General features: G+C 43.3%; 1 protein-coding gene, 1 non-coding gene and 1 pseudogene across 2 annotated transcripts; 1 reads left to right on the plus strand and 2 right to left on the minus strand.

The window, feature by feature from the left end:
- Window positions 1-3,812: 3,812 nt before the first annotated feature.
- On the minus strand, window positions 3,813-4,992 carry LOC138078700 (ferritin light chain pseudogene; annotated as a pseudogene).
- Window positions 4,993-20,658: 15,666 nt separating this feature from the next.
- On the minus strand, window positions 20,659-104,710 carry GNPTAB (N-acetylglucosamine-1-phosphate transferase subunits alpha and beta). Its single transcript, XM_068970749.1, has 21 exons — window positions 104,594-104,710; window positions 73,867-73,952; window positions 65,852-65,971; window positions 64,744-64,785; window positions 60,848-61,053; window positions 52,047-52,111; window positions 51,644-51,778; window positions 44,587-44,748; window positions 43,813-43,992; window positions 43,433-43,603; window positions 40,947-41,070; window positions 39,684-39,887; window positions 37,948-39,029; window positions 35,702-35,901; window positions 35,263-35,482; window positions 34,498-34,611; window positions 30,827-30,912; window positions 30,487-30,585; window positions 26,553-26,720; window positions 24,478-24,568; window positions 20,659-21,932 (listed from the first exon to the last, which is right to left on the minus strand). The coding sequence occupies exons 1-21, from the start codon at window positions 104,708-104,710 to the stop codon at window positions 21,855-21,857; spliced, it is 3,750 nt and encodes a 1,249-aa protein (XP_068826850.1). The 3' UTR covers window positions 20,659-21,854.
- Window positions 96,977-97,049, plus strand: TRNAG-UCC (transfer RNA glycine (anticodon UCC)). The gene has a single exon. It is a non-coding gene; the product is annotated as a tRNA-Gly (tRNA).
- Window positions 104,711-144,179: the final 39,469 nt, after the last annotated feature.

The following is a 144,179-nucleotide window of genomic DNA, read 5'->3' on the forward strand; positions in this document are numbered from 1 at the left end:
TCCACTGTATAATCATAAGGGATTTGATTGAGGTCATACCTGAATGGTCAAGTGGTTTTCCCTACTTTCTTCAATTTGAGTCTGAATTTGGTAATAAGGAGTTCATGATCTGAGCCACAGTCAGCTCCTGGTCTTGTTTTTGTTGCCTGTATAGAGCTTCTCCATCTTTGGCTGCAAAGAATATAATCAATCTGATTTCGGTGTTGACCATCTGGTGATGTCCATGTGTAGAGTCTTCTCTTCTGTTGTTGGAAGAGGGTGTTTGCTATGACCAGTGCATTTTCTTGGCAAAACTCTATTAGTCTTTGCCGTGCTTCATTCTGCATTCCAAGGCCAAATTTGCCTGTTACTCCAGGTGTTTCTTGACTTTTTACTTTTGCATTCCAGTCCCCTATAATGAAAAGGACATTTTTGGGCGTTAGTTCTAAAAGGTCTTGTAGGTCTTCATAAAACCGTTCAACTTCAGTTTCTTCAGTGTTACTGGTTGGGACATCAAGTTGCATAACTGTGATATTGAATGGTTTGCCTTGGAGATGAACAGAGATCATTCTGTCATTTTTGAGATTGCATCCAAATACTGGATTTCGGACTCTTTTGTTGACCATGATGGCTACTCCATTTCTTCTGAGAGATTTCTGCCCGCAGTAGTAGACATAATCGTCATCTGAGTTAAATTCATCCATTCCAGTCCATTTTAGTTCGCTGATTCCTAGAATGTCGACGTTCACCCTTGCCATCTCTTGTTTGACCACTTCCAATTTGCCTTGATTCATGGACCTGACATTCCAGGTTCCTATGCAATATTGCTCTTTACAGCATCAGACCTTGCTTCTATCACCAGGCACATCCACAACTGGGTATTGTTTTTGCTTTGGCTCCATCCCTTCATTCTTTCTGGAGTTATTTCTCCACTGATCTCCAGTAGAATATTGGGCACCTAATGACCTGGAAAGTTCCTGTTTCAGTATCCTATCATTTTGGCTTTTCATACTGTTCATGGGGTTCTCAAGGCAAGAATACTGAAGTGGCTTGCCATTCCCTTCTCCATTGGACCACATTCTGTCAGGCCTTTCCACCATGACCCACCCGTCTTGGGTTGCCCCACAGGCATGGCTTGGTTCCATTGAGTTAGACAAGGCTGTGGCCCTAGTGTGATTAGATTGACTAGTTTTCTGTGAGTACGGTTTCAGTGTGTCTGCCCTCTGGCAACACCTACCATCTTACTTGGGTTTCTCTTACATTGGGCGTGGGGTATCTCTTCACGGCTGCTCCAGCAAAGCACAGCTGCTGCTCCTTACCTTGGACCAGGGGTATCTCCCTACCACCTCCGTTCCTGACCTTCAACGTGGGATAGCTCCTCTAGGCCCTCCTGTACCTGCTCAGCCACCTCTCCTCCGGTTGCACCTCCTGGCTGCTGGCCCTGGCCTCGGGCTTGGGTGGCTCCTCCCAGCTGCCGCCCCTGGCCTCAGGTGCGAGGTGACTTCTCCCGGCTGCCCCTGACCTCGGACGTGGGGTGTCTCCTCCCTGCTGCCACTGACCTCGGATGCAGGGTAGCTCCTCTCGGCCGCCGCCCCTGACCTTGGGCTCGGGGTGGCTCCTCCCGGCCGTTCCTGCCCCGTCGCAGCCTGGCACTCTGGGCCGCTGTCCCTGACTTTGGACGTGGGGTAGCTCTCAGCTGCACTTAGTGTGGTGGCCCGCCACCGCCGCCTGTGCTTAGTCCTAATCTATAGTCCTTAGTCCTATAGACTAGATGAAATAAGGCAAAATTGGTTTCCAATTTATACTCCCACCAACAGAATGAGTTTCCATTGTTCAATGTACTCATCATCAGCTGGTATAGTCAGATTTCTTAATTTTGCCATTCTCAGAGGTGTAAAATGGTATTTCTTTAGGCTCTTCTTTTGTATTTCTCCAATCACTCATAAGATTAAGCTCTTGTTATGCTTATTGGCCATTTGCATTTCCTTTATCCTAAAACATCTATTTGAGTTTCCTGTTCATTTTTCAACTGGATTATGTGTTTCTTATTGATTTGTAACTTTTTATATATTGGGTGAGTGTTAATAAATATTTGTGACTGCTTTCTGTATCTTTTATCCTGAAGCCATAAAAAAACAAAAGTTTGAAGGTTTTATTTTTCTTTTTTAAGCCTTTATTCATATAGAATTTTTGTGCCTGACAGGTAGGATCCAATTACTTTGCTTCACTCCTCACTGTGGAAACCAATTTACTGAATGGTGCATCCTTTCCCTTTAACAACTACATCATCTGTCAAGTTTCCATATGTCCTTGAGTCTGCTTCTCTAGCCCGTTCCACTGGATCAGTTTGCCTATCTCTGTGCCATCATTCCATTTTTATTAAAGTTTTGGCTTCTAATAGGGCAAGTCACACCTAATCTTTTTCTTCAAGAGAATCCTGTGTATTCTTGAACTTTGCTTTTCAAGCAAATTTTATAGTCAGTTTTCCAAGTTCCAGGAAAAAACAAAACCAAACAACTTCTTGGATTTTAACTGGAATGGCAATAAATCTATAGATAAATTTAGAGAGAACTGAATCTTTCTACTCTTGAATGTAGCATATTTTCCATTTATTTATAACATCTTAATATAATTCAATAAAGTTAAATTTTTTTCTCTGTGCAGAGTTTTCACTTTTATTGAATTTTTTATAAATAACTTATTTGTCTCTATTTTGCTCTAATTGTTCAGTTGCTCAGTCGTGTCTGACTCTTAGCGACCCCATGGACTGCAGCCTGCCAAGCTTCCCTGTTTTTTTTACCATCTTCCAGAGCTTGCTCAAACTCATGTCCATTGAGTCAGTGATGCCATCCGACCATCTTGTCCTCTGTTGTCCCTTCTCCTCCTGCCTTCAGTATTTCCCAGCATCTAATATTGAATTGATTTCTGATATGGGTCTTATTTCTTTTAAAATCTGCATTTTTAAAAGTTTATTTATCTGTTTATACACAACATTGTTCCAGAAAGGGATTAAGGTGGCTTAAAAGACTCTATAAAATACACGAAGGAATTAGTAATAGAAGAACCAGGAATGAAGCATATGCAAAATGCATATACAATCCTACTCATTTACTCTGGGTGAACCGACCACAGATTTGGCTCTAAGGTTTTTAGCAGGCAGTCAGAAAAAGAAACTTAATTACATCATTTGCAGTATCCAAAAAACAAAAACAAATCAATTACCCATGCAAAGCAGTGTTATTCCTAATATTAAGACAGAGAAAAATTTCTCTTGAGAGGCTTTATAAAGAGGTCAGTGAATGATGTAATTAATAATCAGTGTTCTCAGTAGCAACCTAATGGGAGACCAAAATTTAATTTCATAGGGTTCTTTCTTCAATACAGGCTGATGGCATCACATCACATCAACTTTTTCTTTTTTCTTCAGGGAAAGCAATTTTATCATGACTCCATAGGAGTCTTGAAACTCTAAAATTCTATTCAACACTTTCTGAATAGTTGTGTTTATTCTTCTTGGCAGAGCAAACATAGTTTATCAGATGCACGCACGGTATGAATCATTTCTTTAGACAATTGAGAGAATTAGACTACAAATCATTCATGCTATTCGGATACTTACGGTTTTTTCTTAACAGCCAAGCATTCCGCCCCCCCCCGCCCCGCCCCCTTTTGCAAAAGGAACCTTTCGTGTTTCCATTTGGTGCCATGGCTTGGATGAAGGTTTCAGAGTGGTTAAAAAGTTGCCTCCTGGCTGGAGGCAGCGGCTCTGGCAGAGATCTTGGGACCAGGGAAAGCAGAGGGGTCCAGCCAAGGCCACCAGATTCCGGAGATGCCTAGTCGCGCTGGCAGGAGAGCCTTGGAAAGAGATACTCGCCCAGCCCGGTCTGGGTGCGGCCAGCCTGCACAGGTTGGTCAAGTGGACGCCCATCTTGACACGCTTCTTGACGAGCTCCTCCTCCAGGAAGTGGTGCTCCAGGAACTCGGAGAGCTGGGCATCTGCGTTCGCAGAACCCAGGACGTGTAGATCCTAGAGAGAGCCTGGTTTGGGCTCTTCTCGGGGGCCGTGGCGGCCTCCGTGGCTTCCAGGGCGGTGCTCCACTCCTCCGGGGCCAGCACCTGCCGGTCCTGGACCAGGGCGCGGCCACCGCACTGCTTCCGCGCCTTAAGGAAAAGCTCAGCACCCTTGCACTTCTCTTCGGCCAACGTCCAGAGGAAGCGGCCCACACCTTCCAGAGCCACCTTGTTGCCTTCGAAGTAGAAGCTCCAAGAGGTAGGTGGAGGAGGCCCAGAGGTGTGGCTGATGGCAGCCTCCTCCTTGGTGGAAGAATTGCGCCGGATCTGGGTGCTCACAGTTAGTTAGCAGTGAGGACTTCTCTCCACTGTACGCTGTGAGGCTGGTCCTGGAAGCAGGGGATATGGGGCTTATTTTTCTATCCAGCATCTTGCTAACCGCCTGTGTTACTTTTAATGATTTGTCTGTAGAGTCGGGGCTCATATCTGTGAATGGTGACTTTTTTGTTTCTTTCTAGTTCTTAAGCTTTTTTTTTTTCCTCTCACTTTCTGCTTGTATTGATTAGGCTCTTCAGTAGAAAGATCAATAGAAGTATCACTATTAGACACTCTTTCTAATTTTAAAGGGCATGTTTCTAAAGTTTCTATTAACAATAATGCTACCAAAACCTACGTTAAATCCGTTTCACCTGCCATCACTAAACAAAGTCGTTTTGAGACTCGAAGGTCTTCTTGGCTACACTTATACCAAACAGTAAGGTGTCTGCCCAAGTTGTTTTCAGGAATTTGGAGTCAGCTGGTATAGTTTGAGCTGAGCTGGATAAGTCTGGACCACTGACCCGTCAACTAGGCATTCAAGAGTGGTTGCTTGGTGACATTTTTGACATCAGAGGAGTGAAAACTCTACCCTTAAAACTTGCAGAGGCCTGTAGCCTAGTTAACAGATGCTCAGAATGGCAGATTCTATACCTCTTTCCAGTCATCTTTCTCCACACTCCCCATGCCTTGGACCGCCCTGTGTTTTTATTCTTTATCCCATAAATAACTGAGCTCCTTGCCTTGGGGAGGCAGAGCAGAGACTGGTTTTCCTGTCTCATAGCTTGGCTATCTTGTGTATAAATTCTCTCTTGGCTGCAAACCTCGGCATCTCAGTGTTTTGTCCTGCTGGACTTCAGGCAAGACAAACCTTGTTCAGTAACAGTACTGTTTGTGTGACTTTGGTATTTGCCCTTTTTGAAAGCTTAGTTTCTATTTTCAGTTGCTAAGAGCTTTCTTGCTTGTCTATCACTTTGTTTTTTAAAATCATGAGTAAGTGTTGGATTTTATTAAATTATTTTTCTATATCTATTAAAATGATCTTTTTAATTGGTAATGTGATGAACAAAATGTATATATAGTTTTCTAAGGTTAAACCAAATTTACATTCCTGTGATAAACCCAAGTTGATCACAAGGTGCTAACTTTTTTAAGCACATTACTATATTTGGGTTGTTCAGTGTTTTGTGTACATTTTCATGACTAAGGTTGGCTTGTGATTTTCTCTTGTCCATGCTTCTGCTCAGTCGTGTCTGACTCTGTGACCCTTTGGACTGTAGCTTGCCAGTCTCCTCTGTCCATGGGATTTTCCAGGCAAGAATACTGGAGTGGGTTGCTATTTCCTCCTCCAGGGGATCTTCCCTACCCAGGGATCAAATCCACATCTCCTATGTTTCCTGCATTGCAGGCAGATTCTTTACCACTGAGCCATCCGGGAAGTTTGTAATTAAGACTATGCACAAAGCTTGCTGCCTCTTCAGGTCTTTGAGTAAATGTCACTGTTCATCTTAATAAGGCCTCTCTGCCCCCATTTTTCGGAGAAGGCAATGGCACCTCACTCCAGTACTCTTGCCAGGAAAATCCCATGGACCGAGGAGCCTGGTAGGCTGCAGCCCATGGGGTCGCTGAGAGTCAGACACGACTGAGCGACTTCACTTTCACTTTTCACTTTCCTGCATTGGAGAAGGAAATGGCAGACCACTCCAGTGTTCTTGCCTGGAATCCCAAGGATGGGGGAGCCTGGTGGGCTGCCGTCTATGGGGTCGCACAGAGTCGGACACGACTGAAGTGACTTAGCAGCAGCAGCCCCCATTTTTAGATATTGTAATTGTAAACTCTGCACTGTAATTCCTCTTCTTTCCCTAGACCTCTTTCCCAGGTACTTTTGTTAGGCACTTACCTCTTTTTAATGTAATAGTATATAGTTTGATAATTTACTAATTCTTGGCATCTGGTCCCATCACTTCATGGCAAATAGAAGAGGAAACAGTGGAAACAGTGGCTGACTTTATTTTGGGGGCTCCAAAATCACTGCAGATGGTGATTGCAGCCATGAAATTAAAAGACGCTTACTCCTTGGAAGGAAAGTTATGACCAACATAGACAGTATATTGGGAGAAGGCAATGGCACCCCACTCCAGTACTCTTGCCTGGAAAATCCCATGGACGGAGGAGCCTGGTGGGGTGCAGTCCATGGGGTTGCGAAGAGTTGGACACGACTCAGCGACTTCCCTTTCACTTTTCATGCGTTGGAGAAGGAAATGGCAGACCACTCCAGTGTTCTTGCCTGGAGAATCCCAGGGATGGGGGAGCCTGGTGGGCTGCCGTCTATGGGCTCACACAGAGTCGGACACGACTGAAGTGACTTAGCAGCAGCAGCAGACAGTATATTAAAAAGCAGAGGCATTACTTTGTCAACAAAGGTCCATCTAGTCAAGGCTGTGGTTTTTCCAGTGGTCCGGTATGGATGTGAGTTGGACTATAAAAAAGCTGAGTGCCGAAGAATTGATGCTTTTGAACTGTGGTGTTGGAGAAGACTCTTGAGAGTCCCTTGGACTGCAAGGAGATCCAACCAATCCATCCTAAAGGAGATCAGTCCTGAGTGTTCACTGGGAGGACTGATGTTGAAGCTGAAACTACGATACTTTGGCCACCTGATGCGAAGAGCTGACTCATTTGAAAAGACTCTGATGCTGGGAAAGATTGAGGGCAGGAGGAGAAGGGGATGACAGAGAATGAGATGGCTTGGTGGCATCACCAATTCAATGGACATGGGTTTGGGTGAACTCCGGGAGTGGTGATGGACAGGGAGGACTGGCGTGCTGCAGTCCATGGGCTCACCAAGAGTTGGACACAACTGAGCGACTGAACTGAACTCCCATTAGAATATAAATTCCAAAGGACCAAGAGAATTGTCTATAGTGTGAGGAAGAGATCTAATTTCATCTTTTTGCAGATGCCTATCCAGTTATCCCAAAATCATTGACTAAAAAGTCAGTCTTTGTCCCCAGTGACTAGTAACACTTCCTTTATTAAACACACTAGATTTCCATAGAGTTGGGTCTATTTCTGGATATTTTGTTACTGGTTTAGCTGTTCATGTATCAGTACCACACTGGATTATACAAATTTATGAGTTTATTTTAGTATCTTTTAGGGTACTTTCTTCCCCTCAGAGCTATTCTTTTTCAGGGTTTTTTTCTAACTAGTATTGGGTTGTTTTAAAAACATGAATTTTAGCATCATTTTGTCTCTCTCCAAAAGAGAGGGGAAACCAGATATTTTATTGGGATTGCATTAAAATTTGTAAATTAAGGAAAAATGACATTTTGGTGATGTTGAAATGTCCTAAAAAGGAAAAGGGATGTCTTTCCACTAGTTCAAGTTTGCTTTTGCATCTTGACGAAGCATTTACAGTGTTTTGAATATAGATTTTGAATGTTTCTTATTTAGGTTATTCCTAAATATTTCATCATTTTTGTAGCTAGTATAACTCAGGTTTGTTTCCATTTCCATTATATCTTCTAACTTGTAATCATTTGTGTGTATGAAGACTTGAGGTTTTTTAATTTTTTATTCTTAATTTTTATTGGAGTATAGTTGCTTTACAGTGTGTTAGTTTCTGCTGTGCAGCAATCTATATTATTTTTTGTTTTATTTCTTTTTTTGAAAACTTTTGAGTTTCGTGTGTTACTTTCATGTCCTGCTACCTTATAAAATTAATGTTTGAGTTTATTCACTGAGTCTGTAGAGTTCTCCAGATGTATTTTCATGTCATCTGTAAATAGAGATAATTTTACTTCTTTCTGATTCCTATGTCTCTGTTTTCTCATCTAAATTTCATTGGCTAAAGCCTTCTGTACAATGTTAAATAGTAGTGAAGGTGGTGGTCAATTTTTCTTTGTTGTTTAACTTAGTAGGAATACCTCAGGCATTTCTCCATTATTTTTTTTAAATTTTAATTTCTTTTAACACCAAAAACATTTCTTACTGGGGTATAGCCGATTAACAATGTTATGGTAGTTTCAGGTGAACAATGAAGGGACTCAGTCATATGATGACTTTACGGTTGAATGTTTTAAATGATTATTAGATTTCTTTCAAAAGTTTTTTTTAAACATCCATAGAGATAATAATAGATTTTTTCCCTTACACCATTATTTTGGTAAACTATATTAAAATGTTAATATTAATCTATCTTTGCATTTCTGGAATGAATTCTACTTGGCTATAGTGTATTATTTTCTTGTAGTATTGGAGTTCAGAATTTTTGCATTAACATTTATAAGGGATGAAAGTGAAAGTCTCTCAATCATGTCCGACTCTTTGCGACCCCATGGACAATACAGACTATTGTACTCTGCAGGCCAGAATACTGGAGTGGGTAGCCTTCCCCTTCTCCAGCAAATCTTCCTGACCCAGGAATCGAACCGGGGTCTCCTGCATCGCAGGTGGATTCTTTATCAACTGAGCTATCCGGGAAGCCCAATGGCCCGTAATTGTCTTTTATGTGTGCCCTTAACAAGTTTTGATAATAATGTTATACTTGCTTTATAAAAAGAATTTAAAATTTTTGTTTTTCATTTTCTGTTCTCTGAAACAACTTATTAGTATTGGAACTCTTTGGTGCCAAATGTTTGAAATTCTTTTGTGAAACTTTGTGAATCTGATGATATCATGTATATAATGACTCAAAAAAAATTATTTCTTTTGTAACAGTACTGGGCAAGTGAACAGGTCCTTGGGGCAGTTTCCATAGGACCACAGTTCCAATGTAGTCAGTCAGGGGCCCATGCTGGTGGAAACTGCAGTGTTCAACATGTGACTTACAAGTTTGCCCTGGAAGTGGTCGCCATCCCAGACATCTAGAAGGGGAAAAGAATATGGAGGTTGTTATGAGCGAGGCTTGGAAGTGACACAGATTATTTCTGCTCACATTTTATTGGTTGGAGCTCAGTCACCTGGTCAACACCTAGCAGCTGGGAAGGCTGGCAAATGCTGCCAAGCTGAGGACCCAGGAAAGGATGAATGAGTATTTAGGTGAGTAGCAATCACTGCTTCCTATTAAAAGGAATTCCAAAAAGAATCTTAGAAGTTAAGTATAGTATTATTCAAGGAGAAACTCCATAAAAATGTTTTAAGAAGTGACATGAAAATCTAGGACAAAATTAAATTTGGCTCTGCCACTTATTTGGAGGAAATGGCAACCACACTCCAGTATTCTTGCCTGGAGAATCCCATGGACAGAGGAGCATGGCAGGCTACAGTCCATGTGGTCACAAGAGTTTGACACGACTTAGTGAATAAACCACTGCCACTTATCAACTGTGATACCATGGTCAAATGACTTTAAGCCTCCATTTATTTCTTCGCTAACATAATGGCCTTAAGAATAGTATTTATCTCATAGAATTTTTTATTTTAAAAAGTGAAGTAGGGGGACTTCCCTAGTGGTCCAGTGGTTAAGATTCCATGCTTCTGCTGTCTCTGGTCAGGGAAGCTCCACATGCCACAGGCTGTGGCAAAAAAAAAAAAGGGGGGGTGGGAATGATGCATAAAAAATCTTAGTAGGCACTCAGCATATAGCAAATAGTAGATATAAGATATCAACACTGATAATATAATGGGTACTTGAGTCTCTGGTATACTGTTTCCTGAATATCAAATGCCAACACCAGAAATATTTAACATAAAAAATAAAATTTTTATTTTAAAAATTCGAATATTTTATCAACAAATGGAGATTTCTTTTAGATGTAAAATATAACAGTTCTTTCAATATCAGTTACTTAGATTATATAGAATGTCACAAGGAATTTCAGTCTTTGAGGAAGTATTTCTCAAAAAAGATCGAGAAGTTGGCAGCTATTTAATGAAAAGGAAAATTGCGTGCATAGTCTGGTTTGGAAGAACCCTATGGTAGTCACCCTGCTCTCACAGTCTTAAAACTAGTCTCGCACACGTTGTCCCATCCAGTTCCACCTATGATTGGCAAGTTTATGTTGATTTGTATTAAGTTTAGTGAACTGACTCTTTGCACATCAAACAGAACAGCTTCCTAGATATCCCTTTAACTGGAGAGTCCTTCTCCTCTAAGGCCCCCTGGGAGAGCTTCAGGACAGCTGCCAGGCCCCTCCCACTGTGTCTCTTCCTTGCTCGCCTTCCCACTATACCTCAGGTTTTCCGTTTCCCCACTACCCTGGTTCTTCCCTTTCCAGTCCTTCTATCACTTTCTTTCGTAAACAACATAACTTTCTCATGCTTTTGCTGCATCCCCCCCATAACTCCACTCACCAAAACGAAAGAGCCTCCTAAGAAGGTTTGAAAAGAACAAGATTATATATAACTAGTTCATATTTTTGCAATCACAGTTTAAAAGAAAGCTTAATTTGGAAAATTGAACTTGGCAGACATTCCAATCAGCCTTGATAATCGGCCTCTTGGTCACCCCTGTTCACTCACTGAGTACTATGACATCTGGCACAGTCTTCTCAGCTTGACTCTTTCCCTCTTCCTTTAGCCTCTGAGTTCTTTAAATGGCCCCCTACCCCTGCACTCCACGCAAAGTCCTCCAACTCCTATGGACGCACCTGAAGCAGTTCCACCTTCAAAATTCCTTTCAGATATCCTGCTGCTGCTGCTAAGTCACTTCAGTCGTGTCCGACTCTGTGTGACCCCATAGACGGCAGCCCACCAGGCTTCCCCGTCCCTGGGATTCTCCAGGCAAGAACACTGGAGTGGGTTGCCATTTCTTTCTCCAATGTGTGAAAGTGAAAAGTGAAAGTGAAGTCGCTCCGTCGTGTCCGACTCTTCGCGACCCCATGGGCTGCAGCCTACCAGTCTCCTGTGTCCATGGGATTTTCCAGGCAAGAGTCCTGGAGTGGGGTGCCATTGCCTTCTCCTCTTCAGATATCCTACCCTCAGACCAATTCCTCCTACTTTGCCAGCTCATTCAGTTTCATCTGTTCCCACTGTAACCATTTGCCAGATTCACCAGAACTTCCCATCCTTTACCTTTTTACTTTTCCTCTCTTCATGTCTTAGATTCAGAGTCCATCATTTCACTCAGTTTCTTGCTAATAACTACCTCTGCTGCCACTGCATTTGTCTGGCAAAGTGTTGCTTCTGTAGAAATTCAGTTATCTTTTCTGTGTGCCTACCCTCAACTTGGGCATCTCAGAATAAACTTACCCAATGGGGCAAATGTGTAACATATGAATTTACGAGTCCTAGCTTCAACTGAGCCCTCAGCATTGCCCCCAGACTGTTCCATTTCCCTCTAGCTTATTCATTCTCTCCAGTAAGCCTTTTCTACCCTATTTCATGTTCAACCCTGTCACCTCCCTTCATGCTTAGTATTTGATCCTCTTCGTATTTTTTTCCTGAGGAAATAGTTCAGACTGAAACCTCCAAAACTCCTGCCACCCAGCTACAACCTCCCTGCATCTTGGCCATCCATTCTTCCTCTTAGACTTTTCTGTGATCTGGGACTTCCTCGATGGCTCAGGGGTGAAGAATCCACCTGCAATGCAGGAGACACAGGAGTTGTGGGTTCAGTCCCTGGGTTAGGGAGATCCCCTGGAGGCAGAAATGGCACCCCACTCCAGTACTCTTTCCTGGAGAATCCCATGGACAGAGGAGCCTCGCAGCTACAGTCCATAGGGTCGCAAAGAGTCAGACATGACTGAAGCAACTTAGCATGCATGCCTGCCTGTGATCTGAATTTTATGGCATCTTGTCTTCCAAGAATCTTACTTTATCCATTATTTCTCTTTTTCTCAGCTCAGTCCCTCCTATTAACATTTGTTGTTGTTCAGTTGCTAAGTCATGTCTGACACTTTGTGACCCCACAAGCTATAGCACACCAGGCTCCTCCGTCCTCCATTATCTCCTGGAGTTTGCTCAGATTCATATCCATTGAGTTGGTACTGCTATCTAACCATTTCATCCTCTGCTGCCCCCTTCTCCTTTTGCCTTCAGTGTTTCCCAGCATCAAGGTCTTTTCCAGTGAGCTGACTCTTCGTATCAGGTGGCCAAAGTATTGGAGCTTTAGCTTCAGCATCAGTCCTTCCAATGAATATTCAGGGTTGATTTTAGAATTGGCTGGTTTGATCTCCTTGCTGTCCAAGAGATTCTCAAGAGTCTTCTCCAGCACCACAGTTCAAAACCATCAGTTCTTTGGTTCCCAGCCACCAACTCTCACATCCGTACATGATTACTGGAAAAACCGTAGCATTGACTATATGGACCTTTGTTGGCAAAGTGATGTCTCTGCTTTTAATATGCTGTCTAGGTTTGTCATAGCTTTTCTTCCAAGAAGCAAATGTCTTTTTATTTCATGGCTGCAGTCACTGTCTGCAGTGATTTTGGAGCCTAAGAAAATAAAGTCTATCTCTGCTTCCATTTTTTTCCCCATCTATTTGCCACGAAGTGAGGGGACCGGATGCCCTGATCTTCATTTTTCAATGTTGAGTTTCAAGTCAGCTTTTTCACTCTCCTCTTTCACCTTCACCAAGAGGCTCTTCAGTTCCTCTTAACATTTACAAATACTCAAATCTCTCATCTTAAAAAATTCCTGAACCGTATTTCCAAGCAAACTGCTGCGCTCCTATCTCTTTCTCTTATCTGCCAAAATTCTAGAAAGAATTATGTAAGCTTGTTGCCTCAATTTCTTTTCCTCCCATGTGTGCTTTAAGCCACTTTAAGCCAACTTTGACCCCTCCTACTAATTTGAAATGGTGTTCACTCAAATGACCTCCACGTTGCTGAATCCAGTGGGCATCCTCTGGTCCTCACTCACTTGACTGTTAACAATAGTCAAAGTAAACTTCCACTCCTTTCTTCCCTTATGCTGTCTTTCTTTGATTTCCATAGTTATACATTCTCTTGTTACTCCTCTTTTGGAAACGACTCAGGACGTTACTAACTCTTCCTCCTCTAATGGACCTTTAGATGTTGGAGTTCCCCAGGAATTGGTTTTACTTGTTTTTTTCCTCTCAGTTTGCACTATGCTAAATGTTTTCATATATACATATGAGTTCAAATACCAGTTTTTCAAAGTATGGTTCATAGGCCAACCTGTATCAGGAACACTTGCAGAAGACGAAATGGGGCACGTGCTGGAGTGGGAGAAAGGAATGTTGAAGTTCAGATTCCCAGGCCCCATCCACAGGCTACTAAACTGTGTGGGTGGAGACTGGGAATCTGCATTTTAAATTCATTCTCCAGGTTATTACCATGCTAACTAAAGTTTGGAACCACTAATTTGATTTGTCACATTAACAAGGGCAGCTCAACATCTCCATCTGCTGACTTATTAAAACCATTTCCTATTTTCTCAAATGTTAGGAAACTTAAAAATGTGGGGGAAAAAAAACAAGAACGAAGGAGATGAAAGAATTGTCTGCTTTGTGAATAGTCAAGATTGGGTTATGTCATCTTTTGACTTTCCTAGCTCCAAATGAGATCTCATCTATATTTGGGTTTCAATTTTTAATCCATATCCCACTGTTAATAAATATGTAAGCACTAGAATGACTGTTTCATCATATAGTCTCCTAAAATGGAGCTAGGCATTTAAAGGATTTTCAAAATTAGCTTTCCTGGAATTGGCTGATAAAAAGCATTGTACTTTCCATGAAAAAATTTAACATGGGTTATTATAATTCTACCTAATATTTACTGTTAAATTATTCTAGTTATAAAGTATTCATTCTAAAACAACTTTTAGAAAATAAATAATTTATGAAGGAAATGAAATTCACTCATAATCTCATTACCAAGAGACAATACACAATCTTAAATTTCAGATATTATTTCCTTTCTTCTCTACATATATGCATTTTCCCCCAAATAAATTAAAAGTATGTTTTGACTTTTGTACCTACCAGTTCTCCAACAATTTTTCCTGGTTTTAATCATGTATTTTTACCTCTTTAAGATTTGGCAAAGACTTCAGGATTTTATTGACTGATCACACTTAACTAACAAGTTCAAGTCTCAGGGCTAGTAAGACTGCATTGTTAATACTTCTCCATATATGTTGTTGTTGTTGTTCAGTTGCTAATTTGTGTCTGACTCTTTGTGACCCCATGGACTACAGCAGACCAGGCTTCCTCCTTCACTATCTTCCTGAATATGATTGCCCAATTATTCCCTCTAATTACCTGGATTCCTGACAAAATGTTTCCTCATTTTCTTTTTTCTAATTGTTGCAAATTTTATTATTGAAGTATAGATTTGTAATATTGTGTTAGTTTCAGGTGTGTAGCATAGTGATTCAGTGTTTTTGCAGCTTATATTCCATTATAGGTTATTACAAGATAATAGGTGTTATTTCCTGGCCATACAGTATATCCTTGTTGCTTATCTATTTCATTTATAGTAGTTTGTATCTATTAATTCCATACCCCTAATGTGTCCCTTTCCCCTCACTTCTTCCCTCTGGTACAAGTTTGTTCTCTGTATCTGTGAGTCAGTTTCTGTTTTGCATATACATTCATTGGTATTTTTTTTTTTAGATTCCATGTATAAATGATATCATATAGTATTTGTTTTTCTGTCTGATTTATTCTCTTTTTGAGAGCACATCTTTTTGGAGGGGTAGGGGCCATGCTGCTAGGCTTGTAGGATCTAAATTCCCCAGCCAAGGATTGAACCCAGGCCCATGACAGTGAAAGCACTGAGTCTCAACCACTGAACCACCAGGGAATGCCCTACACCACATCTTTTTTATATTTATTTAATTCTGGCTTTGCTGGGTCTTCGTTGCTGCTCCGGCTTTTCTCCAGCTGCAGAGAGCAGGGGCTTCTCTCTAGTTGTGGTGCTCAGGCTTTTCATTGCGATGGCTTCTGTTGTTGAAGAACACGGGCCGTAGCGTGCGCTGGCTTCAGTAGTTGCAGCTTTGTGGCTCTAGAGCACAGGCTCGGCAGTTGTGATGCACGGGCTTAGTTGCTTTTTGGCATGTGGGATATTCCTGGACGAGGGATCAAACCCTGCCCTGGCAGGTGGAATCTTTACCACTGAGCCACTGGGGAAGCCCACCAGATCTTCTTTATCCAGGTGTCTGTTGATGGGCACTCGGGTTGCTTCCATTTTTTTTTTTACTATTGTAAACAGTGCTGCTATGAACATTTTGATGCCTATATCTATTTGAATTAGTGTTTTCATTTTTTTTCTGGGTGTATACTGAGGAGTGCAATTGCTGGATCAATTGTATTTTGATTTTTAGATTTTTGAGGAACTTTCATACTGTTTTCCATAAGGGCTACACCAGTTTACATTCCTACCAACAGTGTATGAGGGCTCCCTTTTCTTAAAAATCAACATTTTGCTATTTGTAGACTTTTCAATAGCTATTCTGACAGGTATGAGGAGATATCTCATTGTGCTTTTGATTTGCATTTCTCTAATAATTAGTGATGTTGAGCATTTTTTCATGTGCCTCTTGGCAATCTGTATGTCTTCTCTGGAAAAATATCTATTCCTAATCATCCCATTTTCTTGATTGGATTATTTTTTTTGGTAGTGTATATTTTGGATACTGACCTTTTGTCAGTCACATTGTTTGCAAACATTCTCTTCTGTTCAATTTTGAATGGTTTCCTTGGCCTTGCAAAAGTTTGTTTGCTTTCATTTCTTTTGACTTAGGAGACTGATCCAAGATAACAAGGCTACAGTTTATGTCCGAGTGTTCTGCCTGAGACTTCCCCAGTGGTTCCAGTGGTTAAGGCTCAATGCTTCCAAGTCAGGGGGCTAGGGTTTGATCCCTGGTCAGGGAGCTAAGATCTCGCATGCCACAAGGCACAGACAATATTGCTTTTAGGAGTTGTCTGTGTTGCCTTTTAGGAGTTTTATGGTTTCAGGCTTCACATTTAGGTTTTTAAACCATTTCATTTTTGTATATGGTGTAAGTCTGTTTCTGTTTTGTAGATTGGTTCGTTTGTGTCATATTTTAGATCCCACATATAAGTGAATATCATAATGTATTTGTCTTTCCCTTTCTGACTTACTTCACTTATTATGATAATCTTTAAGTCCATAAAAGATCTAGTTTCTATTCCCTTCCTCCATGTTTTGTTTTGCATATCATATTTTATATCTTCATGCTTATCCCTTTACAGTTTATTGTAGTTATAGTTGCTTTTTGATTTTTAAAAATGGTTAAATCTATGTACTGACTTATTTAAGTGATCTTCAATCCTTACTACATATATGTCTTTCCTATTAGGATTTTTTCCCTTTCAGAGAAGACCCTTCAACACTTCTTTCAGGGTAGGCTCAATATTGCTGACTACTTTTGTTTTTGCCTGTCTGAGAAATTCTTTCTCTCTCCATCTATACTAAATGATAATCTTGCAGGGTAGAGTATTCTTGGTTGCAGATTTTTCCGTTTTAGACTTTGAATGTTTTGTTACTCTCTTCTGACCTTCAGAGAGAGTTTCTGCAGAATAATCAGCTGATGGCCTTATGTGACTTTCCTTGTGTATGTCTCTCTTCCTCTCTTGCTGCCTTTAGAATTCTCTTTAACTTCTGCCATTTAAATTATGGTATGTCTTGGCATGGGTCTGTTCAAGTTCATCTTTTGGGGGACCCTCTGTGCTTTTTGTACCTAAATATGTTTCTTTCTTTAGGTTTGGGAATTTTTCAACCAAAAGTTCTTCAAATACATTTTCAATTTCCATCTCTCTTCTCCTTTTGGAGTCCCTTATAATGTGGATATTGGCATATCTTATACTATCATATTTTATACTCTTACATTGCCGTGGGTTTTTTTTCAATCTGTGCCTTTCTGCTGGCTGTTTCAATTGGGTGATTTCCATTATTCAATCTTCCAGATCACTCATGTGTTCTTCTGCATTATTTAGTTGTCTGTCATTACTTCGAGTGCTTTTTATCCCAGAAATTGAATTATCTCTTTTTTATTAAGCTTTAAGTTTCCAGTTTCTTGTTAAAATTATCTGTATTTAGATTGATTCTCCTAATTCAGTTAGCATTTTTATTACCAACATCTTGAATTCATTGTGTGGTAGACTGATTATCACTGTTGCATTATTTTTTCAGGGGTTTTCTCTTACTCTTTTGAGTAATCCCTCTGCCTTATCATTTTACCCACCTTTCTCCATTTCTATGAATTTAGGTTAAACAGTTATCTGTTGTCTTGATGGGATGTTTTTCTTTGAGAGCATCCCTGGGTAGACTTCGTGTGCCCCGTGTCTGGTGTGAGGGCTGGATTTGGCATAGATGCCAGCCACCCCTTTCCTCAATGTTGTACTGTCTACTTGATAGGGAGTGTGGCTGGTGTTGGCAGAGCTAGAGCTAGAGCCTGATGAGACAGACTCCTCTCTGCGCAGTGGCAGGGGTGGGGGTCTGTTCCCAAGTGACTGGAGTGGGTGCCCTGAGGGTCACACTTGAGCTGGCTCTGCTCCATTTAAGGCTGTTTTTTCCTTCTCCCTGCACTGGGGTCTTTGCCCCAAAGGAAGGTACAGTTGATGTAAGTGAGTATAGCTCAGAGGCCCCATGTGCTGCCTGTATAGGTGCCTGCAGCTCTGCTCAAAAGTAGCCCAAGGTCGCATCTTCTCCCCGACTCTGGTTGTGGTGTGGAATGGGCAGGGCTAGAGCATTCGCTTGGCTGGGGCTTGTGGTATTCTGGTTGTGGGAACTGAAGCAGCTGGGACACTGTCAGAAGTGTGGCTTGCATCTATGATGAAGTTGGAGTAAATGCCTGTGGCCTCTGCCTCCCTGGCCCATATCATAATCCCTAGACCACTTCTGCATCCTAGATCTTTGCCCAGGACCTGGCTGCCCTAGGCCCAGTACCAATTGGTGGTGTGGGGTGAGAGAGGCTGGGATGGTCATTCAGCTCAGACTGGGGAGCACGGTGAGACAGCAACCATTGGGGTAGACACCACTGGATCTGGGGACACGCCAGTGCCCTTGTACTTCTCAGGAGTGGAGTCTAGTTTACTTCTCTCCTCTGCCTGAGATGCCTAGCTTGTGGCTTGACCCACTCACTCCCCAGGCAGGGCATGTGTCTGCCCTTGTGATCACCCCTCCCCTTCTTTGTGAGTCCCATCCCAGGGAAACAGGTCTCCACCCGAAGCTTTCTTTTTTGTTCCACCCCACCACATGGGAATCCTTCTTGCATCCTTAGTGTATAGGAATTATTCTGCCAATTCTGTTTTCCATGAGAATTGTTTCACACATAGATGTATTTTTCATGCGTTTGTGGGGGGAGGTGAGCTCCACATCTTCTTACTCCATCTTGATCCCCCTCCCTCTTATTTAGTCAGTGTAGAGTCTTGTCAAGGTCATTTGAAAGCCTAAACATTATATCCCTTATTCCTTTAGTCAGAGTCATAGCTAGTCTTATAGAAACTTTCTTAGTAGATCAGCTATTGGTGAGGGAACCTGGAGGTACAAGGAGGTACGACAGGTAAGGAGAGCACAAGCACGGGTAAAACTATAAGAACAGCATCTATAAGGGAACAGAGGCATAAAAGTGCATGACATGTTTTGGAAAATGAGATGTGTGTGGCCAGGCCAGGGGAGTAAAAGGCAGCAGGAAGATCAAGAACTTGAGACTAATTGTGAAGCATTTTGGATCACTTATTTCATGACAGCTACTGTATTCTGTATTGATGCTTTCCATACATTTCTTTGAATCTTGTCAATAATGAAAAAATTATAAGGTCCACTGTATTCTTGCTTTCAAATATGGCAGTTTGCCTTCAACTTGACTCAATTATCTAGAAACCTGGTTGTTCACATGTACCCAATCTCTGTTCCATGAAGCTGGAGTGGTGTGTTTTTATTAGCCCAACACCCCTCCCCTCCTTTTGGTAAAAGTCTGCATATTCTGGCCACAGATGTGTGGACAGAACCTAGAGTAAGCCAATCACAGTAACTCATCTCCACCAGGGTTTTCACTACCTGAGTCAGAGAGGAAGCTTCCTGCCTCTCGGGGCGATTGGGGCCAGGAACTGCCACTTCTCCATGGTGGGGAGAAATGCTGACATGCAGAGAAGGGCAGGGATGGGCAGTGCTGAGCCATGGTTCTTCAGGGTATGTCTCCTGTACCCTTCTTTTCCTTAAGCAACTTGTTAGATTTGTGCATTTAGCACATAAAATGTGTTCAGTAAACAGAGCTGTTATCAAGGCAAATGGGAAAGAGGAGCAGTTAGACTGATAAGAAGCCCTTCACCTCCCCTGTCTTCTTGTCTCTAGGAAGTCTAGGATTTACTTTAAAATATACCAATGAAGAAAAATAGTAGAGCAAACAAATTGGCAAAAATGTTGAAAACTATTGATAAGTGGGGAAGTTATTATCCTAGACTCTCACTTATTTCTTAGTCTCAATGGACCATGCTTTTTTTTAATTTTTAATTGGAGGATAACTGCTTTACTGTGCTTTCTTTAAAAAAAAGATTATCATGCAGTTTCCTTTTTTGGTCCTACTGATGTGAATTACACCGATTTTCAAGTGTTGGCCAACCTGCATTTTCTAATGTTTCATTTGGAATTCTTATGAGGTAGACTGCCCTATGGTTTTCCTTTCTTGTTAAAATTCTTGAAGACATGTGACTGCCCATGACTTCTGAGGTTCCTTTGTTCTACTGATTCTACTGAATCATTAGATAAATGATTCTATATTGTAATTCTGTTATCCATCTCATTATCTATTAAGCTCCAAATAAAGTGTAGATTATGTTCACCTAACCAGAAATCTCCATCACACCCAAATGTTCATTTCTTGAACTCTTCTAGAATTATTCACTTTAAGAATGATACCCAGATAACCCCTAAATTTTTACCATATAAATCCTATTTAGAACTTATTTTCCCTCATATAATGACATTCTCCAGGTAGTAATACTATCAACCTGTCCTTACACTATTTTCCACTTAATTTCAGTCATGGAAACTTAACTTCCACTTAATGTTTAGTTGCTAAGTCATGTCCAACTCTTTTCTAACTTGAGGGACTACAGCCCACCAGGCTCCTCTGACCCTGCGATTTTCCAGGCAAGAATACTGGAGTGAGTTGCCATTTTCTTCTCCAGGGGTTCTTTCCACCCAGGAATCAAACCTGCGTCTCCTGCATTGCCGGCGGATTCTTTATTACTGAGCCACCTGGGAAGCCCCTGACATGCCATATAAGCACTCAGGTGATTGCTGAATCTAGATAAACTCAATCCTCAAAGATTAAAAATTAAAGCATCAGATAAAATTTAAGTTTTTATGAGACTTCAGTTTTTGAAATACGTAACTCTTACAGCACAAACACAAGTTATTTACATGTTCTTTTTACAAAATGTGTATGCCATTTTGAAAGAATACTGTTAAGATCATGATCTAAAATACCTGTCAGGAGTTCAAAAAGGACCCATGGAATCTGGTCTTCATAAATCCACAGTACAATGACATAAAACACGGCTGAACATCAAGGGTTACTTACACATAAGAATACTAATTCTGTATCATGGCCTATGGCCTGTTTTTGTACAGCTGCAAGTAAGACATGGTTTTGACATTTTAAAAAGATTATTAAAACAAAAGCTAAACTAAACAAAGAATATGCAACACAGACCCATGTGGCCAGCAAATATTTACTCTCTGTGGCATTTTAAAGAAAAAGCTTCCTGACCCTGCATTACATGAAGCTGATTGAGAGACAGCTACTGGAATATACTGATGAGTATTTTAAAAAATACACCACTGTTATGTGCCAGTACCATTAGCACTACTCATTTCTAAAATGAGGCACTTCTTTTTCAATATGTACATTTTCAAAACATAATTACATCTAGGAAGTAGCTCTGCTACTTAACTCTAGCCCTTTGTAATCAGGTCTCCACATAAAATCACAGTATTCTTAGGGGCTGAAGAAAACAAGCACAAATATCAGATGTCTGCCATTGAGTTCATAAGTTATGGCAAGTAGGTTACGATCACACAGTTTTCAATGTTAATAAAACTTGTAATTTAGATATTGTCAATAGGATGTGTTACTGCTGCATTATTTAAATATTATCTATAAAAACATGTTACACATCCTAATTCATTGTTTTTGAAAGGAAGAATAATTTAGTTAACTTAGTAGCTACTTTAAAAATGAGAGATGGAAAAAAAGAAACACCCCCCCCTCCAAAAAAAAAAAAGTAAAACCACAGCAAAAAGCTTTGGAATGCAAAAGACTGGGGAATCTTAGCAACAGCACTCAAGGAGGCTTAGGCATCTCATTTAGCTAGCTGCTCAGTTCCCATAGCAACCTCTGTCTCTCATCCATGAGCCACTTCATTTCAAGAATGACAGACAGGTCCATGAGCAAATGTTTTAGAAATAAAACCAAAGCTGCTCAACACGCAAGTCTTCTCTGTGTGGGTTAAGCAGTTCCTGGTCAGCAGGCTATGTTCACGCCAGAAGTACTGTACTGGGTGTTTTCCCTTCTGCAGGCTAAGCTGGCTGAGCATCACATCGTGAAGACATCTCTGATGCCGAGTTTTCAAATGCTCAGTGAATGCTGAGGTAGATTTTCTGATGGAGATCTTTTATACCCTGATTCGATCAGGACTCGCTTCTTTGTGTATCCTCCTCCTGGGAAATATCTTCCGCTTAAGTGCAATTAACTAAAAGATGAAAGACAGAAGATAAATTGTAATTCTCCAGGTTGACAAACTTTAACTTTCTTGCTGAGGGTCATATGACCTTTATCTTTTCCCTAGCCCTATACATAAAGAACAGACGGCAAACAAGGCTCCATCATTCCTCCCCTCAAAACAAAACTAATGGCTTTTTATATGGTTCAAATTATTTTTTCCCAAGTTTCTTTTTCTTTAAGACCTATAAAAACTACATATTTTTATATAACAATTACCACATGTATTTATTTTCAAGATGTCTGTCAAGTCTTTCCACTGAAGGACACTGACTCTTCTTCACCCATCAAGATACTCTCTCTGGGTCTGAAAACAACTACACGTGTTATCACTTCATGGGAAATAAATGGGGAAACAGTGGAAACAGTGTCAGACTTCATTTTGGGGGGCTCCAAAATCACTGCAGATGGGGACTGCAGCCATAAAATTAAAAGACACTTACTCCTTGGAAGGAAAGTTATGATCAACTTAGATAGCATATTCAAAAGCAGAGATATGACTTTGCCAACAAAGGTCCATCTAGTCAAGGCTATGGTTTTTCCAGTGGTCATGTATGGATGTGAGAGTTGGACTGTGAAGAAAGCTAAGCGCCAAAGAACTGATGCTTTTGAACTGTGGTTTTGGAGAAGACTCTTGAGTCCCTTGGACTGCAAAGAGATCCAACCAGTCCATTCTAAAGGAGATCAGGCCTGGGTGTTCTCTGGAAGGACTGATGCTAAAGCTAAAACTCCAATACTTTGGCCACCTCATGCGAAGAGTTGACTCACTGGAAAAGACTGATGCTGGGAGGGATTGGGGGCAGGAGGAGAAGGGGACAACAGAGGATGAGATGGCTGGATGGCATCACTGACTCAATGGACAGGAGTTTGAGTGAATTCCATGAGTTGGTGATGGACAGGGAGGCCTGGCATGCTGCAATTCATGGGGTCGCAAAGAGTCGGACACGACTGAGTGACTGAACTGAACATGTGTAAGCTAGAATTTTAATTTTTTTTTAAAGAATTCTATCACCATTGTTTTCCTGTACTTAGTAACCATATCAACAGTCATTGGGCATTACTTGTATTTTCAAGTTTATGAATAGGCTGAAATGCAAAAGTTCATCCATGACTTAGTAGATTAGAACTTGGAATAAATACTTCTAACAGAAACAGTTTATCCAAGATACATCTGAAATAGAAAACCTGACCACTGTTAGAAGAAAGTTTCAATGAGAAAAATGTGTTCCTTACGGTTTCAATTTCTAATCCTCCATCTTGAGGTGAGAGCTGGGTGGTGCCTACATGGACTACAGTGTTCTGGACGAGCTGGATTCCTGGGCAGAGGAAGGGGCAGCCTTGGCTTGTTTGTGAGTATGGTAGAAGGTAAGGAATTTGATACAAGCTGGTAAAGAAGAAGGTGCCAGGGAGGAGAGGGGATTTATTCTTCCTTTCCCCCTCCTCCTGCTGGTATAAACAACAGTAAGCAAAGACCCTCTTGTTCCTTCCATGGCCTCCAGCTGTTCCTTTCAGCCAGCACACAGCTGACCCACAGGCTCCTCACTGGACTCTGTTCTAAAAGCAGGCACAGCGTAAGATTTCTTCCTAAGATTTTTACTTGCCAAGAACAATGGCAACAGAATCAAGAGTGATGTTTCTATTCCCTGGGAGGTGGACAAAGGTGAAACTGCTTGCCTGCCAGACCTTTCTTTCCCGAGTTTCCTTCCATCCACACCAGGAAGCCTGGGAGTGTTTATCCTAAAGCTCTCAGTTCTCAGGCCGCCGCTGCCTCCTCAGTGTAAGTTAACTCAGTGAAAACATCCCACCGTGACTGCCAGATAAGCCTCACTCCAGCATCACCAGGAAGGAGGCTGAGGTGGGTTCACCTGCCCGGCACAGGTCAGGTCAGCCCGACACTATTCCCCCTTCCTTGAATCCTTTTTCTTCCTTCTGAGAATTTCCATCTGCTGTGGCCTGAAGAGGATTCTCTTATTCCTCTTTTGACCTCACAAATCACCCTCTTACTTCCGGACTGTCCCGTGAAGGAGGCTGTGTGCTCGCCTGCCTTGGGAAGAACTGCCAGCAATTCAAAGAAGAAACATAAATGGGAGAGGATGGCCTGGCACACAAGCCAGGCAGCATCGCCAGAACTGGGGGAGGCCTGCAGATAAAGACACTGTGGTCTCTTTTAGAAAGATTAAAAGAAAGAAAATTGGAGACCCATAAAAAATTAGTATCAGATGCAGATTCTGGGTTTTTTTGGGGGGGTTTAAAATAGTTTGACTTGTAGACCTCAGGCTAAAACTGAAAAGCTCTATTTACTGAACTCTGCGAACAAAGAATATTGGTAATAGGTTTAGAAGATAGATTTCAAAAAGGCAGTTATGACTGCTGCCTGAATATTAAGAAATATTTGACATATGAGCTATAAGCCAATAGGAGAAATAAACATTTTCTTGTTATGAATTTATATCATTTTCTTAAAAAAAAATTAGATGCCAAGAAATTGACATCCACATAAAATTGATAAAACTTACCTGTTCAGCAAAAAATGAGAATACAGTAAACATAATCAATGTTGCTAGCACACAGTGAGTCCAGAACTTCAACTTGTCTCGATACGCCCGCCTATTCAGAGAAAAAAGAAAGCAAATATGTAGTTCTGTGTAGGGTTTTACTATCATTAACTAGTAAAACTAACTATGTAATATTTACTAGTTTAGCAAACTATACTAGCTTAACAAAAACAATGTTGTGGAACACAAAAACAATGTCTGAAGGCAATTCTAAGACGTTAACATAATTATACATTTCCCATGTGAGTTCAGATTTTTCATTGTTATAGTAAATATTTGAATCAGTAATAGTTCCGGCCAGCTTGGCAAGGCTGGTCACCACCACACAGTGGCTTGAGCACCTAGCCTCCGCCCTCAACACTGCTGGACTGTAAAAATGCCTCTAACAGAGCTCAAGTGAAGCCCTTGCACTTCAGCTCTTAGTGGAAGCATCACCTGGCAGCTGCAAGCAGAATTTGGGGCCATGTCTCAAGTCTCATAGAAACTGAGCTTAGAACTGCTCTCTCTTGACCCTAAAAGAAGTTTTTGGAGCTAAGATCTTCATGTCTGCTATTCAAACTGATGGTAGAGTGTGTGCAATTTGACTGTCATATTGAATTAGGGCTTCCCTGGTGGTTCAGTCGGTAAAGAATCTGCCTGCAGTGCGGAAGACCTGGGTTCAATCCCTGGGTTGGGAAGATCCCCTGGAGGAGGGCACGGCAACCCACTCCAGTATTCTTGCCTGGAGAATCCCCATGGACAGAGGGGCCTGGTGGGCTGCAGTCCATGGGGTCACAAAGAATCGGACCCGACTGAGCAACTAAGCACAGCACATTTATTCATGCAGTCACCCAGTAAACACTTCTTGTGGATAGACAAGTGATGAGGAGAGGTCCCTGCTCTAAAGCACGTGTGAACCTGGGGAGGTGCTGATGTGCAGATAACCAGCCACCACACAAGGCGGACCGAAATACCTATTATCAAAAGCAGTCTTGCAGAGAAACAGTGAAATGAGGAGTGCATCAAACAGATGGTGATGCTTCATTTCAGCCTTGAAGTGGGGCAGGAAAGCCTGTGGCTGAGAAAGCGGAGGAGCATGAGCAGAATGGCAACCCAGGCCCTGCAGAGCCGAGTCCAGTCTGGCCTGGCGGACACAGCGATGCGCAGCCAAGAAACAGCAGGTGGGTGTGGAGTGCAGTTGTTCTGGAAAACCACACACTGTGGGTTGGACACAATGCTCTAATGGGAAGGGGGATGATATATAGCGTATGCGTGTGTACACACATGTCACAATCGGGGTGGCTGTTTGAAGGTCACAAGCAGGTGACCAGAGGCAGGCAGTCCAGTTAGTCCAGGCAAAGGAAAGAATGAGGGCTGGATGAGGGCAGCGAGGATGGAAGGAAACAAGCAACATAAGAGAGGATGGAATGAGGATGGAATCAGACTTGGTGAGAGGATAGTAAGGATAAAGGTAGGGCGGGGTTGGAGGGGCGTGCCACATGGGGAAGTATGGCAGGTTTCTCATCTGTAATTTGGAAATAATAATTTTTTATGAAGATTAAATAAATGCTTAACATAAGGCTTATAAGATATGCTAACAGCCTCTGCTGAGAAAGGGGAGAATTCCAGAGTCATTCACAGCTGTCTGGTAGGGGATGTCTCCAACCCAAGCCACATATTCAAAATGGTACCCTCCCCTGTACTGTTCTTCCTCCTGTTTCCTACATTAAGAGGATCAACAACCAGCTCAGAGAGAAAAATCACTCACTTCTATTCCTGTAACTCTCATCTCATCTGTGGCAGTCAGAGTAGCACTTTTCATTGTAGAGTAAATATACTGCCCAGCACAGTGTTGGCTGTACAGCAGGTACTCAAGAAACAGGGAAGCCACTCTGATGGCAATGATGACGAATAAGGCTCAGCAGATGTACTGGGCCAGTTAGATCAATGAAAACTATACGTTTTTTTACAAAGAAATTAGAGAAAATAACACCGTAAAGAAACTTCATCACTCTAAAAAAGAAAAACATAGGTGTATATGAAACATGGACACTTACCATTCCTGCAGCTCATGCATATGAAGGAAACGGTTTCGATACTCCCTTGGCAGCTCAAACTGGGATGGGATGGGGAACATGGATTCGTAGAAGTCCCTGAGAACAGCCTTCACTGTCTGGGCATCTTTATGGTTGTGGTCAATGTTGTCATTCAGACAGACAAACTTCCTGGAGACAACAGAGACCCAGGGTTGTTATTGGTTCTTATGAGGATGATCCTTACCTAACAAAACAAGAAGTGTGGATTTGGAATATGTTTTAAATGGACTTATGTCCCAAGTTGTGGCATTTACTGATTATGATTCTCTGGGGGAATAACAGTCTGTAAAATTTCTCCTTAGATATTTCTCTCCTGTAAAACCAGAAGAACTAGGGATGAGAGATAATTTTGAATATGCCTTCTAGCTATAGGAGTACATTATTTTAATTGCTGTTTGGGGTTGGCACATGCCCAGTTTAGTGTTAACTGACTGAAGCATTCTGTTAACATCCAGGGAAAAAACTAGTAAGTGCCTACAACTGAGTTCTCTGAACTGACAGAGTTACATTACTAAGAACTGTCATGTAGATAGCTGAGATAGAGATGGTTCCTTATAGCTACAGATTTTATGAGATTGATGACTTCTTAATATTGACATGTCTCCAACTAGGCTGTATGATGAGTTCCAGCAAAAAGCAGATTACCGTGGTGCTTCCCAACTTGTTTCAAGTTCCTTCAAGGCAAAAGTCAATAAGTTGAGCCAGTAGTAAGTACCGGCCCATTAAAATAGTCGGTAGAGATAACACCACTTTTGAATTATGTTTAAATTTTGTTTTTACAATTTTATCAAGTATAATAAAGTCCTCAGATCCTGCCACCAACAGGAAATACAGAAGACACAGGAACACATTAGATAACGGGGAGACAATCAGAAATGTCCAAGGTTCAGGAAATCTACAGAATATGTAATCTGATTTCCTCATGTGCGTGCATTTTAAGTTGCTTCAGTTGTGTTGGACTCTGTGACCCCATGGACTGCAGCCTGCCAGGCTCTTTTGTCCATGGGATTCTCCAGGCAAGAATATTAGAGTGGGTTGCCATGCCTTCCTCCAGGGGATCTTCCTGGCCCAGGGATCAAACCCATGTCTCTTACGTTTCCTGCATTGGCAGACAGCTCTATACCAATGCACATGCAAAAATGTATACAGATTAAAGAAAAAGAGAGAGAGATGGGGGAACCTATAGACATAATTGTAATGAATGTACTTGATACCATTTCAAGCCAACAAAGTTAAAACATAAATGCTTATAAAAGACAATGGGGGAAAAATGTGTACAGAGGCCAGATAGGTTATCATGTTAAGGAATAAATAATGGTATTATGGTTATTTTCAAAAAATCCTTTAGAGATATATACTGAAAATTTTACAAAAAGAAAAAAAAAGGATACAGTGACTGAAATTTACTTTAAAATAACCGGGAAGTAGTAGTGAAGGAGTGGGTGTGTTCAGATGAAACAAGATCAACTAGTTGCTTCTTACTGAAGATGAGTGATGAGTAAGTGAAAGTTCATGGCCCTATCTCTTCTTTAAACTTGGGGAATGCTTTCGATTAAAGGATATTAAAGAGTTATGTCCATCAGATACAGTGCAGGAGCCCTGACTGTTTCCTAGACTAAAAACAAAGAACAGCTAAAAAGGGCCTTTGGAGGCAACTCGGGAAATTTGAGTATAGACCATCTGTTTGATGGTATTATTTAGTTGGTGTTAAGGTTTTTGGATATGTGTGAACAGTCCTATGGTATAAACAGGAATGACTTTGTTTAGAAGACCTATGCTATGATAATGAGGGTAAATTAGCGTGTCGTTGTCTGCAACTAATTTTCAAATGGTCCAGCAAACAAAAGAAAAACCAAACCTATGTGTGTGTTAGTCTGTATAGAGAGATGAAGTGAGAGATCAGACATAACAAAACACTAAAAATTTAAGAGTCTGAGTTTATTGTACTATTGTTTTCAGTCTTTCTGTATCTTCAAAATTTTTCCAACAGTTGGGAAAATGTAAAGAAGAAAAGTATGGGTGTGAGACAAAGAGAATGTGTGGCTGCAGGGTAACCAAAGCAGACCATGTGGGGCACCCAGCACACACTCCCTTCTGTTTCCCAAGAGTGCTTGCATTTTGCTCAGTATTTCTCCCCGTGAACTGACTCAAAGGGAGGCAACCTCACCTGACCCAGAGTCAGCTTCTGACTAGTGTGAGTCCCCTCTTCACAGACACTGGTGTGGAAATGGGGGGGGGGGGGGGCGTACAACACATGATACACAGGGAGGGACAGTCCCCTGCCGCCTCAGAACATGGCTGTGTCTGCAGGGACATAAGAACTGTGGCGCAGGCCTGCCTCCACCCTGGATGAGCGACGTAAGGAGGGCAGCAGAGCCCAGGTACGACTGCCTATCCCAGATTCCCTGTTAATGCGATAAACCTGTCCTTTTAACACCAGTCAGTCAGAAGGCAAGTTTTCCACTCCTGACTTTAAAGTGAGCCTCAGGAAAGTAAAACAGAAGAGCTAAAAATGATAAAATCTGTTCAGGTCCATGGGAGGGATCTGAGCCTAGTAGACAATGCTGGAAAAGCCTGCCTTGACTTGGATCTTCTTAGCAAAACCCGAACCCTTTAAGTTACATGAAGATGTCTGTGAAATTTTCTCACCCAGTGACTTTTAAACTAGCACAGGACATGAAAGTATAGGGTACAACTAAAAACACTAAGTTCTCACTTGGTTTTACTACAGATAACCTATGACTGAGTGAGCACATTAACAGGATGGGGGAAGCAAAAAGCAAGTATCAAAACTGGCTCTTAGTTTTTAAAAAATGAGAGCAGGGCATTCTGAACAGAGGGAAGAGCATATACAAAAAGCTGCAAACTGGGTGGTTCTTAATTATTATGACTTATTGTTTTCTTAGCTTGTGGGTCATGTTATTTTGTAGGAAATAAAATATTTTATGAATATACTATGTAAGTGTTAAACATTTTCATTCTTAAAATTCTACACCTCTCCCCCACCGCAAAAGAAAAGAGAATGAAATTTTAAGGAAAAATTCCCTGGCTTTAAAATGCCTGGAAATTTTACACTTCTGATCATGTATAATTAAAATCGTAATGTAAATGAGGTGCAACTGAAAACTTCCAAAAGCATTTAAAAGACTCAGATGAAAACATTCAACTTCACGTACCAATGGTCTTTTCTCAAGAAACTACTTCTATTTCCCACTGAAATTCAAAACTCAAAATGCAGATTTTAACCAATTTTATCAAACTAGGACAATTGTTGGAGGTGAGGGTGGAAATTTTCAGGGCTATGTAAAGCTGAACACTTCATTCATTCCCCAAAGAATGACTGCAGTTTGCTGGATTAATTTTCACAACTATGGTAGCATTCCTTTTTCCTCAGAAGCTAATTTGAACTTTCCTTTGAATTGCAAAGACAGGTCTAATCACAACAATTTCTCTGGAAGCCCCTATTTCTAAAAATAGAAATCTATTTTCTGTTACAGAAATATTTCTTTTTAACTATAAAAGAAATAGAAAAATGGAAATTTCTAAGAGTCCCAGTCATGTTGCCTCACCTCCCCCACAACGCAGTTAACCTTCAGCCTCGCTGAACAGTCATGTTGCTGGACTCAGAGATATCCATGCCAATCCCCGTGCATGGGGGTGCCGATCTCAACACACAACTCCTGTCTCTTAATTCAGACATTACCCCCACCATTAGAGGTTTCCATCTGCTCCAAACAAAACTAAGGCACTCCTTTCTCTCTAGTACTACTGACTTTTTTTTTTTCATGTTTACTTGCATGATTAAAGATATTTTCAAAGTTATGGGAATTCTCTGTCCATTCTATTCAATTGTACTGTGAACCTAAAATGTTCTAAATTCAAAACAAAACAGTACCTGGGGTTTTTTCTTATATCATCCAACTGGCCAACTACATGAGAAACATTGGTACGAATCATCTTAAAAGCAATTTCTTCTTCTCCCATGATTTCAAACCTAATTATCAAAACATAATGAGTGTAAATATGTATATGAATATGTAAAACAAAATTTCAATAAGAAAGTTTTATAAAACTTTAAAGAACCAACATTCTCAGGATGACTTAATCTTTCCATATTACTAAGGAGAACAATCACATATAAATTTCAAAGGATGTTTAATAGATAAACTACGGTAAAATTATGAAAATACCACACTCATCATTATTCTTAAAGAGAAAATGTATACAGTACTTACCTGTATTTGTTTTTGTCCTTATATGCTTTGTGGATTTTATCAGTTACTGGTTTACAGTTGGTTACTAGACTTTTAGTGACTGGTGGCTGTGAGAAAACACAGACATTACATCAGGGCAAAGCCTGGGGTGAGGCAAGGGAAGCATTCATCTAAAGTGCAAGTTTTAAGGGGGCATGAAAAGATAAACCAAGATGAATCAGTGATCAAGATGAGTATTTTAATGCAATATTAAAAAAAAATCAAATTGGCATACTATGGCCCACATACTAATTGTCTATTTTTTAAATAAAGTTTTAATTTTTTCAGAAAGAAAATAAATTTCTAACAAACTGTAATGGACTGGTCTATAACGATACTCATAGGCTAAGCTATCGTTCTTATAGTCTAATTAGAAAACACTTTATCCTGTGTGTAATCACAGGTAATTACAGAAATGAAGTCAACATCTGGCTAAGAGTTCATTCAAGCAATGTCAACTAATGCTGCCACTATTACTAGTGCTTGTACTCTAAACAGCTTATTTGCATGAGCCTCAAGACTGACTTGTAACTGTGAGCAAAGCAGCCCCTACCTAATTCTTAGCTTTCAAAGGATATTTGCTGATTGTAAACCTTATGCCAGATTATTTTGTAAAATAATAAAATACTCTGCTAATAAATGAAGATGTATGTATTTCTTAAAAAAAATTAAAAAACCCAACATGCTAAAATCCCTCAATAACCTTTCATCGTGCCTATAAAAGGGAAGATGAATAACTGCATAGATCATCTTCCTTAAAAAAAATAATATGCTTCTGTAAGTTCTATGTAAGTTCAGGGGACTGGCGATTATACAGTCTTACTAGGAAGCCAAAGTTTATAGAGAAGGAAAGAAGGAAAAGTGAACAGACGGATGTGGAAATAAAAGGTGGTGAAAAGACAAGTTTGGAGTGAGTGCCAAAGCAGGCTAGACCTGGGGTGACTTCAGTGGCCTCTAAGGCAACCTGTCAACACAATCTCAATGTGGTCCTGAGGACAGTGAAGACTGGAGAGGCTGAGGGGACATGGTTTAGGAGCCCAGCACACTTCCTCCTCTCATCAATGCTCTGGGATTGCCCACCAAGAAGATACCAGAAGGGACAAATCAGGACAGCCTGGAACTCATGGCTCACTGTCCCCTCCTGGGAAAAGGGTGTACCCAGATCTTTGAGAGAACTTCAGTTATCCTGACACATAATAAAGGGTGTTTTAAAACCAGGATGCTGACATCCAGATGATTCAGAGTTGATTATATTAGCTTTGTTGGGGGTAATTCCAAATTTGGGGAAAACAGAAAAAAATTATCACTGTTAGAAAGAATGTCTTTTAGTCTACACAACCTAATTTCTTTTTTTAAACTGTGATTCTGTTCTCTCAGGAGGCAGGGAAAACACCTACAATGATTACAAATGTGCCTTTTTAATCTTTAAGAACACACTTGTAAAGAACTACTAACGTGTGTAACAGTCTGGGTTTTATAGAGCACTTTTCACTGTGTGGGCCTAACATACCAGAGAAGCTGCTGCACCTCACGAGACAAGCTGCTGATCTGTTATCAGCCAGGCCTCCCGAGGGCCCAAAACCAGAGCTAGCCTCAGACTCTGGCTGCTGATTCTTGCCTGTTTACCCCACTACAGCAAACTCCCTTAGGCTAACACCAGGTCTTACACCTTATCTTAGTTTTATTGATTTCACAGTTTAGAATATTTAGAGAGCTGGCTTTCGGTGACACATATCTATACACTAACCCGTGTCATATGCTGGACTGACCAACACATAACCAGCAATATGTATAGCTTGTCTGCATATTCCAACAGCTGTCAAGGTGCCCCTCACATGTCTCCTCATGGGTGGGCTTTCCCGGGCCCTGAGAACACGAGTGAGAAACACCATCCCCGCTGTGTGCAGTGAGTGCTGAACTAATGACTGCCTTCTTTCAGAAATCAGACTTGTAACTGATTACTAGAGTTACTTGTAACTGATTAGAAGAGTGATTACATTACTCTTCTCTACATTCATTTACAAACATCTTGTCTCCAGATAATTATAGGGCTTGAACATTCGCAAGGTGGTCAGTTTTTAAAAACACATGTTATTTTGGACTTCCCTGGTGGTCCAGTGGTTAAGATTCCCCTGCTCCCAACACAGGGGACACAGGTTCAATGCCTGGTTGGGGAACTAAGATCCAGCATGCTATTTGGCCAAATAAAATTTTTAAAATTAAATAATAATTACATAGGTTTCCCTGGTGGCTCAGAGGTTAAAGCGTCTGCCTCCAATGCGGGAGACCCGGGTTCGATCCCTGGGTCGGGAAGATCCCCTGGAGAAGGAAATGGCAACCCACTCCAGTATTCTTGCCTGGAGAATCCCACGGACTGAGGAGCCTGGTGGGCTGCAGTCCATGGGGTCACAAAGAGTCGGACACGACCGAGTGACTTTACTTACTTAGGTTTGAAAAAACATTATTTTGATTATGAAAGTTATCTATTCATTACAGAAAATATGAAAATACAATGGCACCCCACTCCAGTACTCTTGCCTGGAAAATCCCATGGATGGAGGAGCCTGGTGGGGTGCGGTCCATTGGGTTGCAAAGAGTCAGACATGACTGAGCGACTTCACTTTCACTTTTCACTTTCATGCATTGGAGAAGGAAATGGCAACTCACTCCAGTGTTCTTGCCTGGAGAATCCTAGGGACGGGGGAGCCTGGGGGGCTGCCGTCTATGGGGTCACATAGAGTCCGGACATGACTGAAGTGACTTAGCAGCAGCAGTAGCAGTGTGAAAAAAGATATTAAGAACTACCAGTAAAAAAAAAAATAAGCTAGATACAAAAGACTATATGATTTTAAAAGAAAACTACCTACGATTTAACCCACCACCTATTTTGTAAACATTTTTTTCCGTGTGTGTGTGTATATATATATGTATGAGTAAAATTAACTGTAAGCACCACATAAATGACTGTATTATATCCTTGTTCTATCAATTCTAAATGCACTTTTTTTTTTTTTTTACATTTTCATTTCTTTGAAACTGGGACGCATCTTACAATCAACAAAGTCTTCCAACCATTTCAGCCAAGTGGCACTCTAATACATTTGTGTGCAGATCATCTACTGCCCCTACTTGTAAGATCCAGAAAGTTCCATCATCAAAGCAACTTAGCTTTGAGGGAAGATGGGGTTCAATTTGATGAGTAGGCCAGAATACTGGAGTAGGTAGCTTTTTTCTTCTCCAGGGGATCCTCCTGACCTAGGAATCAAACCAGGCTCTCCTGCATTGCAGGCAGATTCTTTACCAATTGAGCTATCAGGGAAGCCCGACTATTTCCTTGGTTAATGTTTAACAGGATTGCTCTCCTGAGCAATAAGTATACTCCAGGGTTAACTTCTGCCATCCTTAGTAAAAGGTTGTCTGTTTATAGAACATAAGCAACTAATCTCAATATTAGCTTAACATCCATTAGGGAGGAAAAAAAGATATTCCAAAGAAAAATATAAATTATTCTAGATTATTGGTGCTACTGATTTCTACCAGAGACCTATAAACATAGAGCAAGCATCTAGTTTTTGAAGTGCTGTACAGAAATGATAGTAACACCCAATAAGGATGGACTCTCTGTTTTACATAAATGAACCCACATCACTCACCAGATTCGGATCATAGTACGCTTCTTGAGTTGGTGGGATATTGTTTAGCTGAGTGATATTAGCAGGAAGCATTTTCGAACAATTTATTAACATGTGTTCCAGACCTGTTAAATCCTAACAAAGCAAAAATAAAAGGATAAACCTTCTACATACAAGTAATGCTTGTGGTTTTAAAAATATGTTAAAGTCACCAAAGTTTAAGTGCTACCTTCAGAGTTTGACTGTAAGATTCTAAAAAGAGCAGACTGAGACAATACAAACAACTCATCTTTGCTTCAAAGTGGAACGTACAGGACCGGGAGGCCCCACTGATACTAGGTGAGCCAGGGGATCACCAGATGGGTGTTCTACAGCTGGAATCCTCTTGGTGTCCATTATTCCTGAGGGTCCCACTCCTGGGACCAGAGGATGCCAAGGCAGAGGGGATTCTGCAGCACCATGGGTCTGGCTGAGGGCTCCACTCAGCCACATCTGAAGCCCCTGAATGAACCTATCACGAGAATCTTCTATGCAGTTATGGTCTGCCTCTTCTCCACACAATACCATAGCAATCCCTAACAAAAGTCTTTAAAAAAGTCATCCTATGAAACACAAACTTCAAAACTGATTTTAATCCTGGCATTAAAAAGGGACTAGTTGTGAACACCCTCGTTTACTTGTACTTGCATTACACTGAAGTATGCAGGGCAAAGAGAAAGTATCAAACTTAAAAGTTTCATTTAAAATGTCACAAAATTTGGGGGTGGGAGGATAAAATTACAATACCTGCAAACTTAAAGGCAAGTCGTGAATTCTGGTGGCCAGTGTGCGGATTTCTCTGTCAGACAGGATACCAGATTGGTCTGTGTCAACTTCATCAAAAACTTGAGATATGTTCAGCGGCTGAACTGCACTCATGAGATAATAAAAATAAGAGAAGGCAAACTGCATGTCCTCGGAGTGGCGCACTTTGTGAAATGACGTCTTGTCAAATTCTTCAGGGAACCTGTCCAAATGTAACACACTGTGAGATCTGGATACTTACGATATGTACGGTACCCGACACTTGTGGCATCAGAATCTTACTTCCCTCCTGTTGATATAATACTTTCAACACACTAGTCATCACGTGTCAGAGCCATAGACGCAGCATGGCGAGGATGTGAACTTCAAGCTGCCCTGGCTCTGAGCACAAGCAGAAAATTCAGACATAAGTGAGACTTACATGTCTTGCAGTTCCTGCATGACGATTCGGTCGATCATGTGAGGCATGTGTGCAGGGACTTTCCGAGATGTGAATCCAAACTTGCTGTTTAGAATTTTGTTCACGTATCGGAGGGAATCGGCGAATGTGTCTTTTAGCTGCCTCCCGGTGTGCTTGCTGTCAGTAAAGTAGGCCAGTTGTGTCTTCAGTGACTCTTCTTCCTGAAAGGAGAATTCCACCCAGCACAGCGTTACATTTACTGCACAAGTGTCCCGTGTTAACAAGAGATGGGGGGTACTACTTCAGGTAGCATGGCAATAACTAGTCACTGTCGTGTGGGGAAAATGAAATGAAAACTAAACAGGTCTCCTTCTGCATCCTAAGACCAGGGCTCACCTGGTCGAGTTCAGTGAAAATACTGCAGACAACAGTTGTTTACAGGGTCTTCTTCAGGGACTAGTAACTGACCGTGAGATTTCACAGCCCATTTCAATGCAACATTTAGAAAATCGATTTATAGTCCATTTGAGAGTGCTTTCAATATGAAGTTATTTCTACTGGTGAAATCAAAGCAGCAAGGACTTGAGTTTTGAAGACACAGGCTAGAATACAAAATTGGTTTCACCATATAACAGTGTTAATATTATGAAATGTAAAGAGCCCTGTCAAAACCACTAAGAGGTGAAAATGAATGGGCAAAGAATATTGGCAAAGAACCTGAACACACTTTACAGAAGATGAAATATTTTTCCTTCTCAAACTGATGAAAATATAGATTGATATTACCTGCTGTTGGTTAGTCTGTGGAGAAACAAGCAGGCTTGCACACTGCTTGTCAAAGGAGGAAGGGGTACAACATAAAAGGACGTATTTTATACACATTAGACCCTTTAACCCAGCAATTCTACCTATAGAAATAAAGCTTCCCCAAGAGTAAGACATATGTACAAGAATATTTACTGCAACATTAGGTATCTGTAATTGCAAAACACTGGAAACAACTTACAGCTGTTAAAAAAACAATGGCGGTTTGCCCACATACTACCACATCAAAGGTGACTGCAGAGCAATGTATGTATAACTTCACTGCTCCAAAACAAACTATATAGTTTATATATCTATAGGAAAATAGTTGAAGAATACCCACCAAGCTACATATTCATAGTGACTGTCTCAAGATTAAGGAAGGGAGGAGGAGGAGACCTTTTCCTTTTTTATTGCCTTTTTTTTTTTTTTTTTTGCATTGCTTCAATTTTTACCACAAGTTTATAGTGTTGCAATTCAGAAAAAAGGAGGGTGGTGGTGGTGAGGACTCAACCACTAGTAAATGCTACCGTGTCAGGGACAAAAAAACACCCTGGAGTCAATGAAAGGAATGAAACTGCATTCCCTTCACCACCCTCCTGCAGCCTAACGTCTGCTCAGGCTGTGCTCTATTCATGACCCAACCTAGACCACAGGTTTTTACCTCGGTCTGTTGACTACTCCCCACTGTTCAAAGGTTCCACACCTCAATGGATCCTTATCACACGGCCGCAGTTCTGGCCTCCCAGCTTGCTCTTTGAGTCTCTAAAAGCACTGACCCTACTGACCATCCTGAGCTCCTGGATGTTAGCAGAGGGATGGCGCTCCTGAGATGCACAAAGGACCCCCGGGCACCGTGAAGGCTGTGGTCAAGGAGGGACAGCTCCAACTATGAGGATCAGCTCACACTCCTCTGCTGTTGTGACATAGGGACAGCTAATGAATTTGTCTGTGTCTCAGGCTTTCCGTTATTGGAAAAGTATGCGATGTGACTGCACAAGGTATGCAAAAGCGGTTTTTGAAATAACATGCCAAGTGAAGATAAGATACCATCACAGCTCTCTGTTAGGAACTCAGGGTATGCCCCTGGCTGATCTCTTACTCACTCACAAAGGCTGCTTCTGAAACTGCAAAATGGGGAGAACAGCTGAGACCCTTACAAGGTACTTTTATTGTTGGAATTATTGGGAAGATTCCTGGAGGAGAAAATGGCAACCCACTCCAGTATTCTTGCCTGAGGAAAATTCTTGCCTGAGAAGCCCATGGACAGAGGAGTCTGGCTGGCTACTGTCCATGGGGTCACAAAGAGTTGGACACAACTGAAGCAACTTAGCCACATGTGCTGAGTTCAGTGGCGGGCACAGGGAAGTTCTGAATAAACAGTAGCTATTACTTTATCACCACCACTAACAAGGTTACTTTTTTCCTGAGCATGGGAAGGAATAAGGGTGCATGTAACTTACATCAAGCAGATCTTGGAAATACTTTTTCTTCTCCCATGGCAAAAAGCCCAGGTAACTGTCTGTGTAGTGCTGCAGTTTTCTTCCAGGTACTACTTCATTGCCACCAGGGTAACTGTTGGCATTTTCCTCTATTTTTCTCTCTTGTTCTTTCCCTGTGATTACCTTTTCCTGCATGTCCTTGCTTTCCAGTGGGAAAGTCAGAGATGAGAGCTTTTCTCTTGACACACTTCTGTCTCCTGCTTTTGGAGTCACGGTTATTGCCCTGAATCTTGCTCCCAGGGGTGGAATCTGGCTCTGGGATTGGTTGTTCACTGTCATTGTCACTGCTGGAAAAGGCGATGACCCCTGTAGTCTTTCGGATGTTCCTAAGTTGCTTTTGTGAACCTGTTTTGCCAATGGGGCCTCCAAACCGCCATTTCTTTGCTCTGTCATTAGAGGGTGATTTACTGTTAACTTTCCATTTTGTGGGTTCATCAGAAAGGACCTGAGCAAGGCTGACTTGGACAGGTTGTATCCTTTCATGGTGATGTCTCCACGTTCTAGTTGCAAATCCAAGTTATTAAGGCTCAACTGGGTCTCTTTTGGAAGGAGTGAAATATTGACCTGTGGAATTTCCACTTCCACTTGGAATCTTCTTGTTGTATTCACATCATGTCTCTTGACCTTAGGGAAGCGTTTTTCTTCGGGGATGTCCTCAAACAAGATTTCCGCCTCTGGATGAAGTGTTGTGGAGCTCATCAAACTTTGGTAAGCCTTCTGGGTCGTAGAATTCCGTTTGGGCTCCTCCCTCGTGTCAACCTCTACTACTATCTGGATTTTGAACTCCTCATCATTTTTACCTTGAAGTGTGAGATTAAAATGTATTGTGGTTGCGTTCATTCCACTGTGCATTAGGAGGTGGATGGTCTTCCACTTATTGGCGATAGAAGCATGTCGGATAATTGGGTTGTCACTATACGCACCTTCGATCCCCTTTTTGGCTATTTCTGCAAAGCTGAAATAAGGCAGGCATTCACCTTTTGGAATAACATAGTGAGTCTGGTTTGGGAGAAGAGTTACTTTATACAATTCATGAAAATGATCTAGAGGAAAAAACACAAACATGACTTTTAAAAAAAAACTACACATTTTCCCCCTTTTCCTTTAATTCTTAGGGTTTTAGTTTTCACTTTCTAAGAGTGACTTTAAGTGGACTTTAAAATAATCAGAAATTCTATCACAAAAGCTATTGGTCTAGGACTCTTTTGTACTTTCTGAAGCTATCACTATCATTGACATGGAATGCTGGGGCTGGTTCACTACCAAGGTAAGACACAATTCTGGACAGCAAATTCCAATGGTCAGCTTCTATAAAGAAAAAAACTTTCTGACCAAAAGGACCTTCATTAATAATCCAGCAACAAGATCCAATATTCTACCATGCTTATTTAATCAACCACTGGTCTCTTTTTATTGATCCCCAATTAAACTTTCACTGTATATTTTCAACTAAGATAAATCTGCTTAGTTTAAGAAAAAAGCAGACTAGAGCAATAACAGGAATAGACGCAGCTTCAGTGTCTGTGGCTTTCTAAAGATCTGTGTCCTTCTCTTGTAGCTCACAATTCGTTTGGATTTCAGGCTGGGAAAGGGCTACCTACAGAATAATTAAATAAGAAAAGTGATCCAAATCCCCTCTATTTATCAAGGATTGTTATCCCCTTACTCTAAATATGTTTTCATGGCAGTTAATATACCTTGCCCACAGTCACCAGCATCGAACCCACAGGATAAGACATTGCAGGCTTGGTCACAGAACTTATCGGCCAACCAGGAATTTGCACATCCTTGATTACAGTAAGAGACGCCGGTCATTCCAGCACCAAAATGCCAGGGCTGTCCGACTCCGATACTTCCGGTGCCCCCAGCTCCTGCAATATAGCGGCTGGCACCACTGTTACCTGGAGGAGGAGGAGGAGGAGGAGGAGGAGGAGGAGAGAATCCTGTGGTGCTTACAATCTCGGGGGAAAAAAAAAACAGCTCCTAGTTCTCAATCAAGACTGATGCATGAATTTCTACCAGGAAAGGTTCACCCTGTTCTTCAATAGATTTTATGTAGCTTAAAAAGACAACCTGAAAAGGGGGCGTCACCTGACAGTGAATTTGGATGTGTGATGACCAGGCCTTGGCACTTAGAGCTGTGCAACCTGCCAGCACAGGTGGATGTGCTCCCGAGGACACGTGCAGATGTGTCCGGAGAAGCAGATGATTCTGAGCCTGTGACTCTGTGAGGACTGACAAGAGCACGTCCCAATGCAGGCGCCAACCCCCTGCCCGAGTAGTACTGCTCTACGAGAGGCCGAGCTCTCCGGGCTGCACCGGCCCTCCGGCACGGCTGCATTCTCTGCCTGCAGCAGAGTGTATTTTTCAAAAGTGCCTCTGAAAGATCTGACTGAAACACAAAGCCTTGTTTCTTCCAACACTCTTCCTTTTTCCACACCTGCTTCCTCACGTGGACTAGGGAGATGACAGTATCTACACCTACTCTCTTTTCCTCTGGCGGCTGAGAAATTTAAGTGGATAATGGAGGATGCTTTCTAAGTTTAAATGCTTTATAAACTGAAAGGCAATAAATAAATGTAAAAACTTATTTCCTCGACAAGTCCAAATATAAGTGTACAAGACAGGAAGAAGAGGTGCTAAGGAGATGAGATCGTTTATTTCTTCCACGTCTCTTTAGTCGTTCGCTGACCTGGAGCAATCTGCTGACAGTCACTGGCCATGAACTCCTACAAAAACCAGTGAGAGTGAGTGATTCTTGCTCCTGTGCTCACATATTTAAGGGTAGGACTGATTTTCATATTTTTGAATAATAAAGGGCATTTGCAAGTGCAGGGTCAACATGGGAAAATGCCCCCAACAATGAAAACATGAATAAACTAGGTCATGGGTCCAAGAATGATGACTAATGAAAAAAAATTCCAACAGCATAGACAAGTTACACCTGAACACATCCTCACCAGAGCAGTCACCACCGTCCCAATCACAGGCCGAATTATTACAAGCCTTGTCACAATACCCGTCTTTGATCCAGGATCCTGGGCAGCCCTCAGCACAGTTGGGCACAGGCCATGTCAAATACACCTAGGATAAAGCCAGAGAGAAAATAAAATGGTTTCTGACTTCTGACACTTATTATTCTTAAGCTAGGATTCCTTTAAAAGAAAAATAACACAAATAGAGCCTGTAGAAAGGGCCATCCTGTGGTGGCTTCTTGGTCCCGCCCAGCTGACAGGTCTCAGCAGCCACAATCACTCTTTTCTGTTACTGGAGGACAGCAGACAAGGACTCAGCTTACAGCTTTAGTCTCACAAATGGTCTTATAAATAATCTATTGGTAAATAAAGCAGCAACACGCCAGACTTAAATCCAAGTACAAAAGCGTGCAGGTGGAAAGTGCGCAAGAAGTCACCGCTTTTCTGTGATGCTATTGTCAACTCCTGAGTGGATTCATGTATCGTCTCATCACAAGGCTGAAAAGGGGGGGCGGATGACCTCTCAATGTCCTCACCTCCACACGTGAGGTCGTTATGAATTAATCAGCAAAGCATCTTGAGCTGTCAACAACTCTGCTTTCAAAAACAACTGACAGGCTACATGCGTGGTGTGTGCTCAGCTGCTCAGTCATATCAGACTCTCTGCAACCCCATGGACTGTAGCCCAACAGGCTCCTCTGCCCATGGAATTTTCCAGGCAAGAATACTGGAGTGGGTTGCCACTTCCTACCCCAGGGGGTCTTCCCAAGCCAGGGATCAAACTCTCATCTCTTGTGTCTCCTGCATTGGCAGGCAGGGTTTTTTTTAACCACTGTGTCACTTGGGAAGCCCTGACCTGCTATATGGTTGCTTCCTAACATTTTTGAAAACTTTTAAAATCTCTATATCTTTGCACGGTCCAGCTACTTGGAAGGGCTTTCTTCATCTGGTTAACTCTTACTTGCTCTTCCAAGCTCATCTCACTCCCAGGATGACAATGCCTACACAGCTGACACCTAGAACATCTGTGCTCAGGACCAGTTTTTCCATCCTGCCCCTCAAAGCCAGAGTGACACCGGCTGCCTTGTGACACTTCATCCATGTCTTTAAAGCACTGCTGCTGCTGCTGCTAAGTTGCTTCAGTCGTGTCTGACTCTGTGCAACCCCATAGATGGCAGCCCACCAGGCTCCCCCGTCCCTGGGATTCTCCAGGCAAGAACACTGGAGTGGGTTGCCATTTCCTTCTCCAATGCATGAAAGTGAAAAGTGAAAGTGAAGTCGCTCAGTCATGTCCAACTCTTAGCGACCCCATGGACTGCAGCCTACCAGGCTCCTCCGTCCATGGGATTTTCCAGGCAAGAGTACTGGAGTGGGGTGCCATTGCCTTCTCCCTTTAAAGCACTATGTTGAGCTAAATTTGTCTTGGGTGTTTTGCTGACGTGGTGAGCACAATAGTTTCCCAGTGATTTTGCTTTTTCCGCTGTTGCAGTAGCAGAAAACACACAGGGTGGGTTTGGGTGTTGAGAACATAAGGAAGCAAAGTTCCTGCCACAGGAACTTTTCTTACTCCCTGATTGTTACCCCTCCTGAGCTCAGCACTCAAAACTGCTCATTTGGACAAATTTGAATATGATATATACACCGATTTCCCTATGTCCCATCTACAACTTCTAAGTGACTCTGAGAGGGTAACAGGCAGGAAGGCCAGGGGTCTCCAAACGGAGGAAATAGCCTGCAAGTGTCAGACATTTTTATCTCTCTTAAGCGGCAGGAGGAAACAAACTAGCGATATTTTTTCCTTCTCTATACAAATTTAAAAGGAGGTTTCTCTTAAAATTCTGTGTTGCCGTAACACCTGTTTTCACCTGAAGTTAACTATTCTCAAACCTAGAGATAACCAATGCCTTTTTCTTATGGAAATGTTTGTCTTAAGCTATGCTAATGTACTATGCATTTACCCCAAACTCTGTCTTCCAGTTGGTTCATCCGCCTTTTGGCTCAGAACCTACTTGACAAACCAGTATGTTATACTCAGATATTGTTCCTCTAATCTATGTAAATGAAACTATTTGTGTGGTGATCTGCCCTTTTTCAAGATTCAAATTAATCATTTTATGGCCCAGGATAAACCATCTGGTGCCAAGATTATCCCAAAATGCATCTTATGGGTGAGGTGCCATTCTGGATTTTAAGACATTCCTTTCTTTCATTAACAGACTGCTAGTGACTATACAACATCCAGCTGAAGACTAGCAGGGGGGTACTCTTTCTGCCCCCTTCTGATGCCTATGTCAGAAGCTTTCTCTATCTCCTTTATACTTTAATAAAACTTTATTACACAAAAGCTCTGAGTGATCAAGCCTCGTCTCTGGCCCCGGATTGAATTCTTCTCCTCTGGGGCCAAGAATCCCGGCGTCGTGATTCAACAACAACCTGTCCACTTCTAGACCAGGCACCTCTTAGCTACTCACCTTCTGACCTTTGGAATGACTGTAGAAATCATCTGGCCAGACATCCTTCCCGAACATGACATCATCATTCAGGTAAATGAACTTCTGGGACAGCCCTTCGATGCGATGGATGTGACTTTCAATAGCAGGTGAACTGAAGGTGGGTAAGTGGCTCAGATTTCGAAAAACATCCTTTTAACAGACACAAAACAAGACAGAAGAAGGGGAATGAGAAGGGAGTTTTATTTTGTTTTTAGAGAGAAATTAGGGAGGGAGGTGAACGGAAGGATTAAAGGACGGTGGAAGTGGAGGAGAGAGTCGGGGGATGAAATGAGGGACCAGACAAAGGAAAGAAGATGGAACAGGAAACTGCAGCCTTGTGACACATGGCAAGTCTCCACCTGGTGTGTGACTATTGTCACTCGGGGATTATCGAGGTTCAGCCAGGATGGAATCTGCCCGTTGGTGACAATGAAAATGTTCCGAACCCACGGTGCGTGCCTCTCGATAGATCGCAGCGAGTACCTCAGCTCTTCATTATCTTCAAAACGGCTGGCAGAAACATCTTCATCTTGCTTAGACTGAGGAAAGCATGGGGCACAGAAAAATATAAAATACCCCTAAGTCACACTGCCCCTCCTGACTGTCCCCTCTGTGCTCAGGGAACTCCAGCAAACTTTCAAAGACTGCACCCAGCTTTTAAACTTAAAAAAAAAAAAGGAAAACACTCAGCATATTTAAAACAACAACACAAAAACAGCATTTCTTTCACACACCTTTTTAAAGGAAAGGTTCTTGGCTCTGAATGTGGGTCATTTCAATTAGTATTAACCAACGGCAGTGACTGGGGATCAAGTCACTCCTCTGTAAGTCCTCTTCCTTCTAACAGGTGCGTGTGTGCTCACTCATGTCCAGCCCTCTGCAACCCCATGGACTGTAGCCCACCAGGCTGCTCTGTCCATGGAATTCTCCAGGTAAGAATACTGGAGTGGGTTGTTCATTTCCTCCTCCAGGGGATCTTGCCAACTCAGGGATCTAACCCACATCTCCTGCATTGGTAGGCAGATTCTTTACCATGAGCCACCTGGGAAGCCCTCTTCTAATACAATGACTTAGAAATCTTTAATAATCAAAACCCTCAGTTTGGGTTCTTAAAGAATCTCTGCCTTCCTTACCTGGCTGATGGCACTCAGATCCCATAATAAATATGCAGGACTTATGGTCAGTTCCTTTCCATTGATGGTCATATTCTTCTTCGTCTGCTTATTCAGTTCTTGGAAATCTTTGGGATTATTCAACTTTAGAAGTGCTACACTGGCCTCTGAATACAACTGCAACTATAAAATAATAGGAGAGTTACATGTGGGAAAACTGAACAACAAAGAAGACATCTTTAAATTCCCAGTTGATCCTTGATCTTAAATATAAATAACATGTTATATATACTACATATTGTGTACAACTATACTATGTGCTGTTTATTGTACCCATTAAATATATATCGCTGCTGCTACTAAGTCACTTCAGTCGTCTCCAACTCTGTGCGACCCCATAAACGGCAGCCCACCAGGCTCCACTGTCCCTGGGATTCTCCAGGCAAGAACGCTGGAGTGGGTTACCATTTCCTTCTCCAATGCATGAAAGTGAAAAGTGAAAGGGAATTTGCTCAGTCATGTCTGAAGTCGCTCAGTTGTGTCCAATTCTTCTAGACCCCGTGGACTGCAGCCTACCAGGCTCCTCCATCCATGGGATTTTCCAGGCAAGAGTCCTGGAGTGGGTCGCCAGTGCCTTCTCCGTAAATATATATTACATATATGTAAAAGATTAAAAGTTTCATATACATATCAGAAACAGCAAGCCAGTATCGTGGAGAGAAAACCTACACGGGCCAGACACATTTCCCAAATGAATGCAACAGACCAGCTATTTAGAAACGAGAGAGCTGGGGGCTGTGACAAATGGGACATCTCAGGCCCCATCTGAAAATGCAACCATTACTCAACAGGGACAAAGGCAGCCAGATCTCTGGAGAGGCCGGAATCCCTAGTACCACATGAAACCTCCCAATTTTCATCGGTGGCTCATAGAGTTTGGAGTGTCATGCATACAAACAAAACACATCTGGCCACCAGGCTGTGGCCTCTGGTCTAGAATGCCACCCATCTGCCTACCCTGGGGACAGTCCCTCCAGGCGACGGCGCGGAAACTGTGTCGGCAGGTGTCTCGCGGCGCTCGGGCCCACACCTAGTCCTGGCAGGGCTGCCTGAAGTGCTTGCACAGGAAAACCACCTTGAGGGGCAGTGTTTTCAAAGCAACCATAAGTCCAAGAGGGAACATCACACACATCAACACATTTTACAAGCACACTTCCTACCTAGACCAGAGTCCACACCACCCTTGGTAAGTTTTTGTTGTTGTTGCTTTAATTCTGTATCATACAATTTCCTGTGAAGAGAGGCTTTCAGAACTGGAAAAGCAGGGAGAGGGTTGAAAACCACTCATCTAGGACAGCAACACCCTACTGGTGAACTGGCTTTCCTAATAGGGTCAATTTCTTTCTTAATTTTTAGCCTTCTTAATTTATAAAAGCAAGGGACTTCGCTGGTGGTCCAGTGGCTAAGACTCTACGCTCCCAATGCAGGGGCCCAGGTTGGATCCCTGGTCAAGGAACTAGATCTCAGGTGCTACAACTAAGGTGCAGACAAATTTAAAAAAATAAATCAAAAACAAAACAGAAAAAGCTTTTGCATATGCTACATGACTATATTTAGGTCCTTCTGCAAAGTTTTCTGAGTTTATGTAGGCCAAAAGTAGAGGTCAGAGTTAGAATTTCATTTATATCTCTTCCCCTTTATATTATGTAGGCACTAACTCTCACTGCAAATTGTGTGTGTGTGCTGTCCTCTTTACTGATCAATTTCTCTTACCTAACAGTATCTGGTAAACACAAAGCACTCACCACAGACCTGTTCCTACCGCTGTCACTGTTCTGCCTCACTCTGTAGGAGAGGGATGGGAGGCAGGCCACGCAGGGCAAGCGTCCTCTGTCTGTTCCAATTACCTAACAGTCTCCCTGTCCTCCCCTAGACTCCTCTCCCACAGAGACACTAACAGAACCTGGAGGTTCTGGAGTGCAAAAATCACTATTCTAGGATATATAAATGTCATACTTTAATATCCTAATTTAATTTTAAATTTATTGGGAAAGTGAAAGTCGCTCAGTCCTGTCCAACTCCTTGTGACCCCATGGACTATATATAGTCCATGGAATTCTCCAGGTCAGAATACTGGTGTGGGTAGCCTTTCCCTTCTCCAGGGGATCTTCCCAACCCAGGGATCGAACCCAGGTCTCCTGTATTGCAGGTGGATTCTTTATCAGCTGAGCCACAAGGAAAGCTTAATTATGAAAGTGAAAGTACCTTTTATTAATCTCTTCTACTCAAGCTGCTTTTATCCTAGAAAACTACTTTGAAGTTTCACAGGGATTTGTCTAAGGGATGGAAAATTGGAAAAGAGATGAAAACTAAAGAGCTTAAAGGAACGTTTTATGTACGAAAAAAATTTTCTGTCAACTGTCTTGAGTGGTGGAAAGGATCCTGTGTTAGCCGCTAGATGGCACCCTAATCCCAGACGCCTTAATTACTCTTCAGGGAAGAGACAGGAGGTGGTTAGGAAACCGCAGTGTGGTGAGTGCCTCAGGCTGGAGTTCTTAGCTTGGGAATCTGTGGGTCAACTGATTCCATATATAACTTCTTACTTGAAATTACAAGTCAGTCTTAATTCTTTAAATTACAAGACAGAAGAGGTTCTACACCCACGCCCTGCAGACCCATAGCCAGACATGTAACATGACTGAGAAATGAAGTTTTGCTATTTTTTAAGCCACTGGGACTTCAGGATGTTTGTTACAATAACATTATCTAGAATGATGTGACCGATACACCTTTAGATGGTAGTGTGAAGTTAGGGAAAAAAATGTGCCAGCTAATGCAACTGAAAAACAAATTAGCTCTTTTTAGTAATTTCAGAACTCAAGCAACTAGGTCTTATTATGTCCTGGTGGTTTTCTAAAACTTGTATCAGTTTCAGAGGTGCCTATGTTTAATCTACCAAAATGCTCACATGAGGAACAGAACCAAAATAAAGGGTGCCTGAAAATGGTTTTGTTTGCAAAACAAACAAAATTGTGTATGCGTTAAAAGGTACACAAGATGGCTTCAGGGAAATCACTGGAAAAAGGGGCATTAGTACAAATATTAATACAATTTACTATGACCTTGAACGTGTCATGCCTTGAACAGAGGTTTGAGGGGTCAGAGTCCAAGTCAGACAGTATGCTGTTCCCACCTTGCCCACACTGTCCTTCCGCAGAAACAAATTATCAATAACTGATCAGCCTTCAAGGATCCCATGTAGCCTCCTTCCCTTTGGAAACTTGTCTCTGATCCATGCAGATCTTTCTTTCTTGTCTCTAAAATGCCAGCTCATCCTTGATAGCTAACCTCATACTATTCTGTTTTGCTACTTGACCACTACATATACATGTATATTGCCTTCAAAACAGCCTGAGGACAAGTGCATGTCCTCCATTTCTGCACACCCACTCAGCAACCAGCATCACTTAATTCAACCAAATGTGAGACTGCGCTTGACAGCTTGGGGAAGATCTTCTGCCTGTTCTAACATATGTTGAAGTGAACAAAAACAAAACCCAAAAAAAAACAAATTAAAAATTCACCATGAATGAAAACGTCCAAAAAGAAAATGATTTAGAGGAAGCTGAAAATAAAGACCATGGATATATGCTGCTGCTGCTGCTAAGTCGCTTCAGTTGTGGCTGACTCTGTGCGACCCCACAGACGGCAACCCACCAGGCTCCCCCGTCCCTGGGATTCTCCAGGCAAGAACACTGGAGTGGGCTGCCATTTCCTTCTCCAACGCATGAAAGTGAAAAGTGAAAGTAAAGTCGCTCAGTCATGTCCGACTTTTAGCGACCCCATGGACTGCAGCCTTCAAAAAGACCATAACCTGATTTCTCAAAAGTTGAATTCTGTGTCCATCACATTAAAAAAAAAAATTCTACAGCAAATTAGAGGGTAATTAATCAGATCACAAAATGACTCACATCTCAAGATACTGGGTAAAAAGTTCATTTGGATTTTTCTGTTAAGATGATAGGATTCTTCAGGCAAGAATACTGGAATGGGTAGCCATTCCCTTCTCCTGGGGATCTTGCCCACCCAGGAGTCAAACCTGGGTCTCCCTCACTGCAGGCAGAAAGATTCTTTACCATCTGAGCCCACCAGGGAAGCCCTAAGATGTTATAGAGAAACCCAAACAAAATTTTTGGCCAACCCAGTATCTCAAACTAGAAAGTTTTCAATAGAGAAGACTGCTTGATTTGTAAGATTATAGTCCACAGAAGAGTCTTCATGAATTTGAATCTATCACTTTGCAAACAAAACCATTTTCAACTAACTCCCACTTCCCCTGATGGGGGTAAGAAGGGAATCTTACCTTGTTTTTCACTAAACAAGATAATGAAGGCCAAGTTGTTGGATGTATAAAATCATGATATCAATAAACTAAGACTCCTTTGAATAATGACTCCACTAAAATGGTTCCCTTTACATCCCAGGACACTGTATATGGCGGGTGTCAGAGTCTTGCTTCCAGCTCATTCTCTCAACAAGGCCCCCTAAATGCCAGGCCCAGAGATGATCACTAGGGTATAAGATGGGCAGGCAGTACCTGTCTTGAGATGCTTGCAGCCCACCCAGGGTCTCTGGGACAGACCTGAGCCCTAGGTGGCTTTGGAGGTCACGAGCCTTAGCAAAAGCCACCTGGAGGGTCCTGGGAAGGCACAGTGGTTCAGCCGTTCAGGTCCTGAACAGGAACCAACGTCACAGCCCTTTATCCCACGTGCCACAGGGCACCTCCAGTGTATTACCCTAAACTGAGCTTTCAGTTTCCTTCCCCAAATCTTACTTCTCCCATGAAGCTCTGAGTGTGGTTAATGTCACTATGTATCTCCACTGGTTCACATCTACTTCCCCTTTCATTTTTCCTGCCATGTCCTCCAGGAGCTAATAAGTCACCGGGTCAGGCGGAGGGTTTCTCAGATGGTTCTGGAACCATTCTCATCACTGGCACCACTGCCAAGGCCCTTGTGGAACCTGAATGTCTTGTTGGGCTGTGGCAGCAGTGGCTGGGCTGGTTTCACTCGGTTATCCTTGGCAGTCCCTGGCACATAGCAGGTGTTTAATCAATGCTAAACTGGGAACCCAGTGGTTGGAAACTTCATTCTCAGGGTGCCCGTAATAGAACCAGGAAGTAGGACCCAAGGAAAGACAGTGCCTTGGAGAACCAGGCTTGAATGCTGACACCACCATCTTTCTGTGCTTCCTCTTTCTCATTTTCTCTTGAGCCTCCAAAAATCAGAAGCCCTTATTCCTGAAGCCAATCACAGGTGCTGGCACTGTGACAATGAGCTGCAATAAATACTGTGAATACCTGGCTGGATCCCCCAGGAGGTGCCAGCCTCCACAACAACAGGTCTGGGGACTCCAGGTCAACCTCCAGCCGGGTGACTGGCGGAGGAGGGGGCGTCCCCGTGGACAGAGCCTGGGGTTCTACTGCCTAGTTCAAGTCCTGCTCCTCCCTGCCTCTCCTGGCACTCACCACTCCGCACTGCCCCAAACTAGCCTACCAAAGAGGTGACCACAGCTTGGATCTTTTGGCAGGCCATGCCCACCCAGCAGCAGATTTGCTGGTCAAAAGTACAGACACTAAGTCTACAGCTGTACAACTAACAGCTAGGAAGCCAAGAAGCCGAATAAATGCTGATCTATGGTTTTATCTGCCCAAATCCATACTAAAAATAATTCAGGGGAAGGAGGAATATAATGATTTATTTTAAGAAAAAACTACAGATTAAGAAAAAATTCAACCCCTATTGGGCTGGGCATTACTGTATTTCCAGGTACCAGAAAGAAAATGATGGGGGATAATATGAAGAAAAGACAGAAATGTCATTCATATTACCAAGGTATTTACAAAGGTAATACAAAGTATCTTACAACAGTGAAACACTTAAGGGGAAAGGAAAGAAAGGGAACTTGGACAGGAAGATAGAAAACACGGTCCAGACGTAAACTCAAGAACCCCCTAGTCACAGCTCTCCCCGCCACTATCTCCACCTCCCCATTGTTAAATGACATCAACAGGAGACAGAGGGAAGAAGCAAGAAGCTAAAAACAGTGGCAGAATTTAGAGAACATTTCTTTGTAAAATCAGGAAAAGTGGAGCCTAGCAAATTCTGAACCAAGACCTGTATGCCCTCCATCCTGAAGGAGGAAGCATTCATACTGTACAAGCCAGGCTACCGCTGACAGAACAGCAGGCGTCCTGACAGAAGGTCGAAAGGACGGTACACACACACAACCTGTGCCCTACATCAATCAGACACATGACTCCAAGGACAAGAAAGGTTAACACATGTCACAGCCTCCAAAGTCAATTCTAATAGATGGGCTCGCTGTTCAAGTGTGAAGAGTTAACATGTATAAATACTATGTACGTTGGTGGCTCAGCTAGCTATTAAGGAATGAAGGGCTCCCATTATCAAATTCCCGAGTATCTGCAGCATCCCCCAATGTGAGTGGAAGCTCTACGTAAGTCCACGGGTTGGGGCCTGTGTACCTACAAACACGTGCTGGGTCTCCCCCACCCCCTCCTTCCACGCTCACACTGCCACCGGGACTTCTGTCCGCTGCTACATTCTCAGCAGCTGTAACAGCACCTGACCCACACAGATGCGCCTGTGTTAAACAAATGAATCCTTATTCTGCCCGGGAAACCTACAATCCAAGTCAGACTCCTAAAATCTGTAATTAAGAGTAAAATTAAGAGTAAAAAAAACCCAGAATCTTCTTTCTACAAATAAAAAGCTGTCTTTGTGACAGCATATGTGACAGAATGGAGAATCTCTTTGCTTCATTTGGGTTTTTTGATTTATTTTTTGGCCACACCACTCAGTTTATCGAATCTTAGTTCCCCAAGCAGGGATTGAACCTGGACCCTCAACAGTAAAAGCACAGAGTCCTAACCACTGGACCACTAGGGAATTCCCCCTCTCTGCTTCTTGTTGTCAGCTGTACTATTAATATAACGGAAGGGGCTGCCAAGAAGAGGCATGTGCTATACTAATTGCTCTATTTTCTAAGCTCTTACCAGTTTTATTTTAGAAGAAAGATTTTCTGGCAGTTTTGCTTTTAGTTGATTTGTTTCCTTGAATGTCGGTGGAAATCCACTCAGGAAAGCCAAATCTTGCATTAGCACTAGCCCAGGGACTTCCTTATCTGTTGTCTAAAATAAGAACAGGAAAAACACAGCTCACTTTCCAGATCATAAGGCTGGTGAAAACTTACAGCTGAGAAAACTAGGAAAGATCTATTATTGCATCACACACACTTCAAAACAAGAATGGTATGATTATTTAAATCAATACTAGTACTGGAAAGCTAGGCTTAGAGGAAAAGTCGACATTAAAAAGCCTCTCTAAGTAAAACAGCTTTATTTCTCACACTTTTATTCTAATGGATTGCAAAAATACAGCTAATTTGAAGTAACATACCAAATAGCCCCTCCAAACTGTCTGTCTGCTGTTTCCTTTAAACATTCCAGCCTGGGCATCTTCAACTACAACAAAAAATACAATAAAGAAGCATGATTTTAATGAATATGTAACCATGATGTCTGGCAGGACACTGTACAAGGCATTTTGAGAGCTGTCAAATTTTCCAGTGGTCATGGATGGATGTGGGAGCTGGACCATAAAGCAAGTTGATCGCCGAAGAATCGATGCTTTTGAACTGTAGTGGTGAAGACTCTTGAGAGTCCCTTGGACTGTAAGGAGATCCAACCAGTCCATCCTAAAGGAAATCAGTCCTGAATATTCATTGGAAGGACTGATGCTGAAGCTGAAACTCCAGTACTTTGGACACCTGATGTGAAGAGCTGACTCATTTGAAAAGCCCTGATGCTGGGAAAGGTTGAGGGCAGGAGGAGAAGGGGACGACAGAGGATAAGATGGTTGGATGGCATCACTAACTTAGTGGACATGAGTTTGAGTAGGCTCTGGGAGTTGGTGATGGACAGGGAAGCTGCAGTCCATGGGGTTGCAAAGAGTCGGACATGGCTGATCGACTGAACTGAACTGAAACCAGTATAATACATGGTCTCAAAGAAAAGGTAGTTGGGGGAGACAAAATTAACCCATCTAACAAAAGGGGAACTACTGTAACCCACTGTAATTCTGCAGTACTGAAGGAGAAGCTCCTGTGTGCAGAGGAAACAGAAATGAAAGATTGACAGGAATCAGAGAGGTAGGACCAAACATCAAACATCAACAAGTTGCATTTAAGAAATAAAATTGTTTGACCAGAGTAAAACATTTGGGAGTGGTGGGTACGAGGAAAAGAGGGCAACCAGAAGGGGCCCTTGAAAGCCAGGCCAGTGACATTTAATGATAGATGGACAGTGGGAGCCACTGTAGGTCCTGGGGATTCCCCGAGTCTCAGTGAACTCCTGGGACTCACCAGGTAATGTGATTAGAGCAGATTAACTTGGGGGTAGGGTATGGCAGAAAGTGAAGAGGAACTAAAAAGCCTCTTGATGAAAGTGAAAGTGGAGAGAGAAAAAGTTGGCTTAAAGCTCAACATTCAGAAAACGAAGATCATGGCATCCAGTCCCATCACTTCATGGGAAATAGATGGAGAAACAGTGGAAACAGTTTCAGACTTTATTTTTTGGGGCTCCAAAATCATTGCAGATGGTGACTGCAGCCATGAAATTAAAAGACGCTTACTCCTTGGAAGGAAGGTTATGACCAACCTAGACAGCATGTTGAAAAGCGGAGACATTACTTTGCCAACAAAGGTCCGTCTAGTCAAGGCTATGGTTTTTCCAGTGGTCGTGTATGGATGTAAGAGTTGGACTGTGAAGAAAGCTGAGCACTGAAGAATTGATGCTTTTGAACTGTGGTGTTGGAGAAGACTCTTGAGAGTCCCTTGGACTGCAAGGAGATCCAACCCATCCATTCTGAAGGAGATCAGCCCTGGGATTTCTTTGGAAGGAATGATGCTGAAGGTGAAACTCCAGTACTTTGGCCACCTCATGAGAAGAGTTGACTCACTGGAAAAGACTCTGATGCTGGGAGGGATTGTGGGCAGGAGGAGAAGGGGACAACAGAGGATGAGATGGCTGGATGGCATCACTGACTCGATGGACGTGAGTCTGAGTGAACTCCAGGAGTTGGTGATGGACAGGAAGGCCTGGTGTGCTGCGGTTCATGGGGTCGAAGAGAGTTGGACATGACTGAGCAACTGAACTGAACTGAGGGAGGGTGATAGGAGAAGGCAATGGCACCCACTCCAGTACTCCTGCCTGGAAAATCCCATGGACAGAGGAGCCTGGTGGGCTGCAGTCCATGGGGTCGCTAAGAGTCAGACATGACTGAGCGACTTCACTTTCACTTTTCACTGTCATGCATTGGAGAAGGAAATGGCAACCCACTCCAGTGTTCTTGCTTGGAGAATCCCAGGGACAGGGGAGCCTGGTGGGCTGCCATCTATGGGGTCACACAGAGTTGGACACGACTGAAGTGACTTAGCAGCAGCAGCAGCAGGAGAGAGGGTGATAGGCTTCCCAGGTGGTGCAGTGGTAAAGAATCCTCCTGCTAACACAGGAGACCTGGGTTCAATCCCTGGATTGGGACAATCCCCTGGAATAGGAAATGGCAACCCATTCCAGTATTCTTGCCTCAGAAATCCCCTGGACAGAGGAGCCTAGCAGGCTACAGTCCATGGGGTCGCCAAGAGTCATACATGACTGAGCAACTAAGCATGCACAAGCAAGGAAAGTGATGACGCATGCCTACCAGGAGACAGGTGTCAAGTGACGGCGACAAATGCAGTCGGCACGCCTGCTGACATCTGGAGATCGCGGAAAGCAGGATAGACCAGAAGGCTGGAATTCTCATTCTCAAAACAGACACAGAAAGCAGGGTCTACAGATTATAGCCTGCAAGATGGATGTCAACCCTGGGCGAGAGTCTCAAATGTACCATAAAAATATAGTTGGTGAGTACTGGAGAACAGGAATAGGAATATTCACAAGATACTGTTTATCTTTAATGGAAGCACTGAGTGCTAACAACATGAGTTCATTATGGATAAATTTAGCAGATACACACCTCACTCTGTACACATCTGTCTCTCCCCGTTGATAAGGTGGATTCTATACTGGTAGATCATTTCATGGCAAACACACGGAGGAAGAGTGGAAACAGTGACAGATTTTATTTTCATGGGCTCCAAAATCACTGTGGATGGTGACTGCAGCCATGAAATTAAAAGATGCTTGCTCTTTGGAAGGAAAGCTATAACAAATCTAGACAGCATATTAAAAAGTAGAGATATTGCTTTGCTGACAAAGGTCCATATAGTCAAAGCTATGGTTTTTCCAGTAGTCATGTATGGATGTGAGTGTTGAATCATAAAAAAGGCTGACCACCACAGAATTGATGCTTTCAAATTGTGGTGCTGGAGAAGACTCTTGAGAGTCCCTTGGACTGCAAGGAGATAAAAACCAGTCAATCCAAAAAGAAATCAACCCTGAATATTCACTGGAAGGACTCATACTGAAGCTGAAGCTCTAATACTTTGGCCACCTGATGCAAAGAGCCGACTCATTGGAAAAGACCCTGATGCTGGGAAAGATCGAAGGCAGGACAAGTAGAGGGTGACAGAGGATGAGACAGTTAGATGGCATCACCGACTCAATGGACATGAGTTTGAGCAACCTCCAGGAGTTGATAACGGACAGGGAAGCCTGGAGTGCTGCAGTCCACAGGGTCACAAATAGTCAAACATGACTTAGCAACTGAACAACAATGCTGGTTGATCAGACAATTAGAAGAGTTGCACAATATGTATTTGTTCATAATCTCAGGAAGGCAGCTAAACAACACCTCATGTCATCTTTATGGGTCTAAAAGAGACTAGATCTCAAGTCAGGCAGGTTATAACCAATTCTGACCAAAGAGTATAAAATTATAAAAGTTACAGTCAACCCAGAGAGGGGTTTTGGAGGTTTGCTATAGGTTCTGTCTTGTTCAACAAGCCATGAAGGTTTTGGAAGATACAGAAGTGATGCTTGTGAAATGTGTGGGCACAGAGAAGCTATTACCCTGGGTAACAGACCAAGGGTTCCCCAAAGTCCTTGACTGTTTAGAAACATCAGTCAAATCTAGCAAAATAAAGTCTCCTACAAATAAAGGTAAGATCTTTAACTGGGCAACAAAGCAAAACCAAGTATAAATTAAAAGGAATCTTTGAATAAAAATCAAAATTAAAAAATAAATAAATAAAATAGGTAGTGGTTAGTTAGTAACTAACTAGTTAGAGTTAGTAAATGTAAGTTTTTTAAAAAGACTTAGAGGAATTTTACTCGACAGTGAGTTCAGGATGAGTCAGTAATGCTAAGGCCATACTGAATTTCCTCCTAACATTGTGCTTCTAAGCAGGAGAGGGCTTAGGATAAGAAGGGTGATATTCCCCAACACCAACCCATCAGGAAACCCTATTGAGTTGACCTTCAAAATGTCCTGAATCTAACCACTTCTCACCACCACACTGATCCAAGCCCCTTTCCTTCTTACCTCAAGTATTATAACCTTTGCCCCTCCTCAGTCTATTCCCACTATAGCAGCCAGACTGATTCTTCTGGAACATAAGTCAGATCACAAAACCCTTCAATGATTGATTCCTCAACACACTCTGATTTAAAAGCAAAAGCCTGTCATGGCTAACATGTACCATTTGGTGCCTGTTACTTCTCTGGGCTCATCTCTTGCTCTCTCCTCCTTGTTCACTCTATCCTAGCCTCACTGGCCTCCCTGCTCTTCTTTGAACATGACAGACAGACTCCTGCCTCAGGGGCTTTCCACTGGCTATTCCACTTTCCTTGCATGTAGGGAATATATGGAGAAGCACTGCTTGCCCACGTACTCATGTGGCAGGCTCTCTCACCTCCTTCAAATTTTCATCAAAAATCACCTTCTCAGGGAATCTGCCCTCCCCTCTCCAATTTCCCCTGTCCTCTTTGTCTCTACAGCATTCATCCTCAAACTATAGGGTTTAACCTGTACGCTGCATCAGTTGTCTGATCCCTGTGCCAAGAGGTAAATTTGATGAGGGCAGAGATTTCTGTCCATCTGTTCACTTCTGCATCTGGCATATAGTATGCACTTGATAAACAGTGAAGAAATAGTCCTGATCTCTTTGAAGACTGAACCACACTGGAATAGTGTTCAACTCCAGCTGAAACACTTTAAAGGTAATAGAAACTAAAAGTTCATTTTGTGAGGAGCAAGCTAGGGTGCAGTCAAGTACCTAAGAGACAGCTAAAGGAAGAAGAAGAAATGTTACACAGGACAGGGATTAGCTCCATAGGACCCCAAGGGTACAAGCTGAACCGGTATGAGAAAGCTATAAGCAAGCACTTTGTAGTTCCTCATAAAAATCAATGTAGCCCAGAGGCAGAATCAATTGTCACAGGAGGAAATTCATTTCCTAAACATCAAAGGAGATAAGCTTGACTGGAAAACCCATTTTGCTGAGGATATGCGGGTCTCGGCTGCAGGGCTGGACTGTATGCCTGCTGAAGTCCTGTCCAATCGGCAGTCAAGGACACAACAGAAGTGGAAGGGTGATCAGGAGAGGGCAGAAATGACACATTTCAAAGGGAAAAAAAAACAAAACAAAACCCAACAGATCTCAATGATTCACTGGAAAGAGGTTAAATGAGATTATCTTTAAAATGCCAAACATGGCTAAAATTTCTTAATCTAGATCAGGGTTTGGCAGTCCATCGTCCAAAATCTAGCCATTATTGGATTCAGCATGGCCCCAATCTAAAAACAGTGTTAACATTTTTAAACAGCCGAATGTTTATACAAATACCTACATGATATCTGGCATTTTGCCTCTTAGCTCACAAAGCCTAAACTATTTACTACCTGGTCCTTTACGGAACAATTCTGCCATCCGTGATCTAGATACTTAGGCATGATAAAGGAGTGAGTTTGTGGCCTACTAAAAATGGAAGCTACATGAAGGCAGGAATGAGCCCTTTTTTCTTCTGTTGTTTCCCTAAAACAACCACCAAGTCAGAGTAGTGGCTCAACAAATATTTACTAAATGAGTCAATGTGATAAGCAAGACAGTCAAATAAAAACCCAAGTGGAAATTAAAAACCAGTGTTTAAGAAACTACTAGTTACTATGAATCTTGCCTATATCACACATTACAACCCTTTTTTTTGGCCACATATGGGATCTGTTCCCTGACCAGTGATCAAACCCATACCCCCTGCATTGGAAGTGTGGAGTCTTAACCACTGGACTGTCAGAGAAACCCCAAACTTTACAATCTTTTACATCTTTGACATGTCATAAAATGAGTAGAAGAAAACCCAAGATTCTCTCCATAGACTTTATAACTGAGTTATAATTGCTAACATAATATCATTCCTTTTTCTCTTCTGGTGAAATGTTATAAGAGTAAATTGCCAATATCCACTGGATCACTGAAAAAGCAAGCAAGGTACAAAAAAACATCTACTTCTGCTTTATTGACTACTCCAAAAAACTGTGTGGATCACAACAGACTGTGGAAAATTCTTAAAGAGATGGGAATACCAGATCACCTGACCTGCCTTCTGAGAAATCTGTATGCGGGTCAAGAAGCAACAGTTAGAACTGGATATGGAACAACAGACCAGTTCCAAATTGGGAAAGGAGTACATCAAGGCTGCAAACTGTCACCCTGCTTATTTAACTTATATGCAGAGTACATCATGAGAAATGCCGGGCTGGATGAAGCACAAGCTAGAATCAAGATTGCTAGGAGAAATATTAATAACCTCAGATATGCAAATGACACCACCCTTATGGCAGAAAGCAAAGAACTAAAGAGCCCTTTGATGAAAGTGAAAGAGGAGAGTGAAAAAGTTGGCTTAAAACTCAATATTAGGAAAACTAAGATTATGGCATCCAGTCCAATCATTTCATGGCAAACAAATGGGGAAAAAACAGATACAGTGAGAGACTATTTTTTGGGCTCCAAAATCACTGCAGGTGGTGACTGCAGCCATGAAATTAAAAGACGCTTGTTCACTGGAAGGAAAGCCATGATCACCCTAGACAGCATATTGAAAAGCAGCAACATTACTTTGCCATCAAAGGTCCGTCTAGTCAAAGCTATGGTTTTTCCAGTAGGCATGTATGGATGTGAGAGTTGGACTATAAAAGAAGCTATGTGCTGAAGAATTGATGCTTTTGAACTGTAGTATTGGAGAAGACTCTTGAGAGTCCCTTGGACTGCAAGGAGATCCAACAAGTCTATCCTAAAGGAAATCAGTCTTGAATATTCATTGGAAGGACTGATGCTGAAGCTGAAACTCCAATACTCTGGCCACCTGATGTGAAGAACTGACTCATTGGAAAAGACCCTGATGCTGGGAAAGACTGAAGGCAGGAGGAGAAGGGGCCGACAGAGGATGAGATGGTTGGATGGCATCACTGACTCAATGGACATGAGTTTGAGTATGCTCTGAGAGTTGGTGATGGACAGGGAAGCCTGGGATGCTACAGTCCATGGGGTCACAAAGAGTTGGACATAACTGAACTGAACTGAAAGCTAAACTCAGCCAAACAATAAATCAGGTAACTTGTTAAATTTGTCAAAAATTATCCTTTTACTTTCCCTATATATTTAAAAATGTAGCATAAATTTAAAAAAACAAGTTTCTATACAAAATCGTTCAGAAACAGGTTGATAATGTGAAGGGGGAGATGTCTGCACTTGGACCTTTCAAATCACAAATAATAAGTCCCAGGAAATGAGCACTATGTTAGACACTGTTCAGTACACAAACTGGTGAGGAGGTTTCTGCTCTGAAGAAATTAGATGAGAACGCCATAAACTCCTAAGCAGCCAAAAACTAAGTTGTGAGTTAGATTACAAGTACTACAGGGATACAGAAAAATAAAATCATTGTGAATGTACTAGTCCAGGATCCTCATGGGGCTGGAAAGAACTGTAGATGGCGGGAATTCCCTGGTGGTCCAATGGTTAGGACTCTGTGCTTTCAGTTCGATCCCTGGTCAGGGAACTAAGATCCCACAAGCCATGTGGCACAGCCAAACACACACACACACACACACACACACACACACACACACACACACGAAGAACAGGAGATAGGCTGGGAGAGGAAGAAGAATGGGACAGGCAACCCCTTATCTGTGTGTGAAGATGCTTGACAGTTGCGAGGAGATACAAGGAGGGCTGGGAAGCAAGGGATGACGGGCAGGACCAAGGCAATTAAACCTCAATCTGTACCACCAGCAAGAGGGTTTGTATCCATGTAAAAAACAAAAACATACTACTATTATTCTTTCCAAAGAGAGAGCAACTGTAAACAGTATGGAAAACACTGATTTTATCAGTTCTGTGCTGGACAGATCTGAGAAGAACTTTAGAGGTAGACAGAGCAGACAGGACTCTATTACTGGAACTGAGTGAAGAAATTAGAGGAAATCTGATTAAGTATGAAAGATAAGAGTCTTGCAAAAAAAAGCAGCTCAATAGGATGCGGCTGATTACTGATTAGAGTAAGAACAGGTCAAAGACAGTTCCAAAGATTTAAGCTGGGAGGTACAACCTTTAAAGAATGAGAACTTGAGAACAGAACTGTAAAGGGAATGAGACAGCTTTCATCTTACACAAGTGAAAACAGAGGTTCCAGGGAGAGTAGCTCAGTACTGAGGAAGGATAAGAGACAAGAGGAAGGATTACTAAGAGAGACACAGGCGTGGGGCTCAGCAGCTCAGTGGCCAGATGGGAGGACGGGATCTCTAAGGATGTGGGTGCAGGTTTTATGCCAAGAATTACAAATTTAATGGTATTATCTGGCCAAATCAACGGCATAACCAGACGTTTCAGAACATTCAGCAAGAATGCTTCAAGCATGGTCAGTACAAGCTGCAGAAGACAACCTCGCTGAGGAATTATATCCTTTTAAAAAAAAAAAAAAAGCCTCCAGAATAACTCAGAGCCAAGAGAATACAGTAAACGTGAGTTTCAGGTTTCAGGACCTGACCTCAGCATTCAGGCTGGCATGTGTGTTACATAGAATGAAATATATATAACCCCTTTCTGAAATACAGTGGCAGCTCTTCTGCTTCCCTTGTTATATTTTTAGTTTATCAGGCATTTTTAAAAAACTTAATCAATTCTGTTCCATTCAAACTTTTGTTATCCCAGCATCCAATGATATCAAGACTTTAAAATACCCACAAGAAGATCTTACCGTTCTTGGTAGTGTCGAAAACAACAACTGAGACGTTAGTGGAAGGGTTTTTTGGTTTTGCAACGTTGAATACGTCACTGGCAGAATGAAAAGAAGGATAAAGAGATGGCAGGTCCTTCAGTGTGATGTTGGTGGGCAGGGCTGGGTCCAGGACAAGCATTGGCACCTTAATGCAGTGCGTCAGCAAACACTCCAGAGGCTTCTCACTGGAAAGACAGGAACGTACTCACAACTACGTACTTGAAAAAGGTAAACAACACTGAGAAGCCCACTGGTTCCTACTAAATTTTACAGATATTTCTTCTGTGTTTTATTTAAAAATCATAAATGCTCAATAAACAAGGAATTCTATTTCAAGAATATAAAAATTTAGTAAGTTAGCAAGTATGGTAGAAAATTATTAAACAAGTACAACTCAAAAGACAGAGCTTTCACACTCCTATTAATAAAATAAGACTGCCCCCAAATTTACTAACTCAAAGGTGTACAAGAAGTTAAGCATTTCATTATTATTGTTTTCAACATTATCTGTAACTCCAGTAAAGCCCATTATTACATAAGGAAGTAGATAAATTCTGGTTAACAATGTCATCTTATCAGATACAGTTTACCAATTCCAACTAGAATACAATTGAGTACACTGAATATAACAGGACACAATGCAAACAAAAGCAAATGTGACAAGGTGTGATGAATTTACATGAAATATTCCTGCCTAAACATAAGAAATACTAGAAAAACCGTCAATGGACACAGAGAATTCAGAAGGTAGGAGCTATGACCAGTTAATAAACAATACATGAAATTGTGCAACTTCATCAGTGGTCAAAGAAATGCAAAGAAAACGATGGCCTTTAGCTTATTAAATTAGCACCCCTCAAAATATGAAGAGGCAATGTTCATCCAAGTGTAGCATGCCTTCCCTTGTCAAACTCTGCAGTGTCCCTCCAGATGAATTCCTCATTTCCTCTTTGCAAAAGCAATTTGCTAATACATACGCATATATTATGTACACCTTTGGGCTTCCCTGGTGGCTCAGATAGTAAAGAATCTGCCTGCAATGCAGGAGACCTAGCGTTGATCCCTGAATCAGAAAGATACCCTGGAGAAGGGAATGGCAACCCACTCCAGTGTTCTTGCCTGGAGAACTCCATGGACAGAGCAGCCTAGCGGGCTACAGTCCACAGGGTCACAAAGAGTCAGACAAGACTGAGCGACTAACACACACACACCCCCAATACTTCCATCAGACCCATGAAAACACACACATGCTTCTTCCTAAGCAGTTTACATCCAAGAATGTAGTTCAAGTAGAAGAGAAACAAAAACAGGAAAAGCAAACAAACCCCCACACAGAAAATGCCACAGACCCACATATAGCATCAATAATGAAAATACAGTAATTCCTAACATTTAGCAAATTATAGTATACTTTATCTCACATGCTAGTAAAGTAATGCTCAAAATTCTCCAAGCCAGGCTTCAGCAATACGTGAACCATGAACTTCCTGATGTTCAAGCTGGTTTTAGAAAAGGCAGAGGAACCAGAGATCAAATTGCCAACATCCGCTGGATCATGGAAAAAGCAAGAGAGTTCCAGAAAAACATCTATTTCTGTTTTATTGACTATGCCAAAGCCTTTGATTGTGTAGATCACAATAAACTGTGGAGAATTCTGAAAGAGATGGGAATACCAGACCACCTGACCAGCCTCTTGAGAAACCTATATGCAGGTCAGGAAGCAACAGTTAGAACTGGACATGGAACAACAGACTGGTTCCAGATAGGAAAAGGAGTACATCAAGGCTGTATACTGTCACCCTGCTTATTTAACTTCTATGCAGAATACATCACGAGAAACGCTGGGCTGGAAGAAGCACAAGCTAGAATCAAGATTGCTGGAAGAAATATCAATAACTTCAGATATGCAGATGACACCACCCTTATGGCAGAAAGTGAAGAGGAACTAAAAAGCCTCTTGATGAAAGTGAAAGAGGAGAGTGAAAAAGTTGGCTTAAAGCTCAACATTCAGAAAACGAAGATCATGGCATCCGGTCCCATCACTTCATGGGAAATAGATGGGGAAACAGTGGAAACAGTGTCAGACTTTATTTTTCTGGGCTCCAACATCACTGCAGATGGTGACTGCAGCCATGAAATTAAAAGACGCTTACTCCTTGGAAGGAAAGTTATGACCAACCTAGATAGCATATTCGTCTTCCCTGGTGGCTCAGAGGTTAAGCATCTGCCTCCAATGCGGGAGACCCGGGTTCAATCCCTGGGTTGGAAAGATCCCCTGGAGAAGGAAATGGTAACCCACTCCAGTATTCTTGCCTGGAGAATCCCATGGACGGAGAAGCATGGTAGGCTACAGTCCACGGCGTCACAGAGTCAGACACGACTGAGAGACTTCACTTACTTACTTGCTTACTTACTAGATAGCATATTCAAAAGGAGAGACATTACTTTGCCAACAAAGGTCCATCTAGTCAAGGCTGTGGTTTTTCCAGTAGTCATGTATGGATGTGAGAGTTGGGCTGTGAAGAAAGCTGAGCGCTGAAGAACTGATGCTTTTGAACTGTGGTGTTGGAGAAGACTCTTGAGAGTCCCTTGGACTGTAAGGAGATCCAACCAGTCCATTCTAAAGGACATCAGTCCTGGGTGTTCTTTGGAAGGACTGATGCTAAAGCTAAAACTCCAGTACTTTGGCCACCTCATGCGAAGAGTTGACTCATTGGAAAACACTCTGATGCTGGGAAGGATTGTGGGCAGAAGGAAAAGGGGACGACAGAGGATGAGATGGCTGGATGGCATCGCCGACTGATACACATGAGTTTGGGCGAACTCCGGGAGTTGGTGATGGACAGGGAGGCCTGGCGTGCTGTAATTCATGGGATCGCAAAGAGTCGGACATGACTGAGCGGCTGAACTGAACTGATGGAATATTATGTAAGTATTAAAATGGAAAAGTAAGAAGTAGTAAGATAACAGAAATATGTACGATTACATAAAACAAAAAATAGAATAGAAAACTGTACAGATTAGAAATTGTTTACTATAAAAATGTGCATGAAAACGAAATAATAAAATGATCATAATTGTGGAGGGCCACAGAATTAAGTGAACTTGTTCTTTTCTTTCCTCTTGACTTTTCTGTAATGTTGCATCACAGCTTTAATTTAAAAGTCATTTTAAAATAACAGTATTAGCAATAGATATTTATAAATAAATATGCATAATTAACATTAAGAGATGATTCAGAAGGCACTTCTGGATCACTTCTATGAATAACTCTTCTATTTTAAGTCTGATGGTTCAGTGGGCAAATGGCAGTTACCAGATTTCCGCTTGTTCATGAGACAGCCTTGTGTTAAGGGCCTATTTAGTGTCAGGTACGATTCCAATGAAGAGAAATAATCTAATTCTTGTCATTGGGTTAAATCTCCTTCCCAACTCCTTAGATATAAGACATATGATTATGTTGGCTTTTAAAGATAAGGAAATATACATTGAACACATAATTAAACAATGGGCATAGATTCTATAAATGAAAACACTAGGTTTAAGTTAGATTTGAATGGACCAAGAGAATAGCACATCAAGACAGATGAATAGAAAGGGCAAACAAGAAAAATGCTACCTAATACATCTAGAAACGATAACGCTTTCGTTACCTACAACAAGAATAATCAGAGCTCTCAGTCAACTCTGCCTTTGTGTTCTCATCTGACGTATGCACTTAATTTAGGGAAGAGTGACTGCAGAAGAGTGACTGAACAGGAGCAACAGAGCAAGCAAAAAATACTGTGCGGCCAACAAAAGCAAGGGAGAAAAGCCCAGACATTTCACTTCACTCCTTTGATTTTCACTCCTGAGAGGAAAATCAAAATGCTTACCTCTTCTTGGTTGGTTCTGTTGTGTTCTTCCCAAGGATTTCTCTAGTGAAAGGAAACAGATTTCATCACACACTCATGGACAAGTGTTAGCCTTACATGAGAATATGAGGGAACTTAACAACATTGATTTTCCTGGTTACTCCACAAGGACCAACCAGTAGGTTAAGAAGTACTGTACTGTGTATAATATTTATGCATAATAAATTCTACATTTTAATAAGATACGATCAACAAATATTATCATGTCCCATCCATAGTAACCAGGAAAATTTACTTAAAATATAAGCTTTTGCATTTTACTAGTAAAACTGTTATGAGGCTATCCGAGTCATTTTCATGCACAGAGAGAACAGAGAGAGAGACAGACAAATGGGTTGCAGTATAACAGGGCCAAAGACCTGCAACTGGGGTGCACCCATAGCATTTACAAAGAAACGAATAGAGGAACTCCCAGTAAATACTCCTGAGGAATCAAAGGGGAAATTACATCAGCCACACCTCTGGTTCAGAAGGTTCTCCAGAAACCCACTGTACTTTTCCCAGATAAAGTCAATAACATAATCAAAATTCCATTAAAACAACTACCCAGGTTTCTAATTCCATAGTATACTGTTTGATATTAAAAAGGGTAACAAATATACTTTTTACTACCTTTATCAAATGGTAAAGGTATCAAAAAAAAAGTTATATCTGCAGGTCTGTTTTATTTTCAAGGGACTAATCTAGCTGTCTTGCATAACAAAACCTTACTTCATGAAACTATCACGCCTGGGACTCAGGCTAAATGAGGGGGAAGACCAGGGCTCCTTTGGGTGGTGGCTCCTCCACCTTTAGGCCCTCAGAGACCTAGAGCACCACGTTCATGAGACAGTGGCCACCTGGCAGGGTGAGGCCAGGATCTCGCCAAAGTGGCCAAGTCCTCTTGGGCACCAAGAAACAAGGGTCGGATGCATGACTGCCAGAATCCTCTAACGGCATGAACTTGAGATGCAGATTCTTGTTTGAACAGCAATGTGAGCATCATCTTACCTTCTGAAATGTACTGTTACTTATAACTATAGAACGTGCTGTGCTGTGTTTTGTTCTCTAACAATCCAATCAGTTTTACCTCATTGCTTTCTGCTCCTCCTCCATCTGTTCTCTGACTTGCTGCAGCTCTTTCAGCAGTTCAAGATCTGTGCCATTCACCCAGGTGTAAACCACGTCGATCGGCATGGGCAGACAGAGCCTAGGGAAACCCATAAGTCCTCCGGCTTATATGCATTTTTCCAATAGAGTCGGGAATAAGAAGAGCATACAGGGATTAAGCTCAGAGGTTATGGAAGAACATCAACAAAAAGGAAATCCAACCACAGTGCATATCACAGACTTGCATGTTCTGAAACTGGGGCTGGGGCAGTGATATCTACTGAGGACCTTCTCTGTGAGCTGCGTTCTGCTAGACGCTTGATGTAGTTCTGCATCATCTGATCATCACAACCACCCTGTAAAGAGGCTGCTGTCCTTTCCATTTCAAGACTGTAGAGGAGGTCTTGGATGGTCAAACTGCTATATTCTCAGTTTAGCAAATGAGGAAGCCGGGACACAAATGCAACCAAACACAGAAAAGAAATTAGAAGCGTAAACAAAATGACCCCCAAAAAGTCAGCCAGCAGTCCACAATGTCGGGGCTTCTCTCGTGGCTCAGCTGGTAAAGAATCTGCCTGCAATGCAGGAGACCTGGGTTCGATTCCTGGGTTGGGAAGATGCCCTGGAGAAGGGAAAGGCTACCCACTCTGGTATTCTGGCCTGGAGAATTCCATGGACTGTACAAGCCATGGGGTCGAAAAGAGTCGGACACAACTGAGCAACTTTCACTTTCCACAATGAAGAACCTACCCATTTAATGCTACAGACTTCCCATTCTCTGTTGCCACCAAGCTGGGCCCCTCCCAATCTTGTTTGCTGGACTCTTATTTTTCTTTTTTATAGCAGTAGTCTCCTAACATATTAAATAATTGACACGTTACATATACTGGTAATTCATGTGTGCCTCCCCTAGAAAGTAAGCTCCGGAGCAGCAGGAATTGCACCTGCTTTGTTCCCTAAAGTACCCTGCGGACTAGGATTTGTGCCTGGCAGATAAGAGCTTGACGACTTACTTGAGACACTAGCATAGAAGACCTTCCCAAACCTGCTCGATTTCCCCCTTACTATGTATCATACCCCTGACCTAAGGAGTCAGTGAAGTGAAAGTCACTCAGTCATGTCCGACTCTTTGCGACCCCAGGGACTGTAGCCTGCCAGGCTCCTCTGTCCATGGAATTCTCCAGGCAAGAACACTGGAATGGGTAGCTGTTCCCTTCTCCAGGGGTTCTTCCCAACCCAGGGATCAAACCCAGGTCTCCCACATTGCAGGCGGATTCTTTACCATCTGAGCCACCAGGGAAGCCCAGATGTCAGGCAGGCTTTTAATTCCTGACTGTCCTGTCTAAGCTCCATTTCAGATTTAATCCCTGCTAAAAGTTTTTTCCTCCTTTCCTTGATCAGCTTACCAAGATCCTACCCATCTTTCAGAGCCTGCTCTGGAACTACACTACAGAGCTCATAGTAACATAAGACATATTTTGGATGATTCTGTTTCAGGTTTGATCTTTTCCAAGGAACACTACACTTTCAGGGTTATTTTTTTAGGGGGTGTGAGGGGAGTTGTTTTATTTTTAGGCCAAGGACCCAAGCTTACCTTCCTTTTTGTCTTCCTCACAGGTCAGGCACAGGATCGGGGCCCCAGCGCACAAAGGGCTCCAAACACTAAACGCTTAACAATCTTTGTTTTGGCCACAGGTTAATAATCTCAGGGGGAAATAATGCAGTTTGGGGGATAAATCATTCGAATTATGGAAGGAAGAAAATACAGTGATAATCACTTCTAGCTTAAAAGAAGATGAGATGACTGGATGAAAGAAGCATTTATCCACTGATTGAATAACTATTTCCCGAGTGCGAGTATATGCCGTGCCAGGCACTGTTCTAAGTGCTGGGGACTCAGCACAGACTGAAATGCATGCCTTCACGAAGCCTACATTCTAGAAAGGTGAAGACAGGCAATAAACCAAATAAATGAAGTCAGATGATGTTCAATGCTATGGAGCAGAAAAGGGGGATATACAGCAGTGTGTCTAGGTCTTGTGTGTGGTGGGAGGGAGTCAGTTTTAAATAGGGAGATCAGAGATGGCCTTACTGGAAAGGCTGGCATTTCAGCCAAGAGGTAAAGGAAGTGAGGAAGCTGCCATGTGGGCAACTGGGCAGGTAGAGCCCAGAGAAGGGAAATGCCCTGTGCAGATGCCCTGAGGCAGCTGCTTATCTGGCATGGTTAAAGAACGAGAGGCCAGTGTGACACAGACAAACAGGAGCAAAGGGAAGAATCTAAGCAGGGACTAGAGTCAGAAAGGTACCAGGGGACCCAGAGTTTCGTGGGGAAAAATGTGGAATCAATCACCTCAGACTCAGGCACAAGTGACAGCTGAACATCTACGAGTCCTCCCGTCAAGGTGCATCTGCCTGCAGAATGACATCTAAACTCCTTCGTAACCCACACCTCGTGCTCTGGACGTGCCAGCTATATGCCCTTACCCAAACAGGGTGAGAGCTTGCAGGCCTCTGTGCCTTTGAACACACTTCCTCTGCTTAGAATATCCTTTCTTTCCTGCTTCTTTTAACTACTTCCTCATTTCCCAAATGCCTTCTCCCCTCTCCTCTCACAGAGAAAAGGTACGTTTAACAGGCAACTTCCACTGTACTCCATTCTCTAAGGAGTCCTCAGCATACCAGCTGTGCTATTTTTCTCACTGAGCAGCTCTAAGGCAGAAATGGTCTCATGTGCTCTGTGCCCATCTTCACTAATTCCTTCCTCTCTCTCCCGTTCACTCTCAGGCTCTCTCTCCCTACTGTCATGATATGCAAACACTACCTTCTCTTGATTTTCTTCTGCATGTTTCTATATGGTTGGTTCCGAATGTCAGCAGACATCAGAAGCACCTATAGGGCTTGCTGGACAGGTGGCCAGGCTCCATCTACAGAGTCTCTCATTGACTAGGTCTGGATTGGGGGCCCCAGAAACTGCATTCCTAACAAGTTCCCAGGTAATGCCAATGCTGCTGGTCCAGAAACTCACTTTGATAACTACTGACTTATATGTAGATTACAGTTCACATTTTTTTAATTAAAATAAATAAATAAATAAAAGCCTCCCCCACTAAAATATCACTTCTGTGTGAGGTCAATGAATTCCTCCTGTTCAACACTATAGGCCTAGGAATAGTGCCTGAGACACAGTGGGGTTTAATATGTATTTATTGTCTAAATAACTATCAGTTCATTCCCTCAACATAAACAGTTGTCTCTTCTATTAAAAAAAAATGCTTCACATTACCCACATGTAAGTTAGGTCACAGGTGGTCTACGTAGAGACAAAAAATTAACAACAACAAAAATCCCACTTAAGTGACATATTTTAGAAAGGCTTTTAAAAAGGAAGGAGAAATATGCACATTCCAAAGTTTTCCTGTACAAGTAACTATCTGCTATTAAAGGTTGTTTTAATAGTCAAGAGATTATCTCTATAAGCTCAACCAAGGAAAGCAACATTAAATATATAATGCATTTATGTCCTGGCTCTTCTAGTAAGACTGTATTACATGATCAACCTAACTCTCTGGTGTTAAACTGACAACCCTAAGAAGATCCTGTGATCTGCCCCTGGCCAGTGAGTCAGTTGTTTTTCTACTTCTTAGACATGGTCACAGTGAGTCTGAGGCTTTCATTCTAACCACAGACCACTATCTTAGTCTCCAGATGAAAAGGAAGCCTTTATCTTAGAGCTGAAGACTAAGTAAGTGATCTATGATTCAGAACCAAACCCGTGGTGACAGTGATACCACTCTTATTTTAATCACTTTAGTTTAAAGGAATATGAAGGCACTTAATAGTCCCTTGGTTCTACATTTAATAAAGCAGAGAAGAAAACTTAGAACATAAATAGCATCTGAGAACCAAAGCTGGAAGAGATTTTACACTTAATCTAACATCTGCATTTTAGAGATGACAAAACTGAGCCCCTAATTTAATACCTCACAATTAGTAGCAGTACATAATTTATATATTCACTTGATACTGGGATACAGAATGGGATTTTTTTTTCATTCAGGGACAACATTAAGAAGACATGCAGAAACACTAGCAAAACACTGAAAACTTCCTATAAAAATTATGGCTATTTTAAAATGTACTAGAACATATGATGTTAGGGTGTTTTTCTTCAGTCGCTAAATCATGTCTGACTCTTTGCAATTCCATGGACTGCAGCACACGAGGCCTCCCTGTCCCTCACTATCTGCCAGAGTTTGCCCAAGTCATGTTCCCTGAATTGGTGAGCTATCCAACCATCAACATCCATGAAATATTGCCTTTTCTTGTCATCATCAAAATTAGGTAATTTTGAAATATCCCTGCATAAAAATCAAACTACATTTTAATGCAACCTAAAATTAGGAGGGGCTTCCCTAGTTCCCCAGCAGTAGAGAATCCGCCTGCAATACAGCAGACTCAGGTTTGAGCCCTGGGTCAGGAAGATCCCCTGGAGAAGGAAATGGCAACCTACTCCAGTATTCTTGCCTGGGAAATCCCACGGACAGAGGAGCATCGTGGGCTACAATCCTTGGGGGTCACAGAGAGTTAGCAGCTGAACAACAACAAAATTATAAGAATAAATAGAGAACACACACATACTCTTTAGAAAGAAAACATGATTAAGAGAGCTGACCTCCGTGCCTAGATTGCGTGAGCTAATTTTCCTTCTAAAAGTTCTGAGACTCTGTCAAGGCTGAGAGGCACAACCAGCATGCAGCGCAGCATCAGACAGAGTAGGCTGAGTACTCACAAATGCTGGGGTAAAAAACGAGCCATTTTGAGCTTTGCTTAGGACAATCAGCGTTGTCTTAAAATAAAAACTGGAGAAGCAGGAAAATGATGTCTCATTACGAATCCGTTACTGCAACAGCTCTCATAGTGTGGTCACCAAACCAGCAGTTTCAGTATCACCAGTGAACTTTTTAAGACGTGAAAATTCTCTATACCCCTGAGACACACAGATGCATAAATTCTGGAGGTGGGGAGAAAGTCCATTTTGTCAAGTCCTCTGTAGAATTCTGCTGCACACTGAAGCTTGAGAACTGCTATGTTAACGAGTGATTTTCAAACTTTTTAGGGTCCAGACACTTTACACTCCTAAAAATTCTTAAGGAGCCCCAAAGGTTGTTTATAGGTTGTAAATACCCACACTTGCCACTTTCAAAAGTTAGTCAGACATTCAAAAAATATTAATTCATTTTAAAACAACAGTAAATCCCTTCACATGCTGTTTTAAATGAAAACAGTAGTATTTTTCAAAAAACAAGCCAAAAATTCATTGAGAGGCATTGCTTTACATTTCTCCACATCTCTTTAATGACTTAGGAGAAGCAAGGAAGTTTCTCCATCTTTAGTATTCAATCTGTTCCCAGATGTTGTTTGGGTTGAAGAAAACTCAGGCTTACAGATATGCAGTTGGAAAGGGAAGGGGTATTTTAATAGCCTTTTCAAATAGTGGTGGATATTATTTGATACCACACCAAAGTATGTGGTAGTTTCTTAAAAATCAGCTGCAATGTATAATCTGAAACCATATTAATGAACTTTTAGTGCTTTTACATTAAAATCCATTGGTTTTTCTTGCACACGGAATGGCTTTTTTATCTGTGTAAAATTCTACAATATCAATACATTGATATCTGGAAAACAAAAGCTTACTGAGTTACGCAACTCAGCCAGATGGTGACATATTTTCTTACATTATATCAACAAATGTGATTTTCTTGGATAATACTGCAAATCTAATCAAAGAAGTCTTTATATAATATTGTGAAATGTTAGGCTCACAGGGGTGGAAACAAGTTTTCTTAAATTCTAATTTTCACTTGAAAGCTCAAATTTTATCATTGGCAATAATGACTTTGTTTCTTTCCCTTTAAACGCAGGATTGCTTTGTTCACGGCAAAGAAAATACCTGCCAAATATAACCAAGCCGGAGTACTGAAAGTGTCATCTGTCCTTTCAAGTAATAACAATGGTGATCCATGAAATAAACCAAGTTCAGGTTGCAACTCAAAACAACTGCATGAGGGCTTTTCCTCAAGACAGTAACCATGTGGTGCTTGAAGTGTGCCTTCCGTTGCATCACACACATTAAGAAAATGTGTACTCACAGGGTCAAGATATAATCAGATTGACATTTCAGGAACACTCTTAAGCAAACTCAGCATTTTTCTGACTCCTGCAGATATGTTGTAATGGTGTTGCAATTTTACCCACCATGGCTTTCACAGGATGAGTGCAAATGTCAACGCAATAAAAAAGGCAAATAACACCTCAGTGTTGTCATAAAAGTAGCTTTGGTTCCACTGTCCTCCTCCCCCACTGCCCTCTACTGGGTCTTTGGAAACTGCTGTTTTAAGAGCTCCTAAGAGAAAGATCTAGAGTTTCCCTACTTCCTCAGGTACTTGTTTATAAGCTATCTCCCCTATGTAACTGCAAAATGCTTTACAGTAGAGAGTCAGATCTCAGCATCTAAAACAGTAGGGCTCAAAGATTCAACCTTAATTGAAGAAGCAAATTCAGGGATGCCATTCATACACGGGATGCTTTAAGGACTAAAGAGTAAAGCTTTAAGTGAACTCAAGGAATCCCACAGCCCTTCCTCGCTGGATGTTCAGGACTATAATAGTGCATACATCTAAGATTAATTGGCATAGCTTTTTAAAAAGACTACTTATTTGATAGGAACCACATAGGTGCTCATAACAAGTGGATGGAGGCGCCAAGCAGTAATTCTAAACAGAAACAAGAGCTTCATGTAAATTCCTGATGTAGTCTAGAGGCACTCCCAGAAAATGTTCGAGGTGCACCAATCAACAGCAATTACTAGTTATACTTTTACTAGGTTTTCTGGTTCAGTGAAGGTAAAGAGGAGGACTCATGGAGTCTATTCTCCAAGGAAAATAAACAGTCAGGATCCAGGGAAATTTCTGATTACAGTCTTTGATAGTTAGATAATTGTTTTCTAAGAGGTTAACTAGCTTTATTGGCTACCCCATGTTTGTTTTTGGTCACCGCCTGCTCCATGCCCTACAGTGACTATCCTTGTACCATTACAATGGAAAGGAGTCAACAGATACTGCATAAAGTAAATCAAAAAGGACACAATCTGTTTTCTGTTCTTTTTTTTTAGGTTAAAAGGACAGACACTAGAAGAATCCAAAACAAAAATTCATTTGCCATGGTTGCTCTGGGTCAGAATGAGACAGAAATAGGCTTTACTTTTTAACTTTTCTGTACTGCTTGAACTGTTTTCAACCACAGACATATATTGCTTTAATGATATAAAACAATGTAACAGTTTTACAGGCAAAACAGGAAAAGAGCCTATGTGATTCATTTTAGCTGCAAGAAGGGAAGGAGGATGTTGGAAAAGATTGCTTGCACCCTGAGGTCTGCCTCCTGAGGCAGGAAAAAATCTCCAAGGAAGGGTGAAGGCAGCATTCAGGAGTGGCTGCACCAAGCTTGGCCTTAATGAGAAAAAGACCCCACGTGTGAGGTTCTTTGCTCCTCCCCATAGCGAGGCAGCAAGGTGTGGTGACCACAGGGGCGTGTGAGGGTCCTGGTGGATGCCACAGCTGAGGCCCTGGTTATTAACACAGTGACCAGCAAAACACTGGCTGGGGCTTGGAACTGGCTACAGAGTAGCCATCTGGCTTTCTCATCCTAGAGGGATGGAATTATCTTTATCTTACAGAACTGGGTCAAGGAAAGAGTGAGCTCATGTAACTTAAAGTACCCAATACTCAGCAAGGCAGGATTGCTCTTTGAGAATCAAATTTGTCATCCCTAGAAACGTAAGGATGGATTACAAGGTTCCTTCACATGTGACAAGCTAAATCCTATCTACAACTTGGAAAGACCCCTTCAACTGTTCCATATAAAGCATGGGTGATTTCACAACTTATCATTTGAGCCCAAATAAGCTACTCTCCAAAAGTGGTCTCTTCTCACCGATTCTGAAAGGACTTCCCAGCAATGTTGTCTCTGTAGGAATCAAACAAAACATGGTATTGATCCCGGCTCCATTCCAGAACCACCTAGGGAAAGAAAGAAAAAGAAACAATGTTTACTCTGCATCAAATATTGAGAGTATATAACTTTCATTTCATCTTAATTTCATTAAGGATTGCTAAAGGACTCCCAAGGCAATAGAAATAAAAGTAAAAATAAACAATTGGGACCTAATCAAACTTACAAGTTTCTGCATAGCAAAGAAAACCATAAACAAAATAAAAAGATAACCTATGGACAGGGAGAAAGTATCTACAATGATGTGACCAACAAGGGTTTAATTGCCAAAATATATAAACAGTTCATGCAACTCAACAACAAAAAACAAACAATCCAATTGAAAAATAGGCAGAACTAAATAGACATTCCTCCAAAGAAGACATACAGATGGCCGACAGGCAAATGAAAAGATGTTCAACGCTGCTAATTATTAGAAAAATGCAAATTAAAACTACAATGAGATACCGGCTCACACAGTCAGAATGGCCATCATTAAGAAGTCTACAAATAAATGCTTGGGAGAGTGTGGAGAAAGGTGAACCCTCCTACACTGCTGGTGGGAATGTAAGTTGGTGCAGCCACTATGGAAAAGAGTAGATTCCTCAAAAAACAAGGAGGTTCCTCAAAAAACTAAAAATAGAACTGTCATATGATCCAGCAATCCCACTCCTGGGCACATATCCAGACAAAAATATAATTCAAAAATATACATGCACAATTATGTTCACAACAGCACTATTTACGATAGCCAAGACTGGAAACAACCTAATATCCATTAACAGATGCATGGATTAAGAAAAATGCAGTTTTATATATATACCAGGGAGAGGGTGGGAGAGAGATGGAGTGGGAATTAGGGTTAGAGGATATAAATAGAACAGGTAAACAACAAAGTTTTACTGTATAGTACAGGGAACTATAGTCAATATCTGTGATAAACCAAAACGGAAAAGAATTTTTAGAAGAAGAATGTGTATGTATACATATGTATAACTGAATTACTTTGCTGTACAGTAGAAATTAACATTGTAAATCAACTATATTTCAATAAAATTTTTTAAATAAAGAATTGTGAAAGAAACAGGTAAAGCAATCAAAATTCATCCATTCACTCAGTGCCTGCCCTATACTGTGCTCCATCCAAATGAATGATACAAGGATAGTTAGGGACTGCCCTGGTGGTCCAGTGGCTAAGACTGCGCTTCCAATGCAGGGGGTCCATGGGTTCGATTCCTGGCTGGGGGACTAAGAGCCCACATACTGTGTGGAAAGGCCAAAAAATAAAACTAAAAAAAATATTCAAAAGGATAGTTATTTAATTATGTAAATAAAAGCCACAGCTTCTGGTCTGTGGAAGGGGGAGGAGAGTCAAAGGGATTTAGTGCATTGTGATATGAGGACTGGGTCTTGGAGAACAAGTTCACCAGGTAGGGAGAAAAGGTCAGTGCCAGGAGGGCATGTTCAAAGGTTGAGAGGCAGCAATGGGGGTTGTTTGAGGGCAACTGTTTCGGTGGCTTTGGCTGGAGCACAGGCAGTACCTAAGAGAGATGCGGCTGGGAAAGGAGCCGGGCCCTGAAGGGGAACTGCCGTGGGAAACGGGGGCGCTGGAGGACTTCAAGGCAGCTACATGATCCATCCAAAACACGGGGAACTTTTCACAGCACAGAACAGGAGTTACAACAGAAGAGATGGACAAGATACGGGGGGTGGTGCCCTCACAACCTGGGGAGGATTCGGCTGACCTTGCTCAACATTTCAGAAGATGGAAAGCTTTAGATAAGAGCTCCCTCATGCATGCACCCCAAATCTATAAACCTACCTACACACATGCCCCAGTTTCTTCTTCACTCCCTTTACCACAGAGAAAGTGTCCCCCTTCCTTGCAAACACCCAATCTCTGTCTGGATCTCATCAACTCATCTGCTCAAGACCTTGCCTCCTTTCTCTTTCCCTTTCAATAAGACTATTCCCATTAGTATATCAGCATATTCCAGCATCTCAGGGAAATGTTCCCTCCCCTCCAACCCCCTCCATCTTAGTCACACTACTCTGAACTTTCCGTCTCTTTAAGGGCAGCTATCTTCAGATCTCTTCAAGAAAATTAGAGATACCAAGGGAACATTTCATGCAAAGATGGGCTCGATAAAGAACAGAAATGGTATGGACCTAACAGAAGCAGAAGATATTAAGAAGAGATGGCAAGAATACACAGAAGAACTGTACAAAAAAGATCTTCATGACCTGGATAATCACGATGGTGTGATCACTCATCTAGAGCCAGACATCCTGGAATGTAAAGTCAAGTGGACCTCAGAAAGCATCACTACGAACAAAGCTAGTGGAGGTGGTGGAATTCCAGTTGAGCTGTTTCAAATCCTGAAAGATGATGCTGTGAAAGTGCTGCACTCAATATGCCAGCAACTTTGGAAAACTCAGCAGTGGCCACAGGACTGCAAAAGGTCAGTTTTCATTCCAATCCCAAAGAAAGGCAATGCCAAAGAATGCTCAAACTACCGCACAACTGCACTCATCTCACACGCTAGCAAAGTAATGCTCAAAATTCTCCAAGCCAGGCTTCAGCAATAAGTAAACCATGAACTTCCTGATGTTCAAGCTGGTTTTAGAAAAGGCAGAGGAACCAGAGATCAAATTGCCAACATCCGCTGGATCATGGAAAAAGCAAGAGAGTTCCAGAAAAACATCTATTTCTGCTTTATTGACTATGCCAAAGCCTTTGATTGTGTGGATCACAATAAACTGTGGAAGATTCTGAGAGAGATGGGAATACCAGACCACCTGACCTGCCTCTTGAAAAATCTGTATGCAGGCCAGGAAGCAACAGTTAGAACTGGACGTGGAACAACAGACTGGTTTCAAATAGGAAAAGGAGTACGTCAAGGCTGTATATTGTCACCCTGCTTATTTAACTTATATGCAGAGTACATCATGAGAAATGCTGGACTGGAAGAAGCACAAGCTGGAATCAAGATTGCCGGGAGAAATATCAGTAACCTCAGATATGCAGATGACACCACCCTTATGGCAGAAAGTGAAGAGGAACTAAAAAGCCTCTTGATGAAAGTGAAAGAGGAGAGTGAAAAAGTTGGCTTAAAGCTCAACATTCAGAAAACGAAGATCATGGCATCTGGTCCCATCACTTCATGGCAAATAAATGGGGAAACAATGGAAACAGTGTCAGACTTTATTTTTCTGGGCTCCAAAATCACTGCAGATGGTGACTGCAGCCATGAAATTAAAAGACACTTACTCCTTGGAAGAAAAGTTATGAGCAACCTAGATAGCATATTCAAAAGCAGAGACATTACTTTGCCAACTAAGGTCCGTCTAGTCAAGGCTGTGGTTTTTCCTGTGGTCATGTATAGATGTGAGAGTTGGACTGTGAAGAAATCTGAGCGCCGAAGAATTGATGCTTTTGAACTGTGGTGTTGGAGAAGACTCTTGAGAGTCCCTTGGACTGCAAGGAGATCCAACCAGTCCATTCTGAAGGAGATCAGCCCTGGGATTTCTTTGGAAGGAATGATGCTAAAGCTGAAACTCCAGTACTTTGGCCACCTCATGCGAAGAGTTGACTCATTGGAAAAGACTCTGATGCTGGAGGGATTGGGGGCAGGAGGAAAAGGGGACGACCGAGGATGAGATGGCTGGATGGCATCACTGACTCGATGGACGCGAGTCTGAGTGAACTCCGGGAATTGGTGATGGACAGGGAGGCTTGGTGTGCTGCAATTCATGGGGTCGCAAAGAGTCAGACACGACTGAGCGACTGAACTGAACTGAACTGAACTGATCTTCAGAGAGACATATCGTACCCACCCTCCAGCCACCCCAACCCCACTTCCGCTCTCGCCATTTCACTGGCCCTACCAAGGCTTCCACACTCTCAAACCCAGTGACAATCTGCTGCTTGCGATTTTACTCCGCTGGCAGCGTCACCCTATGCCTCCTTCTTGAACCACTTTCTTGGTTTTCCACTCATCATTCTGGTGGCTCCTTCTCAGTCTCCTGTGCCAGCTCAATCCCATCTATCTGACCTTTTAACGTGCCCTTTCATTCTGCTTCTTTTCTGGGAAGGCCTTCGTTCTTGCCAAGGCTTCTTCTGGGGTCCTGCTCTGCCAGCCCTAGGATGTGGCCCTGATACACTAAGATGACTGTGGGAGCCCCAGTCACTTAGACTTCACTGCAGCCAACAGAAGAGGAGAGCGAGGGAAGATAAGCCCCTCTTTTAAGGAGACTTTCAGAAGCTGCCCCTACCCCTTCCATTTTAATTGGCCAGAATGCAGTCACATGACAACAGCTGGCTACACTGAAGGCCCTGTGGACCTAAATGAGCTGCAACTGCTACTAGCTTCTTTTCGTGGCATTCAGACTTTTCAAGACCTGGCCTCTGCCTACCTTTACAACCTCACTTCACTGGGATGTTTCATAAACACCACAAATTAATAACTCTCCCACTCAAAGCACTGATTTAAAAAGCAACTGATTTTAGAGACTTCCCTGGCAGTCTAGCAGTCAAGGCTCCGCACTGCCACCGCAGGGAGCATAGGTTCAACCCCAGATGTGGGAACTAGCATTCTGAATGCTGTACAGCACAGCCAAAAAAAATTTTTTAGAAGAATAAAAAAATCAAAAAATAAATAAAACAACTAATTTTAAAGGGTGTTCGGTCTAATGTGCCTGGTACCATATTTATAAAGAGAATTAAGCTAAGCTACCTGAGTTCAAGGAACTACAGTTGATTATTTTTAATAAAGAATTCTATTGCAGGCTACAGCTGCACTGAAGGAGCACCTAACTCTTTCCAGGAAGCACCGGGAAAGACGGCCCTGAAGAAGCAACGTTAGCAGAGTCTTAAAGGATAAACGGAAGTCTGTCACTGTTCATCTGGGAAACAAGGAACGGTAGAGGGAGAGGGGAGTGAAGGAGAAGAGAATCAAGGCGATCGCTAGGTTTTCAGCGTTTCTAGAATGAGTAACTGAACACAGACTAGGGCCACTTATGACATGGGAGGAGCAAGTACAGAGGGCATGAGAGCTGGTGGGATTCGGGAGTCCCACTTTAGGCATGGTATACTTGAGGTTGGAAGTGCATACAACTGGCCTGTCCACATGAACTTGCTGATTCCCAGAGGAGGAGAAATGGGCTCTACCTTTGATATTGAACAGCACCGAACCGATGACGGGCACATAGCTAAGAAATGCCATCTGCTTTGCTAAATATATAACAGACTATGTATCTATACTCAATAATACAATTGTATGTATCTGTATCAGCTTATGAGCTCAAAAGGAAGCGATTCTCCATCAATATTCCTATGTAGCTTGCAAGAGGACAACCAGTATATCTATTTTTCTTGTAAAATAAGCCACGAAAAAATAAAGCTCAATATAATTGTCCTCAGTTAGTAGGGCCACTGAAGGTGGGGAGAAAACAGCGGAGAGCACGAGCTTCACCAATGCCTGGGCAATGCCGATGTGCTGATGTGAACACAACGTGCCTTCCTTCATCAGATAAACTAATCTCACCATCTCCAAACCACTCTAGTGTGTTGGAAAGAACAGCAACAGCGAAGGGTCCTTCTCTAACACATTTAGGAACACTCTTCTAGTGCAGAGTTCTCCACTCTTAGACCTTGGGGGAGATGGAAGGAATGCTGGCTTATTATTTGGGATGCAGGTTTTCATCCCAGCTCTGTCACTTTGAGTGACCTTTGCATGCATGTGTGCTAAGTGGCTTCAGTCGCGTCCAACTCTTTGCAACCCTTGGAACCACAGCACCCCAGGCTCCTCTGTCCATGGGGTTCTCTAGGCAAAGAAGACTGGAATGGGTTGCCATGCCCTCCTCCAGGGGATCTTCCCAACCCAGGGATCAAGCCTGTGACTCTTTCATCTCCTGCATTGGCAGGCAGGGTTTTTTACCACTAGCATGCCCTCGGAAGCACATGAGTGACTCTGAGCAAGTTATTTAGCCTTTTTGGCTATTCCTTCATCTATATAATGAAGGGGGCCTGACCAAACTGTCTTCGAAATCCCTGCCGCTCCTAAAAGTCTAGACTTAAGGAGGCACCCAACTGTGTGGCTATCACAGTGTCCTCCTATGCCCACATGTCAGCTTCATAAGGACACTGGCTCTTCCTGTCCTCACCTCCTCTCTGGGTCTTCTGTCCTTGGTCCTAAGTCCATCAACATTTGAACTTGATTCTCTTCCATCATAACCATTTCCCTTTCTGCTATTCCTGTCAACTAAACGTTATTATGAAAATCTTTCCAAACTTTTTTAGATCAATGAGTATTATGCTCTATGAGGAATGAAAAAAGGAAACTTGTAAATCAAATAAAATTCATCTAAGGGTTAGTGTCAAATTATTTTCTTAATACTATCAAGAGTAGAAATTTGTGCAATTATAAAATTGTTTGCTCTAGGGTAAACTGTAAAAATATGAACACCTTCCAAACAACCGAAAGCCAAAAAAAAGAAAAGGCTTACATGTGGAATTAGATAGTTTTCAGCAATTATTAGCAGTAAACAAAAGACAAATAGGTAAGAGAAGCACTGACTACTGTAAAATCAATCCCTTGTTCTGGCACAAAGCCTTTCCATATTCTTAGCCCAATCTGAATGCTTCCTTCTCAGAACTCTGAATAACTTCTAGCTCTATCACTTATTTGGAAATCGGTTGCCTACTGCCTTGTAAAACCTCTGGCCTTGCGTCATTTAGCTTTTTTATTGCTATTTGCCTTTCATCCCATGTTAGCATCTTGACAGGCCAAACTGCTTGAGGGTAGAAAATGACTTACAATTCTGTTAACTATAAACTCATTTCCAGCACATTATACACCATTTTCTTCTTAGTAAATATTACCTAGCTACTGCAGAAGTGACGTAAGAGAAGGCTGGATCTGAGAACTTGGGAGACTCCTAAGAGAACCTCCCTGCTCTCTGGTTGGGAGCTGTGAAATGCTGGGTAAACTACAAATGTGTGGGCCTCAACTTCCTTAACTGGGAACTCAGTACTCAATCTATTTCATCAATCCACTGTGCTGCTAGAGCAGGATGGGGATTCTCCCATGATGTGGGCAAATAAAAGGTATAGGGAGCGTGCTATGCCCAGTGGACAACTGGCCTGTCCACCTGGACTTGCAATTCCCAGAGGAGGAGATATGGGTTCCACCTTTGATATCAAACAGCACCAAACCAATGACAGGCACATGGATATGAAAGGTCATCTATTTTGCTAGAAAACAAGGGTAAGCAAGCATAACTTCCTGAACAACATTTTTATAATGGCAAGACATTTGAAACATTATATTGGTAGTAATGCAAAAATTTTATGGGAAACTTATGTGATAAAAATATAAGACATAACACTGACCTTCAAAAAATGTTCTACTTGCCATTTTGAGCTATTCCACACAGACACACACACACCCCTACATTATTCTTCTCAGAGTATGTTTCTCTGTTACTAACGGTAGTTCATTGGTAAAAATTTAAGACACAATAAACTAAAATGCTATTTATTAAAATACTGAATGAGCTCTGAAATACTACATGAGCTCTGAGATAACACATAAACAATGTATTATTAATAATTTATCTAAAAATCATCTAAAGGTAGTTTATTCTACTAATTCAAAATGTTTTTCACTTTTAAGACTCCATTTTAATAATTATGGCATCCAAGGTATTCAAGATCAATTGCTGGTTAGTTTTACAAAATGGCAGCCAAGGTGAGTCTGTGTGCTGACCGCAGAGAAGGGCACACACGCACACACACTCACAAGCTCTGTCATGCCAGCACGCCCTCCCTCTCGAATCCCTGGAACAAGGTACCAACTGTGAGGCAGGGACTACAATGACCCAAAGAGACGCTCCAGGCCAAGCAGCAGTGTGTGCGGTGGTGCTGAGATTTAATCAACCCAAGTCTGTAGCCCATGTTCCTGTTTAGCTTGGCCCAGGCTCTCTCAGCGTTGCGAGCTGTCACCTGGCTACCCCACCAATGCTTATTTACACAGAGCCAGCTTTGTCAAATACACATTCATGAATGTGATCATTTAACCAGTTGAAACTGGTATGTTTACCATCCCTAACCCAATGGCCCAAAACTGTTTCCCTAGCATGTTTATAAACAACCACAAGTCACATAATAAAAGTTGTGTTTCTCCTTAACATTTGTAGAATGTCTAATAGTCCTTTAGCTGGTTTTTGCCCACAAATGCTAAAATTTTCAGTTGGTAAAATTTCCTTCAGTTTTAAAACTGGTGCACACTTTGGCTGATGACTTTGATGGCCCCGGAAGAGGACTGAATGCACGTGTGCGGTAGGATCACAGAGAATGAAGTGCAAGCTCTGTAATCCTTTGGGGGGTTCCCAGTTAAGGAAAGGAAGAAGGGGGACTTCCCCGGTGGTCCAGCGGCTGAGACTCTGAGCTCCCAATACAGAGGAACTGGTTCGATCCCTGGTCAAGGGAACTAGATCCCACATGCCATGATTAAACATCCCAAATGCAGCAACTAAGGCTCAGTGCACCCAAATAAATACATAAAAATAAACCTTTTTTTTTTTTAAGGGGAGGAGGAAAGTAATTATTAAGAAGGGAACTGGTATACAGTGCAAGGATCCTAAGATTTACAATCAGAAGACATGAGTTTAAATCTGGCATTTAATAATAAAATCCAGGGCACTTCTCCATTTTCAACTGTTTCTTCTGTAGAATGAGGATATCAACAGCACCTAGTCCACAAGACTGTTTTGATGAAACATGCAAATCCAACAGAGCTGTACAATACCCCTGCCAACTGCTCGCAGGTCTCTTAGAGACAGCGTTTACATGCCACATACAGTATAAGCTGTTCACTTGTTTAAATGTCTGTCTACACCTCTGTGAGCAACTCAAATCCTGGAATTGGATCTCTCTCTTGTTTTTAGTCCCACAACCCTGCACAGTGCCTGGCACAAAATCAATAAACCTTTCTAGAATAAGTGATTATGGCTACTAGTTTTATAAGGCAAAACACCTTAGAACAGCTTACCACTCCATGGTTTCCCATCAGAATTTCCTGCTTTCAGATCCAGTCCCAAAGAGTCAAGGTAAAAGCTAAAGGCTAGAAGTACAGAGAGGACAGCACACAAGGGTGCAAAACTCTCTCTATTAAAACATGTGTCCCCTCCTCAGCGTTTGAAGTGTAGAAATGTGACATCCGATCTTATAAAACTCAAGATGCTGAGACTCTCCAATCTCAAGCAGCAAGAACTCTAAGTAACTCTGACATAGATTTTCATACACTGATAATCACATCAGAAGTTTATAATATTCCTAAATTACAAGTTCTTCACAGTTTCTGAGAACCAAATATACTTTGCATTAAGAGGCGCTAAATGAGAGACCAAGATAACCTAAGAGATATTCTAAGTTCTATTTTTTTTTTTCACTAATCCACCTTCTCCTTTGATACCAATCAGAAAGTCAAATCTGCTCATCACCCAGCAGCGTTTTCATTTGATGAAACATGCTCATTTTCCTGCCTCAGTCCATTAGAGCTTCTCTGACAGAATACTACAGACTGGGTGGCTCATAAGCAACAACAATTTCTCACGGTTCTGGAGACTGGGAAGACCAAGGTTAAGGTGCTGGCAGATTGTTGTTTGGTGAGGGCCTGCTTCCTGGTCCACAGATGGCCGTCTTCATGCTCTGTCACCTCACATGTTGGAAGGGGCAAGGGAGCTCTCTGGGGTTTGTTTTAAAAGGGCACTAATCCCACACATAGGGGCTCCACCCTCATGACTTAATCACCAAAGTCCTCACCTCCTAATACCATCACACTGGGAATAAAGTTTCAGCTTGTAGATTTTGGGAGGACACAGTCAATTCATCTCATTTCTCAACACAAAATGGCTAAAACAAGAGATTAACCCATTTCATATTAGGCACTGAATGGTTATTAAAATAACTGGAGTGGTTTTAATAACTGGAGTAGTTTCCCTTTTTCACATACTGGAAATGATCCAAACCCAAGATGCATGACCACTATTTACTTAAACATTAATTAAATTCAAAGATACTTTCCTAGACCACTTCTACCTTTTGTGAATTCTTCACATAATTAGACACACAACACACATTTGTTGATCATTTTAAAAGGCACAAAATGGGAACCAGGGCTCTGTTCTCAGGGAGCAGACATCCTGTTAAGGATTAATCATTGACTTGCATGAAATGATTTATGAATATTTACTGTTCAGCTTTTAAATGAACACAGATGAAAATAGATTACTGTTGGAGAAAAGGAATAATCAAGGACAGGGTTCAACATAATAGCTTAACAAAATCACTCTCCTTTTCCTGGGAGAGAAGGCTGAGATTTTTAAGGGACTAAAGGAGTAAAGAGAGGGAACTCCCTGGTGGTCCAGTGGTCAGGACTTAGCTTTCCCTGCCAAGGGTTCAACTCCCTGGTCAGGGAACTAAGAACAACAACAAAAAAAAAAAGAAGCAAAGAGAAAGGGCTGCCACTGAGGGGAAAGGAGACAAAATAATAAAGGAACTTGTATTAAAACACAGAATTAAGTCTTTGCATGTCCCAGGTGGTCCAATGGTTAAGAATCCTTCCTGGAATGCAGGGGACGTGGGTTTAATCCCTGGTTGGAGAACTAAGATACCATATACCATGGAACTTAGCCCGTGCACCTCAGATAGAGTCCAGGTGCTGCAGGAAGATCCTGCATGCCACAACAAAGCCCGGACACAGTCAAATAAATTAAATAAGAAGATCCACTATTTAAAAAGTAAATAAAACACAGAATTAAGAACGTTAAACCTTTGACAGTACACTTTATTATAAAAAGTTTTATCTAAACGGCAAAAAATAATCTCTTCAACCGCACTTGAATAAAAGTAAAAGGAGGGGAAGAAAAAACCATACCAAAGATGGTTTCAGGAGTATTCAAACCAACTTCCTGGGGACATATATGCAGGTCCACTTGTCTTACAGTTCAGAGGTTACAGGATCACAGAATTGTACAGGGGGGACTTTAAACCCAGTGCCCTGCTAGCACGTCCTGGCAAACAGTTACTCTACCTAGGAGTTTAGACCTGCACTGTCCAAAAAATGGTATCCCCGCTGGCCACGCACAGATATTTAAGTTAAGACTAAGTTGAATTTAAAACTCAGCACGTTAGTCACACTAGACATACTTCAAGTGCCCGCCAGCCACAGGCAGTCAGTGGCTACTGTACTGGACAGCTCACAATTACTGGCTACTTCCACAGGGCACAAAGTTCTCTTGGACAGCATTGCAGCTATTCATTCCTTAAAGATTAAGTTCTGGTCACAAAAGGAGGCCTGGACCTCAGCCCCCAGTTTTGTGATTTTAGACAAGACACTTATAGCCCTGTAAGTTTCAAATGTAAAATTAAAACAATAATCCCTTATCCCAAAAGGTGTTGTTATTAAAAAAATCAAGTGAGCTGATATAAATTCATCTATTCTAATAACTACAAAGTACTACAAGCAGAGTTCTCTTTTTATGAGTTTGCTTTGCAGAGAAGTCATAAATTAGTCAAGAAGAATGTTATATATTTTTAAATAGCTGTAAAGTCATTTTAAAAAACCCTTTCCTGAGGGGCAATTAGCAATATGATTCAAAGGACCAAGAAATGCTCGTATCTTTTGTTCTGGCTAATTCCACTTCTAGAAATACATGCCAGGAAAAAAAAACATAGGTGTACCCAAAGACTGCTGTATAAATATGATAATCACTATTACTTGTATAAATAAAACCTGAAGATAGTTTTAAAAATTAAATTAAATAGGTGATTGGGTAAGTAAATTAAGGTACAGTCACACAAATATTACAAAGCTATTAAAAATTATGCAGGTTTTAAACTGCTAAAAATTAGTAACTTAATTCAGTCAATGAGCGGATATTATGTGGCATCATTCCAAATTCTGACACACAGCAACAACCAAAACAAAAGGTCTTCCATTATGAAACATACAGACCAGTTAAATGGTAAAATGTTTGATAAAATATTATGCGAAAAAAAACAACCAAAACTATCATCCTGGAACAGAACCTCAGCAAAATAGCAGAGTGGCAACTCCAATCTCTCATCCCCTCAGAAACACTGAAAAACAAGCAAAAACTCCAGAACAAAAAAGACAGATACTGCATGAAATATCCATTATATGAAATGTCCAGAATAGGCAAATCCATAAAGACAGGAGGTGACTAACAGTTACCAGGGCCCAAGGGGAGAATACAGAGTTACTACTTACTACCAAGTTTCTGTTTGGGGTGAGGGATACCTTTTGCAAACAGACAGTGGTAACAATTACTCAACAAAGTAAATGTAATTAATGCCATGGAGCTGTTGATACACTTAAAAATTATTAAAATGGGACTTCCCTGGTGGTTCAGTGGCTAAGACTCCAGACTCCCAATACAGGTAGCTTGTGTGATCCCTGGTCAGGGAACTAGATCTACTACAACTAAGACCCCGTGCAGCCAAATAAATAATTTTAAAAGTCATTAAAACACAAATTTTGTTGTTCGTATTTTACCGCACGATTTTGGAAATCACTACAATACTCCTCCCAAAGGAGTAATAAAGCAACATTATGAACAATTCTATGATCACAGATTTGATAACTTTGATGAAATGGACCAAATACTTAAAAGATACAATCTACCAAAGCTCAAACAAGGAGAAATATATAATCTGAATAGCCTCTATTTATTAAATAATTTGAATCAATAAGTAATAACATTCCAAATCAGAGAAAGCAACAGGCCCAGATGGGTTCACTGGTGAATTCTACCAAACATTCAAGGAAGAAATGACACCAATTCTCTACAATTTCTTCCAGAAAAACAGAACCAGAGTGAATACCTTCTAACTCATTCTATAAGGAAAACTACAAACTGATAACTTTCAAGAATATAGATGTGAAAATCTGTTATGAAATAAAATCTAACAATGCAGAAAAAGAATCATATAATATAACCAAGTGGGATTTATTCTGGATACATGTTTTTGAATGCTGGTTCAACATTTGAAAACCAATTAACGTAATCCATCATATTCATAGGCAAAAGAAGAAAAATCTTATGATCCTATCAATAGATATAGGAAGAGTATTTGACAAAATTCAAAACCCATTTTTAATTTAAAATAAATAAAAACCTCAGCAAATTAGGAATAGAAGGAAACTTCTTCAACTAGGGTATTTCCAGGTGAAATTAGACTAGTAAAGCAGCTTGCCCTCCTTCCTAATGTAGATGAACCTCATCTAATCAGTTGATGGCCTAAACAGAACGAAAAAGCTGAGTATGAGAGAATATCCTCTGATCTGAGGGCACTGAGCCATAACACAGTCTTCCTGCCTTCGAACTTGAACTGAAACATCAGCTCTCCCTGGGTCTCTGTGCAGCCACCTTTCAGGTAGGAACTACACCACTGGCTTCTCTGGTTCCTGGGTCTTTTGGACTTGGGCTGGAGCTACATCCCTGGCTCTCCTGGGTCTCCAGTTTTGCTAATGCAGATCCTGGAGAGCTGTCAGCCTTCACAATTCTGTGAGTCAATTCCATATAATAAGTCTATTTCCATACACACACACACATGCCCACGAGCATGCACATACATATACACATACATCCTACTGGGTTCATTTCTCTGAGGAACCCTAATATATTACATATCAACTAATATCAACTAAACCTATATATTTTCCGTTAAGGTTCACTTTTGACACTGATCACTCAGGGGACCTTTCCATGTTTAGATACTAGGAAAAAAGAATCTCTCTGCATTCCACCTCTTAGTGCCAGGCTCTATTCCAGGGACTGAGGATACAGTGGTGAATAAGACAGAAACCCCACTCCCACAGAGCTTACATACTAAAGAGGGGTGAGAGAGAGATGAGATATTAAATACACACATAAACATTTTCAGGCTGGAACTAAGTACTATTTTAAAAAAGAAGAACATGGGACTATAAACAGCAGTGACCTAGGAAAAGAGGCTGCTCTAGGCTGGGTGGTGGGGAAGGCCCATCCAGGAAGGAGTTCCTGAGCTGAGACATGTGGAACTGGGGGTCTGTGGACAGAGCTCCACAGGCTGACAACAGTGCCAAGCTCCTAAGAGGGACACAAATCTGATGTGTTCAAGGAACAAAAGACGGTGAATGCCCCATTCTGCATCTCAACCTCAGGTAGGTTTGGGAGTATCTGCCTGGTTTTTGTGCTTTCCCACTGCCCTGAGAAGAACATGCCCAGGCTGGCCCGCTGGTCCCAGGAGGATGAAAGATACGTGCAGCAGAGCCAACCAAGCCCAACCCAGAGGAGCCAACTCCCCTCCGATCTGCACATCCCAGAGAAGGAATAATTTTCATTTTAAGCCAGGGACTGGGATCTCCCTCTTGGTCCGGTGGTTAATAATCTACCTGCCAACACAGGGGACAGAGGTTCAGTCCCACATACCTTGAGGCAACTGAGCCTGTGTGCCACAAACACCAGAGCCCGGGTGGCCCTAGAGCCTGTGGTCCTCAATAAGAGAAGCCACCGCAACAAGAAGCCCGTGCACCGCAATGGAGTAGCCCCCGCTCACCTCAACTAGAGAAGAGTTTGTGCACAGCAACAAAGACCCAGTGCGGCAAAAAATAAATAAATAATTTTAAAAGTCAACATGCAAAGCCTGCTGACTCTGCACACCACACCCAGCACACCCAGTGTGGCAGGATCTCCGGGATCCCTATTACACCCCACAGTTTCCAGCTCCCAGCTCTCGGCCTGCCTGCAATTCACCATCCGTGTTACCCCAGAACAACCGTTCTAAACACAGATCTGACTCATGGCTCTCTTGCTTAAAACCGTTTGAATGGTCTCCATTTTCTTCAGGAGGAATCCAAATTCTTTGGACTCACTCTACAGGCAAGTCCTAAACCAGCCACCGCCTGCCCCTCCAGCATCACTCCTGGGTACACTCCACGGCCCTTCAGAACTGTCGTGGTCCAGGAGCAGGTTGGAAAAGAATTTCCAGACATGAGACAGAAGAGGAGGGAAATAAAGTTTATTAGAGTGGGAGATGCTGTTAGAACAGTGGGCCAGCTCAAGCAAGAACTGACGTTGAACAGGGGTCCTTAGTCCACTTTTATACCCAGGTACAAGGAGTGGGATAGGGGTCTTGTGGGTCATTTGCTGATTGGATGAGGCACATATACTAGGTGGGGGTGGAAGAGTAAGGCAAATATCTTCTCCCTATGGGGTAGGAGAGGAGACAGGTTACACTGCTCAGGAGAACCTGAAATCCATTAGTAATTACCACATGGGGGAGGGAAGGATGATAAGGGTCTGGTTTTTCCATTCCTGCATTCCAAGACCCTCCTTGGTTTTGTCTGTTCTTTCGTCCTTGGGTCACCACAAGAACCACTTCTGTTCTAGAAGGTGAGAGTTACATCTCACCCCACACCTTTACACCCAGGGCTTCCTTCACTTACAAGGGGGCTGGGGAGTAGCAAGGGGGCTCCCCTTTCTTCCCTCAGCCATCTCCTTCACAATCAAGCTCAGATGAAAAACTTCCCCTGACACCCAGGCCTAGCTCTTCGACTTAAATTTATCACAATGCATCTTAAGTTTGTTTGTTTGGCCTGACTGGACAGTTAGTTCCTCAACAGCAAAAAATAAAAGTAACCATCTTTGTGCCTTTAGGCAGTACAGTACCGAGCCCAGGGTGAGTACCTCCACTGATCTCTGCTGAGTGAATGGACTCAGGAAAATTTGGTAACGAAACTTTATCCAATTTAGAATTAGTCAAGAAACAGAAATGAAGTTAATGGAAAGAGGTAATGAAGGGGGGATAAACTAAAACCTAAAAGAAGAAACAATTTTAGGGAGCAATTTTAAAGGGCGCAACACAGTTTTTAGTCCGATCACAAAATTCGTTTTGTCTGATCACAGAATCACACCCTCCCCCAGCCCAGGGGTGACTTAGATGTAACATTTCTGAAAGATCATTTTTTTCCCTTGCTTCATTTAGTGTATGTATGAATCACACACAGGCTGACTAATCACCTGCTAAAGATACTGCATGTGGATCACGAGACTGAAGTCATCTAAAGATGGCAAGGACTTAAAAAGATATATTATGAATATACCTAACCGATCACAGCTACACTTGTTTGTTACATTTCATAAGGAACCAGAATACCATCTGTTACTGTAAAGTGCAGGCTGTATTATACTAATATGGCACTTGCCCCCTATGGTTCCATATCACCCACTATAAAGCATACTCAGGTAAAGAGATCACTTGAACTTCTCTACTCTGTCTCTAAGAAGAGATTAATATACTCTTCAGTGTGACCTTGGACGTCAGCTCAGAAGGCAGGTCCCCTGCTGTCTTACTGAGAGCATTGTAGTCAAGGGAACAACCGCGCTAGGATGTGGCACTTGGCATTTAATTAGCATTGACTGAGCACCCTGCACCAGGCCCTATGCAAGATGCCTCATATACTTGAGGCATCACTTTTAAACCACCTTTCCTCACAGGCTCCATCACAATCAGCGAGCAAAAATAAATACTTGTAAATATTCATCCAACCAATATTCACCGAGTACCTATAGTTAGGGTGTGGGAGGACAAATGAACTTGTCTGTCTTGCTTAGTTATATCCCAAGATACCAGTGGAGTGTCTGGCACATAATGAAACATAAAGGCCAGATGATTCTGCCTCCCAAATCTCTCAAATCTGTCCATTCCTCTCTGTCTGCCCTCCACCAGCCTAGTCCAAGGCCCCTGACTGACTGCCCTGCAGCCATTCTTGTTCCCTCTAACTCAGGGTCTCCCAGCTTCGGCACTATGACATTTAGGGCCTGACAACTCTTTGCTGTGGGGGTTGTCCTGTGCATTACAGGATGCTGGGCAGGATCCCAGGCAGCGTCCCTGGCCTCCACTCCTTAGATGCCAGTGCACAGTAAGTAACCTTGAATGGTGTCTACCAAGGGCTGGCAACAGGGCACCACCCACTGCACCAACCTAGATCATACTTCCTCTTGCTCTCCAGCTTCATGGGCCTTTGCTAACTTCAAGACCTTTGTGCTGTTTCCAAGGCGGGGCACAACCAATGTTTGGGGCTGGACCATCTTTGCTTGGGGTGGGGGGAGAGTTGGGGGAGGCTGCTCTGTGCATTGAAGAGCGTTAGCAACATCTCTAGCCTCTGCTTGCTAAATGTCCTGGTCAGGACAACCCAAAATACCTCCAGACTTTGCCAAATGCCTCAGAGGGTGCGGGTGAGGCAGCAACATCACTCCCAGCTGAGAACCAATGGCCTAGAGCAGACTTGCTCGCCTCGGTCCTCTGCCTCTGTAATTCTGACCCTTCTGAGCTCCAGTGACCTCAAGAAAGCCTCTCCTGACCCAGCCACTACAGGGTAGGTTCTCCTGAGGGTCTCTCTCACAACACTCTCCCCTTCTAGCATTTTTCACAATTGTAAATAAATCACATTTAATGTCTTACTGCACAACCAGGATATAAACTCCTTGTCTGCAGGAACCTGGGGGCTTTGTTCATTGCTCTATGCCCAGGGGCCTGGCACTGTGCTACAACAGAAATCTTCCTAACTAAATGATTTAAGTGCTTTGCTGGGGCACAGGGATTCCAAAATAAGAAAAGATAACATCTTTGAGTCCAGAACGCTGAGTGCAGAGACGGCAAGTAAGTTTCATCTCCTGGGCAAGTTCAGTCAATTGGTACTCACACTGAGAAGTTGTACACCTAAACATGTTTCTTCTAAGGCACCAGAATACCAGATACCATATTCCCAAGTGATGTGCAGGACCAAGATTTAAAGTTTCCTAAGGAGGTGGTTGAAAAGTCATCCAAATCACGGCAGCAAGGTTCAGAGGACAGCTTTCAGAAGCTGCTGGCATTCTGTTAATCCTGCTCCACCTCATCTAACGAACAGGCATAGAAACCTCTTTCCCATAGGCTCAATTAGGATCACCAAAGGTGGCAACCTCCAGTTCATGCAGTTGTGTGGCTGCAACATTTGCCTCACATCTGAGATCAGAAAGTGAAAGCTGCTCAGTCGTGTCCGACTCAGTGCGACCCCACAGACTATACAGTCCATGGAATTCTCCAGGCCAGAATACTGGAGTGGGTAGCCTTTCCCTTCTCCAGGGCATCTTCCCAACCCAGGGATCGAACCCAGGTTTCCCACATTGCAGGCAGATTCTTTACCAACTGAGCTATCAGGGAAGCCCCTTCAGAGATCAGAAAGGGCTACCTCAAAATATGGCACCTTGGCTAACTGAGTACTTAAAGCTGAAGGAAGCTGAGAAACAGCAGATAAAAAGGATTTTATGACCTTCCCCTGAAGCAGATCATAAAACTTTCCTTGAGAGGGACCCTCTCTACACAGGAAGGAGAAACTCTTATCTCCAAAGACAGACGGATGCTGCAAGGAATCTGAGTAACAGTCCACGTGTCTCAGAGCTCATACCCTTTTTTGTCCTATCGCATTTTCCCACTACTCTTTGCTGCTGCTGCTGCTAAGTCACGTCAGTCATGTCCGACTCTGTGCGACCCCATAGACGGCAGCCCACCAGGCTCCCCCATCCCTGGGATTCTCAAGGCAAGAACACTGGAGTGGGTTGCCATTTCCTTCTCCAATGCATGAAACTGAAAAGTGAAAGTGAGGTCACTCAGTCGTATCCGACTCTTAGTGACCCCATGGACTGCAGCCTATCAGGCTCCTCCATCCATGGGATTTTCCAGGCAAGAGTACTGGAGTGGGGTGCCATTGCCTTCGCCGCCGCTACTCTCTACTCTTCATCAAACCTAGCATTACATCAGTCGGGTTTAACTGCTTCTTCAGTCTTCATTTCCTTATGAAGGCTGCAGTGTCATGTAAACCTTACCTAAAATAAATGTGTATGCTTTCTCTTGCTGATCTGCCTTTTGTTACAGGACTGAGAACTGAGAAAAGGAGAGGAAAAAGGTATCTTTCCTCTCTTACAAAGGATGAAGGTCTCTTGTGCAAGAGACATGAGCCGTGTACAAGAGAGTACTGCGGAGGGTCACTTTAGACCAGATCTGCGGTCCACTAGAGCAGCAGGCTCTGAGATAAGGCCACTGTGTTGCCAGACTCCTGGGGCTGAGGAAGGAGCAAGCAACGAGCCCAAAGAAAAGGACATTAGCTCTCAGCAGAATAAAAGCATGTGACCGTGCTCAGGGTGGGGTTTCTAAAGTACGCCTTTGAAAGCACTTGGAAGAGAATGAGCTTTGACACCAGCAAATCCCAAAGCAACACCACCTGTTTAGGAAGGGCTTTCCGGCCCTCATTTCCTGTCCTTCATCCCAGTCCTCTAACCCAGAAACAGGTTCCTGGACAGAAAGAAACAACCCACCATGGCCAAACTGCCTTCTTCAGTCATTGGCTTTCTACCTGGAGCAGGCCTGGGCCAGAGAGGCAAGAAGCTTCAACAGGCTCCAAGGTCTGTCTGGACATGTGACTGCAGGCTTTTAATGCTGACCTAACACTATGTTTTGTCACCTGAAGCAACCACAGGACTTTTTCTTACCTAAGAGTGAGAGAAGAGCAGGCTGAGTTAGGCCCACCAGAGGCCTCGTCCAGGGGCAGGGGCAGAGCTAACCCTACAGCAAAGGGCAAGTGGGCGATAAAGATACCCACTGGCTGTGCTCACCAACACGACAGTCACAGTCAGGAGCCCCCAGCGACACAGAACTATTCTTTCCCAGTGGAATTCCACCTTCTCATCACAGATCTTCAGGAGATGGGCCCCCACTTCACAGGAGGAATCAGATGGGTCAAAAAGCAATCTCTTCCTTCTCCCAAGGTATCTGTTAGGGGTGGCTCTATGATCCAACTGAGGTCAATTCCTGGAAAGGTTTGTTGAGGTCTTGGAGCAAGTTCTTCCTGGAAGCATGCAGCCAGGCCTGGTAGCAAGGCACTGGAGATGGAGCTGCTGCAGGAAGAAGCCAACTCTGACTCCATGTTGGAAAGTGTTTCTTTGACTTGCTTTTGGTTGCTGCTGTTATTATAATCATAAAGGCCTGCCTCAAAGCACCCTGCCCCTAGGCCTGGCTGTTAAAGTGCCTTTGTTCAACTCATAAAGAGATAAATCTGACCCCACCCACCTGTGAATGGCCACAAAAAAAGAAGAGATTAACACATCCCTTTCCATAGCCTGGCCCTTCCTTGAGATGTTCTGCAAGACTGAAGACCCTTTCCACTTCACTTCCTCGCTGCCTCTCCCTCTCTATTCTGCCTTTTGACTTCAGTTCCCCATTGCTTCTCTCTCTCTGGCTCCGTGAAAGAACCCGCAACCAGACCCCAACAAGACAGTTATTTTGGGTCTGCCATCTTCTCAGTCGGCCGGCTTTCCAAATTAAGTCGTATTCCTTGCCTCAACAGCTTGTCTCTCAGATTCACTGGCCTATCATGTGGTGAGCAGAGCAAGCCTGAACTTGGTAACAGAGTCTCAAGCATCAGGTGGGGGTCTGAAACATGACAACCCCACCCAAGAGAAGACAGCCAAGGAGCAAAGCCTGGGGGGACCCAGCATTAAAGCCTGAGAAAGAACAGTAAGTGGAGGAGAACGGGAGGCGGGGAGGGGGGGCAGTGAGGCGGGGTGGAGGGGGGTGGTCTTCTTGAAGAAAGAGGGAGTGAGCATTTCTATATGCAGGGGGTGACAGATGCTGCAAAAAGGTTGGGTTAAGTTTTTCTCTCTTAATTTCCTACTTAATTTCATTAATAAGGTCAACACTATTTAGACCTCAAGAGTAAGTCAAGTTGAATACAACTATTGCCCATTAAAAATATATATTGAATCGTTACTACAAGATTATGAGGGCACACTTGCACTGTGTTTAACAAAACTCCATTAATATGCCCACCCAAGAATACAAGTTTCACAGATAATAACATGATATTAAAAACGAAAAACATGGTAATTTAACAACATGACATTAAAAATGAAAAACGGAAACAACCCACTTTCACATCTTCCAGAACAAGGTAAAGGGCTAAAGGCCCTCACATTCACAGGGTCAATGTGTCCATGTTAAGGGCAGGGAAAGGCCATGGGCTTTGTCTCAGCCAGTCTAGGACATCAGCTGCTCTGGCCCTTTTTTGATAGCAGCCTCCTAATTTCCCTCTGGGGAGCCCCTCTCACTTCACCTGGTTTAGTTGAAGCTGACAGTCCCACCTATAACCAGAAGAGAGCTCCAGAGACGATCCAGGTGGTTAACAAGGGCACAAGGGGACACATTCCCCGGCTAGGCAGGCCGTCCTGGATCTAGCTGGCACTGATGAGGAAGGTTACTAAATTGGAAGACTAGCTGCTGGAGTTGCTGCCAGCAACCTTGGCTCCCATACGGGGAAGGCCTGTCAGAACTAGACTCACTAAACCCTGCAGAGCAGGAACAAAGAGTGCTGATGATAACATTCGAGCACCTCGATCTGATCCTGCCAGAAGTTTCACCCTATATTTTTCAATCATAAAAATTTTTTTTTTATAATTTTTTCCTAACCCAGGTCTGAGGTGGGATTCTCTCACTTGCAACCAAGTGCTGCTGCCTAATACCAGTGACAATTTTAAACCCCTAATAATTCAAGAAGAAAAGGCTCCCACCTCCTTGTAACAGTCTCAACTTCCCCTAGAATGTTTCGACCCATAATTCTCTTCCCCTTCTCTGATTTTCTAAGCCATTGTTGTGTACCTACTCAGGCTTTCAATTACCTGCTCTCTTGTATTGTTACTCATAGGTGTATCATGGCCTCATCTCAACCTGACAAAGATGGCCAAGGATGAGCTGTACAAAATTCTTCATATCTGACAGTATCTTCCACCATGTAGGGTACCCCCTCCAAAAGATACCATTTAAAGAGGCTCAGTATGGGAATTCCTTGGCCATCCAGTGTTAGGATTCTGTTTCGCTGCCAAGCACAGATTCAATCCCTGGTCAGGGAACTAAGATCCTGCAACCCTTGTGGCATGGCCAAAAAAAAGGCTCAATGCAGCCACTGGCATTTTTTCTGTAGCACAAACTCCATTACATTATAATTCATGCTTCCCCATGTGAAACATTCAATAAATGTAAATTCACAGAACATTAAAGAAAAAATGCGGGTGTCAGAAATCCAGTCTAGAAATTTTAAACCGTTTTTAATAACGAAAGTCTTCTCCACCCCCAAAAGGAATCTACACAAAGCAATATCACTGAGGGTCAGTTTATGGTGGAGCTAGAAGCAGGCCAGAGGCTGCCTCCCAGTTCTCAGGCCAGGTTCCTATAACTTCACCTACTTCTTGCCTTTGGCAAAGAACACAATAAAATGTATCTGTTTAATGAGGGAGCTAATCAAATACAAACATAATTAATTTCTTTCTTGAAACTAAGCCAGTATAAGAAACTGGAGTTGGACCCAGTTTTCAGTCTTCTTTTTCACTCAACAATATCTAACTAATTCAAAATGATAAGAAGGCAGGTGAGCTAAAGAGAAGGAGAGAGGCCAGGGAAAAGTTATTGCGCCACACAGGCAGATTCTATCTGAACTTGTCTGACTTGCTCATTGAAGTTCATTTTCAGATACTTCTTTGTTTCCATACTCAGGAATATATCACTTCCTCAGACACGTAAAGGAAGTGATATATTATATACACATGCATGCACACTGATACTCACATACCCAGAGGTGATCTACAACCCTTGATTCACAATCTGAAAATCCAAAAAGCTCTCAACACTGTAGATCTTTATTTGGCAGCAAAACCTGACCTGACCTCATTTGGTGGCAAAACCTGACCTAAACTGACTTGAAGTTATTTATAGTCTTTACTTTCCTCACTGACTGTGAATACTCACACGTTTCATTCTAAAAGATACTGAGGTAATTCAGCAGAATTTTCAGGTATGGGATTGTGGATTTGCATATAAAATGTACTAAATAATAATGATCACCCTGAAATAACATCTTTTACTTCAAAAGCAAGTGTTAAAGTCTACACAGGGACTTCCCCGGTGGTCCAGTGGTTAAGACTCTGCACTTCCGCTGCAGGAGGCACAGGTTTGATCCCTGGCCGGGGAACTAAGATCCCACATGCCCCCTGCTGCTGCTAAGTCGCTTCAGTCGTGCCCGACTCTGTGCGACCCCAGAGACGGCAGCCCACCAGGGTCCCCCGTCCCTAGGATTCTCCAGGCAAGAACACTGGACTCATGTCCATTGAGTCGGTGATGCCATCCAGCCATCTCATCCTCTGTCGTCCCCTTCTCCTCCTGCCCCCAATCCCTCCCAGCATCAGAGTCTTTTCCAATGAGTCAGCTCTTCGCATGAGGTGGCCAGAGTACTGGAGTTTCATTATTAAGTTGGTAATATTAACTGTACTGGCTTTCTAGGTGGCTCAGTGGTTAAGAATCTGCCAAGCAGGAGAGGTGGTTTTGATCCCTAGGTTGGGACTATCTCCTGCAGAAGGAAATGGTAACCAACACCACTCTCCTTGCTTGGGAAATCCTATGGACAGAGGAGCCTGGTGGGCTACAGTCCAAGGGGTCACAGAGTCACGACTGAGAGACTAAACCACCACCACCATTAACTGTATTATGAGTGTATTCTACTCCAAAGATCTGTTTCAAATTAAGTACTAAGGGCCTAAGATAGTTGGTGACAATAAAAACAGCAGCTGTAGTTCTACCACTTAATGAGAGCCTGTCATGTGCCAGGAACTGAAAGGTCTTTTGCAGACATGACTTATTTGATCCTCACTATTCCCAGGTGGCGCTAGTGATAAGAACCTGACCTGCCTGCCAATGCAGGAGAAGGAAGAGACAGGGGTTTGATCCTCGGGTCAGGAAGATCCCTGGAAGAGGGCATGGGAACCCACTCCAGGCAGTTTTCATGCCTGGAGAATCCCGTGGACAGAGGAGCCTGGCAGGCTACAGTTCATGGGGTCACAAAGAGTCAGACACGACTGAAGCAACCTAGCACGCATGCATGAACTCTATGAAGAAAGTAATTCTGCCTCCTTTTTAAAGATGAGGAAGCTGAAGATTGGAAAGGTTAAGTATCCTTTTGAAGATCATACAAAGGATAGCACAGGCTATTTGAGAAACTATAGACACAAGCTTAAGAGTTCCAAACTTTAAGATCTGTGGCCATTTCTAGACTTTCTTTTGGTAAATAAATAACCAGGTGTGGAACACACAAAATTTAAAACTTAAAAGTACTCAGGCCAAAATAATCTTGATAGGGCCCATATGGGGTCTCATTGATAAGATGGCTAGCTATGTCGACCTTGCAAACAAAGAATAAAGTCACAATGATCTGTGTTCAGTTCAGTTCAGGTGTAGCCATCATAGTCAACAAGAGTCCAAAATGCAGTACTTGGATGCAATCTCAAAAACGACAGAATGATCTCTGTTCATTTCCAAGGCAAACCATTCAATATCATGGTAATCCAAGTCTATGCCCCGACCAGTGACGCTGAAGAAGCTGAAGTTGATCAGTTCTATGAAGACTTACAAGACCTTTTAGAACTAACAGCCAAAAAAAGATGATCTGTGAGACTGACCAAATTGCCCAAATGGCATCCTGTTATCTCACTGGCGCTTATCTTCTCAAAGCTGCAAGACCACCAGATTCCAGACCTCTGGATATGTGACCATCCCTTCAGAGACTTTTTCATTGGTGGGGTATAAGAAGGACTCTGTCAGAAAGGGAGAACGCTGGTTCTCCTTAAGGGCCAGTCACCCTCTCTTTTCCCGCTAATAAATTTCCTTTTCTTACCTGACTGCTCGGCTTGCTCTGCTTCTCTGCACTCGCCTTACATTCTGGTGCCGGAGCCCAGGAGGGAAGATCCACTGCAACTGGGTGGCCCCCCCCTTGGACCTTGCCGAGAAACTGAGACCGTCCACTTGCCTTGCTGGACTGGCATACACACACCGGCCCACATTTCACCCATCGGGTACAAGGGTGAGTGAAATCCCATTCCCTTGGATCACCTCTCTCGCCTCTTTTCCAAGCCCCAGCGCTAGGCTGGAGGATCCCCACAGCCCTCGTGCCCTCGGCCTTGCGCCCCATCTGACTTTGAAATAGGGGACGCCCATTTCAAAGCAGACTATTATTACTCTCTGAGAAAAGTCCTGAGAAGGGGGACGCCTTTTCTCTCCGACCCTTCTCCTTGCTTTCTCTTGCCCTTGTCTAACCTCCCTATTCGGCCGCAATGGGAAATTCTCAATCCCAGCCCTCAAAATCTACTCCTCTAGGATGCCTACTCCGAAACCTAAAAGCTTCGGGCTTCCAAGGGGAGACAAGACCAAAAAGACTTATTTACTATTCTAACACTGTTTGGCCGGAATACAGATTTGATAACAGGTCCCAATGGCCAGAAACGGAACTCTTGATTATAATACTCTATGGGACCTCGGTAACTTCTGCTGCCGCAATGGCAAGTGGTTAGAAATCCCTTATGTTCAGTCTTGCTTTGCTCTTCGTTCTCGACCCTCTCTCTGTGAATTCTGTCCTGCTTCTCAAATACACCTAGCCCACTCTGGTGTCTTAATACAATGTCTCCCGATCCCTGTTCAGACTTTTCTTTTTCTTCCTTCAACCCTTCCAACCACAGCCCACCCCCTATCACTCCCAATCCCCTTGCAGCCGCTCCAGATCCAGTTCCACAACCTCCACCTTACTTCCCCTCCTCCTTCCCTCTTTCTGAAGCCACAGCTGCCAATCTCACTACCCAGCCTGGGCCTGAGGAGACCTCAGCCTCACCCTCTACCCTGAGGGTCCCAAGGCTTTACCCCGAACTCCCTAGATCCCCTCCTACTACCCAGTCTGAACAACTTTAAAACAGGAAACTTCACCGCAGGACCCCGCTCCTTCCCTTGCCTCCCCCGCCCCGCCTTCCCTTTAACGGGAAGTAGCTGGAGCAGAAAGCTTTGTTCGGGTTCACGTCCCATTCTCCCTCACCAACCTATCTCAGATCACCAACCTATCTCAGATTGAAAAGTGTCTTGGCTCCTTCTCCTTAGGCCCAGATAATTATCTAAAAGAATTCAAGCATCCTACCCAGTCTTATGACTTAACCTGGCATGATATTTGCATCATACTTCCCTCCACTCCTCTCCCAGAAGAGTATGGCAAGCCTCTCAGGGGCACGCTGATGAGATACACAGGACAGGTGACACTAGGCCTGTAGGGGTGACATCTGTCCCCCCAGAAGATCCCAACTGGGACTGTCAGGCAGGGAGACCTGGACAAGCAGCCCGTAATCACACGGTTGCTTGCCTCACTGTGTGCCTTCAAAAGGCAGGGCATAAAGCCATCACCTTTGATCAGCTCCAGGAAGTAACTCAAGGGCTAGATGAAAACCCAGCACAATTTCTAGCCAGGTTAATGGACGTGCTACAAAAATATACAAAATTAGACCCCACTTCAGCAAGGGGCACCATTGTCCTTAACACCCATTTTATCTCCTAGTCATCCCCAGATATCTGAAAGAAACTAAAAAAGGCAGAAGGCCCTCAAACCCCTCAACAAGACCTTTTAAATTTAGCCTTTAAGATTTTCAATAATCGGGAAGAACAGGCAAAGCTAGAGAAGCCCCAACGAGATCAGGCCAAATACCACCTTTTAGCCACTGCCCTACATGGCTCCAAGCCTCCATCAACCAACAAAGAAAGGAAGCCACCTGGGCCCTGCTTCAAATGTGGCAAAGAAGGCCACTGGGCCCACTCATTCCTAAAGCCAAGGCCCCCTCCAGGTCCATGTCCCAGCTGTGGCATAAAGGGACATTGGAAGGTCGACTGCCCAAATCCCCCTCCAGGGATCCAGACATCCCCTCCTGGTTCTGAGCAGGAGTCCTCTGACCCAGCTCTGCCCAGCCTTCTCGGACTCTCCACTTTAGACTGAAGGGCCCCAGGCCCCGACTCTCATCACCTCTACGGAGCCCAGGGTAACTTGTAAACAGTGGCAAGTAAGCCGATCTCCTTTCTCATTGACACGGGGTCCACTTAGTCTCTTATGCCTGCCTATTCTGAAAAAACCAAGGTCTCTCAGGTCTCTTTTACCGGGGTTAACGGTTTAATATCTACACCACAAATAACCGAGCCTCTACCTTGCACACTTCAAGATAACCCATTTTCCCATTCTTTTCTCATACTCCAAAAATGCCCCACTCCTATTCTTGGGAGAGACCTTCTCTCAAAATTCAAGTCCACCCTCTGATCTAGCCTGGTTACTGCTCCTTAACACCCACCACTTCCGACATTCGTCTATAACAGGCTCCTTTCTGTTTTTCCAGACAAAACTCTATGAACAATTCTTACCCCCAACTAGGAACTATACTGCCACACCTCTGTAATCATACTTCACATCTCTCCTTCCCTTCAGGCTGATCTGTCTATCAAGTCTCAGGAACTGCAGACATTCGCTTACTTTCTCAGGGAGACTCCCTTCTGCATCTGGTGTAAATACTCCTCCTATAGAGGCTACACTGATGAGTTCACTGTCAGTTTCGGAGACTACTAACAATTTCCCAGAAAGACTCCTTTTTGCTATTGATTTCAGCTGTTGTCTTCTTACTCCTGGGATATTTTTCTTATGTCGAACCACTACTTATGTCTTCCCACTAACTGGACAGGAACATGCACCCTGGTATATCTGGCCCCAGATATTTCTATTGCTCCTAACAATCAGACCCTTCCTATCCCACTAACTCATAACTGACCCAGACGGGCAATTCAATTCATTCCTCTATTAACTGGTTTAGGAATAGCCACTGGGATTGGGACAGGGACCGTAGGACACACAACCTCTTTTAATTACTATCAAAACCTTTCTAAAGACCTCACTGACAGCCTAGAAGAAATAGCTAACAGCCTTATCACTATCCAAAACCAGCTAGATTCCCTGGTAGCCACGGTCCTCCAAAACAGAAGAGGATTAGACCTCCTCACAGCAGAAAAACGAGGCCTATGCCTATTTTTGGACTTCCCTGGAGGTTCAGACGGTAAAGCATCTGTCTACAATGTGGGAGACCTGGGTTCGATCCCTGAATCGGGAAGATCCTCTGGAGAAGAAAATGGCAATCCACTCCAGTACTAATGCCCGGAAAATCCCATGGACAGAGGAGCCTAGTAGGCTATAGTCCATGGGGTCACAGAGAGTCAGACACGACTGAGTGACTTCACTCACTATGCCTATTTTTGGAGGAAGCCTGCTGTTTCTCCACCAATAAATCAGGCGTTGTAAAGGAAGCAGCAAGAAATCTGACAAACAGGGCCTCGAGAATACGCCAACACTTCAGTAATTCATGGGAAAACTGGGTAAGCAATCGGAATTGGATGCCCTGGGTCCTACCTTTTCTAGGCCCTCTCCTACTTACCCTTATTCTAACTTTCAGCCCATGTTTAATGCGTCTTTTTTCAAAATTTCTTCAGGACCACTTACAAGCCTTCACTAACTATCCACGAACTACGACCCCACAGAAATCCCCTTGACCCGCATTCCAGCCTTTTCTTACCTTACCCCCAGGAAGCCCCTGTCCCGCAGGAAGCAGTTACAGATGACTGACCTTTAGCCCTTATCCTAAATCAAAAGGCTGGAATGATAGGGCCCACATGGGGTCTCATTGATAAGATGGCTCTTTATGTCGACCTTGCAAACAAAGGATAAAATCACAGTGATCTGTGGGACTAACCAAACTGCCCAAATGGCATCCCGTTATCTCACTGGCGCTTATCTTCTCAAAGCTGCAAGACCACCAGATTCCAGACCTCCGGCTACGTGACCATCCCTCAGAGACTTTTTCATTGGTGGGGTATAAGGACTCTGTCAGAAAGGCAGAATGCTGGTTCTCCTTAAGAGCCAGTCACCTTCTCTTTTCCTGCTAATAAATTTCCTTTTCTTGCCTGACTGCCCGACTCACTCTCTTTTTCTCTGCACTTGCCTTACAAATCTTCTATCAGCAATAGCACATAACCAGGTACACATATCATCACTGTATTAAAGTGTAATACATGAAACAAAACAGGAACAGCAGGTGGTATAATATTAAGTACATATTTCACACTTAGAGGTCTGGGTCGCTTTCTCAACCCTTACTTAATAAGACTTATTTTCATCAGCCCCTAGACCAAGAACTACTAAAACTGGAAACCTGCAAATTGTCCCATATAATTTATTCATTCATCAGACAAATATTTAGAATGTATACTCTGGCATTACCTGACACAGCGCCTGCCTGGTCACAGTGGTTAAAGACAGCGCCCTCTCTTATGGAGCCCAGAATCCATCATGAGTCCAGACTTCATGCTGGAAATGTATATATATTCTGTGTACATAGCAAATGTATAATGTGGGATTTCTGAACAGCACTCTGTTCATTTTATAACGTTTTGCAACCTCTTACCCACCCACTCACCCCCCAAAATACATATATATATTAAAACAAAGAGATGGATTTATAACAACCTGAAAACACAACTTTCTTCCAGTTGCTACGGCCACATTTTAAAATGAGGTGTTCTCTAAAATCACATCCAGGTACACTTTCAGTTCTCACCTACTCCTAGTCTCCTACACATTTGTTTACAACAAAGAATACCATATTGGATGGTCAATTGTGAAATAACTATGCAACCTCAACCAAAGGGCTGTTTCACTCAAGAAAATGTTTAAAGTCCATATCCAGAGGGGCACAAAAGCTATTAAACCTGGGTGTTTCCATCTGCCAAACCTGTTGCTTGGACCCCCTGGGGTTTACAGTCATCCCGAGTTACTCTAAGCATTATCAACTATGAGCAGATTAGGAAAGGTTGGGCTAGTGTGATCCGGAATCTAAGTTATTAGCATATCCCATGACCTGAAGGCTTGTACTGGTTCCTAAGAGATCGGGTGCTGGAGTCCAAGATGGTTAAGGGCGTCACGGTCACATGAAGGGGCCCTAGCCTCAGCTATTTCATTATAGAGAAGAGCAGGAGCTGTCAGGGGCGCTCCCACACCAGTGTATGTACACCTACCAGTACAGCCTCTAATAAGAGAGCAAAAATGTAAGGAAAAAAAAAAAAAACCTTTCACATGTAAGTCCTTTAAATATGGGGCCAGTACACTCTGCCCATAGCAAATTCACGGGCCAAGAAAACACCCCTCTTGGACAAAGTTTTGACATCCGGGAAGAAACGGGATTAAGAATATAAAGCGCCTCTGTAAAGGGAAAAGGTTATAAGGAAGACACTAGAGGAGGAAGCCGCAGGAGGGGCAAGGACTGAGAATTCGGTGAAATTTAGGAACTCTGGGTCCCGGGAGGGGGGCTGCGTGCAGAACAAGGCCTTAGGGAGAAAGTCAAATGACTCGGGGACCCTGCTGAAGGCACCTGGAGGGAAAAGATTCCGCAGAAGGAGCGCGGATCTCCCAAACCGTCGGGAGGCGAGATCTGGACCCCAGATGCTGAAGCCGCAGCCCGGAGAGGAGCTGTCTGAGTTGGCGGCGCCCCCGAGGGAAGGGCAGGCGCTGGGCTCATCTCTGTCTGTAGGGAGGATGGGGAGGCAAGAGTGCAGCGCGCCGGGGCCGGGACACCGCGCGGTCTTGCCAGTCCAGGGAGCCCTGGCAAGGGCTCCCGCACCGCTACTCACCTCTCCGAACTGGAAGGCGGAGACGATGGTGACAACGACGCCCACGAAACAGACGTAGAGCCCATACCTGTGGGACAGGCAGGTATAGGTCTGTCTCTGCAAGAGCTTGAGCAGCATCACCCCGGCCGCCGCCACGCCGCGCCGCGCTCGGGGAGTCGGAGACGCCGCCGCTGCCGCCTCAAAGAGCCGCCATTCCGCGGCCCCCGCAGGGCCGCCGCGCTCAGGTCACAGCCTCCGGCCGCCGCGCATTGCCGCTCCGGGGACCGACGCCCGCTCGGCTCCACGCCGCGGCCGCCGCTTCCGGGAGCCAGGAACCCACGCCCTCCTAGCGGCGAAGGCGGTCGCGCGGCCCCCAAGGCAGCCGGCGCCGCCCCAGTCTAGCAGGGCTAGAGACGGCGGTGACGGCGGCGGCGGCGGCGACTGCGGCGAACGGGCCGGCAGCGCCACCTGGAGGGCGGAGGGGCGGAGGACAAGCGCGAGCCCCCGTGACTGCGCGTGCGCGGTGCGCTCTTCTGGCCTGGCAGGGATCCTTGAAACTGAGTTGTGCCGGCGACTGGACAGGACAGGCCTCTGTAACGAGGCCGTGCCCCAGACAGTGCTGCACTGGCACCAGTGTTTTTATGCACAAAACCCTTCCTGCATTTACAATGATTGGCAAATCATGGTTTTTCACAACGCTAGGAGGAGACGCTGTTATAGATCTCTTTTCCCCTCCCGCTATCTAACCATATTGTTGAAAGAGGAATTTGGAGGACTTAGTTCAGTTCAGTCGCTCAGTTGTGTCCGACTCTGTGACCCCATGAACTGCAGCATGCCAGGCCTCCCTGTCCATCACCAACTCCCGGAGTCCACCCAAACCCATGTCCATCGAGTTGGTGATGCCATCCAACCATCTCATTCTCTGTCGTCCCCTTTTCCTGCCCTCAATCTTTCCCAGCATCAGGGTCTTTTCCAATGAGTCAGCTCTTCACATTAGGTGGCCAAAGTATTGAAGTGTCAGCTTCAACATCAGTCCTTCCAATGAACACCTAGGACAGATCTCCTTTAGGATGGACTGGTTGGATCTCCTTGCAGTCCAAGGGACTCTCAAGAGCCTCCTCCAACACCACTAAATGTGCTAAAAATGAAATCCATTCATTCACCTATTTATTAAATATGTATTTAGTGTCCAGTGTCTGGCAGGGTGCTTGGTGTCAGGTATTCAAAAGTGAGCTAGAGGGAATTCCCTGGCTGTCCAGTGATTAGGACTCCTCCCTTCCACTGCAGTGGCCTAGGTCTACGTCCCTGGTGGGAAAACTAAGATCTCCCAGGCCCCCGTGTTGTTGTTCAGGCAGGGCCAAAAAAACAGTCGGAAATGAACTAGATCTGGCCACTGTTCCCAGAGAGAGTCTAGTTGGGAAAATAAACACAGAAACCACTAAATACTATTTAAGAAAAAAAAAAAAAAAAACACGTTGTTACAGCAGATGTTGTGCCATACATTGGATGGGAACCCATACAAAGGAGGTCAGTTATTTTTACTTTGGCCCCAGATGATTTTTAAGAGGGCCTTCAGGTAGAAGAGGGGGTGTGGAGATTATCCATGCGTGCATGCTCAGTCGTGTCTGACTCCTTGCAACCCCACAGGCTGTAACCCACCACGCTCCTCTGTCCCTGGTATTTCCCAGGCAAGAATACTGGAGTAGGTTGCCATTTCCTACTCCAGGGGATCTTCCCGACCCAGAAATTGAACCCGAGTCTCCTGTGGCTCATGCATTGCCAGGCGGATTCTTCACCACTGAGCCACCTGGGAAGCCTGTGGACAGTGTTGCTGTTGTTCAGTCGCTTAGTCGTGTCCAGTTCTTTTCACCCCCATGGAATGCAGCACGCCAGGTTTCCCTGTCCTTCACCACCTTACCCAGTTTGCTCAAGCTCATGTCCACTGATGCTGTGCAACCATCTCATCCTCTGTTGTCCCCTTCTCCTCCTGCCTTCAATCTTTCCCAGCATCAGGGTCTCTTCCAATGAGTCAGCTCTTTGCATCAGGTGGCCAAAGTATTGGAGCTTCAACTTCAGCATCAGTCCTTCCAATAAATATTCAGGGTTGATTTCCTTTAGGGTTGACTGGATAAAACCAGAGGACTTAAGTCTCAAGGGGTTTGCAACAACAGTATTTCCTATCAGGACACACACTTTTCTCTTTCAACATTTTATTAACACCCCTGGTGTCTCTTTCCACCCCTTATCCCAGGAGAGGAGGGAGATACCTGACTGGTGAGGTTGCAAGAAATTGAGCTTGTCTGCCGAGACAGTTCTCATCCACTATCTGCCAACCATAGGAGCACCTAGGGCCCAGCCTGGGCCTGGGCCGAGAAAGTGTGTTTCATTCAGAGAGAAAATATTAGCTGCTCTCTGGTTCGAAGAGGTGAACAACATTCTTCAATTAACTGTATCAGCGCTAAAGCCAATGATCCATCTCCATCTGTCTGTATCTTACACCATATTCTCAATGAGTTTGAAACTCAGGAGACAAGAATGCTTTAAGTGTTGGGCACCTAAACACCATCTATCTCTGAGTCACCTTTTGCTCAGTCTTGATGAAAAATGAACAACCAAACTAAACAATCCTACACAATGAAGAGCCTCTTGCCCTGGGCTTGCAAAATATAAACCTCGAATATGGATATGGTGTACTTGGAAAGCATACTTTGAGCTTGATAAGAAAATGACCCTAAACAGAGAGCTTTAACTAGTTGATTTAAGCAAAGTTGAAATAACTCCTGATTATGTCTATATTTAGCTTAGTCCTTGCTTTACTCAAGGTAAAAAGATAAAAATGTTAACATTATGAAATACTTGTACTTTTCAGCTTTAGGCTTGAAAAGCTTGCTTGTTGTCAGAAAACATACTTTAATTTTGTCCCCTGCTTCTTCCTTTCAAGATAAACATTGTGCGCTCATAAAACACAAGTCTATTGTAAGTGACCTCATGCCTTCGGTTTTTTTTTTTTTTTTCTAAAAAAGAAAGCCAAGACAGCTTTTATTTATTTTTGCAAAATAATAACTAAAGCAAATTATTAAGAAATTTCATTGCTTCTGATAGAATTCCAAGAGCCAAAACATAACATGGCCCACTGCTTATTTTTTTGTGAATGCAAATATATCATGTATATATAAACAAATACACATAGTTATCACATAAATGGGGCTTCCCTGGTGGCTCGGGTGGTAAAGAATCTGCCTGCAATGCAGGAGACGTGAATTCAATCCCTGCATTGGGAAGATCCCCTGGGGAAAAGAATGGCAACCCACTCTAGTATTCTTGCCTGGAAAATCCCATGGACAAAGGAGCCTGGTGGGCTACAGGGTCGCAAAGGGTTGGACATGACAGTGACTAGCACACACACACACACACATCTCTGCAATACAGACGTCATAAAGGCAGGAGACTGGCCTATCTTATTCATAACTATATCCCTACCCTTAGCATTCCCTATGTGGCTCAGATGGTAAAGAATCTGTCTGCAATGCAGAAGGGTCACAAAGAGTTGGACACGACTGAGCGACTTCACTTTCACTTTTCACTTTCGTGCATTGGAGAAGGAAATGGCAACCCACTCCAGCATTCTTGCCTGGAGAATCCCAGGGACGGGGGAGCCTGGTGGGCTGCCGTCTGTGGGGTTGCACAGAGCCGGACACGACTGAAGCGACTTAGCAGCAGCAGCAGCTAGGTCTCTAAATCTCTGTCATGTTTATTGTTATTTACTCTTTGTTTGTGTCATTTTGTATGTTACTTTGTACTGTCTCAACTTTCTGCTAAATATTTTTTTCCCTTATGCTTTGGCTCATTCTCTCTATTTTTGTGTGGTCTTATATTTCATTGATTTGTGCCTTTATCTTTGCAATTTCCTTTCCTCTTATTCTCTTAATTTACTACCTTGCTCTTTTTTTTTTCCTTCAGGATACGCCAGTGGGGCATTTTAGTTCTCTGCCCAGGGACCTCGGCAGTGGAAGCACAGAGTGCTAGCTCCTGGACCACCAAGGAATTCCCTTCTTCGTTGCTTCTTCAGCTAGTTTCTCAAATGTAATACTTAGATCAATTTTTATATTTAGTGTTTATTGTTTTTCGTTACTATCCCAAAACTATAAGCTTCAAGTACTAATTTTACTGCATCCCACGTTCACTGAGACGTGGGGCTCGGTTCCAGACCGAGGCTAAGGTGGTAACCTGGGTTCTCTGGGCGTGCATGGCTGGGGCAGAGCAGCACTGTATCTCCACACACTGGTACACTAACCCACCACGCAGGACGTGGAAGAAAACAGCGAAAATCACACGCTGGACTCAGGAAGCGCCTCCTTCCTCCCTGCAATAGACCTCCACCGCCCTCTACTGGCAAGGTTTAGGATCACACTCACTACGAAAGAGAAATGCTTAGTTCAAGTCCATTAACACAGAGATGGTTCTGAGCGGATGAATTTGGAGCTGAGAGGCACCCACTGATAACCGGCACATCCCTGAAACTAGGGTTCTGGGTGTAGTTTAGATTCTCTTAATCAGGTGAAATCACAGAACATTTTAATCTGGCAGTGACATGGAATAAGAAGCTGGGGAAAGGGCACCCCGCTTTATTTCTAATGAGACATGTGGAGATGTGATGTGGTTCTGAATCCAGCATTGCTGGAAGTGGCTTCTTGATTCTGTAGGAGACGTCCTGATCTGCTCTTCCTTGGCCCACCGTGGCAGAATCAGAATCCACAACTCCCTTGGAGCTCAGTTCAGCTCAGAGTTGGGGAGCACTTCCTTGCAAATTTAGCTTAAAGTCTCTTTTTGTTCAGTCCTCCTGATTGTTCATGGATGAACCAGCTGAATCCTTTTCTGTTTAAATCAATGAATAGATTCTTTAGTCTACAAATAATAATTTGACCAAAGCAAAAGAATGTATTCTATATGATGTTGACACCCTGGAATTCATAGGCACTTCCTTTGTTGCCTAGTACATGGTCAATTTTTGTGAATTTCAGATTTGTTCCAAAGTAGTATGTATTACCCTTCTTCTTTCTCTTTCTCTCTGTATCCTGGCTCCTACACTCCCCCATTTAAGTTCTCATGAGCCATCCATTTAACTAGAGGTTCCAACAATTTCCCAAGATCATTATCAAGCCCACCATGATATACTTTGCAGAATCTACTTACAAAATTTAATCCTACCCTTCTGTTTGAAAGTTGTGTCCATTTCCTGATTCCCACGTCTTTGGAACTTTCTGATCTCCACAATTTTTTTTTTTTTTTTTGGATTGTTTTCTGGTTTTCTCCTCCACACAGCCAAAGTAATGGGCACTCAATGTTTGTATTTGATAATCTGTAAACCCTGATTATCTAACTTATTGCATGTTACATGCATAATTAAATAGGAAGAATTTTCTATCATGCACAGCCTGTCTTTAAGAATACTGTCAGGAGTACTCTGATAGTTTGCTATAAAGCTTTGGCAAGGTTCTAAATTCATTATAGTCACTATAACCAATGTTAAGGAACAGTATAAATCCAAGTGATGCCAAATTATGGGCACCAAATTTCAGAGTTACTGACAGTTTATCTAAAGTGCAAATGTTGGACTTCCCTGGTGGTCCAGTGGTTAAGAATTCACCTTCCAGCCACTCTCGCCTGCGATGGCCGTACTCTTCCTGTGGAGTGTGTGTGTGTGTGCTTAGTTACTCAGTCATGCCCAACTCTTTGCAACCCCATGGACTGTAGCCGGCCAGGCTCCTCTTTCCATGGAGATTCTCCAGGCAAGAATACTGGAATGGGTTGCCATGTCCTCCTCCAGGAAATCTTCCTGACCCAGGAAGCAAATCAGGGTCTCCTGCATTGCAGGAAGATTATTAACCAGCTGAGCTACCATCGAAGCCCTCTGTGGAGTGTGTTCCTCTCTAAATAAATCCACTGATTACTAAAAAGTAATTATCCACCAAAAAAAAAAAAAAAAAGAATCCACCTTCCAATGCAGGGGATGAAGTTTTCATCCCTCATCAGGGAGTTAAGATCCCATATGCCGCAGGGCAACTAAGCCTACACGCCGCAACTATGACCTGATAAATAAATAAATATTTAAAAAATAAAAAAATAGCCAAATAAATAAATATTAAAAAAATAAAAAATAAGTAAAAAATGTAAATGTCACAGTAGAAGGCAATATAACTGTTGCCTCTGACATTTCAGGCCAAGAGGGTTAGGAGATAACTATGGTAAGACTCCCAAGAGGGTACAAAGGGAACGAGTTAATAATGATTAGCATTATGTGTGAATAGAGGGAAACTCATGAAAAAGAAAATCCATTTTCTTTTGTCTTTCTTTTCTATCATCAAGTACAAACTAGCTGCAGGTTTTGCTCTATTGCTTCACTGTAAACTGTATGTATAACAAAACAAAACAAATTTCTAGGACTTCCTTGGTGGTCCAGTGGTTAAAACTATGTTCTTCCAATACAAAGAGCATTGGTTTGATCCCTGGTTGGGGAACTAAAATTCCACATGCCTCCTGTGACCAAAAAAAAAAAAAAAATCTAAAAGCTACATTCTGAGTTCCCTCCCTTGTGATGTAGACAGTTCTATTCCTCCCTAAGCTGATATCCTCTTTGGGTCCTCAATTGAGATGAGATAGGGCTAGTTTTGTTCATGTCTCCCATCCCACCTCATACTGATCTAAATTGGATAGTTAAGTTATTCTTCTTGGCTTTATTTTCACTTCACTATGTGCAGATTTGCTGCTAATTAATTCTGAGTTCTTCTGGATAAGCTATGAATATTCCTTTTTTAAAAAATGAAACAGTATTTTATATTAAGACAAATTTCTCTCTAATAATATTAAATAAACAGTTATAGGTCTTGGGAATTCCTTGGGGGCCCAGTGGTTAAGACTCCACTCTTTCATTGCTGAGGTTTGGGTTCAATCCCTGATGGGAGAATTAAGACCCCACAAGCCATGTGGTGTGCCCCCAAAATAAATAAATAAATAAAATGCTTAATTTAAAAAGATAAGAATGATCACATTAAAAAAAAAAGTTATGAGTCAAAGCCAGTGTCTGTTGAGCAATCATGGAACAATGTTTTGGTTTCTGTATCCATTTATTGCCCTAATTCTTTTGCCTCGATTTCCTAGAATATTATCTAGTTAACATTATTTTTCAAAAAAACAGCTTTTAGTTCAGTTTAGTCGCTCAATCGTGTCCAACTCTTTTCGACCCCATGAATTGCAGCACGCAAGGCCTCCCTGTCCATCACCAACTCCCGGAGTTCATTCAGACTCACGTCCATCGAGTCAGTGATGCCATCCACCCATCTCATCCTCTGTCGTCCCCTTCTCCTCCTGCCCCCAATCCCTCCCAGCATCAGAGTCTTTTCCAATGAGTCAACTCTTCGCATGAGGTGGCCAAAGTGCTGGAGTTTCAGCTTTAGCATCATTCCTTCCAAAGAAATCCCAGGGCTAATCTCCTTCAGAATGGATTGGTTGGATCTCCTTGCTGTCCAAGGGACTCTCAAGAGTCTTCTCCAACACCACAGTTCAAAAGCATCAGTTCTTCGGTGCTCAGCCTTCTTCACAGTCCAACTCTCACATCCATACATGACCACAGGAGCTTTATAGAAGGATAATTTACATACCATAAAATTGAGCCATTTTAGGCCAACAATTACTTAAGTAAATTTATGAGTTGTTCAACCATTATGGTAATCCAGAATTAACATTTGTAATAGTTTCATTACTCTAAAATTCTCTTGGGGATTCCCTGGTGATCCAGCAGTTAGGACTCCTGAACTTTCAATGAGAGGGTGCAGGAAACTGCCTGATCGGGGAACTAAGATTCTGCAAGCCATGCAGAGCAGCAAAAAAAAAAAAAAAAGTATCTTGGACTTGTTTGCCATTCTGAATAGTATTCAATTGTATTCCAGGACCATGTTTTGTTCATCCATTCACTGAACATTTGAAGGGCTTCCCAGGTGGTGCTAGTGGTAAAGAAACCCCCTGAAAATGCAGGAGACAAAAGAGATTCAGGTTTGATCCCTGGGTCGGAAAGATCACCTGCTGGAGGCAATGGCAACTGACTCCAGTATTCTTGCCTGGAGAATCCCATAGACAGAGGAGCCTGGTGGGTTACAGTCCCCAGGGTTCCAAAGAGTCAGACACGACTGAAATGACAGCACACGTGCATGCATGGACATTTGAATCATTTCTGGATTGGGTCTAATTATTTGTTTTGCTTTGTTTTTAGGATTGCATCTAATTATTTGCAACGCTGCTATGAACAACGCACATACATGTCTTCAGGTGGACTTATGTTTTCACTTCTCTTGGGTAAATATAAAGGCATGGGCTTGCTAACTTATGTGGTAAGTTTACGTTGACATTTGAAAAAAGTCCCAAACCATTTTCCAAAATGGGCATACGAGTTTTCCTTTCCCGGGAGCTATGCAAGAGGGTTCCAGTTTTCTTTCATTCTCTCCAACACTCCGCATGGTCTCTTGTTTTAATTATGGTCACTTGGTACACTTTTGATTTGTACTTTGCATTTCCCTAATGACTAATGATGTTAGCATCGTCTCAGATCTTTGTTAGTTATTTGTACGTCTTCTTTGATGAAATGTCAATTCAAATCCCTTGCCAATTCTTTTTAAAATTTCACGTTCATTTATTCATTTATATTTGGCTGTGCTGCGTCTTCGTTGCTATGCTTGGACTTTCTTTAGTTGTGGCGAGTGGGAGCTACTCTCTAGTTGTGGTGTGCAGACTTCTCATTGCAGTGGCTTCCCTTGTCAGTCCCGAAAGTGTGGGCTCAGTGCTTGTGCCACACGGGCCTAAATGCCCTGAGGCATGTGGGATCTTTCTAGAGCGGGGATCAAACCTATGTCCCCTGCATAGGCAGGCAGATTCCTAACCACTGGACCACCAGGGAAGTTCCCCTTACCAATTCTTAAAGTGGATTCTCTTTTTAACCTTTGACAACCTGATTTCTATCCTTGCTGCTATTAAAACTGCCCTCTGAAACAATAAAACATCACTGAAATAATGAATCTTGACACATCCAGAAGTGTTTTCTTATTCGTCTTCACCTTAACCTTTCTGCACCATTTGGTAATATCTTCAATAACCCCCTTCTTCGGCTGTACCATGTGAGATCTTAGTTTCCTAGCCAGGGATCTAACATGGGCCCATGACAGTGTAAGCAACGAGTCCTAATGACTGAACCACCAGGGAATTCCCAAATAACCTCCTTCTTGAAATGTTGTCTTACTTTGATGTTCGTAACAGAATACTTTCTTGATACTTCTGAAGTTTTTTTTTTTTTCCTTTGCCAAGTGCTACAGATTTGTGAGATCCTAGTTCCCCAACCAGGGATTGAACCAGAGTCCTAAACACTGGACCACCAAGGAATTCCCTTCAAATGTCTTTGATAACTTCCTTTTTTGGGTGGTATTCTCCTGCCCTCTCTAGGTGGTCCAGATCACATAGACTAGATCTCTGCCCTCTGCTCTTCTCCTTTGCCGTTTTTTTCCATAGCATATTATAATATTATTAGATCTCTAAGGAAATATCTAAGAAGAAAGGAGGTGTTTAACAACATCTTCAAGGAAATGGTGTTCTCAGAATCTGGTGAGAAGTGAAGCTGCGAAGGGGGACCTGCCCAAAGGAGCTGCAGTCTTGGGCTAGAGATGCAGATACTATCAGAACAGACACAGCTAGTCAGCCAGAAGCTACAACAGTCTGGGGGAAGAAAGACATTTATGGGGTCGGCAAAAGATATGGAAATGAATCCGGGAGCAAACGGAGAATAGTCAACATAACTTCCTGTTGTTCCTTCACATGCAATGTCTAGAAGAGGTGTCATCGTAGCGCCCGCATCACCCCCCTGTTTTACCTTCTGTGCCTCTATCAGTGGTACCGCTGTTCTCATCATCTCCTGGGCTGGAACCTCAGAAATCACTCTGACCCTCAGTCAGCGATCTCTTCTGCTTGCAAATTCTCTGTTCCTGATTCGACATTAGCCACCTCATGAGGTTGAATCAAACAATGGTTAAGATCTTGCATAAATGTGAGATTCCATGGTTTTATGTTACTCAGTAGTGCATCATGATTTTATTGTAATTCTCACATGTGTGTTTGTCTTTTGAACAAGACAGTACCTTTTTGGGGGGTTGGGGGGGCAGGGTCTACTGCCTGCAACACAGGAGTCCCGGGTTCTATCCATGGGTCTGGAAGATCCCCTCAACAAGGGCATGGCTACCCACTCAAGTATTCTTGCTTGGAAAATTCCATGGACAAAGGAGCCTGGCAGGGTGCAGTCCATGGGGTCTCAAAGAGTCAAACACAACTGAGTGACTAACACTTTTAATTTCACTTCTACTCTCTATATGCCTTCGAACCTTCATGCCCATCAGGTTTCTGTTAGAGTAGGCATTCAGAAAATGTTTATAAAAAGAGAAGGCAATGGCACCCCACTCCAGTACTCTTGCCTGGAAAATCCCATGGATGGAGGAGCCTGGTGGGCTGCAGTCCATGGCGTCGCTAAGAGTCAGACACGACTGAGCAACTTCACTCTCACTTTTCACTTTCATGGATTGGAGAAGGAAATGGCAACCCACTCCAGTGTTCTTGCCTGGAGAATCCTAGGGACGGGGGAGCCTGGTGGGCTGCCGTCTATGGGGTCGCACAGAGTTGGACACAACTGAAGTGACTTAGCAGAAGCAGCAGCATAAAAAACATAGATGAATGATTCAGACATGGGCCTAAAACTTGCCTAAATCTTTTGTCCAAATTACAGATTTTGAGAACAAACACTTGACCCATTTTGTTACTGAACAGAACTCAGTTTCACTCACCCAATATGCCCAAAGCCAGTCTACTGACTCTGGGTTGTAGTGAAGGAAACTATAGACTATTACTTTGCAGGACATCAGGCAAGGAGACCAGGTACTCCCTGTTGGCAATGGTTTTTAAAGGCAACACTAGGGTGAAGGTTGCAGGGTGTGTGATCAGCTTGTGGACATTCTTCTAATTGTTGGTGGCAATGAGGTAGAGACCACATGTTACATACTTATTCCATGTACTCAGTCATGTCTGACACTTTGCAACCCCATAGGCTGTAGCTTGCCAGGCTCCTCTGTCCATAGAATTTTCCAGGCAAGAATACTGGAGTGGGTTGCCATTTCCTATTCCCGGGGATCTTCCCAACCCAGGGATCAAACTTGCATCTCTTCCATGTCCTGCACTGGCAGGTGGATTCTTTACCACTACCGCCACCTGGGAAGCTGTGATAGTGAGGTAACAAGATAATATTCCTGGAACCTCAATCCTCAACTTTCTGGTTCCAGCAAGTCTGGTTAGCAGTTCCTATTCAAGGAGGGTCCTGGTGTTGATAAAACAACTCCAGGATATGCATCAGCTTGTTCTCTATATCTGTATATCTATTTATCTATAGCCTTTCAGGAGGAACCAAAACCATGCATCTCAGATTGGGACACAAACCCAGGCAAAACCCATGGTCTTTTAACTGAGATCACACACCAGGCTTCAGTACTTACTGAAGTTTGGGTTCTCTCTTTTTTTTCCTTTTTAAAATATTTATTTATGTATTGGCTGTGCTGACTTTTCTATAGCTGCGGAAAGTTGGGACTGTTGGTTGTGGCTTTTCATCGTGGTGGCCTCCCTTGTGGAACACAGGCTCTAATTTCCAGGGCTTCAGTAGTTGCAGCAAGTGGGCTCAGTAGTTGCAGCACATGGGCTTAGTTGTTCCAAGGCTTGTGGAATCTTCCCAGACCAGGGATTGAACCTGAGTCCCCTTGCTGGCGGGCAGATTCTTATCCACTGAACCACTAGGGAAGTCCAAGCTCAGGGTCTTGACATTTCATCACAAAGTGACAAGTAAGAAGTGTATTTATTTAGACAAACACACTCATAGAGTGTGAGCCATCTTAGACATCAAGAGTGGTGCCAAATATGGTGTGGTTAGTTTTTTTTTCCAATAATTTTATTATTTCATTTTATTTTTGGCTGCACTGGCTCGTCCTTGCTGCACGCAAGCTTTCTCTAGTGGTGGTGAATGGGGTTTCTCCCTCGTTGCAGTGCTCGGGCTTCTCACTGCAGTGGCTTCTCTGTAGAGAACAGGCTTTGTAGTGTGGGCTTCAGCTGTAACGTGTGGGCTTAGTGACCTCTTGGCATGTGGGAGCTTCCCAGGTGAGGGTTTGAACCTGTGTCTCCTGCGCTGGCACAGAGCCTTTAGGGAAGCCCCGGTATGGTTAGGGTTTTTTTTTTAATGTTTTATTTATTTATTGGACATGCATCATGTGGGATCTTAGTTCCCTAACCAAGGATCGAACCCATGCCCCCTCTGACTCTGGGAGCTCAGAGTCTTAACCACTGGACCACCAGGGAAGTCCCATGGTTAGTTTTTATGGGCTGGATAATTTCATAGGCTAATAAATGCAGGTGAGATGAAGTCACTCAGTCGTGTCCGACTCTTTGTGACCCCATAGATTGTAGCCTACCAGGCTCCTCCGTCCATGGGATTTTCCAGGCAAGAGTACTGGAGTGGGTTGCCATTTCCTTCTCCAGAGGATCTTCCCAATCCAGGGATCGAACCCGGGTCTCCCACATTGTAGGCAGACGCTTTACTGTCTGAGCCACTAGGGAAGCCTAATAAATGGAGGATTATTCCAACTATTTCAGGGAAGAGGCAGAGATTTCCAGGAATTGGGCCACCACCCACTTTTTGATCTGTGATAGTTGCCCTCAGGGAAAGTCTTGTGGCTCAGACAGGAAAGAATCAGCCTACAATGCAAGAGACCTGGGTTCTATCCCTGGTTCAGGATGATCCCCTGGAGAAGGAAATGGCTACCCACTCCAATATTCTTGTAACAGGAGGGAAGGGTAGGGCACAACTTTTGAAAGAATGACGTAGCCCAAGGACACAAAATAAACCAAGAATGGGACCAAGATGGGAGAGTAGACCTTGATCCTTGACCAGCAAGTGGAATGACACACCCAGAGGTGCCAGGAGACTTCCAAGGGATTGTTAAGAACAGGGAGTGGGTTCATTTCAGTTGCTCAGTCGTGTCCAACTCTTTGCGACCCCATGAATCGCAGCAGCCCTCCCTGTCCATCACCAACTCCTGGAGTTCACTCAGACTCACGTCCATAGAGTAAGTGATGCTATAAATTCTGGAAATATCTACCCCTTCCCAAAAATCAGTTCAGTTCAGTTGCTCAGTCATGTCCAACTCTTTGCGACCCCATAGACTGCAGCGTGCCAGGCTTCCCTGTCCATCACCAGTTCCCAAAGCTTGCCCAAACTCATGTCCATCGAGTTGATAATGCCATCCGACCATCTCATCCTCTGTCCCAGCCACATGGGTTCAAGTCCCCAAAATAGTTGGAATAATCCTCCCACTTGTTAGCATATGAAATTACCCAGCCTATAAAAACCAACCACGCCAAACTTCAGGGCCACATTCATCCTCTGTGATAGCCCACACTTTCTCTGTGGAGTGTACTTCTCTCTGTATCTGAATAAATCCACTTCTTACCTATCACTTTGTCTCTCACAGAATTCTTTCTGCGATGAGACATTAAGAACCTGAGCTTCATTAGGTCCTGAAACCAGGTACTGTGCGTTCAGGCTGGGTTTGAGTATCAGCCATGTGGGTTCAAGTTCCAAGCAGGGTCTTGGCTGGGTTTGAATCCCAGCACGTGGGATCAAGTCTCAATCTGTGGTAAATGGTTTCTTTGTTGCCTGGAGAATTCCATGGACAAAGGAGCCTGAAGGGCTACAGCTCATGGGGTTGCCAAGGGTTGGACAAGACTGAGCGACTAACACAACAACAACATAGTCAGACACGACTGAGCGACTAATGCTTTCATTTTCACTCGGCCTCAGGACTGTCAGGGCCCTGGTGGGTGTGTCACTTTAGCTTGCTGATGTGTTACAGTGAGAGTATACTGAGGCTCAGGCTTCCCGAATGGCCCACAGGAGATGTGGGTTCAATTCCTGGGTTGGGAAGACGCCCTGGAAGAGGAAATGGCAACCCACTCTAGTATTCCTTTTTTTTTTTTTTTTTGGATGCACCAGGTCTTTGACTCGAAATGTGGGATCTTGTGGCTTATGGGATTTAGTTCCCTGACCAGGGATCGAACCCAGGCCTCCTGCATTGGGAGTGCAGTCATAGCCACTCAACCACCAGGGAAGTCTGCACTCTAGAATTCTTGCTTTTCTTGCTCAACTGCTTTTCCTTTGTTTCTGCATTTTCTTAATCAAGTCAGTTCTTTGGAATTCTGCATTTGGATGGATATATCTTTCCTTTTCTCCTTTGCCTTTCACTTCACTTCTTTTCTCAGCTATTTGTATGGCCTTCTCATACAATCCATTTTGCCTTTTTGCATTACTTTTTTTAAGGGGGTTGGTTTGATCACCACCTCCTGTACAATGTCACGAACCTCCCTTCATAGTTCTTCAGGCACTCTGTCTATCAGACCTAATCCCTTGAATCTACTTGTCACTTCCACTGTGTAATCATAAGGGATTTGATTTAGGTCATACCTGAATGGTCTCATGGTTTTCCCTACTTTCTTCAATTTAAGCCTGAATTTGGCAATAAGGAGTTCACGATCTGAGCCACAGTCAGCTCCTGGTCTTGTTTTTGCTGACTGTCTAGAGCTTCTCCATCTTTGGCTGCAAAGAATATAATCAATCTGATTATAAAATCACTGCAGATGGTGACTGCAGCCATGAAATTAAAAGATGCTTGCTTCTTGTAAGAAAAGTTATGACAAACCTAGATAGCATATTAAAAAGCAGAGACATTACCTTGCCAACAAAGGTGCATATAGTCAAAGCCATAGTTTTTCTAGTAGTCATGTGTGGATGTGAGAGTTGGACCATAAAGAAGGCTGAGCACTGAAGAATTGATGCTTTTGAATTGTGGTGTTGGAAAAGACTCTTGAGAGTCCCTTGGACTGCAAGGAGATCCAACCAATCAATCCTAAGGAACTCAATCCTGGGTATTCACTGGAAAGACTGATGCTGAAGCTGAAGCTCCAAAATCTGTCTACCTGATGCAAAGAACTGACTCATTAGAAAAATCTCTGATGCTGGTAAAGGCTAAAGGCAGGAAGAAAAGGGGATATAGAGGATGAGATGGTTGGATGGCATCATGAACTTGAGGGACAAGAGTTTGGGCAAGCTCCAGGAGTTGGTGATGGACAGGGAAGACTGGTGTGCTGCAGGGGTGTGTGCTGCAGTCCATGGGGTTGCAAAGATTCGGACTGAGCGAGTGAACTGAACTGAACTAGATATGAGGAGATGCAAGGATTGAGATCATACAATCTGTTCCTAAAAACATCCAACTACCTAAAGACCTGTCTCACAAGATTCCCTGGAGCACAGAGTGCCTCATCCTCCCTGAGCTCCCACAGGGGTTGTTGAAGGTCAACAGTTATAGCTGCGTGGGGTTCTATCTCCATAGAGGCAGATGGCAAATGCCATTGTTCAGTCATTGGCAATGCTCTTGGTAAGTGCCCATTTGTAGTTGACAGTAGCATGCAGGATCTTGGCTTCCGAGCAGGGATTGAACCCATATCCCCTTCACTGAAAGATGAACTCTTTTTTTTTTTTAATGAATTAATTTATTTTAATTGGAGGCTACTTACTTTACAGTATTGTAGTTTTTTTTGCCATACATTCACATGACTCAGCCATGGGTGTACATGTGTCCCCCATCCTGAACCCCTCTCCCACCTCCCTCCCCATGCCATCCCTCAGAGTCATCCCAGTGCACTGGCCCTGTCTCATGCATTGAACCCGGAATGGCGATCTATTTCACATACGGTAATATGCGTGTTTCAATGCTATTCTCTCAAATCATCCCACCCTCGCCTTCTCCCACAGAGTCCAACAGTCTCTTGTTTACATCTGTGTCTCTTTTGCTGTCTTCCATATATGGTCATCGTTACCATCTTGAAAGATGAATTCTAAAGATTCTTAACCACTAGACCAGACCACTGGGGAAGTCCCTATTTCTATGAATTTTAATATCTTTTTGTTTTTAGGTAAATCTCAATTTGGTTTTCTTATTATAAAAGTATTATGTTTTTAGTAGGTCAAAGAAGACAAAATCTCCTATAGCTCTGGTACAGTTTCTTTTCTCTGTGAATGTTTCATCTTACTTTTTTCTTTGTATGTTTTGCATATTGACCTTCATTTTTGACTTATCTATTTTTTAGATGTTTATTATTCTATCAGCAAATTCCCACAAATTGACCTTTAAATTTATTGTTCCAAAACAATTCATGCTCATAAAAATAAAAACAATAACTGAATAAGGTAAGAAGTTAAAGACTTCCTTCCCTCCAAAGCCCTGTTTCCAATTTCAAGGGGTAACCGTTGTTAACAACAGGATGCATATTTTTCCAGACGATTGTTTTTTCAGATTTCAATTATTATTTTTTTTAAAGTTGAAGCTTTTCTTGTTGAAAGTACAATATATATCCTCCACCTTCTCATCTAGTTCCTAAAATTCTACAATACTATTAACATATTGCCTTACTTGCTTTTTTCAAATATCTATTCAAACAGTTATGCCAATTTCCATTCATTAATCCATTTTTTTGGATTTTAAAATAAGTTGCAGAGATCAGTGTACATCATCCCTAAACACTTCACCATTAAATTACATTTAGGACTTCCCTGGTGGTCCAGTGGTTAAGACTCCGCCTGCCAATTCAGGGGACATAGGATCCATCCCTGGTCTGGGAAGATTTCATACACCCCAGGACAACTAAGCCCAGGCACCACAACTACTGAAGCCTGAACCCTAGAGCCAATACTCCACAAGAGAAACCACTGCCGTTAGAAGCCCATGCACTGCAACCAGAGAAAACCTGCATTCAGCAATGAAGATCCACCACCTGGGAAGTCCTGATGAAGCCTCAGCAGAGCCTAAACTAAATTTTTAAAAATATGGCTTAGGCTGAAGTGGCTTCTCTTATGTCAAGAAAGCCATTCCTGTCTCAATTGCAAATCAGCACTTTCTAATAGTATTTGCTGTCTGCCTCTGCAGAGACTGAACCCTGTGCTGTTGCAGCTCTTGACCTTTGACATGCTCTGAAGGGAGTTCAGAGTGGAGAGTGAGGCATTCTGTCCTCCAGGCAAACTGGTGGAATAGGTTTTTAGATCAGTGATCAGTAATCAGTTCAGTCGCTCAGTCGTGTCTGATTCTTTGCGACCCCATGAATCGCAGCACGCCAGGCCTCCCTGTCCATCACCAACTCCCGGAGTTCACTCAGACTCACGTCCATCGAGTCCATGATGCCATCCAGCCATCTCATCCTCAGTCGTCCCCTTCTCCTCCTGCCTCCAATCCCTCCCAGCATCAGAGTCTTTTCCAATGAGTCAACTCTTCGCATGAGGTGGCCAAAGTACTGGAGCTTCAGCTTTAGCATCACTCCTTCCAAAGAAATCCCAGGGCTGATCTCCTTCAGAATGGACTGGTTGGATCTCCTTGCAGTCCAAAGGACTCTCAAGAGTCTTCTCCAGCACCACAGTTCAAAAGCATCAGTTCTTCGGTGCTCAGCCTTCTTCACAGTCCAACTCTCACATCCATACATGACCACAGGAAAAACCATAGCCTTGACTAGACGGACCTTAGTCGGCAAAGTAATGTCTCTGCTTTTGAATATGCTGTCTAGGTTGGTAATAACTTTTCTTCCAAGGAGGAAGCCTCTTTTAATTTCATGGCTGCAGTCACCATCTGGAGTGATTTTGGAGCCCCCCAAAATAAAGTCTGACACTGTTTCCACTGTTTACCCATCTATTTCCCATGAAGTGATGGGACTGGATGCCATGATCTTCGTTTTCTGAATGCTGAGCTTTAAGCCAACTTTTTCACTCTCCTCTTTCACTTTCATCAAGAGGCTTTTTAGTTCCTCTTCACTTTCTGCCATAACGGTGGTGTCATCTGCATATCTGAGGTTATTGATAATTCTCCCGGCAATCTTGATTCCAGCTTGTGTTTCTTCCAGTCCAGAGTTTCTCATGGTGTACTCTACATATAAGTTAAATAAGCAGGGTGACAATATACAGCCTTGACGTACTCCTTTTCCGATTTGGAACCAGTTTGTTGTTCCATGTCCAGTTCTAACTGTTGCTTCCTGACCTGCATATAGATTTCTCAAGAGGCAGGTTAGGTGGTCTGGTCTTCCCATCTCTTTCAGAATTTTCCACAGTTTATTGTGATCCACACAGTCAAAGGCTTTGGCATAGTCAATAAAGCAGAAATAGATGTTTTTCTAGAACTCTCTTGCTTTTTCCATGATCCATAGTTAGATATTTTCAGGAGCTGACTTCATATCCAAGTCTTTCATCTCCCCTTATCTAGAAAAGCACTAAATCCTTTCATGGTGACATCCGCTCCTTGTGATTGCAGAAAACCTTTTGTAAAATAAGGGCTTGATTACCTTGAACTCCCTCTTCACCAAAATCATACATATTGAGCTTCCCCCACTAGCTCTTTTGAACAGTTTCTCTGAGCTGCCTGAGGTGCTGTCTCCTGGGCTGTAGTCCTCATTTTGCACCCCCAAAAGCTTAACTCGTAACTCTCATGTTGTGCATCTTTTTTAGTCAACACTTGGTTCTCTTTCTCTGGGGACTCCCTAACCTATCTGCTATCAGTACTGATAATAACAAAGCTAGTAATAATAACTTATTGTTGTTTAGCTGTTAAGTTGTGTCCGACTCTTTTGCAACTCCATGGACTATGTAACCTACCAGGCTCCTCTGTCCATGAGATTTCCCAGGCAAGAATACTGGAGTGGCTGCCATTTCCTTTTCCAAGGGATCTTCCCAATCCAGGGATTAAACCCATGTCTCCTGCATTGGGAGGCAGATTCTTTACCAATGAGTTACCAGGGAAGCCCCAGTATAATAAAATTATAACAAAATACTGATAATTATTATTATAACAATAAAGTAGTATTTCTTAAGCATCTGACTATAACCCTGACACTGTTTCAAGTACTTTAAAAATATTAACCAGTTTAACCTTATAGACTAAGAACAATTGAAACCTTGAATTTGGAAATGATGATGAAACCAAGCAGGATACAAATCCTTTCTATGTCCCTTGTTTCTTTTCTTTGTTGTAGTTCTTAGGAAAAAAGGTTTAGGCCTCCTAGACCTTCTCTGGGAGAAGGTAATGGCAGCCCACTCCAGTACTCTTGCCTGGAAAATCCCATGGATGGAGGAGCCTGGTAGGCTGCAGTCCATGGGGTCGCTAAGAGTCAGACACGACTGAGCAACTTCACTCTCACTTTTCACTTTCATGAATTGGAGAAGGAAATGGCAACCCTCTCCAGTGTTCTTGCCTGGAGAATCCCAGGAACGGGGGACCCTGGTGGGCTGCTGTCTATGGGGTCACACAGAGTCAGACACGACTGAGGTGACTTAGCAGCAGCAGTAGCAGCAGCAGACCTTCTCTGAGTACTAAAGGGCAGATTCAAACAGCAGTTACTAAGCAGCAAAGTGAGGGAATGCAGGAGCAAAGGAGGAGCAGTCCAGAAAGAATGGTGAAGCCTTGGGGCAGGTCTGGTTTCCCCCTGAAGGGATATATATAATAATATCTTTGAGCTCTTCTGAAGAACTAAAATCTCCACTCAGGTGGAGGATGGTAACTTTAGGCTGAGCACAAGATCCCTGGAGCCACAGCTCTGTTACCACCATCCAATCAGAAATAAATCACCCAGGAGCCCTAACCTCAAATAGTACCTATGAACACTTCTCCCCCAAAACCAAGAGTTTGAGGTTTTTGTTGCATGACCCTGCAGCAAACCTTTCTTTACTCCAAACTCCCAATGTTTCAGTTCCTTTGGCCTCACTGGGCATGGGGCTTGCCTTGGGTAACAGAAGGAACCCCTGGATAATATTGAAATGAGGTCTGTGTGTGTGTGTGTGTGTGTGTGTATACGAAGATACAATCTTTAAAAGAATGACATAGCTGTTGAGGATGTTGTAGCCACGCATTCCAGGAGACAAACTCACTCAGAAGGACAATCAATGCAGATCAGTTCAGTTCAGTTCAGTCGCTCAGTAGTGTCCAGCTCTTTGTGACCCCATGAATCACAGCACGCCAGGCCTCCCTGTCCATCACCAACTCCCAGAGTTCACTCAAACTCACGTCCATCGAGTCAGTGATGCCATCCAGCCATCTCATCCTCTGTCGTCCCCTTCTTCTGCCCCCAATCCCTCCCAGCATCAGAATCTTTTCCAATGAGTCAACTCTTCGCATGAGGTGGCCAGAGTGTTGGAGTTTCAGCTTTAGCATCAGTCCTTCTAAAGAACACCCAGGGCTGATCTCCTTTAGAATGGACTGGTTGGATCTCCTTGCAGTCCAAAGGACTCTCAAGAGTCTTCTCCAGCACCACAGTTCAAAAGCATCAATTCTTTGGCACTCAGCTTTCTTCACAGTCCAACTCTCGCATCCATACATGACCACTGGAAAAACCATAACCTTGACTAGACAGACCTTTGTTGGCAAAGTCGTATCTCTGCTTTTGAATATGCTGTCTAAGTTGGTCATAACTTTCCTTTCAAGGAGTAAGCATCTTTTAATTTCATGGCTGCAGTCACCATCTGCAGTGATTTTGGAGCCCCCCAAAATAAAGTTTGACACTGTTTCCAATAGTGGAGTGCAGTTTACTACACCAGTGGGCCCAAAGCAGAGTCTCCTCTTAGCCAAGGACCCCGGCCAGTTTTTGTGAAAACCTCATATACCCTAAGTGTACTTGCTCAAACCCACCTCCCCAAATTCCTTGAAACTAGTCTGGAAAATCCCATGGATGGAGGAGCCTGGTAGGCTGCAGTCCATGGGGTCGCTAAGAGTTGGACATGACCGAGCGACTTCACTCTCACTTTTCACTTTCATGCATTGGAGAAGGAAATGGCAACCCACTCCAGTGTTCTTGCCTGGAGAATCCCAGGGATGGGGGAGCCTGGTGGGCTGCCGTCTATGGGGTCGCACAGAGTCGGACACCACTGAAGCGACTTAAGCAGCAGCATGGTCATATAACATCCAGATAAACATAATGGAATTTACGACTTTGTTCTGTTACAGAAATAATTAGCCTATTCTTTTAGGCAACAGAGAGTCCAAGTAAAAGTCCTGAGGCTCTTTTATCCGGGGGGGTCTGGTTTTCCATTGGTACGGCATTTCTATAGACACTGGGCACAAAGTTCAGAGTCCATTGGGAGGGTGATGATGCGTGTGGCAGCCTAATGTTCGCAGCCTGGCCTAAGATGGAGTCCAGCGCTGTCTGTTTCCTCCTTCATTCCCCCCTCTTGACACTCTTAACTCATATTATGAGCATCATTCATAGGGATATATTGCACCCTGGCTCTCTGACCACCAGTTTGGGAGAATGACATCAACCTTCGGGTTACAAAGTTCATAATACATTGTAAAATTCAGGGTCCACAAAGCAGAACTATCAAGGCAACTATAACAGTGGTAAATATAGTTTTCCCCCAATCGCCTTTCACCCAAGATAGGGCTCAAGTCCAGAAAGGAATGTTTTCATTTGACATTGCTTTTACCTGGTTTTTCATGTCATCTAAAGCAGTCGATACATTGCCAGATAAGGCAGGAATGTATGCACAACATTCAACCTTAATTATAGCACAGGTCCCTCCTTGACCAGCCAGGTGTGAGTATGTCCAAAGCCATTCTATTTTGAATTACTGATTTTCTCATTTGGATTTGCTCTTCATCTAAGGCTTGGATGGCTTTTGTTCTACCTAGGAGGGCCTGTTTTGTGAAATTAGTCAAGGCCTCTACTTTAATCATGATATCTCTTGTCCCTATAGAGGGTACGAATAAGGCAGCAATATACTCCTACCATTGAAACACGGATCTTGTCCACCTAGCATGTAAATAAGGTAGATTTACTGGGGCTTGTTGTAGGCTAGGCTTTTGTTACACTGGCATTTATATCAAATGTAACCCTATGACCCGAGTCTACTGACTGTAGCTGTAGCTTACACCAAGAGAGCAAGGAGAGGTTATGATTGACAAGAGAGAGGAAAGTCTCTTTTTGTCATCCCAGAAAAGAGCAAAGTGGTTTAAAATCTCCTTGGCAGAGCGGTGACACCCACCAAGGAAGTCCATCCATCACCGACAGAGGCACAGCCCTACATACACAGCAGTTGGAAGTGTTGTGGATGTCTGCGTAGGAATGTGCCCATGAGATGAAAACATTGTCCTGAGTTGAAACGGAAATTAAATTCAAACTCATGTTGATGAGGCCAAGCAGCAGGAGTTGATTGTGCGACTTCATCCTGAAGGGGCTTCTCTGGGATCTTCTTTTCTTTCTTCTTCTTAAGGATGGTCTTAGTCTCTCAAGGGTCAGTGGGGTCCCTCTGCATAGTCCACTCAGCGTTTTCTGGGTCTGCGTGGTATGCTCTCTTCACCCTCGTATGATGGATCCAAGAGGTAATACTTGCAACTTTAACTGCAGTAGCGGTAGTTAGAATAACAGTATAAGGACCCTTCCACCAAGGGGCTAGTGAATCATGTTTCCAATCTTTGACCCATACTTGGTCACCAGGTGTAAACTCATGAATCTGTTCTCCCAAGGGGAATGGCACTCTTTCTTGTACAAACTTAGTTACCTGACTAATTACCTAACTGCTCCATCTGCTGTGAAATCCCATCCCCCCTTACCTGAGGCAAATTTGTTGACATCTGTTTTATTATGGGAGGGAGTCTCCCATATACAATTTCATATGGAGAGTAGCCATGGGACCGTGGGGTCATCCTGAGTCTGAGTAGAGCCATCAGAAGCAAGTCCACCCAGGAGCAGTTAGTCTCTATGATCCACTTGGAGAGTGTCTCTTTAAGTGTCCGGTTGGTCCATTCCACCATCCCAGAACTCTGGGGTCTCTATGCAGTGTGTAGTTTCCATTTGATGTTTAAAGTTTTACTTACTTGTTGTACTAAATCAGCTATGAAAGCCGGGCCATTGTCCGACCCAGTGCTGGTAGGAAATCCAAACCTGGGGACCATCTCCGTAAGCAAGCACCAGGCTACTTCTGATGCCCTTTCAGTCCAGGTAGGAAATGTTTCTACCCATCCCAAGAACGTACATACCATGACCAGCAGGTAACAGTAGTGTTGGTAAGGTTTCATTTCAGTGAAGTCCGCTTCCAGGTGTTCAAAGGGCAGCGTGCCTTTTAGTTGAATCCTTGGAGGTTTCTGTCTGTGCCAAGAGGCAGCATTGACCTGTAAGCAGGCAGTGCAGTTCTGAGATTCTGTTCTGCATAGCGAAGAGAGGCAGGGAACCAAAAAATATTTTCAAATTAGCTCTTCCAGTTTATCATGGCGTAAATGGGTTGCTTGGTGTGTTTGGCTTACCAGAGTGGGTGCCAGCTCCTCTGGTACCAATAATTTGTCACTTTGCAATTCCCACCATCCCTTTTCAGTCTTAATAGCCCCTTCCTCTTTGGCTAGTTGGTTTGGGGCTTCAGTGTATTTTGGAGAGTCCAATGCTAGCTCAGGCAGTTCCACCAATACGAGCGCTTTAATAGGGGCCTCACATGTTATCCCCATGCCCTCAGCTTCTTGTTTAGCAGTCTTTTCTGCCAGTCTGTTTCCCCGAACCTGGGGGGTATCCTCTTTTTGATGTCCTCAGCAGTGTATGACTACAACCTTTTCTGGTTCCCAGACAGCATCTAATAGGGTCAGAATTTCTTCCTTATTTTTGATATCTTTTCCACCAGCTGTCAAGAGGCCTCGTTCCTGATACAGAGCCCGTGTACATGTAGTGTGGCAAAAGCATACCTGGAGTCGGTGAAGATGTTTACTCTCTTGTCTTTTGACAGCTGGAGTGTTCGAATCAAGGCCCATAACGTAGCTGGTTGAGCAGACCAGTGTTGTGGCAAGGAGCCAGCTTTGATGACAGTCTTTTCTGTGACTATATCGTAACCCGACAGCCACTGTCCTTGTTTTATCAGGCTAGCGCCATCAGTATATAGGACCGAATCAGGGTCTGGAATCAGTTGCTCTCGGAGGCTGGGTCTGCTAGTGTGGATGTCTTCCAAGATTTCCCCACAGTCATGAGAAGGTCCACCCTCTCCAACAGGAAGGAGTGTCAGTTCAGTTCAGTTCAGTCACTCAGTCACGTCTGACTCTTTGCAACCCCATGAATCACAGCATGCCAGGCCTCCTTGTCCATCACCAACTCCTGGAGTTCACTCAGACTCACGTCCATCGAGTCAGTGATGCCATCCAGCCATCTGATCCTCTGTCGTCCCCTTCTCCTCCTGTCCCCAATCCCTCCCAGCATCAGAGTCTTTTCCAATGAGTCAACTCTTCGCATGAGGTGGCCAAAATATTGGAGTTTCAGCTTTAGCATCAGTCCTTCCAAAGAAATCCCAGGGCTGATCTCCTTCAGAATGGACTGGTTGGATCCCTTACAGTCCAAGGGACTCTCAAGAGTCTTCTCCAACACCACAGTTCAAAAGCATCAATTCTTCGGTGCTCAGCCTTCATCACAGTCCAACTCTCACATCCATACATGACCACTGGAAAAACCATAGCCTTGACTAGACGGACCTTTGTTGGCAAAGTAATATCTCTGCTTTTGAATATGCTATCTAGGTTGGTCATAACTTTTCTTCCAAGGAATAAGCGTCTTTTAATTTCATGGCGGCAGTCACCATTCACAGTGATTTTGAAGGCCAAAAAAATAAAGTCTGACACTGTTTCCACTGTTTACCCATCTATTTCTCAAGAAATGATGAGACCAGATGCCATGATCTTCGTTTTCTGAATGTTGAGCTTTAAGCCAACTTTTTCACTCTCCTCTTTCACTTTCATCAAGAGGCTTTTTAGCTCCTCTTCACTTTCTACCATAAGGGTGGTGTCATCTGCATATCTGAGGTTATTGATATTTCTCCTGGTAATCTTGATTCCAGGTTGTGGTTCTTCAAGCCCAGTGTTTCTCATGATGTACTCTGCATATAAGTTAAATAGCAGGGTGACAATATACAGCCTTGACGTACTCCTTTTCCGATTTGGAACCAGTCTGTTGTTCCATGTCCAGTTCTAACTGTTCCTTCCTGACGTGCATACTGGCCTCTCAAGAGGCAGGTCAGATGGTCTGGTATTCCCATCTCTTTCAGAATTTTTCACAGTTTATTGTGATCCACACAGTCAAAGGCTTTGGCATAGTCAATAAAGCAGAAATAGATGTTTTGTGGAACTCTCTTGCTTTTTTGATGATCCAGTGGATGTTGGCATTTTGACCTCTGGTTCCTATGCCCTTTCTAAAACCAGCTTGAACATCTGGAAGTTCATGGTTCACATATTGCTGAAGCCTGGCTTGGAGAATTTTGAGCATTACTTTACTAGCATGTGAGATGAGTGCAATTGTGCAGTAGTTTGAGCATTCTTCTGCATTGCCTTTCTTAGGGATTGGAATGAAAACTGACCTTATCCAGTCCTGTGGCCACTGCTGAGTTTTCCAAACTTGCTGGCATATTGAGTGCAGCACTTTCACATCATCATCTTCCAGGATTTGAAACAGCTCAATGGGAAATCCATCCCCTCCACTAGCTTTGTTCATAGTGATGCTTTCTGAGGCCCACTTGACTTCACATTCCAGGATGTCTGGCTCTAGGTGTGTGATCACACCATAGTGATTATCTTGGTCGTGAACTCTTTTCTGTACAGTTCTTCTGTGTATTCTTGCCACCTCTTCTTGATATCTTCTGCTTCTGTTAGGTCCATACCATTTCTGTCCTTTATCGAGCCCATCTTTGCATGAAATGTTCCCTTGGTATCTCTAATTTTCTTCAAGAGATCTCCAGTCTTTCCCATTCTGTTCTTTTCCTCTATTTCTTTGCATTGATTACTGAGGAAGGCTTTCTTTTCTCTTCTTGCTATTCTTTGGAATTCTGCATTCAGATGCTTATATCTTGCCTTTCCTCCTTTGCTTTTCACTTCTCTTCTTTTCACAGCTATTTGTAAGGCCTCCCCAGACAGCCATTTTGCTTTTTTGCATTTCTTTTCCATGGGGATGGTCTTGATCCCTGTCTCCTGTACAATGTCACAAACCTCATTCCATAATTCATCAGGCACTCTATTGATCAGATCTAGTCCCTTAAATCTATTTCTCACTTCCACTGTATAATCATAAGGGATTTGATTTAGCTCATACTTGAATGGTCTAGTGGTTTTCCCTACTTTCTTCAATTTGAGTCTGAATTTGGTAATAAGGAGTTCAGGATCTGAGCCATAGTCAACACCCATTGTTTTTTTTGCTGACTGTATAGAGCTTCTCCATCTTTGGCTGCAAAGAATATAATCAGTCTGATTTTGGTGTTGACGATCTGGTGATGTCCATGAGTAGAGTCTTCTCTTGTGTTGTTGGAAGTGGGTGTTTGCTATGACCAGTGCATTTTCTTGGCAAAACTCTATTAGCCTCTGCCCTGCTTCATTCCGTATTCCAAGGCCAAATTTGCCTGTTGCGCACTAAGCACAGGCGCATGCAAGCCGGCACACTAAGCGCGGCTGAGAGGAGCTACCCCAAGTCCAAGATCAGGGGCAGAGGCCTGGAGTGCCAGCCTGCGATGATGCAGGAACAGCCAAGAGGAGCTACCTTGTGTCTGAGGTCAGGAGTGGCGGACGAGAGGAGCTACCCTGCTGCAGAGGTCAGGGGCGGCGGCTGGGAGGAACCACCCACGCTCGAGCCCACGGCCAACGGCGGGGAGAAGCAACCCGAGGAGCGGTGGCTGCACAGGCACAGAAGGGCCTAGAGGAGCTATCCCACGTTGAAGGTCAGGAACAGCGGCGGTAAGGAGATACCCCTGGTCCAATGTAATGAGCAGCGGCTGTGCTTTGCTGGAGCAGCCTTGAAGAGATACCCCACGCCCAATGTAAGAGAAACCCAAGTAAGATGGTAGGTGTTGCCAGAGGGCATCAGAGGGCAGACACACTGAAACCATACTCACAGAAAACTAGTCAATCTAATCACACTAGGACCACACCCTTGTCTAACTCAATGAAACCAAGCCATGCCTTCGGGGCAACCCAAGACGGGCGGATCATGGTGGAGAGGTCGGACAGAATGTGGTCCACTGGACATGGGAATGGCAAGCCACTTCAGTATTCTTGCCTTGAGAACCCCATGAACAGTATGAAAAGCCAAAATGATAGGATACTGAAACAGGAACTCCCCAGGTCATTAGGTGCCAAAAATGCTACTGAAGATCAGTGGAGAAATAACTCCACAAAGAATGAAGGGATGGAGCCAAAGCAAAAACAATACCCAGTTGTGGATGTGCCTGGTGATAGAAGCAAGATCTGATGCTATAAAGAGCAATATTGCATAGGAACCTGGAATGTCAGGTCCATGAATCAAGGCAAATTGGCAGTGGTCAAACAAGAGATGGCAAGGGTGAACATCGACATTCTAGGAATCAGCGAACTAAAATGGACTGGAATGGGTGAATTTAACTCAGATGACCATTATATCTACTATTGTGGGCAGGAATCCCTCAGAAGAAACGGAGTAGCCATCAAGGTCAACAAAAGAGTCCGAAATGCAGTACTTGGATGCAATCTCAAAAACCACAGAATGATCTCTGTTCGTCTTCAAGGCAAACCATTCAATATCACAGTTATGCAACTTGATGTCCCAACCAGTAACACTGAAGAAACTGAAGTTGAATGGTTTTATGAAAACCTACAAGACCTTTTAGAACTAACACCCAAAAAAGATGTCCTTTTCATTATAGGGGACTGGAATGCTAAAGTAGGAAGTCAAGAAACACCTGGAGTAACAGGCAAATTTGGCCTTGGAATGAGGAATGAAGCAGGGCAAAGACTAATAGAGTTTTGCCAAGAAAATGCACTGGTCATAGCAAACACCCTCTTCCAACAACACAAGAGAAGACTCTACGCATGGACATCACCAGATGGTCAACACCGAAATCTGATTGATTATATTCTTTGCAGCCAAAGATGGAGAAGCTCTATACAGTCAACAAAAACAAGACCAGGAGCTGACTGTGGCTCAGATCCTGAACTCCTTATTACCAAATTCAGACTCAAATTGAAGAAAGTAGGGAAAACCACTAGACCATTCAAGTATGACCTAAATCAAATCCCTTATGATTATGCAGTGGAAGTGAGAAATAGATTTAAGGGACTAGATCTGACAGATAGAGTGCCTGATGAACTATGGAATGAGGTTCGTGACATTGTACAGGAGACAGGAATCAAGACCATCCCCATGGAAAAGAAATGCAAAAAAGCAAAATGGCTGTCTGGGGAGGCCTTACAAATAGCTGTGAAAAGAAGAGAGGCGAAAAGGAAAGGAGGAAAGGCAAGATATAAGCATCTGAATGCAGAATTTCAGAGAATAGCAAGAAGAGATAGGAAAGCCTTCCTCAGTAATCAATGCAAAGAAATAGAGGAAAAGAACAGAATGGGAAAGACTGGAGATCTCTTGAAGAAAATTAGAGATACCAAGGGAACATTTCATGCAAAGATGGGCTCGATAAAGGACAGAAATGGTATGGACCTAACAGAAGCAGAAGATATCAAGAAGAGGTGGCAAGAATACACAGAAGAACTGTACAAAAAACATCTTCACGACCAAGATAATCACTATGGTGTGATCACACACCTAGAGCCAGACATCCTGGAATGTGAAGTCAAGTGGGCCTCAGAAAGCATCACTATGAACAAAGCTAGTGGAGGTAATGGAATTCCAGTTGAGCTGTTTCAAATCCTGAAAGATGATGCTGTGAAAGTGCTGCACTCAATATGCCAGCAAGTTTGGAAAACTCAGCAGTGGCCACAGGACTGGATAAGGTCAGTTTTCATTCCAATCCCTAAGAAAGGCAATGCAAAAGAATGCTCAAACTACTGCACAATTGCACTCATCTCACATGCTAGTAAAGTAATGCTCAAAATTCTCCAAGCCAGGCTTCAGCAATACACGAACCGTGAACTCCCTGATGTTCAAGCTGGTTTTAGAAAAGGCAGAGGAACCAGAGATCAAATTGCCAACATCCACTGGATCATGGAAAAAGCAAGAGAGTTCTAGAAAAACATCTATTTCTGCTTTATTGACTATGCCAAAGCCTTTGACTGTGTGGATCACAATAAACTGTGAAAAATTCTGAAAGAGATGGGAATACCAGACCACCTAACCTGCCTCTTGAGAGGCCAGTATGCACATCAGGAAGGAACAGTTAGAACAGGACATGGAACAACAGACTGGTTCCAAATCGGAAAAGGAGTACGTCAAGGCTGTATATTGTCACCCTGCTTATTTAATTTATATGCAGAGTACATCATGAGAAACGCTGGACTGGAAGAAGCACAAGCTGGAATCAAGATTGCCAGGAGAAATATCAATAACCTCAGATATGCAGATGACACCACCCTTATGGCAGAAAGTGAAGAGGAGCTAAAGAGCCTCTTGATGAAAGTGAAAGAAGAGAGCGAAAAAGTTGGCTTAAAGCTCAACATTCAGAAAACGAAGATCATGGCATCTGGTCCCATCACTTCATGGGAAATAGATGGGTAAACAGTGGAAACAGTGTCAGACTTTATTTTTTTTCGGCTCCAAAATCACTGTGAATGGTGACTGCAGCCATGAAATTAAAAGACGCTTCCTCCTTGGAAGAAAAGTTATGACCAACCTAGACAGCATATTCAAAAGCAGAGACATTACTTTGCCGACTAAGGTCCGTCTAGTCAAGGCTATGGTTTTTCCAGTACTCATGTATGGATGTGAGAGTTGGACTGTGAAGAAGGCTGAGCGCCGAAGAAATTGATGCTTTTGAACTGTGGTGTTGGAGAAGACTCTTGAGAGTCCCTTGGACAGCAAGGAGATCCAACCAGTCCATTCTGAAGGAGATCAGCCCTGGGATTTCTTTAGAAGGAATGATGCCAAGCTGAAGCTCCCATATTTTGGCCACCTCATGCGAAGAGTTGACTCATTGGAAAAGACTCTGATTCTGGGAGGGATTGGGGGCAGGAGGAGTAGGGGACGACCGAGGATGAGATGGCTGGATGGCATCACGGACTCAATGGACGTGACTCTGAGTGAAATCCGGGAGTTGGTTATGGACAGGGAGGCCTGGCGTGCTGCGATTCATGGGGTCGCAAAGAGTCAGACACAACTGAGTGACTGAACTGAACTGAACTAGGTGTTTCTTGACTTCCTACTTTTGCATTTCAGTCCCCTATAATGAAAAGGACATCTTTTTGGGGTGTTAGTTTTAAAAGGTCTTGTAGGTCTTCATAGAACTGTTCAACTTCAGTTTCTTCAGCGTTACTGGTTGGGGCATAGACTTGGATAACTGTGATATTGAATGGTTTGCCTTGGAAACGAACAGAGATCATTCTGTCGTTTTTGAGATTGCATCCAAGTACTGCATTTCGGACTCTTTTGTTGACCTTGATGGCTACTTCATTTCTTCTGAGAGATTTCTGCCCTCAGTAGTAGATATAATGGTCATCTGAGTTAAATTCACCCATTCCAGTCCATTTTAGTTCGCTGATTCCTAGAATGTTGACATTCACTTCTGCCATCTCTTGTTTGACCACTTCCACTTTGCCTGGATTCATGGACCTGACATTCTAGGTTCCTATGCAATATTGCTCTTACAGCATCAGACCTTGCTTCTCTCACTGGTCACATCCACAACTGGGTATTGTTCTTGCATTGACTCCATCCCTTCATTCTTTCTGGAGTTATTTCTCCACTGATCTCCAGTAGCATATTGGGCACCTACTGACCTGGGAGTTCCTCTTTTGGTATCCTATCATTTTGGCTTTTCATACTGTTCATTGGGTTCTCAAGGCAAGAATACTGAAGTGGTTTGCCATTCCCATCTCCAGTGAACCACACTCTGTTGACCTCTCCACCATGACCCACCCATCTTGGGTGGCCCCACGAGCATGCCTTAGTTTCATTGAGTTAGACAAGGGTGTGGTCCTAGTGTGATTAGATTGACTAGTTTTCTGTGATTATGGTTTGTGTGTCTGTGCTCTCATGCCTCTCGCAACACCTACCATCTTACCTCGGTTTCTCTTACCTTGGGTGTGGGATATCTCTTCACGGCTGCTCCAGCAAAGCACAGCAGATGCTCCTTACCTTGGACGAGGGGTATCTCCTCAAAGCCGTCCCTCCTGACCTTGAACGTGGAGTAGCTCCTCTTGGCCCTCCTGCGCCCACACAGCCACCACTCCTTGGATGTGGCGAAGGAGTGTGGCTGGTTTAAAGTCTGGCAAGGCTCAATACTGGAGGTTAGGGTTTTCACGTAACAGCCCTTGATAGTGAATAATCTGGGAGTTTGATAGCCATTTGTGGGGATTTCCTCATAAGAATGTGTTGACCTCATGTGAGACTCTTACGACCAGATCTTGGCCTAAAGTCAATTTGGTAGCTTCTCGTACTAGTAGGGCAACTGCAGCAATTGCTTGCAGGCATCCGGGCCACCTGGTGGCAAAACTGCCAAGCCGCCTTGAGAGACAGGCTACAGGTCTGTCCCGCGTGCCCACAGTCTGAATTAACACTCCCATTGCTCTTTTGTCCTTTTCAATTGCATATAGAGTACATGGCTTGGCGAGGTCTGGCAGCCCTAAAATGGGAGCTGATATAATTGCCAACCTTAGTTCATCAAAAGCTTTTTGTTGTTTTTCAGTCCAATTTAGTGGATTTTCCTCAGGCCCTGTCAGGCGTTCATATAAAGCCTGGGACATTTGGGAATATCCTGGAATCCAAATTCTGCCAAACGCAGTAACTCCCCAAAACTCCTGGACCTGCTGACAAGTCTTAGGTGTTGGGATTGTCAGGATCACCTCTTTTCTGGACTGGTCTAATAACCTTGTGCCCTTCTTCAAAACCAACCCCAGATAACTTACCTCCTCCTTGCAGATCTGTGCCTTCTTCTTTGACACCCGGTAACCTGCTTCCATCAGCAGCTGGAGCAGTGCTTTCATCCCTTCCAGCATTTTTCCTTGGTCTCGGCAGCCAGCAGCAGGTCATCTATGGATTGTAGGAGCCAACATCCATACTTTTCTGAATGGAATGAGTCCAGGTCAGAAGCCAAGGCTTCTGCAAAGATGGCTGGGGAATTCTTAAACCCTTGTGGGAGACGAGTCCAGGTGAGCTGTTGTTTGGTGCCCTCAACTGGGTCTTCCCATTCAATGGCAAAGATTGTTTGTGACACTGGGGTGAGGCGTACACAGAAGAAGGCGTCCTTGAGATCTAGGCGAGTATAAACTTTAGTTCTCGGCGGGAGGAGACTAAGTAAGGTGTAGGGATTTGGAACAGTGGGGTGTAAAGTCACAGTAGCCTGGTTGACTAGCCTGAGATCTTGAACAGGTCTATAGTCCTGTTCTTCTTCCTTTTTGACTGGCAGGATCAGCATATTCCAAGCTGACTGGCACTCTACTAGAATGCCCGGTTGTTTCAATCTGTTGATGTGGGGTAGTATGCCACCCCAGGCCTCTATCGGTAGTGGTTATTGGCATTTTCTTATCAGAATGGTGCCTGGCTTGAGTTCTATTATCACAGGGGCTCGATGTTTAGCCAGCCCGGGGTGGGGATGGCGGGGGTGGGGGTGGGGGTAGGTTGTCTTCTGCCCAGATCTTGGGGAATAATTGAGTTAGCTCCCTTTCAAGTTCTTTCCGCCCACCTGGTTTTTCCTTCGGAGGCTCAAGCAACCTCCACTCATCTTGCAGAGGGAGGGGGGGTGGGGGTGGGGTGGGGAGAGGGCATGTCAGGTATTGAGAGAGAGTAAATAAATCGTAGTGCCCTCCCAGAAGGTGGGCCTCTCCTCAGCACTAAAGAGAGATGTCAATAATTGCATGACATCATCCCATGTTGGCCGATGGGTGCGAGAGATGGTTTCCATCAGTCTAGTCATACCTCGTGGCTCTTCTGAGGAAGGGGGATATGCTTTTGCCAATTTGGTATGTCAGTTGATGAGAAAGGCTGGTAGTAATAAGCTATAGGAGCTTGATGGTAATCACTGTCCTCCCCTTGCATCGGAGGTTGTTGGACTTCTCTAAGAGGCATCTATAGTGGTGCCTTTCCCTCCAACTCTCTGGCAGAGTGCAGTCTCTGCTTGATTCCAATGTCTCCCTCCCCTTGTACGGTAGTACTTACTGGGAGTGGAGGCTAGAGCTTGGGGCGTGTGATGTCAGCAGTGGTTGAATCCGGTGGGTTGTAGCCTGTTGCCCCTTCAACTAAGGTCAGAGTTTGCCAGAATGGCAGCTCTACAACCTGCGGGGCTGTTGGGAGGACTGGTGAAAGTGGAGGCTCTGGGAGGCTTACTGGCCTCTGGTCAGTTCCCTGTGGGGAAGCTCTCAGCACCACAGGAGCATTGGTTGGTGGGATCACCATTCAGTACGGTGGCGGGGGAAGTTCTTCCCTCTTTGGATCCTGTAAGATTTCCTTCTTGTTGATGTTTTAGATGTCTTTCTTGTCCTGGCAGGCTTAATTGGATGAGGATAAAAACACAGATGAATTAGATACCCCACATCCCAGACTTCTCCTGGAAAGGCCAATTCGTACTTACTGATATACTTTTTTGTTTTTTCTTTCTACCCTAATTAGTTTGAGGGATTGGGGGTTTCACAGCAGATAGGGTACCTCCTGGGGGAGGGTGGAATACAAGCACACAAGGACCAAGTTTCTAACCCTAAAAATCCCCTGGCGATTGCTTGGTAATAATTTTCCCAAAATGGCGTGGACACACCTCCTAAATGACCTTCACAAATTTCCTTCCTAAACCCTAATATATTCGTCAACCTGTGTACCAAGCAATCGCTACTGCCTGCCTATTCCAGGGTCCTGTGGGGCTGTGCCCCTCCTAGTGCTTCCCAGGGGGTTGATCAGGCCCCCTCTTCCACCCTGCCGGGTGGGTTCCTCCTCACCTGAGTGCTCAGTTCCCCTGTTGCTCTCCACTACCTGCTAACGTGAAAGGTCTGGGCATTGAGAAGCAGAATTCTTCCAGAAGGGTGAGGCACCGCCCCCTGTCTGGAAGATTCAAGCCCACAAGGCCTCAGAGTAGTCCCAAGTGGGACTTGTCTCCTCAAAGTGAGGAGTTTCCCAGCCAATGCACCAAATGTTGTAGCCATGCATTCCGGGAAACAAACTCACTCAGGACAATGCAGATAGTGGAGTGCAGTTTATTACACCGGCAGGCCCAAGGCAGAGTCTCCTCTTAGCCAAGGACCCTGACCAGATTTTGTGAAAACCTTATATACCCTAAGTGTACTTGCTCAAACCCACCTCAATAAATTCCTTGAAACTAGTCTGGACAAGGTAAAAGAGAGATACTATCAAAATTAACCCATGATTCATGTGTCATAAGCCTAGATAAACAGTGGATATTTATCAATAGGCCTATGGTCATATCCAATAAACATAATGGAATTTACCACTTTGTTCTGTTACAGAGATAATTAGCATATTCTTTTAGGCAACAGAGAGTCCAAGTACAAGTCCTGAGGCTCTTTTATCCAGGGGGTCTGGTTTTCCATTGGTATGCCATTTCTATAGACACCGGGCACAAAGTTCAGAGTCCGTTGGGGGGGTGACCATGTGTGCAGCCTAATGTTCACAGCCTGGCCTAAGATGGAGTCGAGCTGTCTGTTTCCTCCTTCAAGGACACACGAAAACTGGTTAGAACCACTATAGCCCAAGATGGTGGCAGATTCTAATTCCAGCAGACTTTGAGCCTCCTTATATGCCTGTGCATGCTAAGTCACTTCAGTCACTGTCCAACTTTTTGCAACCCGATGGACTGTAGCCCAACAGGCTCTTCTGTCCATGATATTCTCCAGGCAACAATACTGGAGTGGGCTGCCATGCTCTCTCCAACCTTCCTGAGCCAGGGATCGAACCTGCGTATCTTTTCCATCTCCTGAATTGGCAGGCAGATTCTAATGGCAACCCACTCCAGTACTCTTGCCTGGAAAATCCCATGGACGGAGGAACCTGGTAGGCTACAGTCCATGGTGTTGCAAAGAGTCGGACATGACTGAGCGACTTCACTTTCTCTCTTTCTTTCTTTACCACCAGCGCCACCTCAGTTCAGTTCAGTTCAGTCACTCAGTCATGTCCAACTCTTTGCGACCCCATGAATGGCAGCACGCCAGGCCTCCCTGTCCATCACCATCTCCTGGAGTTCACTCAAACTCACGCCCATCGAGTCGGTGATGCCATCCAGCCATCTCATCCTCTGTCATCCCCTCTTCCTCCTTCCCCCAATCCCTCCCAGCATCAGAGTCTTTTCCAATGAGTCAACTCTTCACATGAGGTGGCCAAAGTACTGGAATTTCAGCTTCAGCATCATTCCTTCCAAAGAACACCCAGGGCTGATCTCCTTCAGAATGGACTGGTTGGATCTCCTTGCAGTCCAAGGGACTCTCAAGAGTCTTCTCACCTAGGAACCCCATTATATGCTCACTGTAATGCATTGCTGCTGCTGCGAAGTCGCTTCAGTTGTGTCCGACTCTGTGCGACCCCATAGACAGCAGCCCACCAGGCTCCCCCGTCCCTGGAATTCTCCAGGCAAGAACATTGGAGTGGGTAATGCATTAGTGTATACTAAATGCCGTGCCCACAGATCCCAAGACAGTCCAAACATCAGTTTAGTTTAGTTCACTTGCTCAGTTGTGTCCAATTCTTAACCATAAAAGGCCAAAAAATGAGCAGTGAATTTCTAATTTCCTGGAAATCCCCACCTATTCCCCCAAATAGTTGGAATAATCCTCCCATTCGCCAGCCTATTAAATTACTCAGCCCATAAAACCTAACCACCCATACTTGAGGGCCTCTCAGCTTCTGAAATGACCCACATTGTCTATGGAATGTGTATCGCTCTCAATAAATCTACTTCTTACTTATCACTCTGCTCTTTGAGACATGAAGAACCTAAGCTTCATTAGTTCCTGAGACTATATGTGAGATTTTAATTAAAAGACGATGGGTTCATGGGAATTCCCGGGCAGTCCAGTGGTGAGGACTCCCAGTCTTGGGTTCAAGTCCCAGTCTGAGGTTTGGCTGAGATCCAGTCCCATCTGAGATGAGGTGTGTGGTTTCAGTAGGCCCAATCTAAGCACAGGCTCAGAAATTACATGACTGAAACTGAGAAACTCAAAAAATTTCTGGAAATGAAATACATTTTTGCTCCTATTCATTTCCTCCTCCTCCACCAAGACCTTGTTTCGTCACTTACTTCCTCTGCTAATTAGTCTTCAAATTCTCCCTAAGACTGAATTCTGTCCTAACCCATCAATGTGAACATCTTTCCATTCTGTATTCATGTCCTTCTCTCTCTCTGTCATCTGGGAATCTGAAATATAAACCTACTACTTTCAGTTCAAACTTCCGTTTGTACCACACTTCTGAAATTTCTCTCATAGAGATGAATGTTCATTGACAGTTTATCTGCCCAAATCAATCTTTTTTCTTCTTGTGCTTGGTGTCACAGGGTCATTTACTCCCTTGGTGACCTCACCTATTTCAATAGTGAGCTCCTGCACCCCCCCCCAACCCCCCTCAGTGCACTGATGTCACCTAAGTCAGTTTCCAACTACCTACCTAGAAGGCCTAGGTTTCCTAGAAGCATCTTAAAAAAAGTTTTTTTAAAATTTAATTTTGGCTGTGCAGCATCCTCATCGCTGCACGTAGGCTTTATCTAGCTAAGCTGCTCTTCATTGCAACGCATGGGCTTCTGATTGCGGTGGCTTCTCTTGATGTGGGGCACAGGCTCTAGGGCAGAAGGGCTTCAGTAGTTGTAGCACGTGGGCTTAGTTGCCCCAAGGCATGTGGGATCTTAGTTCCTGAACCAGGGATGGAACCCATGTTCCCTGCATTGGCAGGTGGATTCTTAACCACGGAACCACCAGGGAAATCCTCCTAGAGCATATTAAACTAATCATTAAACTGTTGTATCTAAAACCAAAGTCAAAATTATACTGCTGTTTCCTGGCTCAATTCATGATTCATAGGCCCTGAGCCTCTTAAGCAGGAAATGAACTCCTTTTCATCTTCAGTTCTTTCTTCTTATTTCATTCATTCAATTGGCCACCAAATCTTTTTCTCCATCTAAAATCCACTACCTTAGGTTGTTTTTCACTCACTAGGTCGTGTCCAATTCTGTCACCCCATGGACTGTAGCATACCAGGCCCCTCTGTCCTGCACTATCTCCTGGAGTTTGCTCAAATTCATGTCCTTTGTCAATGATGCTATCTAACCATCTTATCTTCTACTGCCCTCTTCTCCTTTTGCCTTCAATCTTTCCCAGCATCAGGGTATTTTCCAATGAATCAGCTCTTCACATCAGCTGACTAAAGTATTGGAGCTTCAGCTTCAGCAAGAGTCCTTCCAATGAATTTTAAGGGTTGATTTCTTTTAGGATTGACTGGTTTGATCTCCTTGTAGTCCGAAAGACTTTCAAGAGTCTACTTCAGCACCACAATTCAAAAGCATCAATTCTTCAGTGCTCAGCCTTCTTTATGGTCCAACTCTCACATCCATACATGACTACTAGAAAACTATAGCTTTGACTATATGGACCTTTGTTGGCAAAGTAATGTCTCTGTTTTTCAATATGCTGTCTAGGTTTGTCATAGTTTTCCTTTCAATGAGCAAGCTTCTTTTAATTTCATGGCTGCAGTTACCATCTGCAGTGATTTTGGAGCCGAAGAAAATGACATCTATCACTGCTTCTGCTTTTTCCCCATCTATTTGCCATGAAGTGATGGGATTGGATGCCATGATCTTAGTTTTTCAAATTTTAAGTTTCAAGCCAGCTTTTTCACTCTCCTCTTCCACCTTCATCAAGAGGCTCTTTAGTTCCTCTTCACTTTTTGCCATTAAAGTGGTATCAGCTAGTCTGAAATTGTTGATATTTCTCCTAGCAACCTGGATTTCAGCTTGTGCTTCATCCAGCCTGGCATTTTGCATGCTGTACTCTGCACCAGTTCAGTTTAGTTCAGTTGCCCAGTCGTGCCTGACTCTTTGTGACCCCATGGACTGCAGCACACCAGGCCTCCCTGTCCGTCACCAACTACCGGCACTTACTCAGACTCGTGTCCATTGAGTCACTGATGCTATCCAACCATCTCATCCTCTGTCATCCCATTCTCCTCCCGCCTTCAATCATTCCCAGCATCAGGGTCTTTTCCAGTGAGTCAGCTGTTCACATCAGGTGGCCAAAGTATTGGAGTTTCAGCTTCAGCATCAGTTCTTCCAATGAATATTCAAGATCGATTTCCTTTAGGATGGGCTGGTTGGATCTCCTTGCTGTCCAAGGGACTCTCAAGAGTCTTCTCCAACACCGCAGTTCAAAAGCATCAATTCTTCAATGCTCAGCTTTCTTTACAGTCCAACTCTCACATCCAAACATGACTACTGGAAATACCATAGCTTTGACTAAATGGACCTTTGTTGGCAAAGTAATGTCTCTGCTTTTTAATATGCTGTCTAGGTTGGTCATAGCTTTTCTTTCAAGGAGGAAGCATCTTTGAATTTCAAGGCTGCAGTCATCATCTGCACTGATTTTAGAGCCCAAGAAAATAAAGTCTGTCACTGTTTGCACTGATTCCCCATTTGTTTGCCATGAAGTGTTGGGACTGGATACCATGATCTTCCTTTTTTGAATGTTGAGTTTTAAGCCAACTTTTTCACACTCTTCTTTCACTTTCCTCAAGAGGCTTTTAAATTCTTCTTCGCTTTCTGCCATAAGGGTGGTATCATCTGCATATCTGAGGTTATTGATATTTCTCCTGGAAGTCTTGATTCTAGAATGTGCTTCATCCACCCTGGCATTTCGCATGATGTACTCTGTATATAAGTTAAATAAGCAGGGTGACAATATACAGCCTTGACGTACTCCTTTCCCAATTTGGAACCAGTCTGTTGTTCCATGTCCAGTTTTAACTGTTGCTTCCTGAGGCAGGTTAGGTGGCCTGGTAGTCCCGTTTCCTGAAGAATTTTCCACAGTTTGTTGTGATCCACACAGTCAAAGGCTTTGGCATAGTCAATAAGGCAGAGTAGAAGTTTTTCTGATTCTCTGTTCTGATGATCTAACAGACGTTGGCAACTTGATCTCTGGTTCCTCTGCCTTTTCTAAAACCAGCTTAAACATCTGGAAGTTCATGGCTCACGTACCGTTGAAGCCTGGCTTGGAGAATTTTGAGCATTACTTTACTAATGTGTGAGCTGAGTGCAACTGTGCATAGTTTGAGCATTCTTTTTCATTGCCTTTCTTAGGGATTGGAATGAAAACTGACCTTTTCCAGTCCTGTGGCCACTTCTAAGTTTTCCAAATTTGCTGGCATTATAGTGCACCATTCTCCACAGAGGTTAAATAAGCAGGATTTATTATACAGTGAAGGTTGCTCAGTCCTGTCTGACTATTTGTGACCCCATGGAATTCTCTAGGCCAGAATACTGGAGTGGTAGCCTTTCCCTTCTCCAGGAGGTCTTCCCAACCCAGGGATCAAACCCAGGTCTCCCACATTGCAGGCAGAT

This window comes from Capricornis sumatraensis, chromosome 4 (assembly GCF_032405125.1).
Source record: "Capricornis sumatraensis isolate serow.1 chromosome 4, serow.2, whole genome shotgun sequence".
Lineage (NCBI taxonomy): Eukaryota > Metazoa > Chordata > Mammalia > Artiodactyla > Bovidae > Capricornis > Capricornis sumatraensis.

What these genes read in the sequence shown, in the direction of transcription:
- GNPTAB (XM_068970749.1), bottom strand. Translation starts at nt 104,710, where the DNA reads ATGCTGCTCAAGCTCTTGCAGAGACAGACCTATACCTGCCTGTCCCAC. An exon ending in CGTACTATGATCCGAATCTG is followed by an intron (nt 30,913 to 34,497) that starts GTGAGTGATGTG and finishes GTTTTCTCACAG; the next exon opens with CCACCAGTCACTAAAAGTCT. An exon ending in TCTCATTTTTTGCTGAACAG is followed by an intron (nt 21,933 to 24,477) that starts GTAAGTTTTATC and finishes TTCATCTTTTAG; the next exon opens with TTAATTGCACTTAAGCGGAA.